This window comes from Dendrobates tinctorius, unplaced genomic scaffold (genome assembly GCF_039654945.1).
Source record: "Dendrobates tinctorius isolate UK_male_01 unplaced genomic scaffold, ASM3965494v1 ptg000308l, whole genome shotgun sequence".
NCBI classification, from domain to species: domain Eukaryota; kingdom Metazoa; phylum Chordata; class Amphibia; order Anura; family Dendrobatidae; genus Dendrobates; species Dendrobates tinctorius.
The window spans coordinates 1,630,233-1,770,462 of NW_027361975.1; the positions used below are offsets into that span (position 1 = coordinate 1,630,233).

The 140,230-nt window shown below is 44.1% G+C and overlaps 1 protein-coding gene across 4 annotated transcripts; it reads left to right on the forward strand.

The window, feature by feature from the left end:
• The first annotated feature begins 300 nt into the window (after positions 1–300).
• Positions 301–103,347, forward strand: LOC141073604 (uncharacterized). 4 transcript variants are annotated; one of them, XM_073560896.1, is made up of 13 exons: positions 301–446; positions 2,655–2,702; positions 44,316–44,386; positions 44,489–44,567; positions 48,777–48,826; positions 48,932–48,989; positions 55,841–55,902; positions 57,538–57,640; positions 81,411–81,484; positions 83,221–83,290; positions 83,823–83,896; positions 83,982–84,090; positions 101,343–103,347. In XM_073560896.1, the coding sequence occupies exons 2-13, from the start codon at positions 2,675–2,677 to the stop codon at positions 102,152–102,154; spliced, it is 1,590 nt and encodes a 529-aa protein (XP_073416997.1). In that variant the 5' UTR covers positions 301–446; positions 2,655–2,674; the 3' UTR covers positions 102,155–103,347. The 4 variants fall into 4 exon arrangements, with proteins under 4 accessions (XP_073416997.1, XP_073416998.1, XP_073416995.1 ...); XM_073560894.1 differs by having other exon boundaries at positions 302–446; positions 48,932–49,025; XM_073560895.1 differs by having other exon boundaries at positions 302–446; positions 48,932–49,025; positions 83,823–83,893.
• Positions 103,348–140,230: the final 36,883 nt, after the last annotated feature.

Consider the following 140,230-nt stretch of genomic DNA (forward strand, 5'->3'; position numbering starts at 1 on the left):
AATAAAATATTTCACATGTAACTGTGGAAAATGGATGTGTAAGGTACAGTTGAGATGCACTTCTCATGGCCATATCTACTTACGGCACAGAACTGGACCCGACTGTGAACAATGCCCTTTCCATAGCCATTCATCTTTCACATGACAATCTCCTCAGCTCTCCCTATCGGTGCACTATGAAGAACTAGGAGACCGTCGTGTGGGCATGCGCAGATGAAGAGCGGAGCGCCGGGGGCGGGGACTGTGCAGAGTCTACACACAAGCAACGCTGAAGACTATTAACTCCCGTGATCCTACGGTTGCAGAACGCGACTGATGACGTCAGAACGACAGCGACACACTATACAGTAAAGGGAATGGAGACGTTAGCCCACGGTGTGAGAACAAGACCTGCGCTGACTGATTAGTGAGGGATGGCAGCAATGTGCATGGTCCAGGGCGTGTAGGTGAGTAGTACTGGGCACAGCGCTGGGGGCACAGGAGTGGAGTAGTGAGCACAGCGCTGGGGGCACAGGAGTGGAGTAGTGAGCACAGCGCTGGGTGCGCAGGAGTGGAGTAGTGAGCACAGCGCTGGGGGCACAGGAGTGGAGTAGTGAGCACAGCGCTGGGGGCACAGGAGTGGAGTAGTGAGCACAGTGCTGGGGGCACAGGAGTGGAGTAGTGAGCACAGCGCTGGGGGCGCAGGAGTGGAGTAGTGAGCACAGCGCTGGGGGCGCAGGAGTGGAGTAGTGAGCACAGCGCTGGGGGCGCAGGAGTGGAGTAGTGAACACAGCGCTGGGGGCGCAGGAGTGGAGTAGTGAGCACAGCGCTGGGGGCGCAGGAATGGAGTAGTGAGCTCAGCGCTGGGGGCGCAGGAGTGGAGTAGTGAGCACAGCGCTGGGGGCGCAGGAGTGGAGTAGTGAGCTCAGCGCTGGGGGCGCAGGAGTGGAGTAGTGAGCTCAGCGCTGGGGGCGCAGGAGTGGAGTAGTGAGCTCAGCGCTGGGGGCACAGGAGTGGAGTAGTGAGCACAGCGCTGGGTGCGCAGGAGTGGAGTAGTGAGCACAGCGCTGGGGGCACAGGAGTGGAGTAGTGAGCACAGCGCTGGGGGCACAGGAGTGGAGTAGTGAGCACAGTGCTGGGGGCACAGGAGTGGAGTAGTGAGCACAGCGCTGGGGGCGCAGGAGTGGAGTAGTGAGCACAGCGCTGGGGGCGCAGGAGTGGAGTAGTGAGCACAGCGCTGGGGGCACAGGAGTGGAGTAGTGAGCACAGCGCTGGGTGCGCAGGAGTGGAGTAGTGAGCACAGCGCTGGGGGCACAGGAGTGGAGTAGTGAGCACAGCGCTGGGGGCACAGGAGTGGAGTAGTGAGCACAGCGCTGGGGGCACAGGAGTGGAGTAGTGAGCACAGCGCTGGGTGCGCAGGAGTGGAGTAGTGATCACAGCGCTGGGTGCGCAGGAGTGGAGTAGTGAGCACAGCGCTGGGGGCGCAGGAGTGGAGTAGTGAGCACAGCGCTGGGGGCGCAGGAGTGGAGTAGTGAGCACAGCGCTGGGGGCGCAGGAGTGGAGTAGTGAGCTCAGCGCTGGGGGCGCAGGAGTGGAGTAGTGAGCACAGCGCTGGGGGCGCAGGAGTGGAGTAGTGAGCTCAGCGCTGGGGGCGCAGGAGTGGAGTAGTGAGCTCAGCGCTGGGGGCGCAGGAGTGGAGTAGTGAGCTCAGCGCTGGGGGCGCAGGAGTGGAGTAGTGAGCTCAGCGCTGGGGGCGCAGGAGTGGAGTAGTGAGCACAGCGCTGGGGGCGCAGGAGTGGAGTAGTGAGCTCAGCGCTGGGGGCGCAGGAGTGGAGTAGTGAGCTCAGCGCTGGGGGAGCAGGAGTGGAGTAGTGAGCACAGCGCTGGGGGAGCAGGAGTGGAGTAGTGAGCACAGCGCTGGGTGCGCAGGAGTGGAGTAGTGAGCACAGCGCTGGGTGCGCAGGAGTGGAGTAGTGAGCACAGCGCTGGGTGCGCAGGAGTGGAGTAGTGAGCACAGCGCTGGGTGCGCAGGAGTGGAGTAGTGAGCACAGCGCTGGGTGCGCAGGAGTGGAGTAGTGAGCACAGCGCTGGGTGCGCAGGAGTGGAGTAGTGAGCACAGCGCTGGGTGCGCAGGAGTGGAGTAGTGAGCTCAGCGCTGGGGGCGCAGGAGTGGAGTAGTGAGCTCAGCGCTGGGGGCACAGGATTGGAGTAGTGAGCTCAGCGCTGGGGGCACAGGAGTGGAGTAGTGAGCACAGCGCTGGGGGCACAGGAGTGGAGTAGTGAGCACAGCGCTGGGGGCACAGGAGTGGAGTAGTGAGCACAGCGCTGGGGGCACAGGAGTGAAGTAGAGAGCACAGCGCTGGGGGCACAGGAGTGGAGTAGTGAGCACAGCGCTGGGGGTACAGGAGTGGAGTTGTTGACACAGTGAGGAGTGCATGGGAGAGGATTAGTGGCCACAGTTCTGGGTGTACAGTAATGAAGTTGTTGACAAAGATCAGGCTGTTTAGGGAGAAGTATACATGTAGTTTGGGTGTCTAGACAGATGGACTCAGGACAGCTTTAGGGAAGGAGCAGCAGGGGCAATGAAGGCTGTGTGGTGGGAGAAAACAATGGGACATGCACATGATTTACATTCTGTGACACTTCTCCATCTATTATGTTTGTGCCCTGTACAGTGGTCACAGGACCTGAGTTGATGATGGAGGAACATCAGGAGTCACTGGGTAAGAGGACATTTCCAGTCATAGTAATAAATCAGAAAGGACCTTTATAAAGAAAAAAAAAAGTTTTTATTTTGTTGCACAATTTTGTCCTGTCATATTTGTGAAATTGCCATTAATCTGCACAGTGTACTGCACTGGTTATGATTGGGCATGCACTACACTGATGTCTAACCATAATGGATGTCCATTTGGCCATTGTAGAAAGGAGGCATCCTAAACTAACTACAAAAGACAAAAATTCACAACTCCTGCTAACTTTTCAATCAAACATGTGTCTTCCTCACTGCTGTTTCATAATCCAGAGGAAATAAATTTGATGCAAAAGCTTCCCTTTCCATATTGCATTAATTTATTTCGTTAGAGGTTTGCATTGATGGCTTCATGTCTATTTGACTCTTGCTCTCACACCAATTCAGTAGCCGACGTCTAGTTACTAAGACAAAACATAGCACAGATCAACCAATTCCCAAAATATCAACAAGTGATTTACAGTTAGGTCCAGATGTATTTGGACAATGACCGACTTTTCAAGATTTTGTCTCTCCATGCCACGCTTTTTTTTTTTTTATTTAAAATTAAACAACTGAAATACAAATGGAAGTGTGGATTTTCAGTTTTCTTGTAAAGTGGGGTAACAAAAGTGTACTGTGCAACATTTAGGAATTGCCACAATTCTTCTACAAATTCTCCACATTTCAGAGGCTCAAAAGTAATTGGACACATTACCTTTACTATAAATAAAATTTTCATTTTTATTGATTTACCTGCGATGGAGTCTCTACATTGACTGCCTGAAGTCTGGAAGCCATGGACATCACCAAACGCTGGGTTCCTCCTTTTGTAATATTTTACAAGGCCTTTATGGCAGCTGACTTCAGTTGTTGCTTGTTTTTGGGTCTTTCTGATTTAAATTTTTTTTCTTATGCATGTGAAATGCATGATTGATGGGGTTGAGATCTTGTGATTGACTCGGCCATTGCAGAATATTCCACTTCTTTGTTTAAAATACTCCTGTTTTGGTTTTGCAGTATGTTTTGGGTCACTGTCCATCTGTTCTGTGAAGCGTCGTCCAATCAACCCTGCTGCAGAGTTCATCCAACTGCATCTGTTTCAGTACAATCATCAATAAATACTAGTAACCTGGTGACGTTGGAAGCCATGCATGCCCATGCCATCACACTGCCTACACCATGTTTTACAGAGGATGTGGTGGGCTTTGGATCATGAGCCATTCCAAACCTTCTCCATACTTTCTTCTTCCCATCATTCTGATTGCACAGATTAAACTTAGTTTCATCTGTCCAAAGAATGCTTTTCCAGAATTGGCTGGTTTTTATAGATTTTTTTTGGCAATTTCTAATCTGGACTTTCTATTTTTAAGGTTGATTAATGGTTTGCACCTTGTGTTGAACCCTGTGAATTTGTTTTCATGAAGTCTTCTCTTTATGGTAGACTTCGATGCTGAAATACCTACACTACCGTTCCAAAGTTTAGGGTCACTTGGAAATTTCCTTATTTTTTAAAGAAAAACACATTTTTTTTCCAATGAAGCTAACATTAAATGATTCAGAAATACACTCTATACATTGTTAATGTGGTAAATGACAATTCTAGCTGCAAACATCTGGTTTGTAATGCAGTATCTTCATAGTTGTATAGAGGCCCATTTCCAACAATCATCACTCCAGTGTTCTTATGGTACTTTGTGTTTGCTAACTGTGTAAGACAGCTAATGGATGGTTAGAATACCCTTGAAAACCCTTGTGCAAGTATGTTAGCACAACTGAAAACAGTTTGGCTGATTAGAGAAGCTATAAACCTGACCTTCCTTTGAGCTAGTTGAGAATCTGGAGCATTACATTTGTTGGTTCCATTAAACTCTCAAAATGGCCAGAAAAAAATAACTTTCATGTGAAATGCGACAGTCTATTCTTGTTCTTAGAAATGAAGGCTATTCCATGCAAGAAATTGCCAAGAAACTGAAGATTTCCTACAACAATGTGTACTACTCCCTTCAGAGGAGAGCACAAACAGGCTCTAACCAGAGTAGAAAGAGAAGTTGGAGGCCCTGCTGCACAACTGAGCAACAGGACAAGTACATTAGAGTCTGTAGTTTGAGAAATCGACGCCTCACAGGTCCTCAACTGGTAGCTTCATTAAATAGTACACGCAAGACGCCAGTGTCAACGTCTACAGTGACGCAGCGACTCCAGGATGCTGGCCTTCAGAGCAGAGTGGCAAAAGAAAAAGCCATATCTGAGACTGCCTAATAAAAGGAAAAGATTAATATGAGCAAAAGAACACAGACGTTGGACAGAGGAAGATTGGTAAAAAGTGTTATGGACAGACGAATCCAAGTTTGAGGGGTTTGGCTCACACAGAAGAACATTTGTGAGACACAGAACAACTGAAAAGATGCTGTAAGAGTGCCTGACTCCATCTGTCAAGCATGGTGGAGGTAATGTGATGGTCTGGGGTTGCTTTGGTGCTGGTAAAGTGAAAGATTTGTACAAGATAAAATGGATTTTGAATAAGGAAGGCTATTGCTCCATTTTGCAACGCCATGCCATACCCTGTGGACAGCGCTTGATTGGAGCCAATTTCAGCCTACAACAGGACAATGACCCAAAACACACCTCCAAATTATGCAAGAACTATTTAGGGAAGACGCAGGCAGCTGGTATTCTATCTGTAATGGAGTGGCCAGCGCAGTCACCAGATCCCAACCCCATTGAGCTGTTGTGGGAGCAAAAAGTGCCCATCAAGCCAAACCAACTTGTGGGAGGGGCTTCTGGAAGCATGGGGTGAAATGTCTCCAGATTACCTCAGCAAATTAACTGCTAAAATGCCAAAGGTCTGCAATACTGTAAATTGCTGCAAAAGGGAGCATTCTTTGAAGAAAGCAGTTTGAAGGAGAAAATTATTATTTCAAATAAAAATCTTTTTTTTGAACCTTGTCAATGTCTGGACTACATTTTAAATTCATTTGGCAACTCATTTGATTAATAAAAGTATGAGTTTTCATGGAAAACACAAAATTGGGTGACCCCAAACTTTTGGACGGTTGTGTACTTCCTGGAGAGTTTTCTTCACTTGGATGGATGCTGTGAAGGGGTATTTCTTCATGGAAAGGATTCAGCGATTATCCACCATTGTCTTCTATGAACATCCGGATCATTTTGAGTGCCCAAGCACACCAGTGCTAATTTCTTTTTTGCAGAATGTGCCAATTGTTTATTTGGAACCTCCTAAAATTTCTACTGTAAGCCTGATTAAGTTTCCTCTTTTTTTCAGCAAAATGATGGTCTGTTTCTCTTCCATTCAGAAGTCCTTTGATTGCATGTTGCGAGTTCACAACAACAGTTTCCAGATGCAAATACCACATCTGGAATCGGCTTCAGAACTTTTACCTGCTTAATTTATAATAGATTAATAAGGGAATAGCACATGAAAGAGCTTTTGTAAAAACTGTCCAGTTACTTTTGGTCCCTTTAAAAATAGCTACATTTTAAAGATCTGTCGTTCCTAGACCCTTACTCCAATTAAGGAGTGACTACCCTCTAATTAAAGCTGAGGGTCTGCACTTTCAACCCATACTGATTATAGAACTGTATGTTGTCTATGTTTTGGTAAACTTCTAAAATGTCAAAACTTCTGTCACTGTCCGAATATTTATGGTCCTAACTGTATTAATCATACTCCTAAACACTTTAAATAGTTCTTCTGTAAAAACAATGGACATAGCATCCCACACATGACCGCCTCAGGGTGACATTGATCAGCAAGCCTGACCCATAGTTTTGCTTCATCTATCTATCTATCTATATATATATCTATATATATATATATATATATCTATATATATATATATATATATATCTATATATATATATATATATATATATATATATATGCCTTATCATGTCTGTCTTTAACCGAAATCGCGGGTCGCTACCGATCAGCGACAGGCGCAGCTGTTTGTAACGGTAAGCTGCGCCTGCCGCTGATTGGTCGTGGCCTGCGCGACCAATCAGCGGCGGGCAAAGTTGGGCGTAGCGCTCAATGGGGCGGCAGGCCTTGATCTGTAAAAAAAGAGAATTAAAATAATAAAAATGTTATTCTCACCTTCCGACGGCCTCCGATCTTTCCACGTGCCCGGCCTCGCGGTCCCAGTAATACCTTGCGCCTTAGACCGGAGATGACGTCAGTCTCGCGAGAGTGCGACGTCATCAGCGATGTTTCACGTAATGCATTACTGGGACCGCGAGGCTGTGCGCGTGGAAAGAAGATCGGAGGCTGTCTGAATGTGAGTATAAAAGTATTTTTTTTAACAGAGACCATACATACCAACAAAGGGGGGTGAGGGGGACCATGCAAACCAGCAATGGGGGGAGGGAGGGGGACCATGCATACCAGGAAAGGGTGGTAAGGGTGACCATGCATACCAGCAAAGGGTGGTGAGGGGGACCATGCATACCAGCAATGGGGGGAGGGGGACCATGCATACTAGGAAAGGGTGGGAAGGGGGACCATGCATACCAGCAATGGGGGGGAGGGGGACCATGCATACCAGCAATGGGGGGGAGGGGGACCATGCATACCAGCAATGGGGGGGAGGGGGACCATGCATACCCGGAAAGGGAGGTGAGGGTGACCATGCATACCAGCAAAGGGGGGTGAGGGGGACCATGCATACCAGCAATGGGGGGGGCGAGGGGTACCATGCATACCAGCAATGGGGGGGGGGAGGAGGACCATGCATACCACTAATGGGGGGGGGGAGGAAGGGGGACCATGCATACCAGGAAAGGGGGGTGAGGGTGACCATGCATACCACCAATGGGGGGGAGGGAGGGGGACCATGCATACCAGGAAAGGGGGGTGAGGGGGACCATGCATACCAGCAATGGGGGGGGGAGAGGGACCATGCATACCAGCAATGGGGGGGAGGGGGACCATGCATACCAGCAATGGGGGGGGAGGGGGACCATGCATACCCGGAAAGGGAGGTGAGGGTGACCATGCATACCAGCAAAGGGGGGTGAGGGGGACCATGCATACCAGCAATGGGGGGGCGAGGGGTACCATGCATACCAGCAATGGGGGGGGCGAGGGGTACCATGCATACCAGCAATGGGGGGGAGGAGGACCATGCATACCACTAATGGGGGGGGAGGAAGGAGGACCATGCATACCAGGAAAGGGGGGTGAGGGGGACCATGCATACCAGCAATGGGGGGAGGGGGACCATGCATACCAGCAAAGGGGGTGAGGGGGACCATGCATACCATCAATGGGGGGAGGGAGGGGGACCATGCATACCAGGAAAGGGGGGTGAGGGTGACCATGCATGCATACCAGCAAAGGGGGGTGAGGGGGACCATACATACCAGCAAAGGGGGGTGAGGGGGACCATACATACCAGCAGTGGGGGGGTGAGGGTGACCATGTATACCAATGTGAGAATCATGTGGGAATAGTGGATGAGGGCAGGTATATCTCGCCCAGATACCTTTCCTATGTGGCCTCGTCTGGTCAGTATCTCACCTGGTTTCTAATGAATAACGGGAGGACGGATATAAAAGGATGCCAGGTGGTTGTGTGAGTGTCTCAGCCTGGGAACACAGAGAGCCTGTCTGTGTGAGAGACACACGTGAGTGAAAGCAGTGCCCACTGCAACTGTGGTTTGGCTGGACGGGAGAAGCCCGCCAGTTGGTAGTTAGGTTGTACTTTGTTTAGTTAGTGCCGGACAGGCAAGGATTTGTTTTATGTTTTATTTCTTTATGCATTGCTTTCACCTTTAATAAACCTGACCCAGTGTCAGTTATACCCGGACCCCAGCTGTGCGCCTGAGTTTCATGCTGAACGCACGTAACCTTTGACCCTAGCAAAGGCGATCCCGGAGTGTTTTATCACATTGTGGTGGAGAACGCGGGCATCACGTTGGAAGCATAAACATGGAGGACGTGGTGAAAGCGCTGGTACAGTCCACCGCCGTCCAGCAAGAAGCTAATCGGGTGATGATGGCCCAGCTGAAGGAGTTGGTGGACATGACAGCTACCGATCGTTCGCTTCTCCAGCAGGTGGCTCAGCGCCTGGCAAGCTTACCTGAGGTTAACCTGGAAGCCGAGTCAAGAGTGATTCACGTGAGTCGGTACTGGCAGATGACCGAAGATGACGTCGAGGCATACCTGACCACGTTTGAACGGATGGCGGTGTGAGAAAAATGGCCGAAGGCACGATGGGCCGGCCTGATTGCCCCGTTTCTTTCTGGTGAGGCCCAAAAGGCTTATTATGACTTAGAACCTGAAGCCGCACAGGACTTTGACAAACTGAAAGCCGAGATCTTGGCCCGGCTGGGAGTGACGACCGCTGTCCGTGCACAGAGTGTGCATCAATGAGCTTATCAGCCGGATAAACCTCCACGGTCACAGATGTTCGACCTGATCTACGTGACGAAGAAGTGGCTACAACCCGAGGTGTTGACAGCGCCAGAGATAATCCAGAGAGTCGTCATGGACAAGTACCTGAGAGCTCTACCGCCAGCCCTGAGGAAGTGGGTAAGCCATGGAAATCCTACGACGGCAAATCAACTGGTGGATCTGGTTGAACGTTACTCCGTGGCGGAAGGACTCCGAGATGACGCTACCCCACCTCGTTCTTCATCATCTCCACGTGGAACCGGTAAGACTGTTCCAGGGAGTAGGGGAGAAGGAAAAATCCCTAAGACAGTGGGGGAGGAAAACGGGACTACCCGCACTGCGAGGCCGAGAGTAACGAACTATGGTCTAAGCAAGGGGCCCGTTAGGTGTTTCCGCTGCCAAGAGATGGGACACATTGCTGCGAACTGTCCGGTCACTACTGAACCCATGCAGTGCGACGTCACAGACTCTAAAAACCGCATGTCTATGGTTGCACGGGTAGTGAGTGTGAATGCCGGTCAAAAGGATGTGGAAAAACACTTGTGTGATTTAACTGTTGATGGCAAAAATGTAGTGGCATTGTTAGACTCGGGAAGTGTGGTGACTCTGGTGAAGGCCAGTCTGGTGTCAGCCCCAACTGGACCATCAGACAAATTTTCTGTAACGTGTGTGCATGGAGACACCTGTTCGTACCTCACCACGGTCATATGCATTACTACTTCCTATGGGTCTGTGCATCATAAAGTGGGACTCGTCCCTGCGTTATTGCATGATGTTATCTTGGGCCGGGATTTTCCCCACTTCTGGCAATTGTGGGAGAATCAGTTGATGCCCACGGGTAATAGTGTACATGATTCTTCTCCCAGGGCGCGTGTGAGTCCCGAACCCCTGGAAGAGGTCCCCCAGGAAGACTCTGGGGAAGAGTCTGCTGGAAATGACCTGCAGTTCCCGTTTTCAGTCTTGGCGGGTGATACGGAGGAGACCAGGGAAGAGGAGGAGGCCGACAGCCGTCCACCTCCCCGTTTGCCGGATTTGGAAGTCCAGAAAGATGACTTCCAAAGCGAGCAAATAAAGGATCCTACCCTTTCTCAGGCTAGGACAAATGTAAAAGTGATAAATGGGGTACCTGTAGAACCTGGCTCTAGGCTGGCATATCCTTACATGGTCCTGGAGAATGATTTGCTATATCAGATAGAGAAAAAGGGGGAAGACGAGGTGCAACTGTTAGTCGTGCCAAAACCCTACCGGCGGCAAGTGCTGGACCTGGCCCACGGACATGTGATGGGAGGTCACCGAAAGTATATTACACTGTTTTGTTTGGCCAGGCATGCATCACGATATTCGTGTATATTGTGAGTCTTGTCCTGACTGCCAAGCCTCTGCACCTAAGCCCCGGTTCTGTAGCCCTTTGGTACCCCTACCTATTATTGAAGTCCCGTTTGAGAGGATTGGGATGGATTTAGTTGGGCCCCTTCCTTGGTCTGCACGTGGACATCAACATATCCTGGTCATCTTGGATTATGCCACTTGTTACCCGGAGGCCATCCCTTTGCGTAACACAGCTACCAAGACGATTGCCAAGGAACTGGTTCATGTGTTTAGTCGGGTTGGTATATCAAAACAGATACTCACCAACCAGGGGACCCCCTTTATGTCCAGGGTAATGAAGGAGCTCTGCCAGTTGTTACAGATCGAACCGTTATGCACATCCGGTGTATCACCCTCAAACAGACGGGTTGGTCGAACGGTTCAATAAAACTCTGAAGCAGATGCTGAGAAAGGTGATAGACAAGGATGGGAAGAAATGGGACTATTTACTTCCGTATTTGCTTTTTGCCATCAGGGAAGTACCCCAGTCTTCCAAGGGATTCTCGCCTTCGAGTTATTGTACGCCCGACGTCCTCGCGGACTGTTAGACGTCGCCAAAGAAACCTGGGAGGGTCAGGTCACTCCGTTTAAAACGGTGATAATCACGTATCCCAAATGCAGGACCGTATTGCGGCTGTTATGCCTATCGTCAAAGAACACATGATGCAGGCTGAAGGAGCCCAAAAAAGAATCTGATAGGGTCGCCAAGATCCGTACGTTCGCACCCGGAGATAGGGTGTTGATCCTGGTTCCCACGGTGGACAGTAAGTTCCTAGCAAAGTGGCAGGGCCCCTTTGAGATTAAGGAAAGAATTGGTGAAGTAAACTACAAAGTATACCAGGCAGGTAAACGGAAACCTGAACAGGTTTATCATGTAAATCTGATAAAACCCTGGAAAGATCGGTCTGCCTTGTCAGCGGAGCTGGCCCGTCCCATCTGCTCGCATACCGTACCGGAGGTACGGGTTGCAGAGACTCTCGGAGCGGCAAAAGACTGAGGTCAGGCAGTTTCTACTTCACAACCAAAAGTTTTTCTCAGAAAAACCCGAGCAGACTACGCTAATGAAACATGACATCGTAACGGAACCTGGTGTCACAGTTCACGTGAAACCCTACAGAATTTCGGAAGCGCGCCGTGCAGCCATTTCCCGAGAAGTGAAGGCAATGTTAGTTAGGTGTCATTGAGGAATCGCACAGTGCTTGGTCCAGCCCGATTGTGTTAATTCCTAAACTGGACGGCACCATCCGGTTCTGCAATGACTTCAGGAAACTGAATGCGGTCTCAAAATTTGATGCCTACCCTATGCCCCGGGTCGCCACGTTAGTAGATCGGTTAGGAAAAGCCCGGTATATTACGACCCTAGATCTAACAAAGGGGTATTGGCAGATCCCTCTGGCGGAGGCTGCCAGAGAAAAGACGGCATTTGCTACACCGGAAGGTTTATTTCAGTATGTGTATATGCCGTTTGGACTGCATGGGGCACCGGCGACCTTCCAGAGACTGGCGGATCGAGTCCTGAGGCCTCATAGGCAGTACGCTTCGGCCTATTTGGATGACATTGTCATTTACAGCTTGGACTGGGAGACTCATCTCCAGAAAGTACAAGCTGTGATTGACGACCTGTGGGAGGCAGGTCTAACCGCGAACCCCAAGAAATTTCATATCGGGCTAGAAGAAGCCCGGTATTTGGGGTATGTATTTGGGAGGGGTATTGTTAAACCGCAGCTCGATAAGATTCAGGCGGTTCAGGACTGGCCGCAACCTGTCAACAAGAAGCAGGTGCAAGCCTTCCTGGGGATCGCCGGCTATTATCGCCGATTCATACCCAATTTTGCAGCCATCGCTACCCCCCTGACGGATCTTACAAAAGGGAAAGACGCCGTCATGATTAAATGGAGTTTAGCGGCTGAAGAAGCCATCCATAGCCTAAAACGGGCACTTTGCTCTCAACCCGCACTGGTAACTCCGGACTTCTGCAGAGAGTTTGTGGTACAGCCTGGGAACACAGAGAGCCTGTCTGTGTGAGAGACACACGTGAGTGAAAGCAGTGCCCACTGCAACTGTGGTTTGGCTGGACGGGAGAAGCCCGCCAGTTGGTAGTTAGGTGGTACTTTGTTTAGTTAGTGCCGGACAGGCGAGGATTTGTTTTATGTTTTTTTTTCTTTATGCATTGCTTTCACTTTTAATAAACCTGACCAAGTGTCAGTTATACCCGGACCCCGACTGTGCGCCTGAGTTTCATGCTGAACACACGTGACCTTTGACCCCAGCAAAGGCGATCCCGGAGTGTTTTATCACACAGAATAAGGGGGTGAGGGTAACCATGCATACCAGGATAGGGGGGTGAGGGTGACCATGCATACCAGGATAGGGGGTGAGGGTGACCATGCTTACCAGGAAAGGGAGGTTAAGGGACCATGCATGCCAGGAAAGAGGGGTGACTGGACCATGCATACCAGGAAAGGGGGGTGAGGGGGACCATGCATACCAGGATTTGGGGGTGAGAGGACCATGCATTCTAGGATTTGAGGGTGAGGGGACCATGCTTACCAGGATTGGGGGGTGAGAGGACCATGCATTCCAGGATTGGGGGGTGAGGGGTACCATGCATGTCAGGATTGGGGGTGAGGGGACCATGCATATCAGAATTGGGGTATGAGGGAACCATGCATACCACGAAAGGGGGGCGACTGGACCATGCATACCAGGAAAGGGGGGTGACTGGACCATGCATACCAGGAAAGGGGGGTGAGGGGGACCATGCATACCAGGAAAGGGGGGTGAGGGGGACCATGCTTACCAGAATAGAGGGGTCAGAGCACCATGCAAACCAGGATTGGAGGGTGAGGACCATGCATTCCAGGATTGGGGGGTGAGGGGACCATGCATATCAGGATTGGAGGGTGAGGGGACCATGCTTACCAGGATTGGGGGGTGAGGGGTACCATGCATATCAGGATTGGGGGTGAGGGGACGATGCATATCAGGATTGGGGCATGAGGGAACCATGCATACCACGAAAGGGGGGTGACTGGACCATGCATACCAGGAAAGGGGGGTGAGGGGGACCATGCATATCAGGAAAGGGGGGTGACTGGACCATGCATACCAGGAAGGGGGGGTGAGGGGACCATGCTTACCAGGATAGAGGGGTCAGAGGACCATGCATACCAGGATTGAGGGGTGAGGGGACCATGCATATCACGATTAGGGGGGTGCATTATTGCATTAATATTAAAACTTCATAAGCAAACTACATACATATTCTAGAATATCCGATGCATTAGAATCGGGCCACCATCTAGTTAATGTATAACCCCTTAACGACCACTGATACGCCTTTTAACGACAGCAGTTAAGGGCACTCATTCCTCTGCGCCGCTTTTTAACAGCGCTGAGAAAATGGTGGGCGCGTGCACAATGTGCCCGCCGAGATCTGCCGGACTGCTCCCGGCCACAATAGGAAATTTTTCCTATTGGTTCATTTTGATATCTGTGATAGACCCTATCACATTGACCAAAATAAAAAAAATAGTAACTCAACCCCCCTTTATCACCCCATTAACTAGGTAAAAATAATGAAATAAAGAAAATGTATCTATTTACATTTTTCCATTAGTATTAGGGTTGAGGCTATTGTTAGGGTTGGGGTTATACCTAAGGTTGTGGATAGGGGTGTGTTGGGGTTAGGGCTGGAGTTAGAATTGTGGGGTTTCCACTGTTAAGGTATATCAGGGGGTCTCCAAATGCGACATGGCGCCCACTATTGATTCCAGCCAATTTTGGGTTCAAAAAGTCAAACTGTGCTCCCTCCCTTCTGAGCCCTGCCATGCGACCAGTGGACTTCCCTCACATACGGGGTATCTGCATACTCGGGAGAAATTGCACAACAAATTATGTGGTCCTTTTTCTCCTGATACCCTTGTGAAAATAAAGTTTGGTTCCAAAGTAATTATTTTGTGGAAAAAAAAAATAAAATGTTCATTTTTTTTCCATCCACATTGCTTTAGTTCTCGTGAAGCACCTGAAGGGTTAATAAACTTCTTGAATGTGGTTTTGAACACCATGAGGGGTGCAGTTTTTAGAATGGTGTCACTTTTGGGTATTTTCTGTTATATTGACCTCCCCAAACTCACTTCAAATGTGAGGTGGTCTCTAGAAAAAAGGGTTTTGTATATTTTGATGAAAAAAATGAGAAATTGCTGGTCAACTTTTAACTCTTAGAACTTCCTAACAAAGAAAAATTGTTTTCAAGTAGACGTGGGAAATGTTATTTATTAACTACTTTGTGCGATAAGACTCTCTGAATTAAGGGCACAAAAATGAAAAGTTTGAAAATTGCAAAATTTAAGATTTTTGCCAAATTTCCGTTTTCTTCATAAATAAATGCAAGTCATATCGAATAAATTTTACCACTAACATGAGGTACAATATGCCACGAAAAAACATATCAATCAGTGGGATCCATTGAAGCGTTCCAGAGCTATAACCGCATAAAATGACACTGGTCAGAATTGTAAAAATGTGGTCATTAAGTACCAAATTAGCTGTGGCGTTTTTGGTGCCAAAACCTGGTGAAGTTGAATACGATTTTCATAGAATCGTAGAGTTGGAAGGGACCTCCTGGGACATCTGGTCCAACCCCCTGCTCAAAGCAGGATTCGCTAAATCATCCCTGTCAGATGTCTGTCCAGCCTCTGTTTGAAGACTTCCATTGAAGGAGAACTCACCACTTCTCGTGGCAGCCTGTTCCACTCATTGATCACTCTGTCAAAAAGTTTTTTCTGATATCTAATCTGTGTCTCCTCCCATTCAGTTTCATCCCATTGCTTCTAGTCTTTCCTTGTGCAAATGAGAATAAAGTTGATCCTTCTACAATATGACAGCCCTTTAGATATTTGTAGACAGCTATTAAGTCTCCTCTCAGTCTTCAGATTTTTTTTTTTATGCACTAAACTTTATCAGCATGCACAAGAGACAAATATACCATGACAAAAACAGCAAAAAAAAATTCAGCTAAAACTAAGCAAACCCTGCATTTTGTAAGCAGCTGAAACGTAGCTTAACCCCTTAATCCCATATGATGTACTATCCCGTCCATGTGCCCTGGGACGTGATTCCCAGGGACGGGATAGTACGTCATAGCGATCAGCGGCGCTTCATTGCATAAAAACGCCAAAACATAAAAAAACCTAAGTGAGGTATCTCTATAACCGTACTGACCCGAAGAATAAAACCGCTTTATCAATTTTACCGCACGCGGAATGGTGTAAACGCACCCCCCAAAATAAATTCATGAAACGCTGGTTTTTGTTCATTCTGCGTCCCAAAAATCGGAATAAAAAGCGATCAAAAAATGTCACGTGCCCGAAAATGGTACCAATAAAAACGTCAACTCGTCCCTCAAAGAATAAGGCCTCACATGACTCGGTGGGTCAAAATACAGAAAAATTATAGCTCTCAATATGTGGTGATGCAAAAACTATTTTTACAATAAAAAGCGTCTTTTAGCGTGTGACAGCTGCCAAACATAAAAACGCCATAAATAGTAAATCAAACCACCCGTTATCACCCCCTTAGTTAGGGAAAAATAATAAAACTAAAAGAAAATGTATTTCCATTTTCCCATTAGGGCTAGGGTTAGGGCTGAGATTAGGGTTAGGGGTGTGTTGGGGTTCGGGTTGGAGTTAGAATTGGGGGTTTCCACTGTTTGGGCACATCAGGTGCTCTCCAAATGCAACATGGCGTCTGATCTCAATTCCAGCCAATTCTGCGTTGAAAAAGTCAAATGGTGCTCCTTCCCTTCCAAGCTCTGCCATGCGCCTAAACAGTGTTTTACCCCCACATATAGGGTATCAGCATACTCAGGACAAATTGCAAAACAACTTTTGGGGTCCAATTTCTCCTGTTACCCTTAGGAAAATAAAAAATTGGGGGCAAAAACATTTTTGTGGAAAAAAAATGATTTTTTTATTTTCACGCCCGGGCATTATAAACTTCCGTGAAGCCCTTGGGGGTTCAGAGTGCTCACCACACATCTAGATAAGTTCCTTAGGGGGTCTAGTTTCCAAAATGGGGTCATTTGTGGGGGGTTTCCACTGTTTAGGTACATTAGGGGCTCTCCAAAGGCAACATGACACCTGCAGACCATTCCATCAAAATCTGCATTCCAAAACGTCACTACTTCCCTTCCGAGCCCCGACGTGTGCCCATACAGTAGTTTTCTCCCACATATGGGGTGTCAGCGTACTCAGGACAAATTGGTCAACAACTTTTGGGGTCCAATTTCTCCTGTTACCCTTGGGAAAATAAAAAAATTGGTGACTAAAAGATCATGTTTGTGGAAAAAATACGATTTTTTATTTTCACGCCCGGGCGTTATAAACTTCTGTGAAGCACTGGGGGGTTCAAAGTTCTCACCACACATCTAGATAAGTTCCTTGGGGGGTCTAGTTTCCAAAATGGTGTTATTTGTGGGGGGTTTCCACTGTTTTGGTACATCAGGGGTTTTCCAATCGCGACATGGTGTCCGATCTCAATTCCAGCCAAAAACGTCAAATGGCGCTGCTTCCCTTCCGAGCTCTGCCATGCGCCCAAATAGTCATTTACACCCACATATGGGGTATCCGCGTACTCAGGACAAATTGCACAATAACTTTTAGGGTCCTGTTACCCTTGGGAAAATAAAAATTGGGGGTGAAAAGATCATTTTTGTGGAAGAAATATGATTTTTTAATTGTACCGCTGTACGTTATAAACTTCTGTGAAGCCCTTGTGGGTTCAAAGTTCTTACCACATATCTAGATAAGTTCCTTGGGGGGTCTAGTTTCCAAAATGGGGTCACTTGTGGGGGGTTTCCACTGTTTAGGTACATCAGGGGCTCTCCAAACGCGACATGGCGTCTGATCTGAATTCCAGCCAATTTTGCATTGAAAAAGTCAAACGGCGCTCCTTCCCTTCTGAGCTCTGCCATGCGCCGAAACAGTGGTTCCCCCCCACATATCAGGTATCAGCGTACTCTGGACAAATTGCACAATAACTTTTGCAGTACAACTTCTCCTGTTACCCTTGGTAAAATAAAAAAAATTGAACCTGAAGTATTTTTTTTGTGAAAAAAAGTTGAATGTTCATTTTTTTTTTAAATATTAAAAAAATTCCTGTGACGCACCTAAAGGGTTAATGAACTTCTTGAATGTGGTTTTGAGCACCTCAAGGGGTGCAGTTTTTAGAATGGTGTCACTTTTGGGTATTTTCTATCATATAGACCCCTCAAAGTGGCTTAAATGTGATGTGGTCCGTAAAAATAAAATGGTGTTGCAAAAATGAGAAATCGCTGGTCAATTTTTAACCCTTATAACTTCCTAACAAAAAAAAATTTTGGTTCCAAAATTGTGCTGATATAAAGTAAACATGTGGGAAATGTTACTTATCAAGTTTTTTGTGTGCCGTGTTATGAATGAGTTACCGGAGGAGGAGAAAACAAAAATACAAGCTAAAGGGGGTTTTACACTAAGCGATATCGCTAAAACGTCACTGATTTTGTGATGTTATAGCGATATTGCTAGCGATATCGCTATGTGTGATACTTACCTCAGACCGGCTTCCCCGCTGTCCATCGCTGATCGCGCGAGAATGTCCGGCTCCATTTCTCGTCGTCTGCTTCCTGCTGGGCTTCCTGCTGTGTGAGACGAGCGACGCGTGGAGGCGGGCGGGAGGACGTCAGGATCGCTGTGTGTGAAAGGTGAGTATCGTGCGCTGCGTCGGATCGCTGGTCGGATCGCAGGTACATCGCTAAATGTAAAAGGGCCTTAAGTCCAGAAAACGGAGTGGTTGGTAGCTATCGGATTGCAGACCCCTGATCCTATACACCACAACTAACAGTAGCCGTGGGGGGTTCCTACGGTGCCCTAGACCCCTCGTCACAGCCGGAGAACTACATAAGCCTAAAGAAGGAGAGGGGATATCTAAACTTCCCCAGAGCAGACCCCAAAGCAATAGACAGCCCCCAACATGTGTTGTCGGTGAAAAACAGATAAAAACACAAACACAGACAGGCTGAGCAAACGATGGGGCCCAACTAACTAGATAGGATAGGACAGAAAAGATGCTGGCTGCAATCTGCAAAAAACCCTACCAAAAATGTCCCAACCGTCTTATAGGGGAAAAAGGCCCTGAAGTCACTAGACTTCAAAATCACTATATCAACACTCAGGTATATTCTGAAAACAGAGCAAAGAGATCAACTGATCAGAGACAAAAATGGAATTCAGCCAGTCCCAACCAGGACTGGCTGAATACAAACACTAAGGAAACCAGACAAAATCTCTTGGAATAATAGCAGGGCAAAAACTTAGCTTTTAGAAGACAGGAACTAAGCTGGATGCAAGAGCTCAGAGCAGAAAGGATCACCAGCAGCCCTGCAGGGCGTCGGCTGCCTTATATCCACTCAGAAATTCCAGATGTCCAATCACACTCCGCCTGTTCAGATGACAGGTTCTTCCCATCCCAATCAATTTCACTACCTCTCTTCACCAGCAGAGGGAGTTCATCAGACATCAAAGGTGAAGGGGAGAATGAACTCACAACAGTGCCGTATCTCTGTGATTTAAGGGCATAAAAATTCAAAGTTGGAAAATTGCGAAATTTTCGCCAAATTTCCGTTTTTTTTCCACAAATAAACGCAAGTTATATGAATGAAATTTTACCACTAACATGAAGTACAATATGTCACGAGAAAACAATGTCAGAATCACCGGGATCCATGGAAGCGTTTCAGAGTTATTACCTCATAAAGGGACAGTGGTCAGAATTGTAAAAATTGGCCCGGTCATGAACGTGCAAACCACCCTTGGGGCTTAAGGGGTTAAACTTTGCCTAAAAGGTTTCAGGAGAACTTAGGGCAGAATAGCAGTGTCTGCCTCTAGTGCCTCGCTCCTCCCCCCCCCCCCCCCTCGTTTCTCCATAGAATTTTGAAAGCACCAACTGTTATCTCCTATCTCAGTAATGGGGAAAGCTGTCTTAAACTGATTACTTATTTTACCAATGAATTGACAGTGAGACATCAATCCAGGAGGAAAAAGCAGATTTCTCTAATGCGATATATTACAAAGTTTCTTATTTTCATTAGTTCTATTAATTTAAAAACTAAAAATTAAATCATTTTGTACACTTTTTAAAACATTCATCCAAAAAAATACCTCCCATAGTTGGTGACAATCAAACAGCAATAATCAAACTCAGAATTATTCATCAAGAAAACTGCCAATTGCTTTATAGTATATTCTGCTACATCAGTTATTATTCCATAATATGGTTTTGTATTTTAAACTAGCTACATATCTTCAAAAACTATATGTCAATTTAGACTGGCTGAGAGTGGGTGAACGATCATTTCCAATTATAAGGCTATGTAAACATGCTGGAGTTTACCAGTTGAACAAGCAAAATGCTTATTTGTCGGAAGATAGGATTGTTTATGCTGGCATAAAAAAATCATTGTTATTGGCAGCACACAAGCTGCCGATTGTTTTGTCCTCATAGAGCTTCAAGGTCAATCTACCTGTCTACTATGCACACATTTCTCCTTTTTTTTTTTTTAAAGTTGTAATACATGGATATTTTGTTGTTTTAGAATGCAATTTTGGGATGACTACATTTACAGAAACACTACAGTAACTTTTTTTGCAGATAATGGTTGCAAACTGTGTTCTTGATAAACATAGTTACATTTATTGCATCACATATCAGCTACATCTATACATTTGTCATGTTGACGTGTTAGTGTTGTGATTGACAGGCCTGGCTGTCCAATCTTTTGATGGGTGTACTGAGCTGTCTGCGCTTTGATTGACAGCTCGATTGTCCAATCTGGGACTGGGAGATGCAGGACTTTCTCCAGGTGTTCTCTGTTCTGGAGATTGCCCAAGCTATTTAACTAAGCTCAGAATAAATAAACAAATAGGGCCTAAATAAATGGCACTTCCTAACAAACATATCATCCAAAAAGGTCAGGGAAGCATATAGCCATAAAAAATAACAAGCTTTATTTCAATCAATACAAAAAGACACAGATAATCATTAAAAAGAGATGAGTATCCAATAGAACACCACAAGGTGCATCATGTGTATAGACATCCCCATAAAGAAACATAATGAAATATACGACCTTGTGGTATCGTGGTCCCCGACGCGCGTTTCGCGTAAGCTTTGTCCTGGGGGTAAGTCACTTACCCCCCAGGACGAAGCTTACACGAAACACAAGGTCGTATATTTCATTATGTTTCTTTATGGGGCTGTCATTGCACACCTGGTGAATGGGAGCGGTAGACTGTAGGAGCCTTACGGATTATATACCTAGGCATCTGCGCTGATATCTCTACTTGCTCACTACCCCATGATAAGATCAGAGTATTGTGGCAGTATTTGTTCTATACACATGATGGTACTTGTGTTATATATATTATAGACTTCCAGACTGGGGTTTTTGCTTAAATTTTATTCATTAACCCCTTAATGTCCAATGACGGACACAGTCCGTCATCAGACATGTCCCCTGCTTTGATGAGGGACATGTCAGCTGTTATGAACAGCTGACATGTGCCCGCAATAGGCGCGAGCGGAATCGCCGTCCTCCCGGGCCTATTAACTAGTTAAATCCGGCTGTCAAAGCTGACAGCGGGCATTTAAATAGCATTTCCAGCCGCCGGGCCGGAAATGACGTCATCGCCGACCCCCCCCCCCCGTCACGTGATCTGGGGTTGGCGTCAAGTCTATGAGACCTCTATGGTTGTTCCAGGCATATGGCTTTCAGCGCCACCCGGTGGTCCTATGGAGGCTATTGAAGCATGCCAAAAGTAAAAAAAAAAAGTTTAAAAATAAAAGTTTTTTTTAATTTTTTAAGTTCAAATCACCCCCCTTTCGCCCCAATCAAAATAAAACAGTAAAAAAAAATCCCACATACACATATTAGGTATCGCCGCGTTCAGAATCGCCCGATCTATCAATACAAAAAGCATTAACCCGATCACTAAATGGCGTAGCGAGAAAAAAATTCAAAACGCCAGAATTACGTTTTTTTGGTCGCCAAGACATTGCATTAAAATGCAATAATGGGCGATCAAAAGAACGTATCTGCACAATAGTGGTATCATTAAAAACGTCAGCCCGGCACGGAAAAAATAAGCCCTCACCCGACCCCAGATCATAAAAAATGGAGACGCTACAGGTCTCGTAAAATTGCGCAAATATTTTTTTTTTTTTTTAGCAAACTTTGGAATATTTTTTCACCACTTAGATAAAAGAGGACATAGACATGTTTAGTGTCTATGAACTCGTAATGACCTGGAGAATCATAATGGTAGGTCATATTTAGCATCTAGTGAACCTAGCAAAAAACAAGTGTGGGATTGCACTTTTTTTTTCAATTTCACCGCACTTGGAATTTTTTTCCCGTTTTCGAGTACACGACATGGTAAAACCAATGATGTCATTTAAAAGTACAACTCGTCCCGCAAAAAATAAGCTCTAACATGGCCATATAGACGGAAAAATAAAAAAGTTATGGCTCTGGAAAGAAGGGGAGGGAAAAACGAAAATGCAAAACCAAAAATACCCCTGGTCGTTAAGGGGTTCAGACACTTTTTTTCTATTAGTCTATGGCTCATTGCACTATTTAACATCAGTGTTCTTATGCTGGGTACTTACCCTTATTAGTGTACTTCAGTTACTGTATCTTCTAGGATTTTGCAGAAATAACGCTCTTATGACACATACTCTGGTGGTATTTCCATCTATTTAATGTACCATAAGTGTTATAATTATAGTGATGTCTCTATATTTTTGAACACCTAGTATGGCAGTGCTCAAATAAGTTCAATAAAGATAAAAGCGATTTGTTATATTTATATAGACACTACTTCCAGTATAGTCACATGATCTGTCTGACAAGGACCTTATGCCCGGATATCTCTATGAAAATCAGATATGACTATCCCTTTGTCTTGTCCTTTTGCCTTCATCAGCTATCTCTGCTATTTTGACCCTTGATGGCTACCTGACTTAAGGGCCTTTTACATTTAGCGATGCACCAGCGATATGACCCGGTCAGGATCGCTGGTGCATCGCTAAATGATCGCTAGTGAGCTTCCACACAGGAAGATCTCACAGCGATGCAGCAGCGACGCAGCGGACGATACTCGCCTTTCACACACAGCGATCCTGACATCCTCCCGCCCGCGTCCACGTGTTGCTCGTCGTCACAGCAGGAAGCTGAAAACGAGAAATGGAGCCGCCCGATCTCGCGCGATCAGCGATGGACAGCGGGGGAGCCGGTCGGAGGTAAGTGTCACACATAGCGATATCGCTAGCACGTCACAAAATCATTGACGATTTAGCGATATTGCTAGCGATATCGCTATGTGTAAAACCCCCTTTACTCCTTTGTCTTTATTTTTTGGTTTTCTACATGCTGTCTAGGTACTGCCCCCAGAATGTCTGACTTATCTGCCTCACGGTCTGTCCGTGAGTAGTGATTAGCGTCACATTACGTCTGGCAGGAGTTCACACTATAAGCACGTTCATTATGTTTTACAAAAACTCTGCAAAATTTTTTTGTTAAATTAGAAAACTGTGCTATATCTATTCAAGAAATATCATTTCTGGGGTTTATTGTGTCTGCTGAGCGATTTAAGATGGATCCTGGGAAGGTGAATGCTATAACTACAGCGTTTTTTAGCATTCACCAATTAATATGGAAAATGTATTAGGGCTTTTTCACAGATCGTTAAACCTCTTGCCGATCTCACACGTAGGGGGGCGGATCTTAAGGTTTGGTCTTCAGATACCTTTGGGGCCTTTAATAAACTTAGGCTAGTTTCACACTAGCGTTTTTTTTGCGCTGCGCCTCGTACGCATACCAAACGCATGGAAAAAACACATTTTGCGTTTTGCATGCGTTTGCTGTTTTTTTGCGCATGTGATTTAACCAGTTTGTCACCATCCTAGCGCACGCGTGCGTTCCCATAGACTGTAATGCTGGTTTTTTTGCGTATTCCGTGCGCTAACGTGTGCATGCGGTTTAGAGACAGGTCGGACGGACCAAAAATGCAACAGGTTGCGTCCGGCGCGCCTAGGCGCACACTACAAAAAAAGCATGCACACGAAAACGCATCGAACGTGTGCATGCTCTAGCCCATGCTGCACCCATGTTAAAGATAGGGGAGCAATGCGCATGCGCACGATAGCGCACGGGGCGCAGCGCTAAAAAACGCAAGTGTTAAACCAGCCTAAAAGAGTGCTTTATGTCTGCTCCAGTTTTGATTCACCCCGATCTTCAGAAACCGTTTATCGTAGCAGTAGATGCCTCAGAAGTTGAGGTGGGGGCTTTTTTCTCAAGACTCTTGACTAACTTACAGCCATGTAAAAAATAAATTTCTAGGAGATTTTTATCTGCTGAGAGAAATTATGATGTAGAATATTGCGAGCTGCTCGGTGTCGTTAGCTTTTGAAGAATCGAGGCATTTGTTGGAGGGAGCTATTCATCAGATCACTGTTGTGACGGATCATGAAATTGTAGCCTCTATTGAATCTACTAAATGTTTAAACCCGAGACAGGCCAGGTGGCCTTTATTTTTTTTTTCTAGATCAAATTTTTCCATCACGTTCAGGCCGGTGTCTAAAATGTTAGGGCTGATGATTTCTCACCAGGGCAGAGTCAGATTCTGTATAAAATGGACTGACTCTGACACTATATCATAAATTGGGTACAATAGTTCAATGCAGTATGTGCTGTAAATTTTTTCATAAGAATTTGGGAAAGTTGTGAAATGTCCTGTTCCTGATCTAAGTAAGGATCTAGTCTTTTGGGAGCACCATATCCTACCATAGGCATGATTCAGAAGGTATGGGACACCATTAAAAGGATCAGAGGGGTGGATGAGCTGACTAGGTACTCACCGGTGTGGGACAATGAGCATCTGCCGGAACTTAATAAGCTGCGTCAAATGGGCAATTGGAAGGCGAAAGGAGTGAGATATGTGTGCCAGCTGCAGAGTGGAACGGACCTGAAGACCTTTGAGACATTGAGAGAGGAATTTGATTTGCCTTCGGTATGGGGGTTTCAATACTATATGCTTCGACATGCTTGGAGGGCACAGTGTAGATTGGGAGCCATGACGGTTCAGGGCGACATTGTACTAGACTTTGTGTGTATGAAGGGAGGGACGAGGGGAGTTATATCAAGCATATATCATGATCTACTACACTCCAATCTGGGGGACAATCACCTCATTGCAAAGAGTAAATGGGAGAGGGAGGTGGGTACCCTCACAACAGAACAATGGGAGACTATTCTTGAATATGTCCCGAAGATCTCTCTAAGCGAGCAGGCACGGCTCTCCCAATTATATGTAATACATAGAACATACAAAACACCGCTGGTCCTATTCAAGGCGGGCTTGAGGGGAGACTCTAGCTGCCCTAGATGTGGCACAGACCAGGCCGGACTGTTACATATGTTATGGTCGTGTCCGCGGCTGGTGACATACTGGCTGGTCGTTATCAACAAAATTGGGAGAGCTTATGCATGTACGCTCGACAGGAATCCAGTGCTGTGTGTTTTGGGGGAGGTGGATGGGATACCTGTCTCAGAACATTACAAAGTGGCAATAGCGAGGTTGCTGTATGTGGCACGCAAACTAATAGCACGAAAATGGAAGGATTCGGAACCCCCCACTAGGAGGGAATTTATTGCTCAGACACGTACGGTAATGCATTTAGAGGAAAGCATTTACAGGCGAAGGCATGGTGAAAGCACTTTCGAAAAAATATGGTCCGCCTGGATGGCGGTGATATGATTGCTAAGACTCTCAAGTATACCCGGCATAAGGAGTATTGGGGGAGGGGGGATGGCTTTGATTGTATTACTACAAGATGTGACGTTCAGGAACCGAGAACGTCCGAGAGTGGACCCTCTGGATCACCGATCTGGAGCCCCTGGGCCAAGCACGCCAGGTGAAGACCGACCCCTATACAGGGATCGTTAGGGGCAGAACCGCAGGGGGCAGAACCGCGACAGCCGGTACCAAGAGGGACGGCTCAAGGACAAGATGGAACAGAGACCAGGGAACCGGGACGGGGTAACCAAGGAAAACAGGCAGTAGTAGAAAGGTGGTAGGACGTTGCTACCAGAGGAAAGGGAGTACGGAGGAACGAGGCACGGAAGGGAGGATGGGAGAAAGGCCTAGGACAGGGAGCCCATAAGACAGGCAGCAGGGGCACTGGAGAAGAGGACGGAAGGAACCAGGCTGAGGCAGACAGAGGGGAACAGGGGAAGATACAGGGCTGATGGGAGAGAACTGAACAGGACACAGGACAGACAGAGTTACTATAGGGACACTATAGCGGCCAGAGAGTGCAGGGATTGCCACACAATCATCAGGCGTCCTCCCCATAGAGAGGACGCCTGAAGTACCCACTGGCCAGGAAGTGGATGGTAGGCCCCGCCTTCAGCGACGCCCACCGCTGGATGAAGGGGGCAAGCGCGCCCGCGACCTAGGAACAGAGCGTGGGGACGCAGCAGCGTGGAAGACCGGGTGAGAGCGCCGGGGGGGCGGCGGTGGGGAGCGGCATTGGCGGTTACCGCCGCAGAAGAGGCATCGGTGGGCTCAGCCACCGATGTCACACAAGATATGTGAATTGTTACATGTATATTGATATCCACTGTTTATTGTTTAAAATCTTTTGAAACCTAAATAAAAATAACTGGTTTAAAAAAAAAAAAAGGATCTAGTCTTTTATTTGAGATGAATCTGTGCTGCCCTTTGTGTACATGCTCAGTAGTGAGGCAGTGCTGCGGAGTCAGAGATTTGGCTTACCGACTCCACAGCCCTGTTTGTTACACAGCCTTGATTCAGTTTCTCCTCCAGAACATCCTTCCTCAGAGTTAAGTAATTTCTATAGTTTCCTCAGAATTGGAGGCTGAGATTTGAGAAGTCCAGACGGCTCCTTCCGCTACTCCTGGGTCTAAATTATTTGTGCCCATGTATCTAAGATTACGTCTTGCAAGAGTTTCTTGACTGCATCTTGAGTGGTCACCCCTGGGTCACTGCTGCGCAGAAAGCTATATGTAAACTCTTTTTGGTGGCCGTTCATGCTAACAACAGTAATGGTTTTGTATCCGCTTGTGAGGTTTGCGCACGCGCTAACGTTTGTCATAACCAGCCAGTCGGGGAAATGGCTCCATTGCCTTTTCCAGAAACACCGTGGAATCATTCGTTCATGGATTTCATTACCGATTTGCCTTTGTCTAGTGGGAGAACCGTTATTTGGGAGGTAGTTGACAGATTCGGTAAACAAGCTCACTTTGTTCCTTTATCGGGGTTACCTAATGCACTCTTTCCAGATTATTTATCAATCGTGGTGAGATTGCATGACATTCCTTGGAAAATTTGATCCCATAGGGGAGGGTAGTTTGTCTCCAAATTGGGGATTGACTTGTAGTTTTTCCCTGCTTACCCTCCTGAAACCAATGGTCACAGAGTGGACAAATCAGTCATTGGAACAAATTCTAAGGTGTTTCGTTGTGGCTCAGCAGGAGGACTGGTCCTCATTTTTACCTTTTCCTGAATTCGCCTTTAACAGTCGGGTAAATCAGCAGGATTGTCGGTAAGCCAAACCACCTCCTCAATTTCCCTGACTTCCGACATCACAGCACTGCCTCACTACTGAGCATGTACATAAAGTGCAGAACAGACTAATCTCCACTGAAAGCCGAGATCCTTAGATTAGGGTTAGAACAGGCATAGGACATTTTATAAATTTCCTAAATGCTTATGAAAACATTTACAGCACATCCTGCACTGAGCTACAGAAGCCAATTTATTATATATTTTAGGAGTCTGAGTCAGTTCATTTTATACCAACTCCACGACTCAGACTGAATAGCCCTCCTATCTTTTCACATTGCAAATGTATTGAATAGATCACTGATAAGGCTATGTGCACACATCCGGAATTTCCACGGATTTTATGCGTTTTTGCCGCGTTTTTTCGCCGCAAAAGTGCATAAAATAAGCAACCCCTTGAATTCAGTGGCATTCCGCACATGCTGTGCTAATGCTGCGTATTTTTCCGCGGTAAAATCGCATCGCGGGAAAATACGCAGCATGCTCATTCTTTTTGCAGAATCGCGGGGATTCCGCACACATAGGAATGCATTGTTCCGCTTACACCATGCGCAAAGTAAGCAGAAAACGTGCGGATGGTACCCAAGTTCTGGAGGAGAGGAGATTCTCCTCCAGGCTCTGGGTACCTGAATTTAAAATAAAAAATCGTGATATTCTCACCTTCCGGCGTCCCCCGCAGCGTCCCCAGGCCTCAGCGATGCTCCCGCCAACTCCCGTTTCCACGATTTTTTTTTTATTATTATTATTTTAAACTTTATATCTTTTTACTACTGATGCTGCATAGGCAGCCTCAATAGTAAAAAGTTGGTCAATCAGTTTTCCAAGCGATTCTACAGATCGCTTGGAAAATGCTAGTATTCTGCAAGCTATTTACGCTTGCAAAACGCTAGTTTTTCACGGGAAATGCTTGGGAATTACGCATGCGGAATTCTCGCGTATTTCCCGCTGCAGGGAGTTGCGGAATTGCCGCGGGAATTCCGGACGTGTGCACAATTGCCTAAGAGTTTGTCCCTTCGGTTTTGTCTCCTTCATATCCGCCTCCACGAGATTCTGTTAATGACAGTTTGGAGTTTGAACTGCAAAAGATTGTTGATTCTCGTAAAGTCCGTAATTCCCTCTTGTAGCTCATTAATTGGAGAGGTTATGGAGCGGAGGTGAGAACCTGGGTCCCTGCTCGAGCTGTAAATGCCGATTGGCTGGTTAGGGCCTTCCATTGCGGGTTTACTAGGAAACCTGGAGGTCCGGTGGCTTCCTCTAGAAGAGGGACTACTGTCACAATTCCTCTGCTCGGTGAGTGAGTATTTTGCTGTCCTAACGAAACTGGGTCATGCTGAGTTGTTAGTGTCTTCATTGACAGCTCAGCTGTCCTATCTTGTGCTGAGCTGTCTACGCTTTGATTGACAGCTCGGCTGTCCAGTCTGGGACTGGGATGTGGGGGACTTTCTCCAGGTGTTCTCTGTTGTGGAGATCGCACAAGCTATTTAACTGAGCTGCTTTTGATCCCTGCCAGACATAGTTTGTGCTTCCTGATGACTGATTCTGTTGTTCTGATCTTCCACTGCCTGACCCTTGGACCGTGTTCTGAGTATCCCTTTCTTGTCCTTTTTGCTGTTATTTGCTATCTCCTGGTATTTTGACCCCTTACTGTGACCTGACTTAAAGGTTTGTCTTTTTCCTTGTTTTTCTACATGCTTTCTTGGTACTGACCCCGGAATCTGACTTCCCTGCCGAAGCTGCACCCAGCAGCGATACGCGTGGGGCTCCCCACACCTCCCCTGTCCCGGGACCACCTTTTCCTGATGACCTGACCCCTGACGTTCCATTTTGGACTACTCCTTATGGTGACCATTTCTTTACTTTCTACTATATACTGTGGCATGTATCTCCAACTTTTTTTTTTTTTTCTTGCCCTCAATATCCTATTTGGGTCTAGATCTCCTAACCATCCTCATATTGGATGGTTCCCTGCTCCCTCCTATATCAGGGCTCCTCAGATCTTATGGGGTCTTCTGGAGTGAGTGTTGGTATGATATCCCCTCTATTCTTATAATGGATGGTCACCTTGCTTATAGTACCTTTTGGTCTATCTATAAATATTTTGAGTAAATAGCTACATTTCTCTGGGGACGCCCAGATTCGGGGTTGTTGGGTCATGCCCTATGTAGTATTATGTACATTTTGGTGAATTTTGTGTAATTTTCCATAAGTGGTCTTTGCCTATCAGCTTTTATTATTAGATCTGTTTGGGACATTTGGGGGGTGTGCCTTCCTTTTTAAATGTTTTTATTCTGTATACCTGTTTGTCTCTCAATAAAATTTATATGTATTGGTCACATACTTTATTGCCTTGGGTGTGCGCTTTATATGCAGGGTCCTTTTTTTCTTTTGTTGATCATTGCTTTTGCCTTTGCATTGTGCAGCACCCCGCATTTATTTTCAAAATTAATTATTCTCCTGCCCCTTAGTAGTGCTCCCTAACCTCCTTTTTTCATGTCTGACCCCGGAATGTCTGACTTCTGTGCCTCACGGTCTGTCCGTGAGTAGTGACTAGCATTACAATTTCATTCCTGCAATGTAGTTGGGTCATGTGCTCTCCTGTCTGTCAACCAGTCCAGTACTTGTGCTAATTTGTAGATACAGCATAGCATCATCACTTCTCTCCTGTCAGCTCCCTCTCCATGTCCCTCTGTATGTACTTCCGTGTAGCTATAGGTAAGGGTGAAGACTTATGGAACTATTTTTGCTGTCTATAGAAACCAAACACAGAGCAGTTTTCATTTTATATTCTGCATACGGAAAAAGAATTAATTGCTATAGACATAAAAGATTTTTCTTTTAGACAGGCTCATAAATCTGACCCAGTTTTTGTGGTCTACTATTTCACAAAATATACATTGAGATTCAGCTGTGTATATATCACATAGATGACAATGTGATGACACTGAGATTCTGCTGAACATACATCACATAGGATAATAGTTTTTATTTCTCTAGTGCCAATGTAATAACCAGCAGCTTACAATTCAAAGGAAACATGTACAGACAATATTAGACATTACAGAGTAAGCATAAAATTCAACATATACCAAGAGCAGGGAGGACCCTGCTCACAAGCTTTAATCTATGAGGAAATAGGGGGAGACAGTAAATGGTAAAAAAATGCTTTTCTTGTATGGTCCAGCCATCAATGTAATAAGATATTCAAATCTAGCTGCATGAACATGTGAACTGCACAGATTTCCTTTAAGTGCATGGAAGATGTAAACAGATAAGAAGACCAGATTCTGAGTAAAATTTAAGAATGGCAAAGAGGGAATAGTTAAATTGGTAAGGTGAAGGAATAGTTAAATTAGTGAGGTGAAGTGGCAGGCCAGTCTAAAACATGCATTTTAGGGCATGATTAAAACTGTGGGATGCTGGAAATTAATTGAATTGCCTGGGTACTGCATTCAAAAGTGGATACACAGGGAGTGCTGTATGCATCACATAGGATACACTGACCCTCTGTTGTATAAACATTATATACAAATAGAATGATACTCTGCAGTATATACGTTGCATAGGATACACTGACACTGCTGTATATACATTGCATAGGATACAATCACACTGTTGTATATACATTGCATAATATACAGTGACACTGCAGTATATACAGTACATTCCATAGGATACAATGAGACCCTGCTGTATATATCTCATAAAATACTCATACTGCTGTATCTACATCTCATAGGCTACACTGACATTCTGCTATATATACATCGCATAGGATACACTGAGGCTCTGCTGTACATACAATGCTTATGATACACTGATACTCTGCTGTATGTACTGTAGATTGCATAGGATACACTGATTCTCTGCTGTGTGTGTGTATTTGTGTGTGTGTGTGTATATATAATCAGTATATTGCATAGGATACAATGACACTGTTGTAAACACATAGCATAGGATACAATGACACTGTTGTGCTGTATATACATTGCATAGGACACAATGACAGTGCTGTATATACATTGCATAAGATACACTGAGACTCAAACTGTATATACATAAGGATACACGGAGACCCTGCTGTATATACAGGGGTTGGACAAAATAATGGAAACACCTGGAAACATCAATCAAAGTTAGTTTAATATGGTGTAGGTCCACCTTTTGCAGCGATTACAGCCTCAATTCTCCGAGGTATGGATTCATACAAGGTGTGAATTGTTTCCAAAGGAATTTTAGCTCATTCTTCAGTTAAAACACCCTTCAGTTCTTTGAGCGACGATGGCGGCGGAAATTGACGTCTAACTTGAATCTCTAAAATCGACCATAAATGCTCAATAATGTTGAGGTCTGGGGCCTGTGGGGGCCAGATGAGATGCTCAACTTCATTACAATGTTCCTCGTGCCATGCTTGAGCGATTCTAGCTGTATGAATTGGTACATTATCATCCTGAAAGATGGCGTTCCCCTCCGGGAACAGTGCTTGAACCATAGGATGCACTTGGTCGCCCAAAAAGCCTAAATAATCTCTGCTGTTCATTCTTCCATGAAGGGATATCATTGGCCCGGCGGATCTCCACGAAATAGCACCCTAGATCATCACAGAACCTTCGCCATGTTTTACGGTTGGGAGAAGGCAGTCTGGATGGAATGCTTCTTTCGGCTGTCTCCAAACGTACACTCGGCCAGAGGTCGGAAATAGGGTAAACGATGATTCGCCTGAGAATATCACGTTTCCACTGCTCGAGGGACCAAGTCTGGAGGTTTCTACACCACTCTAGACGCTTGGAAACATTTGTCATTGAGAGCAGCGGTTTTCGAATTGCAGCTCTTCCGTGGAAACCAGATTTGTGCAGCTCCCGATGAACAGTTTTCGTGGAAACTGGGTTCTGTATGTGTTCATTGAGCTCAGCAGTGATTTTCGGAGCCGTGCTCTTGCGTTCCTCTTTCACAGTTCGCTTTAGAGTCCGACGGTCTCTCTGTCAACTTCGACTTTCGGCCGGACCTGTGCTTTGCTGCGGACGTTTTTCCTTCTATTTCAAACGCAGTCATTACTTTGGAGACAGTACCTCTTGACACGCCAAGCATTCGGGCACTTTCTGTTAAACTAGCGCCTGACATACGAGCACCAACAATTTGGCCTCTTTGAAAATCCGAGAGGTCTGCCATTGGTATCAGGTTCAACTTCTCATCAATGTTCTTACAATTCTGCAAAACAAACAGTTAATTTACATACACTTATCACATAACACAAATAATCAACTACAAAACATTACCATATGTCACGGTTTGCATGTTTATAACATGTTCGAAGATTATGATGCCAAAACGTTAGGTGTTTCCATTATTTTGTCCAACCCCTGTATATCTCATGGGATACACACACTACTCTATATACATTGCATAGGATACACTGATATTATTGTGTATACATCGTATAGGATACACTGATACCCTGCTATATATACATTGCACAGGATACACTGAGACAAGATGCCATGATGACAGTACGTCAGTAGCCTAGTAGAGGCATTGGGTGGACATGGAGTTAGGTATGTGTGTGGCACAATGAATCATGGTAAATATAGTTTGGTTTGTCCCAGAGATTGCTTTCCTGGGCCGCTGCACTTACTGGAAAGATTAAATGACAGTGATGTAGACTGACGAATAGTATCATATTAATAACTTATGTAATAATGTTGAACTTGTATAGCTATATTTTTATTTTGCTTAAATAACTATTTGCCTATAGTAATTTAAAGGGGTTGTCCACTGCTCGGACAAATTATTTTTAACCCCTTTGCGACATGTGCTTGTACTAGTACTATGCATGTCGCTTCTCTCCCTTTGCTGTGGGCCCCGGCGATGAGCCCACATCTTTCCCGGCACATGTCAGCTGTTTTGAACAGCTGACATGTGCCCGGAATAGCCGCATTTAACGCACGCTTCCGACCATCGGGCCGGAAATCTGCCCACCAGTGATCCGTATCACGTGATCGCGAGTCACCCGGTGGGTTTGCATGACAACCGGAGGTCTCCTGGAGACCTCTATGGTTGTCACTGCTGTATTGCTATGAGCGCCGCCCAGTGGTCGGCGCTCATAGCAAGTCAGTAATTCAGCTACCTATCATTGCCTATATGTAGCAGAGCCGATCGGGCTATTGCAACTTCTAGTCTCCCATGGCTATTGAAGCATGCCAAAAGTAAAAAAAAAAAAAGTTTTCAAAAATATTGGAAAAAAAAGTTCAAATCACCCCTCTTTCGCCTCATTCAAAATAAAACAATAAAAATCAAACAGAGATACCGTATATTTGGTATCACCGCATTCAGAATTGCCCCATCTATCAATAAAAAAAAAAAAGGATTAGCCTGATCGGTAAATGCGTAGAGAGAAAAAAAGTCAAAATGCCAGAATGACATTTTTTTGGTCGCTGCAACATTTAATAATAATAATTATATTTCTATAGCGCCGACATATTCCGCAGCACTTTACATTTCAGAGGGGATTTGTACAGACAATAGACATTACAGCATAACAATAATCGCATAGAACATAACAGATACCAAGAGGCGCAAGCTTATAATCTATGAAATATTAAAATGCAATAACGGGCGATCAAAATATTGTATCTGCACCAAATTGATATACTTGAAAACGTCATCACGGCGCGCAAAAAAATAAGACCTCACCTAACCTGAGATCAAGAATAATGGAGACGCTACGGGTCTCGGAAGATGGCGCAATTTTTTTTTTTTTTAACAAACTTTGGACTTTTTTTTACCACTTAGGTAAAACCTAGACGTGTTTGGTGAACTCGTAATGACCTGGAGAATCATATTCGCAGATCTGTTTTAGCAGTTAGTGAACACGGTAAAAAAAAAAAGTGTGGAATTGCACTTATTTGCAATTTCATCGCACTTGGAATTTTTTTTTCCCGTTTTGAGTACACTGTATGGTAAACCCAATGGTGATATTCAAAAATACAACTCGTCCTGCAAAAAACAAGCCCTCACATGGCCATATTGACGGAAAAATTAAAAAGTTATGGCTCTGGGAAGAAGGGGAGCGAAAAGCAGAAATGCAAAAACGAAAAAGGGCTCCAGCGTGAAGGGGTTAAATATCACATTTCCTAATGTAAAATAAATCTAGCAGATACTCTCCTCCCGCCCTGGTGCCATTTCAGTGATGTCTTTGCTGGATTTTCCAGGGCTGTCATGACCTTGGCTGAAGTGCTGACATGACATAACATCAGCGATCACTGTTGGGCCGTCTGAGGCAAGTGTGAGAACTGCAGCCATTTACTGATTGGCTGCAGTGCTCATGTGGCATAACAACATCACCTGAGTGTCTGGAGACCCGGCTCAGGCGTCGCAGGAATGGTGCTGGTGCAGAAGATGAGTATCTGTTATTTTTATGTTACGATGGGGAATCAAGTATTTAATCAAGAACCCCCATTAACATTTAATGGGATAAACCTGTGTGAATGTATATGTAGTGTAGGTGTATTAATATACTCACTAATTGCCATTTTCTTCAGTTTTGGTCCTCTTCACATGTCTAATATTCCAACCAGCTGGCTCACGCTGAGCTATGTGAGCCTGAACTCACTTTTAGGCCACAGTCACATATTCAGTATTTGATCAGTGTTTTTAATCACTATTTGTAAGCCAAAACCAGGAGTGGGTGATAAATACAGAAGTGGTGACGTGTTTCTATTAGACTTTTCCTCTTATTCTTCAACTCCTGGTTTTGGCTTACAAATACTGATCTTGTGAACGTGGCCTTACAATGTAAGCATCTTAAGAAGGCTGCATAGACTTTCATTGCAAGGCCAGGGTCACACTTGCACCTGCAATGCGAGAACCTTGCGAGAGTCTCTCGCCGCAATATCCGCCACTGCCTCCGTAACGCGGGATTGGAGCATGCAGTTGCATGTATTTCTATACTGCTGAACACTCCGGTCCCAGTGCCAGGTATTGAGGCGAGTGACTCGCGCAAGTTTCTCGCATTGCAGTCGCAAGTGTGGCCCTGGCCTAATAGTGACTTCCGGCTCACACAAGTCGTGGCCGAAAGTGTTGGCACCCTTGACATTGTTCAAGAAAATGACGTATTTCTCCCAGAAAGTTATTGCAATTGCACATGTTTTGTTATATACATGTTTTTTAACTTTGTGTGTGTTGGAGAAACACAAAAAAACAGAGACTAAAAGGCAAATTGGACATCATTTCCTGGAAAAAAAACCCAAAATGGGTGGCACAAAATTGTGGGTAAACAACTTTGTTTCAAGCATGTGATGTTTGTTCAAAGTCACCTGTGGCAAGTAACAGGTGTGGGCAATATGAAAATCACACCTGAAACCGGATAAAAAGAGAAGTTGACTCAAGCTTTGCATTATGTGTCTGTGTGTTCCACACTAAGCATGGAGAACAGAAAGTGAAGTAAACTGTTTGAAGACTTGAGAACCAAAACTGCTGAAAAATATCAACAATTTCAAGATTACAAGTCTATCTTTGTTCTTTTGTCCACAATGTGCAACATAATCAAGAAGTTTACAGCTCATGGCATTGTAACTAACCCGCCTGCACATGCATGGCACAGAAAAATTGATGAAGGGTTGCAATGCAGGATAGTCCGGATGGTGGATAAGTAGCCCCAATCAAGTTCCAAAGAAATTGAAGCTGTCCTGAAGGCTCAGGGTGCATCAGTGTCAGCACAAACTGTCGATATTTGCATGAAATGATACTCTGTGGCAGGAGATCCAGGAGAACCCCGCTGCTGACACGAACATAAAAAAAATAGACTGCAGTTGGCCAAAATGTACGCGAGTAAGCCAAAATCCTTCTGAGAAAGCATCTTGTGGACAGATGAAACCAAGATAGAGACTTTTGATAAAGCACATCATTCTACTGTTTACCGAAAACAGAATTAGGCCTACAAAGAAAAGTACACGGTACCTACAGTCAAATAATATGAAGGTTAAAAGATAGTTTGGGGTTGTTTTGCTGATTTTGTTACTGGGTGCCTTGAGTGCAAGGCATCATGAAATCTGAAGATTTGGGTCCTGGGTAATGGGTCTTTCAGCAAGGCAATGATTCCGAACATACTGCAAGAAGTATCCAGAAATGGATGAAAGCAAAGTGCTGGAAAGTCCTGATGTGGTCATTAATGAGTCCAGATCTAAATCCCACCTATGGAGAGATTTTAAAATAGGTAATGGCAGAAAGGACAATTTAAATTTGAGAGACCTGGAGAAGTTTGCAAAAGATGAGTGCTCCAAAATTCCAGGTGAGACGTGTAAGAAGATTTTGATGGTTATAGGAAGCGATTGATTGCAGTTATTTATTCCAAAGGGTGTGCAAACAAATATTAAGTTGAGGGTGCCAACAATTTTGTCCTGTCCATTTTTGTGTAAAATATTCAATTTGCTTTTTAGTTCTTTTTTTTGTGTTGTTCCAATACACACAAAGGAAATAAACGTGTGATTGCAGTAATTTTTGGGGAGAAATACTTAGTTTTTTGGAACAATATCAAGGGTGCCAACACTTTCGGCCATGACTGTAAACCCCAGTGTGAGCTGGCAAGTCAGAATAGTCATCACGTAACCCGGAAGAGCACCATTGCGTCAATGGAAGATGGCTTTCAGTGAGTTTATTAATACACCTCACAACATTACATATACATTCACATAGGTTTTCCCTATTATAATGTTAGTGGGAGTGCCTCTTTAAGAATAGGTTTTCAAAGTAGTGGAGAACCCCTATAAATTATTATAGGTAACTGGGTTTTTCAGCAAAACAAAAATATAGCTATATGATCTTTTGAATTTAGATCAGTTATTAATGTAATACTGTTAATCCATCTCCATTGTTTAATCTTATCTCGTTTGTCTCAATATACAACGGCCAGAGAAAATTGTAATGTGTAAAGGTACTGTCACACTTAGCGATGCACCAGCGATATGACGCGGTCAGGATCGCTGGTACATCGCTAAGTGGTCGCTAGTGAGCTGCCACACAGGCAGGTCTCACCAGCGACATCGCAGGGGTCGGGGGTCGTTACCTGTCAGACGAGGCGATCCTGACGTCCTCCCGCCCGCGTCCACGCGTCGCTCGTCTCCACAGCAGGAAGCTGACGACGAGAAACGGTCCAGGAAGTTCTCGCGCGATCAGCGATGGACAGCGGGGGAACAGTCGGAGGTAAGTATCAGACATAGCGATATCGCTAGCAATATCGCTATAACGTCACAAAAACCAACGCACGGCTGCCGCTAAGCCCCGCCCCCTGCCACGCCTCCGCCGGTAGCTCCGCCTCCGGGCACATGGCGCTTCATGCGTCCCCTATCTTTATCACTGAGGACGCAGGCCGTGCGCAGTATGCGTTTGGCGGCGCCTGCGTCCTTTTGACGGTGCGCCGACCAGCGCCAAACGCAACCTGTTGTAATTTGGTTGCGCTCGGCACACCGTCAAAAGGACGCAGGAGCCGCCAAACGCATACTGCGCATGGCCTGCGTCCTCAGTGATGAAGATAGGGGACGCATGCAGCGTCATGCGCCCGGAGGCGGAGCTACCGGCAGGGGGCGGGGCTTAGCGGCGGCCGTACGCAGGGCGTCGCCGCACCCTGAAGCGCAAATGTGAAACCGGCCTTAGTGTGACAGGCCCTTAACATCTGATCACGGATTTCAGGATGTGTGTTATGATTGAGTCACCGTAGGAGGCAAAAACAGAAATGCTAGCTAAGTCCAGAAAACCAGAGAAGTTGGTAGCTATCGGATTGCAGACCCCTGAACATATCAACACAACTAGCAGTAGCCGTGGGGGGTTCCTACGATGCCCTAGACCCCTCGATCACAGCCGGAGAATTAAATAGGCCTAAAGAAAGAAAGGGGAAATCTAAACTGCCCCAGAGCAGACCCCAAAGCAATAGGCAGCCCCCAACATATAATGACGGTGAAGCAAGATGAAAACACCAACACAGACAGAAAGATAGACTGAGCAAAGACGGGGCCCAAGCTAACTAGATAGAAAAGGACAGGAAGGCTGCTGTCTGCAATCCGTGAAAAACCCTATGAAAATAAGAGCCGACAGACTGACAGTGAAAAAGGCCCTGAAGACGCTAGGCTTCAAAAAAGCTATGTCAGTACTCAGGATATTCTGAAGACAGAGCAACAGGCAAAAGGAGATTCAGCTCACCCCAGCAGGGAATGGCAGAATCCAGAAAAGCAAGGAAAACAAAAACAAATGCTAACAGGCAAAGCAAAAAACTTATCTTTAGAGGAGCAGGAATCAGACTGGTGTCCTACAAGTCCACAGAGAAATCACCCGCAGGGCAGAAGGGCGTCGGCAGCCTTATATCCAGTCCGTGACTCCACTCAGCCAGTCATCCTCATTAGGCTCAGGTGCCTGATAATCAGGCTCATTACCTTCCTTTACCAGAATAGGGAGTTCACCAGACCTCAGTGACGAAGGGGAAAATGAACTCACAACAGTACCTCCCCCTTGAGGAGGGGTCACCGAACCCTCAACCATGCCACCAGGGCGATCAGGGTGAGCCCGATGAAAGGCACGCATCAATCTTTTGGCATGAATATCAGAGGCAGAGACACAGGAATTATCCTCCTGACCATAACCCTTCCACTTAACCAAATACTGGAGTCTCCGTCTAGCCAAACGGAATCCAGTATTTTCTCTACCTCATATTCCATGTTACCTTCAACCAATACAAGGTCTGGAGGTGCCACCCCAGGAACAACTGGTTCAACAAATCTCTTCAACAAGGACTTATGGAACACATTATGGATTTTAAATGTGACAGGAAGAGCCAAACGAAAAGAGACCGGATTAATAATCTCCAAAATCTTGTAAGGTCCAATAAATCTAGGCTTAAACTTAAGAGAAGCCACCTTTATAGCAATATTTTTTGATGATAACCACACCATATCACCAATCTTAAACTGGTGACCAATGGTCCTATGTCGATTGGAAAACCGCTGGGCCTTTTCCTGGGAGAGAGAGAACTTATCCACCACTTGGTCCCAGATCTGGCGCATTCTCTCCACCACAGTGTCAACACCTGGGCAGGCAGAAGGCTCCACCTGCCCTGAAGAAAATCGAGGATGAAACCCAAAGTTACAAAAAAAAGTGACATCAAAGTGGCAGAACTAGCTCTATTATTTAAAGCAAATTCGGCCAAGGGCAAAAATGAAACCCAATCATCCTGATCAGCTGAAATAAAACATCTCAAATACGACTCCAAGGTCTGGTTTGTTCTCTCTGTCTGCCCATTGGTCTGAGGGTGAAAAGCAGTGGAGAAGGACAACTGAATTCCCAGCTTGGAACAGAAAGTCCTCCAAAATCTAGACACAAACTGAACTCCTCTGTCAGATACAATGTTCTCAGGAATCCCGTGTAAGCGAACCACCTGTTGCAAAAACAGGGGCACCAACTCAGAGGAAGATGGCAACTTAGGGAGTGGTACAAGATGAACCATCTTAGAGAACCTATCACAAATCACCCAAATAACAGTCATTATTTGAGAGACCGGCATATCAGAGATGAAATCCATTGAAATATGGGTCCATGGCCTCCTGGGGACCGGCAAAGGCATCAACAACCCACAAGAGCGAGAACAAGATTTAGACCGGGAGCAAGTCCCACAGGACTGCACAAAATTCCTGACATCATGAGACAAGGTGGCCACCAAAAAGAGCGACTCGCCAGATCTCTAGTACCAAAAATACCTGGATGACCAGCCAATGCAGAGCAATGAACTTCAGACATCACTCTCTTCTTCCACTGGTCAGGAACATACAACTTTCCACTGGGACAACGCTCAGGTTTGTCCTCCTGGAACTCTTGCAGAGCAAGTCTCAAATCGGGCGAGATGGCAGAAAGAACTACCCCTTCGCCTAAGATGGTAGCAGGCTTGGTCACCACAGGAGAATCAGCAAAGAAACTCCTAGAGAGGGCGTCTGCCTTGACATTCTTAGTTCCAGGAAGAAAAGAGACCACAAAATCAAAACGTGTAAAAAAACAAGGCCCACCTAGCCTGTCTAGGGTTCAAGCGTTTAGCCGACTCTAGGTAAATCAAATTCTTGTGGTCAGTGAGGACCACAACTTGATGTTTAGCTCCCTCCAACCAATGCCTCCACTCCTCAAATGCCCATTTCATGGCCAACAGTTCCCGATTCCCCACATCATAGTTACGTTCAGATGGAGAGAACTTTCGGGAAAAGAAAGCACAGGGATTCATTTTAGATGTTACAGGATCCTTTTGGGACAAAACAGCTCCTGCACCAATCTCAGAAGCATCCACCTCTACCTGGAACGGGAGTGAGACATCAGGTTGCCGCAAAACCGGGGCGGAGGTAAATCTTCGCTTCAGCTCCTGAAAGGAAGCAACAGCCTCCGGAGACCAATTCAACACATCAGCACCCTTCTTAGTCAGATCAGTCAATGGCTTGGCAATACTAGAAAATTTTGCTATAAATTTCCGATAAAAATTAGCAAAACCCAAAAACTTCTGGAGGGCCTTCAAAGAAGTGGGCTGAACCCAATCATAAATGGCCTGTACCTTGGCCGGGTCCATTTCAATAGTTGACGGAGACAAAATAAATCCCAAAAATGAAATCCTCTGTACTCCAAAAAGGCATTTCGATCCTTTGACATACAGGGAATTCTCCCTCAAGATCCGGAACACAGTCCGAATATGTTCCACATGAGAATCCCAATCCTTGGAGAAGATCAAAATATCATCCAGATAGATAATCAAAAATTTATCGACAAAGTCTCGGAAAATATCATTCATGAAGCACTGGAAAACAGAAGGGGCATTAGTGAGCCAGGTACTCAAAATGTCCCTCCGGAGTATTAAACGCCGTCTTCCATTCATCCCCCTGCTTAATGCGGATAAGATTATATGCCCCCCTGAGGTCAAGCTTGGTAAACCAGCAAGCACCTCTAACTCTAGAGAATAGATCCGAAATCAGGGGTAACGGATACTGATATTTAATAGTAATTTTATTGAGGGCACGATAATCAATACAAGGCCTTAAAGAACCATCCTTTTTGGCCACAAAAAAAAAAACGGCACCTAAGGGTGAAGAGGATGGTCTAATATGACCCTTCTCCAACGCCTCCTTAATATAGGACCGCATAGCCTCGTGCTCGGGTACAGATAAATTGAAGAGCCGACCCTTGGGAAATTTACACCCCGGGCTTAGTTCAATTGCACAGTCATAACTCCTATGAGGAGGCAAGGACGCAGACTCATTCTCACTAAATACATCATAAAAGTCCGCCAAATAGTCAGGAAAATCAAGCGACTGAAGAGAGGTGGAAAAAAACGGAGCCTCACTAAAGGCACACCGACAACCCCAACTCACCACAGACACCGATTTCCAATCCAAAACTGGATTATGAATTTGCAACCAGGGAAACCCCAGAACAACGGCATCATGCAGACCATGCAACACCAAAAAGTTGCAATTTTCTTGATGGTCTGGGGCGACCCGCATGACCACCTGGGTCCAAAACTGAGGTTTATTTTTAGCCAAAGGAGTAGCATCAATCCCCCTCAAAGGGATAGGCGTCTGTAGAAGTGTCATCGGAAATCCACATCGTTTAGCAAAATCCAAGTCCATTAGGTTTAGCGCTGCTCCCGAATCCACAAAAGCCTTGGCGGAAAATGTGGACAGGTAGCAGATCAGAGTAATTGCCAGAAGAAACTTAGGTTGAACACCACCAACAGAAAACGTGTGTGCAAAGTGTTTCTCTCGTTTAGGACAAACAGAAATAATATGCGAGGCATCTCCACAGAAAAAACACAGCTTATTACGCCTTCTGAACTCCTGACGTTGCGCCTTAGACAAAACTCTATCACATTGCATAGGTTCAGACGTCTGTTCAACCGGTGGCAACACCTCTCGTGCAATCCTGCGTTCACGTAAACGCCGATCAACCTGAATGGCTAATGACATAGAATCGTCCAGACCAGAGGGAACAGGAAATCCCACCATAGTATTTTTTACGGCTTCTGACAAACCCTTCCGAAAGAGAGCAGCCAAGGCATTATCATTCCAGGTAGTAAGGACTGCCCACTTTCGGAACTTTTGACAGTACAACTCTGCAGAATCTCGACCCTGGTTCAATGCCAACAGGGTCTTTTCAGCCTGATCAATAGCATTAGGTTCGTCATACAACAACCCCAAAGCTTGAAAGAATGCGTTCACATTAGTCAGAATAGGATCATCTGGTTTCAAAGAAAACGCCCAATCCTGGGGATCGCCACGCAGCAAAGAGATGACAATTTTAACCTGCTGCGTGGAGCTCCCTGACGAGTTAGGCTGTGTGCACGCTGCGGATTAGGTGCGGATTCATCCGCGCGGATTTTGTAAAATCCGCAGGTGAAACCGCAGGTCAAAAGACCTGCGGTTTTACCTGCGGATTGCTCTGCGGTTTGGCCCTGCGGTTTTTCATCTCCTCAATGGAGGAGATGGCAAACCGCAGGGGAATCCGCAGAAAGAATTGACATGTCAATTCTTTCTGCGGATTGAAAGCCGCAGATGATCCGCGCGGAAAATTCCGCACCGTCTGCACTGCGGTTTTTGATTCCCATAGGGAATCATGGTACTGTACACCGCAGCAAAAACTGCTGCGGGTCCGCAGCGGCCGGAACCGCAGCAAAATCCGCAGCGTGTGCACACAGCCTTAGGCTTCAAGGCAAAATATAATTTACAATTATTTTTGAAACTCAAAAATTTAGATCGATCCCCAAAAAATACATCAGGTGTAGGGATCTTTTGTTCAACAGCATGCGAATGAGCAAGGTAGGCGGAAATTCCCCGCACTTCCGCAGCGAGCTGCTCCACACGATCAGACTATTGCTTTATCTCCATTGAGAGAAAAAAAAATTCCCCCTACGGCCTCAGAGATATAGAGGAAAGAATATACACACACTTTTTTTTTTTTCTTTTAAGCACAATTCTTTCCTGCTATTGAGTACCCTAGGATCTGCGGTATGGCGGGTGATTCTGTTATAATTGAGTCACCGTAGGAGGCAAAAACAGAAATGCTAGCTAAGTCCAGAAAACCAGAGAAGTTGGCAGCTATCGGATTGCAGACCCCTGAACCTATCAACACAACTAGCAGTAGCCGTGGGGGGTTCCTATGATGCCCTAGACCCCACGATCACAGCCGGAGAATTAAATAGGCCTAAAGAAAGAAAGGGGAAATCTAAACTGCCCCAGAGCAGACCCCAAAGCAATAGGCAGCCCCCAACATATAATGACGGTGAAGCAAGATGAAAACACCAACACAGACAGAAAGATAGACTGAGCAAAGACGGGGCCCAAGCTAACTAGATAGAAAAGGACAGGAAGGCTGCTGTCTGCAATCCGTGAAAAACCCTGTGAAAATAAGAGCCAACAGACTGACAGTGAAAAAGGCCCTGAAGACGCTAGGCTTCAAAAAAGCTATGTCAGTACTCAGGAATATTCTGAAGACAGAGCAACAGGCAAAAGGAGATTCTGCTCACCCCAGCAGGGAATGGCAGAATCCAGAAAAGCAAGGAAAACAAAAACAAATGCTAACAGGCAAAGCAAAAAACTTATCTTTAGAGGAGCAGGAATCAGACTGGTGTCCTACAAGTCCACAGAGAAATCACCCGCAGGGCAGAAGGGCGTCGGCAGCCTTATATCCAGTCCGTGACTCCACTCAGCCAGTCATCCTCATTAGGCTCAGGTGCCTGATAATCAGGCTCATTACCTTCCTTTACCAGAATAGGGAGTTCACCAGACCTCAGTGACGAAGGGGAAAATGAACTCACAACAGATGTGTCTGGCTTGTAAGGTTTGCATATGTTCTGTCCAAGGATTTCTCATGTAAGGTAACAACATGGCCACTAATAAGGTGTAGATAGAACTTTGTCTGAGTAAGTAATTGCCACTACATACTCTGCCACCCTGTGTGATTTTTCATCAGCGTTAATATGATCTGAATCGTTGTCTAACTTGATGATTACAATTGACCCATATGGCTCTATGATTCCTTTTATTATACATACCGTAAGTGATCTGATATGACATGAAAGATCTTATGTTGTTCACTATACACAACCGAAAAATCATACGTGTCACTTTTTCCTACAGTTGTGTCCAGCAGAAAGTGTCTTGGTTCCCTCTGTCCACAGGAAAACCATCATAACCCACATGAACATCAGGTAGATGGCATTCAGGATCTGTTGCATAAGATGGAGACGTTGTGCATTTCACAAATACTGCATTATTAAAGTGGTGTGTGAGTATTTTTGGTACTTTTTTAGGTTCCAAACATGTCTGCAGTTAAAGTTGACGCTATAAATGAGGATGAGGGAGATGAGATGACTATGGCCACCGTCTCAGGTGAGTAATGCCCGGTTCATGTTCTACAATCATGTAGTCTCTAATGGTTCAAACACAAATCCATACTTCAGAGGACCTGTTATGTGTTCAAATATTTAAAACGGCTAGCTTACCAGACAGTGTCAAGATCTAGCACTTCGGCCACCAACACCCCACTCACGTACCACAGCTGGAGTCTGCGATCTTTTGTTGGTGTTTCCTAGATGCAGGAACAGGGACAGAAGCCTCAAGCAGAAGCCATTGGGATGCTAAATGTATTTGCACACGTCGTCTTGTTCAGTCAGGTCCACTCCGAAACCCACCTAAAAAGTAGCAATAAAATGCTTATAAGAATGAACATATGGATTTCTTTTAAAAACATCTTGCTGTTCATATGTTCAGGCTTTTGAGGGTCTTTTAATTGCTTCAGGTTTCCAAACAGCGGAGCAGTCAGTCCTTCAGGTGTTTTCCACTCTTAAAAACTCCCTATACTTTACAATATAAGTAAATGGGAAGGTCCAAGAGATGCCTGAGCATCTTTTTGAGCATTGCGCTAGCATATTTGCATGAAAAACTGCTTGCAGTATCTTGCATAAAAAAAACATCCAGAAAACAGTATTAAAAATGGCACAAAAACTCGACGGTGATCCAAAATGTCAGTGAAGCTCATAGGAAGCAACCCCTCAAAAATGCTAAAATGTTGCTTCAGGAGGGAAAAAAGGCATTTCCTGAAGCATCTTTCTCTTGAAAACTCTGAGGATTCGGCTGCTTGACAAGATGTCATATGCATGTACTCTAGAGACGATTTAGCTTGCAATATTTTTGAAATCCTATTTGAAGACAGTGCAAAGTGGGGATACAGGGCTGGGCTAGACTACGCAACAAGCAAGTGCATCCAGATTTAGGATGCAGGAACCAGAGATAAGCTGCGAAAAGCTGTTTTACACTGTCCAGAGGCGCTCTAAGCAGGCCTGTTTGACACAAGGTTGTGGACACCACCCAGTTGTATATTCATTTATTTACCTAATTAGCATAAAAAATAAGGGGGACAGCTGTTTTTATGTCTTTCATGATTCCGAGTGCTGGATGCTTCATATGACATACACCAACACAGAATATTGGGGGTGTCTGTGAATTTTATGAAAAGAATAGGTGTTTTCCCGAGGCCAATTTCCATCCATTAGGCTCCCTTCACACGTCCTGATTTTACTGGAAAAACCAGTACCGATGTTATCAGTGTGTCGTGTTCGTGTGATATTTGAGTACTTTTGCCATCTGTTTGTGTCATCGGTGTGACACCTACCAGAATAGAAATTAAAGATTTTTAGGTGTTAAATATGTGCTACTAGATAGATATCTGTGAGATATATAATTAGTGCCTTGCATCTGTAGCTTACTGTGCATGTACAGTGCATGTAATAGTTTGGGCAGCCTTGATCAAAATGACTGTTATTGTGAACAGTTAAGCAAGTTGAAGATGAAATGATCTCTAAAAGGCCTAAAGTTCAAGATGGCACATTTCATTTTGTATTTTAATAAATATTGTCATTTGTTTACATTTTAAAAATGTCAAAAAGGAAAATGGGCCAATGCAAAACTTTTGGCACCCTTGGAGAGTTGTGTGCTCTGATAACTTTGACCAAGGTTTCAAACCTTAATTAGCCTGTTAGCGTTATGGCTTGTTCACTGTCCTTATTAGGAAAGGCCAGGTCATGCAAATTTCCCAGCTTTATAAAAAAATCAGCCTCTAACTTTGTGCCAAAAAACAGCAGCCATGGGTTCTTTTAAGCAACTACCTAACACTCTGAAACGGTGGAGGCCCACAAAACAGAAGAAGTCTATAAGAAGATAGCAAAACGTTTTCAAGTCGCCCTTTCCTCGGTTCGAAATGTAATTAAGTGTGGAGGTCAAGATAAGGTCTGGAAGACCTAGCAAAATTTCAGTGAGAGCTGCCTGTAGGATTGCTTCAAAGGCAAATCATCACCCACGCTTGACTGAAAAAACCTTCAGAAAGATTTAGCAGACTCTGAAGCTGTGGTACATTGTTCTACTGTTCAGAGACACCTGTGTAAATATGACCTTCATGGCAGAGTCATCAGTAGAAAGCCTCTCCCGAGTCCTCACCTTAAAATTCAGTGACAGAAGTATGCATGAAACATCTAAACAAGCCTGATCCATTTTGGAAACCAGTCCTGTGGACCGATGAGGTTAATCCCTTTCTGCCATTAGACGTACTATCCCGTGCATGTGACCTAGGGACTTAATTCCCATGGACATGATCGTACGTCATAGCGATCAGCGGCGCCCCCGGGGGGGGAGCGCCGCTGTTCTCGGCCGGGTGTCAGCTGATTATCACAGCTGACACCCGGCACTATGTGTCAGGGGCGGTCACGGACCGCCCCCGGCACATTAACCCCTGGCGCACTATGATCAAACATGATCGCAGTGTACCGGGCGATTAGGGAAGCATCGGCAGGGAGGGCACCCCCTCCGTGCTTCCCTGAGCCACTCCCGAGCAGTGCGATGTGCTGCGCTGCTCAGAGGGTCTCCTTCCCTGTAGGCCCCCAGATCCAAGATGGCTGCGGGGGCCTGCAGGGAGGCGGCTTCCTCAGAGCCTGCTGCGAGGAAACCTGTGCAGCCCCTGCCAGATCAGTGATCTGACACAGCGCTGTTCTAAGTGTCAGATCAGCGATCTGACACTTCACAGTAATATCCCCCCTGGGACAAAGTAATAAAGTAAAAAAAAAAAAAGGAAAAATAATAAAAAATCCCTAAATAATAAAAAATTCCCTAATAAATTCATTTTTTGGAAATAAAAAACAAAACAATAAAAGTACACATATTTAGCATCGCCGCGTCCATAACGATCAATAAGTGGGGTTCCCCCCATTTTGGTAATCAGCAAAGGTTAATTGGACATCTGAGAGCTGATATTATCAGGATAGGAAGGTCCATGGTTATTGGGCCCTTCTCAGCCTAAAATACAAGCTTGCATATGCCCCAGAAGTGGCGCATCACATTAGATTTGTCAGTTCTGGCTCTTTGCCTTCGCTCTTGTTGATTGCCCTGGTGTGTTGGCAATCAGCGTAATGGGGCTTGGTATTGATGTCAGCTGTTAATAATCTAAAAACACATCAGTCATCAAGCCCCTGGTGTTTGTAATGGAGAGGTGTGTATTAGACATATCCCCTTATTAAGCCCAGTAATAAAAAATATATATATTTTTTTAAATTTAAACACTCTCAACACTTTTCCTGATTCACCAAATTATTGAATAAATTGAGCGCAGGTCCGGCGTAATCCAGGGAATCTAATGTAGTCCACGAATGGAAACCTGAAAAACATGAAAAGAAGAGGAATAAAAACAAGACACTGTCCCTCGTTCACCAATTTATTATAACCAAAAAGTTCCGACGCAGGTCCCGTGCAGTCCAACGCTTCCCACGACGTTTCCCGAATCTGGCTTACGCTGCGCTCAGCGAGACCCGGCATCTGTAAAGAGCAGTAACATTACTGACATCACCGCTTATCAGAGTCGCTGGCTCACACTGCACTCCGCGAGACCCGGTGACTATGAAGAGCTGTGATGTCAGTAATCGAGAAGAGACATGGCAAAGCACGAGAATTGGTGCGCCTAATGTGATGCGCCACTTTTGTCTCGGCTGCAGGCTAGTATTTTTAGGCTGAGAAAAGTCCAATAAGAATGTACCTTCCTAGCCTGATAATATCAGCTCACAGCTGTCTGCTTTGCCTTTGCTGGTCCCAAAAAAATGGGGAGATTCCCACATCATTTTTTTTCCACTTATTTATTACATTAGTCCATGTACAGAGCACTCATTATATGTCTCACAGGTATCTATCTATTGCTTTCTTTGCACCTCTTTAACACAAAAATCTGTAATTTGTATTCTGAATTCTATTCCGGTACGTGTCACATGGACAGCACATTTGTGTCATCCGTGTGTCCTTGTGCGGTACGTATTGTCAATTGTGCTGCCGGAAAAAAGGGACAGGTCTATGTGTGGGTCATGTGCGCAGTCCCAGGGGTTATAATGGGTGTGCGTGTGTATGTGTCTCTGGTACGTGTGAAAGGCGAAGCCACATGTACCGGAAACACAGACGTGAAGGGGGCCTAAGATGGGTCTGACTGGAAGGCATTTAGTGTTTACCCTCTTATAACCTGTGTGTTCTCTTCTATATACTCAATCACTTAGTTTCTATTCCCTGCAGCTTTGCCCAGCAATAAGTGTTTTGGTGCTGGAATTCCACCGGAGCATAAGGTAGATGAAATTGAGAATTTATCACCTCATGTTATAGTTTTTGTGCACAGTTTATAATTTATAAATCGGCCATTTTTAATGTTTTTTTTTCTTGTTTGTTTTTAGCATAGAAACATGGCCGCCATTAAAGTTGAAGGTGTGGACAAGGAGAAGATGGGTCAAGGCCAGTATAAGAGGGAGGTGATGCCCAAGGAAATGAGTAAGAAATAACCACTACATCACCATTAGTGTTGAGCATTCCGATACTGCAATATCGGGTATCGGCCGATATTCGTGGTATCGGAATTCCGATACTGAGTTCCGATACTTTTAGTATATCGAATACCGGAATCGGAAGTTCCCATAATGCAATGAGCCAGTTTGATTTTATTCAGCCAATGAGGATCCTAAGAAGTGTGGGCATATCCTGTTAGAGCATGTTAGGCATATAACTACTGGCATGGCTGTGATTGGCTGCTGAAATGATGTCATGATGCACTATAAAAGCCGCCGCCATTTTGGGTTCACTCTGCTGTGAATTCAGTTAGGGATAGGACGCTGCTGTTCTGAGGGAAAGTGTGACCTAGCGATTTGCTATACTGTATTGTGCTTTATCCAGGCTACTTTATCAACCGCTGTAGCTTTCTTTTGCCTTGCAGCGCTGTTCACGGCTGTCTGCGAGGTCTCTGTGTGTGAGTGCAGCTCACGCTGCAGTGATTTCTGCAGCCAGCCACCTCCGGTTGTAGTCCACTCAGCGTGCGTCACTGCCTCATACATTGTCCTTTTTTGCATTAGTGCTGCTCATTTTTCCAGATTTATCCTATTAGTGTGGTTCCATCCGTATCCAGCTAGAATATTTGCAAACACTATATAGGAGTAGATAGAGGAGCCTTTCTGCTGGCTTGTGCCCTGCAGCCCCAGCCAGATTAGTATTAGCCTATTTTTTGTAGCCTCATCTATTGCATTGTAGGTTAGCTTCCTGCATTGTAATAGCTACAAAATGTTTGTGATACTATCGGTTTTACATCTTTGGGCACATCCAGTGTCTTTTTGTGAAAAAAAGTTAATAGAGTTCACCAAACACTCTACTTTACCGTTGTGTAGGCCACATTAGCTCATATTAAAGTCTAGTACACACTTTATAAAATTAGTGTTTCTTATACCTGTTAGCAGCTGTTCAGGAATAAGCACACTAAGCCCTTAGTACTTTTCTGCCTATCTTTATCAGTCTACCAAGATGAAGAAGGCAGGGAGTAAGGGTCATGGGCGTGGAGTTTCTGCAGGGAGAGGACGTGGGGATTCTGTGCCTGCTGCGGGCACCAGTGACTCAACATCCCCCAGTTTTCCCAGGGAACAGTCCTTTATGCACAGCTTTGTAGGAGCTCGCTGTACCCCACTGCTGCGGGACGAACAAATTGAAGCCGCTGTCGGATGGATGGCAGCTAACCCATCGACTTCAATTAGTTCCAGATCCTCTCAGGTCCAGAGCACTGAAGAGCACCCATCTGTCTCTTCACCACCTGCCAAATTGCCCAGGCAGTCAGAGAGCCCTGGACAGGAGCCATCTCTACTTTTGTTCTCTGAATCTGTTGGCTTGGAAAGAGGGGACCAGCCAAGTAGCATTCGAGAATTTGAAGAAGAGGTAGTATGCAGTGATGCGCAACAGCTTTGTCTCTCTGAATCTGAAGAGGCGGGTGGGCCAGTGCCTATGGTCAGCACACCTCAGTACGCATCTGATGTTGAGACTCAGGTGCCACTTTCTGGTGCGTACTGTCCTGTTGAGACTACCCAGGAGAAGCAGTCGTTTGAAGAGGGTAGTGTAGATGATGAGGTCCTTGACCCATCATGGCGTGAGGTACAGGAAGGTGGTGGGAGCAGCTCTGAGGAAGAGATTCCCCGAACGGCCAAAAAAGGAGGGAGAGAGATACACATGGTGAGGAATGGGAACAAATCCTGGAGTCACCAATCTGGGTATCTCCGTCTGCCAACAACAGGATGATACAAATGTATATTATTAATCAATCATATTTGACTCCAACTCGACTTTTTAAGATGGGCCGATACCTGTCATCGGAATGTTCGAGATGTCACTCAATAGATGCAGACTTTATCCATATGATCTGGTGCTGTCCTGTTGTTGTGCAATACTTGAGGGAGGTGACATCATTGTTGACATCTTTGGTACAAACCCCTGTTCCCCTTGAGCCACTGATCTGTCTATTTGGAGTATGGGATGAGGAGGCATTGGGTCACTGTGTTGGGATTTTTCTACGGGAGACACTGTTTATGGCACGAAAGGTACTAGCATTACGGTGGGTGGGGAATTCACCTCCTTCTCTTTGGTCCTGGATCACTTTGGTAAATTCGATTATCCCATATGAACGTACGCTGTATCACAACAGAGGGTGCCCGGGTAAATTCGAAAAGATTTGGGAGAGGTGGAATTCCTCTCACCTCACTTTGCAGAGCAGGGATGTCGCACAGAAAACAGCTCATTATGTGGAAGTAGGCTGCTGAATAGTTTGTTTTTGTAGGCGTAGGTATGGTTTAGAAGCTAGGCAGGTTTCATCATTAGAATAATAACACAAAGCTATTGTGATTTAATTGGTATTATGTTTTGCTTTATTTATATACAACTGATGCACACATTATGCTTCACATTTTCATGTTATCTGAACATATGTATATTTTGTATCAAGCTTAACATCATATACTAAAAGTGTGTATTGTATAACTGCTTATTGTTTAATAAACGAATTAAAAAAAAGAGGGAGGGAGGGGGCAGACTCGGTCACCTGTAGCCTCCACTTCGGCACCCATTAGGAGCATGCCTCTTCCAAAACCCAAAACGGGTGCTCCCAAGACTTGCAGCGCCTGGTCCTTTTTTGACACAGTTGCAGATGACATTTGCATTGTCAAATGCAAGCTGTGTAATCAGAAAGTGAAAAGAGGGAAAAGTGTCAGCAACCTCCTACCACAAATATGTAGAAACATGTGCGGACCAAGCACGTGGTGGAGTTACAAAGACACACTGAAGACCAAGGCCAACCTACAGCGCCACCTACCACCTCTTCAGCTCGTGTTGTAGCCTCTTCCTCCAGCTCACACACAGCTGGTTCGGCTTCCTCACAGGATCGCCATGGAAGAACCTCTGGCACTGTTGTACAGAGACACAGTGTCATTCCACCCACAGCACCATGTTCCCTGTCATCCTCACACTCCCAGGCCAGTCTACAGCCATCGGTAGCACAGGCATGGGAGAAAAGGCGCCCATACTCGGCAAACCACCCCCGACCACAGGCTCTGAATGCTGGCATTGCAAAACTACTGTCCCTTGAAATGCTCTCATTCAGGCTGGTGGAGACTGACACCTTCCTTAACTTCATGGCATTGGCAGTCCCACAATACAACGTGCCCAGCGGCTTTTATTTCAGCAGGCAAGCCGTCCCTGCCCTGCAAAAGCATGTGGAGGGAAAAATTAAACATGCGCTACTAAACGCCGTCAGTAGCAAGGTCCTCCTGACCATCGATGCGTGGACCAGTAACCATGGACAGGGACGATATCTTTCCCTCACTGCCCATTGGGTAAATGTTGTGGAGCCAGGTACAGATCTTGAGAGTGGCGTTTTACGTGTTCTGCCAACTCCAAGGATTGCAGGAATCCAGTCTGTACACATTGACTCCTCCTCATACTCCAGTTCCTCTGAATCAGCGCTGCAGGAGCCGTCACAGTCTACCTCCACATTGCCCCGTGAACGCTTACCTGTTACGACCGATATGAGCACAGCCGTGGCCAAATGTCAACAGGCCGTATTGAAATTAATTTCTTTGGGGAATCGAAGCCACACAGCGCAGGAGCTCTGGAATGCCATCAAGCAGGAAAGCGACGTGTGGTTTGTGCCAGCGAATCTCCAGCCAGGCATGGCAGTGTGTGACAATGGCCGAAATCTGGTGGCAGCTCTGGGCCTAGGCAACCTCACTCACATCCCATGTCTGGCACATGTGCACAACTTTGTCATGCAGAGTTATTTGAGGGACTATCTGCATCTTGATGCACTGCTGCACAAGGTCCGCATAGAGTGCGCTCGCGGCGTTCCAGCATGGCAAGATCGCGCATTGCAGCTCTGCAGCGCTGATTCCGCCTTCCGGAACATCGCATCATATGTGACCTACCCACCAGGTGGAATTCAACGTTGCATATGTTGGAGAGGTTGTGTGAGCAGCAGGCAGCAGTCATGGAGTACCAGCTGCATCAGGCGCAAACAAGTCGCACTGCGCGCCGTTCACACTTCACCACCACTGAGTGGGCCTCTATGAAGGACATCTGCCACGTTTTGCGTGCCTTCGATGATTCCACGCGGATGGCAAGTGCAGATGATGCACTAGTCAGCATGACTATCCCCCTTATCTGCCTGCTTGAAAAAACACTGCAAGCACTAAGGGAAGAGGTTGTGGAAGAGGTGGAGGATGAGGAGTCACAAATGCCATCTGCTTCTGGACAGTCTGCGCAACGTGGTTCCTCACAAAGGCCTAGGCAGGGGACACTCTGTCAGGAGGATGAGGAGGAGTCAATGGAGGAGGAAGACATCTGTCCAGAGGAGGGAGGTACACTACACAATTCTCTAGTAGTCAGTATGTAGAGCGAGGGTGGGATGACGCCTCAAGCAGGGGACAGCGTTTCTTGGCCAGTTGGCAGTCTGCAGCACATGGTTGATTTCATGCTGCAGTGCCTGAGAAACGACCGCCGCGTCGCCCACATTTTCAACACGGCTGATTATTGGGTGTACAACCTCCTAGATCCTCGCTACTGGGACAATTTACAAAGCCTCATACCACCGTTGAACCGGGAGCGTAAAATGCGGGAGTACCAAGACACACTGGTGCATTCCATCATGTTCTCCATTCCACCCGAGAGCAGTGCTGCTAGTGCTTTGCAAAGCAGCGCCGTGCGTCGAGGCAGTGGAGGAAGCTCTGCACAAAGAGGGAGCAGAAGCAGCGCCTCAGCACAAGGCAAGACCTGTATGGCCCAAATGTGGCAAAGTTTTGTGTCCCCGCCACAAATGTCTACACCATCACAGACGGCTCCAATCAGCAGGAGGCAACGTTTCCGTCAGATGGTGACACACTACATGTCTTGCCCTCTGTGTTCTCCCACACGGCTCTTCCCCCTTCAAGTTTTGGGTCTCTAAGCTGGATACATGGCCAGAGCTTAGCCAGTATGCATATGAGGTGCTGGCTTGCCCTGCTGCTAGTGTATTATCGGAACGCGTCTTTAGTGCCGCAGGTGGGGTACTAACAGACCGTCGCATGCGACTATCCTCCGGTAACGTTGACCGGCTTACTTTTCTGAAAATGAACAAGGCCTGGATCTCGCAGGAATTTGCCAGTCCTCTTCCAGATTAAATAATTGGTTGGCAACAGTATCCAGGTCTCCTGTTGTGTTCCTGTTTCTACCACCTGAACTGTAATCCCTGGGCTCCAACACCGCCGGTTGCTGCTCATAAGTGCCGTCTGCACATTCAACACATGCTCCAGTGTTATTGGGGTTCAGTAACGTCAGCTGTGTGTCCAGCAATTTTGCCTGCTCTGTCCACATTCACACTACTGCAGATTTTAAACTTGCTTCAATTAGGCCTCTGGCTACACTCCTGCTTCTACTGTAATCCCTGGGCTCCAACACCGTCAGCTGCTGCTCAGAAGTGTCTTTGGCACGGGTACTCCCTCCTGCCCAGCCTGGTTCCAGCACACTAGCTGTTTCTGGGTAGTGTCAACGTCACTTTGCCTCCAATACGTTGTACTGTCGTGTTGCGGTCGGGTTAGCCGACTCTATGGTGCCTGCAGTTTAGGTGCTTCCTATGTGGGCTGCGGGATCTGGCAATGAAGGCTGGTTCTGTAGTGCCAATAGGACAAGCTCCCCCTGTAGGACTGTGGGTTTCGGAAACTCCGGCCGGCTCGCGGCCTTGCAACTTTTTTTTTCACGTGTACCTTCTGCTGCCTATCATGAGTTCCAATACCATTAGCTGGTTATTTGGAAGTCAATCTTGAATATGTCCCCCTGGGTTCCAGTTACGTCAGCTGGTTCCAGGCAGAGCCTTTGACTTAGGTGGCTCCTTCTCGGTATCCGAGTTCCACCAACGTCTGCTGGTCCTTGGTAGTGCTTTCTGGCACAAGTACCTCCTGCTTAGTAACCGGGTTCCAGTACCATCAGCTGGTCCTCGGTAGGTCCTTTGGCTCTTATACCTTCGGCTACCCATCCAGGTTCCAGTACTGTCAGCTGGTTCTCAGCAGTTCCTCAGCCTTCTTGTACCTTCTGCTACATTTCCAAGTTCAAGCTTTTTGAAATGGTTTTTGGTAATCACTCTGGATCTCCCTGACGACAACCCTAAAGACAACCCTGAAGACCACCCCGAAGAAGATGACCCTGAAGACCACACCGAAGAAGATGACGACCCCGAAAACGACGACCCTGGTGACGACGACCCTGAAGACCACCCCGAAGAAGACCAAGAAGATGACTCTGAAGAGGATGATGGAGAAAGTGTGGGAGAAGTAAAAGAGAAGGTGAAGAGCATGGAAGAAGTGAAACATAAATATCTGACAAAATATAAAAAAGCTTAACATAGTCAATATCTTTGTAACTCCAAACGTCTTAAAAAAAAAAAAAAAAAATTCCTGCTATTCCATTTGATTGGGCTAAACCTCTATGCCTTTAATGTCTGCTCCACCTCCCCCAATACATTCTACATTATTCTTAGTTGTTTTCCTTCATGTAGAATTAACCTACAAGGAAAGTAAGGGTTTATTTTCATTCCGATAATTGTGTCCCATTGACTTGCATTGGTTTCCGGTATCTGAATCGGCGATCTCCGATATTTTTGGGGCATCTGTCCAATCCAATCCAATCCTATCCGATATTTCCCGATATCGGAAGGTATCGCTCAACACTAATCACCATACATGCTCCATAAGAAGAAACTATGAAATTGATCTTTGTCTGATAATGTATATTCAGTCTTTCCACTTGTGTTTTTGCAGATGCACCTGGTACTTGGCATCCCTGTCCTAAAAAGGCTCAAAGGATGAGGAAACCTATCAAGGTATCCCTTTTTTTTCTAATGAAAAAAATACATTTGAAATATATTGATCCTTGTTGCTTTAAGACAGGCTGTCTTGCCATTAGAAAAAAGAAAATAAATTATTTACTACATTATTTTTTAGAAGACAAAAGTGAAATCTCTACTTGCTTCTAGGGGTGGTAGCTCTTTTGCTACCCAAGCCACAGATTTCAGAAAGTAACCCCACCTCTCTTGATGTTGTAAAATCTATTGCTATACCAGGATTATTATTTAATTATCTAAACCTGTGACATTCTTTCCTACTCTAAGTCATTATTATTGTGCTAATCCCTGTCCCATCAACGCATCCATTTCTTAGAGAGCTGTCAGTCACATACTACATACATACATACATACATACATACATACATACATACATACATACATACATATACTGGCTGAAGAGAACGGCGTTGCGTGTGCATAGTAACCAACTGTGGTTAGTTAGTTATAACAAATTATAATGATTATATTGCACATAAAAACCGTGCATCTAATCTTATCCTGTGTGATACTGACTGCTGAGCCATGTATCTAATCCTATTCTGTGTGATACTGTCTGCTGAGCCATGTATCTATTCCTATCCTGTGTGATACTTACTGCTGAGCTGTGTATCTATTCCTATCCTGTGTGATACTGACTGCTGAGCTGTGTATCTAATCCTATCCTGTGTGATACTGACTGCTGAGCTGTGTATCTATTCCTATCCTGTGTGATACTGACTGCTGAGCCGTGTATCTAATCCTATCCTGTGTGATACTGGGCTCCCCCTGCAGTCTGTGTCAGAGGGTGGTCTGTGTTGGCACGGTAATAAATTGTGTTATTTCCAGCTTTACAGAAGGACGATAACACCATAGAAATGATAAGAATAATAGGCCTCAGTTACCACAACTGTCTACAAAGAAAACTGTTGCTGATAGCAACCATTCACAGCTCATTTTTCATCTTTTAAAGAGCTCTGGGACAGCGTGGCGAGTTTGAGTGGCAACTTTTGTGTTTCGACTTTTATGTGGCGAGGTTGGTGTATGTGTGGTGAGATGTGTGCTGAGGGTGGTATATGTGTTGAAGCACGTGGTAGTGTGTGGCGCATTTTGTGTGTGTTCATATCCCCGTGTGTGGTGAGTATCCCATGTCAGGGCCTCACCTTAGCAACTGTACGGCATATACTGTTTGGCGCCATCACTCTCATTCTTTAAGTCCCCCTTGTGCACATCTGGCAGCTGTCAATTTGCCTCCAACACTTTTCCTTTCACTTTTTCGACATTTAATAGATAGGGGCAAAATTGTTTGGTGAATTGGAATGCGCTGGGTTAAAATTTCGCCTCACAACATAGCCTATGACGCTCTCGGGGTCCAGACGTGTGACTGTGCAAAATTTTGTGGCTGTAGCTACGACGGTGCTGATGCCAATACATACATACACTTTTCCCCCCATTATGTACCTAGGGGCAAAATTGTTTGGTGAATTTGTCCAACCAGTCTTTACAGATTTGTGTTTTAGTATTTTCTTTCAACTTCTTTACAGTCTGTATATATACTGTAGATGTGTTTTCTAAATTACTTATTTACTGAACTGCTCAGAATTATAAACCATTCTTTTAATCTGAAAATTTTAGTCTGAAATTTTGAGGTTTGGGAAAGTGAAAAGGAGACTGAGAGACACAGAGTACGACCTTTCTACAGATCCTGAACTTCTTTGCAAAGAGGAAAAACCATTAGGTCAGTCTTATTCCATTGTTACTGTTGGCTTAATGTTGCTGTTCTCATGTGTGTTAGGGTACTGTTACACTTAGCGATGCACCAGCGATCCCGACAACGATATGGATCGCTGGTGCATCGCTAAGTGGTCGCTAGTGAGCTGCCACACAGGCAGATCTCACCAGCGACATCGCAGGGCTCGGGGGTCGCTACTTACCTGTCAGACGCGGCGATCCTGACGTCTTCCCGCCCGTGTCCACGCATCGCTCGTCAGCGCCACAGGAAGGCCAGCAGGAAGCTGACGACGAGAAATGGTCCAGGACGTTCTTGCGTGATCAGCGATAACCAGCGGGGGAGCCGGTCGGAGGTAAGTATCAGACATAGCGATATCGCTAGCAATATCGCTGCTACGTCACAAAATCAGTGACGTTACAGCGATATTACTTGCGATATCGCTACGTGTAACGGGGGCTTTAGCAGTTTCAGGCCATCAAGTATTGTTATCATGATCACAATCATGGCAATCAAACTAAGCTGTATTTAGCGAAAACCAAAAACCTGAGCTAGACTATAAGCTTGTATATGTTCAAAAGTTAAGAGCACGGTCACACTGTGGCAATTTCACTGACAAAACCCAAGCCAAAAAAATACAAACTCAACATGTAATAACATAGGGTACTTAGGGCTATTTTGATTTAAAAAAAAAAAATCCCACCATTACAAGGTGTACACATCAGGATGGACTTAACCTGTCTACTACCTCTCCAATCTGTCTTGAATGCTGCAGCCAGGATCATATTCCTCACCAGTCGTTACACCGATGCCTCTACCTTGTGCCAGTCATTACACTGGCTACCCATCCACTCCAGAATTCAGTATAAACTTATTACCCTCACCCACAAAGCCCTCCATAGCTCAGCACCACCCTACATCTCCTCCCTTGTTTCAGTATACCACCCTACCCGCGCCCTCCGTTCTGCTGATGACCTGAGGTTAGTATCCTCAATAGTCAGAACCTCCCACTCCCGTCTCCAAGACTTTACACGTGCCGCGCCAATTCTTTGGAATGCACTTCCCAGGTCAATACGATTAGTCCCCAATCCCCACAATTTTAAGCGTGCCCTGAAAATGCATTTATTCAGACTGGCCTATCGCCTCAACACATTAACCTAATCTATCCCTGTGTGGCACAGCCAAAAGTTTTACCACAACCAGATTTCCCGCATCATGTTCCCACATGCTTTATGCATCCATTAGCCCTCTGTCTGTACTGTCACACACTTAACATTATGGCTGGTCCATATAATCAGGGCAACTGTTACCACCCACCTTTCGTGTCTACCTCTTTCCTCATAGACTGTAAGCTTGCGAGCAGGGCCCTCATTCCTCTTGGTATTTGTTATAATCTACTGTATGTGATTATTGTTATGCTGTAATGTCTATTGTCTGTACAAATCCCCTCTGAAATGTAAAGTGCTGCGGTATATGTCGGCGCTATAGAAATACAATTTTATTATTATTACTATTAAAACCTTACCATGTGTCATACAATATCAGTGGTAAGGGCAGGAAAGGGCCCCGACTTGTACACCCATGCAATGAAAATTATCTCAGATTATCCCAATTATCTCAGAAAGGGGGGCCATGTTCCCTGTATGTGCATTGTTCAAGAAATTACAGCAACACCAAAAACCTGAGCTGCACTATAAGCTGGTATACGTGCAAAGTGTAAGAACACGTTCACACTGTGGCCGTTTCACAGACAAAACCCAAGAAAAAAGGCAAAATGAGCATATACCCTACATCAAATAAATAGTAATAATACATGTAAAAACATAGTGTACTTAGTTAACACTATTTTGATCAAAAGACCATAAAAGCCATCCCACCTTGGCAAGGTGTACCCATCAGGACTGTCCTATTTTTGCTGGAATGCTTTCATCTACTTTCAGTCCAGCTGGACGTTTCTTCTGAGTCTTTTCTGGAATCCTGTACTTTCACCCAATCATATCAACAGCATCTGCAACTGACAGACTGCTATATCAGCTACCAAGCTGTGATTGGCAGCATCTGGGAATGGTGAAAACGCATACCCCAGAACCATTGTGAAGAAACGCCCAATGGGACTGTGAAGCAGAGATTTCACATACTGCACTTCAAAAGCAAGAAATGTGAATACCTCTGCAATGAAGTGACACAGTGCAAAACAGAATATACCGTATTTTTCAGACTATAAGACTCACCAGACCATAAGACGCACCTAGGTTTTAGAGGAGGAAATTATGAGAAAAAAAAACTGAAGCAAAAAATGTGTCTGTACTTAATATCCCCGATCCTGGTAAATATGATCCCCCTCATCCGCATCCTGATACACATGGCCCCTCATCCCCATCCTGATACACATGGCCCCTCATCCTCATCCACATGGTCCCCTCAACCCCATCTTGATACACATGGTCTCCTCAACCCCATCCTGATACACATGGTCTCCTCAACCCCATCCTGATACACATGGCTCCTCTTCCCTATCCAGGTATGCATGGTCCGCTTATCTCTATCCTGATATGCATGGCCCTCATCCTTATCCTGGCAGGAATGATCGCCCTCATTCCTATCCTGGTTTGCAGGGCGCCATCTTTATCCTGGTATGATTGGCCCCATCTCGGTCCTGGTATGCATGGCCCCATCCGAAAAGATATAAAAAAAAAACCCATTACACTTACCTTCCTCCGCAGGGACGTCATGCGCTGCTCACAAGCAGAGCACAGCTGCCGGAATACTCGCCGGGACTGTTCATCACAGAGAGCAGTGAGTATTCATTGCTCTTCAGTAGCGCGCAGTGTCAGCCACCGGCTTCCTGCTGCTACCGGCGGTCACGTGTGCCGATACTTAAGAGAAATTATATTCAGAATATTCATTTCTCAAGTATCGGCACACGTGACCGCCAGTAGCAGCATGAAGATGGTGACTGACACTGCGCGCTACTGAAGAGCAATGAATACTCACTGCTCTCTGTGATGAACAGTCCCGGCGAGTATTCCGGCAGCTGTGCTCTGCTTGTGAGCAGCGCATGACGTCCCTGCCATGTGCTGCTTACATACATTAATCAGCTGCTGGCACTGGAGCAGGACACTGCGAGGGAGCGGAGGAAGGTAAGGGTAATGTTTTTTTGGTTTTTTTTTATTCTTTTCTGATGTTGTCAATCACTCCAGGACCGGGATGGGACCAATCATACCAGGAATGGGATGGTGCCAGTCATATCAGAATAAGGATGGGACCAATCATACTGGGATGGGAGCAATCATACCAGAATAAGGATGGGGCCAATCATACCAGGAACGGGATAGGGCCAGTCATACCAGAATAAGGATCGGGCCAGTCATAACAGAATAAGGATGGGGCCAATCATACCAGGAACGGGATGGGGCCAATCATACCAGAATACGGATCGGGCCAATCATATCAGAATAAGGATGGGGCCAGTTATACCAGAATAAGGATGGGGCCAGTCATACTAGAATAAGGATGAGACCGTGCATACCAGGACCAGGATGGGGCCAATCATACCAGGACGCCAGAAAGAAATGAATATTCATTGCCGATCACTCCCATGGGCGTGGAGTGCAGTGAATATTAATTTCTCTTTAGCAGCAGGCACAGCAGTTAGCCGCAGCTGCCGGCTCCTGCTTCTGTGACCCGCTACTCTGCCGAAACTGCTCCCCCACCTTCCCACCACAGCCAGAGCCGGTACTTCCGGACTATAATTTGGGAGTAAAAAAGTGCGTCTTATAGTCCAAAAAATACGGTACATGAGAGAATCAGGGGCTCTCAGCGATTTTAACCCCTTCGCCCCTCAAGCTTGATTTCACCTTCATGGCCCAATTTTACAATCTGACCAGTGTCCATTTATGTTGTTAAAATTCTTCATCGGATCCCAGTGATTCTGAGATTGATTTTTCGTGACATATCTTCCATATGACTTGCGTTTATTTGCGAAAAGATTGGATATTTGGAGAAAAAAATTGCATTTTTTTTATGCGCTTAAATCAGTTATGTCACACAAAATAGTTAATAAATAACATTTCCCACGTCTACTTTATATCAGCACTATTTTTGAAGCATAATTTTTTTCCTTAGGAAGCTATAAGGGCACCTTTATTAAATTATAACGTTTATTAAATATGTACTAAAATATTCAAATCACGATCCCTAATAAATCAAGTGTAGATAAAATGCATGCATAATGAAAAAGTGACACACGAGTGTCAGAGGGGTGCTCTAGCCCTATAGCCTTGTACTCAATGATCACCCTACTAACTGTAGAAGGTGGCACATTCAGAAAATCAAGAAATGGGGCCCTGCTAGTGCATTGGCTGTCCTTAGGTTAACCAAGATAATCCATAGTATAGGTCAGATAAAGGCCGACAAGCACTATTATATAAAACTAGCTATGAACCCGTTCTACGCCCGGGTGGCGAGCATTTTTATTGGTGTATGGTCTCCCATCCTGGTATGTGCTGCTCCCCTTCTATCCTGGTGTGCATGGCACCCCTCATCCCTATCCTGGTATGCATGGTCCCCTCACCCCCTATTGTTATGAATGGGTCACCGAGGAGGATAGCAGGCCCAGGCTAAGGCCTGTTTCATACCTCCGTCGTCGGCAGTCAGTTGAAATCCGCCAAAGGATGAGAGCAACTGATCCTTGACGGACGGATAGCAGGGGAGTTGTTGAAGAGAGAAGTGACGTGGCGTAATTTAAAGCGACCGTGAGTTGGATCGAGAGCGGTCGGCCGGGAGGTGGATCAAGAAATTCCGGTAGTTGGAGCGAGATCGCGGACGGGAGGTGGAGCGAGATCGCGCGGACGGGATGCGGGAACGTGAGGTGGGGAGAGAGAGACTTTAGCGGCTCCCGGAACGGCATTTATGGTTTAATGCTCAAAATAGCGGACCGTCAAAGCAAAAAAACGTTGCAGGCTCCGTCTCATCCGCCCGAGAGACGCTAAAATCTTGGCGGATCCATAAAAAAACGGGTGGGACGGGCGACTGTCAGTCAAGATCCGCCAATAATGTAAGTCTATGGGGGAAAAAACGGATCCGCCCCTTTTTTGGCGGATCCGGTTTTTAAAAAACTTGGCGGATTTTGACTGACGGGAAAATACAGAAGTGTGAAACAGGCCTAAGGCACAGAAAACCAGAGAGGTTTGTAACTAAGCGGATTGCAGACCCCTGATCCTGTCCACACAACTAGCAGTAGCCGTGGAGCGTACCTACTATGATCCTAGACGCCTCGGCACAGCCGGAGAGCTATCTAAGCCTAAAGCAAGAAAGGGGAAATCTAAACTGCCCCGGAGCAGACCCCAAAGGAATAGATAGCCCCCAAACATATTTTGTCAGCGAGACAAGATGAAAACACAAATGCAGGCAGAAAAATAGACTGAGCAAACGATGGGGCCCACACTGATTAGACAGGACAGGAAAGGAAAGACACTGTCTGCAATCACGCAAAAAACCCTGCAAAAATCCAACACGTCTGATGCACAAAATGCTGAAGTCGCATGACTTCGCCCCCACTATATCAGCACTCTGGTATATTCTGAAAGCAAAGCAAAAAGAGACCAATACAAAAGGGGACAAAACAAACTGGCACATGCAGTAACATATGGGCGGTGATTCAGCACAGCCCCAGCCGGAGCTGGCTGACCCGCACAAAGCAGAGATAGACAAAACCAGATCAAATGCAAACAGGATAGCAAATGAACCACTTAGCTGAACCGTGCAGGGACAGAGCAGGAGACATCAGACCTCAGGAGGCACCGGAAGAAAATCACCAGCAGGGATAGAGGGAGTCAGCTGTCTTAAATCCCAATCAGAAACCCCAGATCTCCAGTCGTCTTCCTCATTATCAGGTGGCAAGCCTCTGTCAATCAGATCAGCTCCACTACCTCCAGTAACCACCAGAGGGAGCCCAGAAAGAGAACTCTCAATCTGACCAGCTCCACTATCTTCAGTAATCACCAGAGGGAAGCCAGAGAGAGAATTCACAACACCCTATCCTGGTATGCATGGCCCCCTCACCCCTCAATCCTGGTATGCATGGTCCTCTCACCTCCCCTATCCTGGTATGCATGGTCCTCTCACCCCCTTATCCTGGTATGCATGGTCCTCTCACCCCCCCTATCCTGGTATGCATGGTCCTCTCACCCCCCCTATCCTGGTATGCATGGTCCTCTCACCCCCCCTATCCTGGTATGCATGGTCCTCTCACCCCCCCCCCCCTATCCTGGTATGCATGGTCCTCTCACCCCCCCCCCCTATCCTGGTATGCATGGTCCTCTCACCCCCCTATCCTGGTATGCATGGTCCTCTCACCCCCCCCCATCCTGGTATGCATGGTCCTCTCACCCCCACCTATCCTGGTATGCATGGTCCTCTCACCCCCCCCTATCCTGGTATGCATGGTCCTCTCACCCCCCCTATCCTGGTATGCATGGTCCTCTCACCCCCCTATCCTGGTATGCATGGTCCCCTCACCCCCCGATCCTGGTATACATGCTACCCCTCAATCCTGGTATGCATAGTCCTCTCACCCCCCAATCCTGGTAAGCATGGTCCCCTCACCCCCACCAATCCTGGTATACATGGTCCCCTCACCTCCCTTTTCGTGGTATGCATGGTCCCCTCACCCCCCCCTTTCGTGCTATGCATGGTTCCCTCACCCCCCTTTCGTGCTATGCATGGTTCCCTCACCCCCCTTTCGTGGTATGCATGGTTCCCTCACCCTCCTTTCGTGGTATGCATGGTTCCCTCACCCTCCTTTCGTGGTATGCATGGTTCCCTGACCCCCCCCCCCTTTCGTGGTATGCATGGACTCCTCACCCTCCTTTCCTGTTATGCATGGTCCCGACCTCGCTCCCTTTTCGTGGTATGCATGGTCCCCTCACCCCCCAATACTGGTATGCATGGTCCCCTCCCCCCCCTTTCCTGGTATGCATGGTCCCCTCTCCTCCCTTTCCTGGTATGCATGGTCCCCCTCACCCCTATTAAACTTTCCTGTGCTCCAGCGCTGTCACGTTCTGCTGGAGGCCAGGGGAGGAGTGGGTGCCGGAGTACGCTCATGCCCATAGCGCTGTCCGGCGCCATATTGCTGAAGATACTCTGCAAATGTGTCTTCAGTAAAATGGCGCCGGATCGCGCTATGTGCATGCGTGATTCCGGCCGCACTCCTGCCCCGGTCTCCGGCCGAAGAGAAGCGCCGCGGCAACGCTCCTTCCGGTCAGGTAACTATGTAAGTATGGCGCCCGAGATCACGGTATGCAGTGTGTGACACCATACACACTCCTCACCACTGGATGCCTCATTCTGTCTGGAGCCCGACTGCGCAGGGTCGTCGCACTTGCGCAGTCTATAAAGGCTTCAGACAGAGTGATGTTATAGATATCTATTCTGCAGGGTATGGAAGAAAGACAAAAAAGCACAAACCAGAAATGGGTTGTATATTAGTAAAAAAAATAAAAAACTAGCGTGTCCTAGGCGCACACAGGTGTAATAATACCCATGAATTTATATGCTCAGGGGAAATATCACTATTCAAACCCAAAGCTATAAAGAGCAGAATTAGGTACTGCATGGACCTTTAACGCTTATTCGTACTGCATGGACCTTTAAACCTGAAAATGGCTGTCCACCAACTTTCTCCATCCAACCTGACAGAACTGGAGAGGATCTGCAAGGAAGAATGGCAAGAATCCACAAATCCTGGTGTGAAAAACTTGTTGCATCATTCCCAAGAAGACTCATGGCTGTACTAGCTCAAAAGGATGCTTCTACTCAATACTGAGCAAAGGGTCTGAATACTTATGACCATGTGATAATTCAGTTTTTCTTTTTTAATACATTTGCAAAAATTTCTACATTTGTTTTTTTCAATCAAGATGGGGTGCAGAGTGTACATTAATGAGAAAAAAATGATCTTTCTTTATCGCTTCATTGGGTGACACAGATAACCATTGGTGTATGCTGCTGTAGCTAGGAGGCTGACACTATGCGAATAAAGTAAAACTGGCTCCTCCTCCGTAGCATCACTGACAGGCAGGAAGTACCCCAGTTTAAGCTTAGTGTCTGTAGGAGACAGACCTGTATGTAACACCAGATCCGCAGTGTTTTTTCTTTCACAGGTTTCTGTGTGAATTTATTAATCCTTTTCCCTTTGTTTTTCAGATACAGCTCGTCGGGTAACGGTGCAGATTTCTCACCCTGTTTTCCCACATTTAAGCGACCAAGAGAGCAGTGTGGTATCACCCACATTGCCCACTCTCGGACCCGCTGGCAGGACTTTGTCCCCTGTCCCCCCTTTGGGGTGTTTCAGGATGACTCTCGGTGGCCAGTCCTTGCCTATTCCCCTTCTCACCCCTTTCCTCGGAGAGGGCTGAGAGGAAGACGGTGGTCACCGGTGGTGGCCTTCCCCCTTGTTCCTAAGGGGTTGACGCCGTCTTCTGCACTGTCTGGAGACGGTGCGGGAAGGAGGATCTTCTCTCCCAGGACCCTCTTCATCCCAAGGGCTCCTGGTGTGAACCTCAGCTATGAAGAGGAGCCGGATTCAAGTAATTGGTAAGCCAGCGGGCCCCTTCTCTTCCCCCCCCCCCCCTGCAGCAGCTCCCCCGTTTACCTGTGTATGGTGTCCCCGCTGTAGATAGGCCACTTTCCTCCTGGCTCCACCTCTCATTCAGGTTCACTTTTCAGGCCTTTTTTCTCATAGCGCGTGGCCCCGGCATTTTGCAGGCTTTCTTCTTCCCTTCGGCCATTTTACGTCAGGGTGCTCCTGCTGCCCCCCCTCCCCGGCATGTCTCCTATCAGCCGCCCTCATCGACCAGACACGCCCCCCGCTTGGCGTGGTTACTTTGCCCTAGCCATCTTTTATGCCGGACACGCCCCTCGACGTGCCATCTTATTATTTCACCTTTTCCACCGCCGGTCACGCCCCTCTATCTGCGCGTCTCCAGCGATTGGGCCATTTGCAGGTCGCACACGCCTCCTCCGCTTGTCAGCTTATCAGGCCGCAGCTTTGTTCCTTCGCGCTCTTTCCTGCCCGATGGGAGGCGGCGCTGGGTCAGATTATCCTGGCTAGGTCCAGGTCACGCCTCCCATCACAGCTCCGGCTGGGTCACACCCACCGCTCCATAGCGTGACGCTGTTCCCGTCTCTCCCTGGCTTCCCCGGTCCGGTCGCTACTGGCACCCCCCGCCGCGTCAGCCATTAGGAGGGGAACTTTTCTTTGTTTTTTTAGCCTGAGTCGGCGCGGCTTATCTGGTTCTTTCTGCTAATTGAGCCCCCGGCTTTGGGCCTTGTCTACCGGTTTGCACGTAGTCACCTTCTTACCCACAGTCACTAGGCATTAAGGACATTGCTCTCTCCTGGTTCTATTCCTATCTTTCTGACCGCTCCTTCAGTGTTTTATTCTCTGGGTCCACGTCATCTCCCCTTCCTCTCGCTGTCGGGGTACCTCAGGGCTCAGTCCTTGGCCCCCTTCTCTTGTCTCTATACAGCCCCAATTGGACAGACCATCAGCAGATTTGGCTTTCAGTATCATCTTTATGCTGATGACACCCAACTATATACGTCATTCCCCGACCTTACCCCCGCTGTACTACAGAACGCCAGTAACTGTCTGTCCACAGTCTCCAACATCATGTCCGCTCTCTATCTGAAACTTAGCCTCTCCAAAACTGGACTTATTCTGCTCCTGCCGTCTACTAACCTCCCTAAATCTGACATTTCCCTCTCCGTCGGTGGCACCACATTTACACCCCGGCAACAGGCGCACTGTCTGGGTGTTATGTTTGACACCAGTCTCTCCTTCACATCCCATATACAATCTCTTGCCCGGTCTTGCCACTTACACCTAAAGAACATCTCTAAAATCTGCCCTTTTCTCACCACGGAAACAACAAAAACCCTCACTGTAGCATTGATCCACTCCCGCCTGGATTACTGCAACACTCTATTAATTGGCCTCCCCGTTACTCGACTATCCCCTCTCCAGTCCATACTTAATGCAGCAGCCAGGGTCATCTATCTGGCTAATCGGTACTTGGACACGTCCGCTCTTCGGCAGTCCTTACATTGACTGCCCATTCTTTATAGGATCCAATTCAAAGTACTTGTTCTCACCCACAATGCTCTCCACAGTGCAGCACCCGCCTACATCTCCTCCCTCATTTCTGTCTACCGGCCTAACCGACCGCTGCGCTCTGCAAACGACTTTCGACTAACCTCTGCACTTATCCGTACCTCCCACTCCCGACTCCAAGACTTCTCCCGTGCTGCGCCAATCCTCTGGAATGCTCTACCCCAAGAAATTAGGACTATCCACAATTTGCATAGTTTCATGCGCTCCCGCAAAACCCATTTGTTCAGAGTGGCCTATCACGTTCACTAATCAAAGTCATTCTATGTGTAAGTGTGCATGTGTAGCCCATTCACTATCTCCATCCATCCCTCACTCCCTCAAGATGGCTGGACCATCATTGTAAATACACACCTGTACTTTGTATCTCTCCCACCTCATTGTAGATTGTAAGCTCTCACGAGCAGGGTCATCTTATTTTGCTTTAATTATTATATTGTTAACGTTATTACTTATGACTTGTGTTTTGAAACTGTTAAACTGTAAAGCGCTGCAGAATATGTTGACGCTATATAAATAAAGATTATTATTATTACCGGCCTCAGGCCCGTCTGTGACCCTCAGTCAATCAGTGCGCAACCCTGCGCATTACCAGGCCAATCGGCGTGCGCCTTAGGTTTAGCCACGCCCCCTCCCGATGACCGCGTTTTCTTTGACTAATTCAACCCTCTCATGGCTTCCCCAAGCCATATCATCCCTGCCTAAGCTCAGGTGTCATTGTACCCGTTCCTTGGCACAAACGTTTTTCTGGGTTCTGCTCGAACCTCTTTATTCTCCAGAGAAAAGACATTTCTCCCCGCCCGATCTTAGACCTTGAGCAGTTGAATTGCCACCTTCGAATTCGCCTCTTTAGAATGGAGTCCTTGCACTCGGTGATCTCCTCCATGGAGCAGGGGCATTAATTTTGCTCTGTGGACATTCAGGATGCTTACCTGCGCGTTCCTGTTTGTGTACAGCAACGGCAGTTCCTTTGGTTTGCGATACAGGAGCACCATTACCAGTTCACGGCACTCCAGTTGAGCCTGGCGTCCGATACCAGAGTCTTCACGGAGGTCATGGCGGCGGTCATGGGAACTGTGCCTTATGCCCAGTTTCACACCCGCCCTCTTCAGTTGGCCCTCCGGTCTACCTGGGGAAAGAGAATTGTTTCCCTGGACTGTTTCCCTGGATCGGCCAGTGCTTTTACCTCTCAATGTGAAACAGTTCCTCTCTTGGTGGACACTATCCGTCTCTGCCCTGCGCAGGAGGTCATTTCTCCCGCTCTGTTGGCAGATCTTCAACATCGATGCCAGTCTTCAGGGTTGGGGAGCAGTCTTTCTCAATCTCAGTGCAGGGTCGCTGGAACGTTCAGGAGACCCTCCTCCCCATCAATCTCTTGGAGATCAGGTCAATTCTCCTTGCCCTCCTCTGCTGGCAGTCTCTCCTCGCAGGCAAGCCAGTCCGCACTCAGTCGGACTATGTCACAGCCGTGACTTACATAAACCACCAAGGCGGGGCTCACAACACAGATCAAGGTAGAGTTAGCAAAGATCCTGCGTTGGGCAGAAGGCCATGTCCCCGCGATATCAGCCGTCCACATTCCAGAGGTGGACTACTGCGAAGCCGATTTTTTTTGTATCGTTACAGATTCGCGTCAGGCGTGTAGTCTCTCAACTCCGCAGTCTTCGGCAAATTTTTCGGAGGTGGGGCATTCCGGATGCCCACCTATTGACTTCTCGAATGAGCCAGAAGGTTCCCTGGTACATTACCAGGTCCCAGGATCCGATGGCTGTCGGTTGCGACATACTTGTGATTCCGTGGTCCCAGTTTCAGATGCCTGTTATGAATGAGTCACCATAGGAAGCAAAAACAGAAATACAAGCTAAGTCCAGAAAACCAGAGAAGTTGGCAACTATCAGATTGCAGACCCCTGAACCTATCAACACAACTAGCAGTAGCCGTGGGGGGTTCCTACGATGCCCTAGACCCCTCGATCACAGCCGGAGAATTAAATAGGCCTAAAGAAAGAAAGGGGTAATCTAAACTGCCCCAGAGCAGACCCCAAAGCAATAGGCAGCCCCCAACATATAATGACGGTGAAGCAAGATGAAAACACTAACACAGACAGAAAGACTGAGCAAAGATGGGGCCCAAAACTACCTAGATAGGAAAGGACAGGAAGGCTGCTGTCTGCAATCTGCCAAAACCCTATCAAAGACATAAGCCAACAAGCTGATATGAAAAAGGCCCTGAAGCAGCTAGGCTTCAAAAACTAAATCAGCACTCAGGTATTTTCAGAAGACTGAGCTAAAGGAATTCAGCACACCCCAGCAGGGAATGGCAGAAATCCAGAAAAACAAAGCAAAACAAAGTCAAAGCACCAATGCAAAAGGCCGAGCAGCAAACTTAGCTTTAGAGTTCCAGAAAAGCAAGGAAAACAAAAACAAATGCTAACAGGCAAAGCAAAAAACTTATCTTTAGAGGAGCAGGAATTCAGACTGGTCTCCAAGGATCCCACAGAGAAATCACCCGCAGGGCAGAAGGGCGTCGGCAGCCTTATATCCAGTCAGTAACTCCACTCAGCCAGTCATCAGCCTCAGGTGTTTGATAATCAGGCTCACTACCTTTCTTTACCAGAAGAGGGAGTTTGTTGGTTGCTTCTCCTACTGCTTTAACACTTAACTGAGGTACTTCCTTTCTGTCGGTGAGTGTATGTTATGGAGGAGGAGCTAGTTTTACTTTATTTGCATAGTGTCCGCCTTCTAGCGACAGCAGCATACACCCATGGTTACCTGTATCCCCCAGTGAAGGCTCCAAGAAAGAGATTTTACGGTGAGTATCAAAAATCCTTTTTTAAATTTACCAAATAGATGTATTGAAACAAAGAGTGAAAAATTTAAAGGAGTTTCAATACTTTCCGTACCCACTGTACATAGTCCTGAACAAACATGTAATCACAGATACCGTACAAACTGTATTGCAACTATGGTGTAGAGTTTCGCACCTTCCTGCTTGTGGAGGTTTGCTGACGCCCCTGCTCTTGCGCGTGTGCAATTTCTCCTGAGCATTCCGATACCCGATATGTAGTGGAAAATCAGTGTCTGGGCACAGGGCAGAGCTCGGAAGGGAAGGAGCGCAATTTCTTTTTTAATGCAAAATTTGCTGAAATATTTAGAGGACACCCTGTCGCGTTTGGAGAGCCCCTGATGTGCCTAAACAGTGGTAACACCCCCAAAATGACACCATTTTGGAAACTAGACCCCTCAGGGAACTTATCTAGATATGTGGTGAACTCCCAGGTGCTTCACAGAAGTTAATAATATAGAGCTGTGAAAATAGAAAATCTAATTTTTCTTACAAAAAAGTTAATTTTAGTCCCAAATTTTTTATTTTCATGAAATTAAGATGAGAACATGGAACCCAAAATTTGTTGTGAAATTTCTTCTTGGTACACAGGTTACCCCACATGTGGGCGCACAACAGGGTTCAGAAAAGGAGTGACGTTTTGGAACGCAGACTTTGATGGAATGGTGTGCAGGTGTCATATCGTGTTTGGAGAGCCCCTGTGCCTAAACAGAGGAAAAACCTCACACGTGACCCAGTTTTGGAAACTAGACCCCTTAAGACCAGGGCTGTGGAGTCGGAGTCGGTGCTCATTTTGGTGGAGTCGGAGTTGGAATAAAATGGACCGACTCGGACTCCTAAAATATATAATAAATTGGGTACAGTAGTTCAATGCAGAATATGCTGAATATTTTTTCATAGGAATTTGGGAAAGTTATGAAATGTCCTATAAATGACTGTTCTATTCCTGATCTAAGGCTACATTCACACACAGCGTTTTTCCTGCGTTTTTTGAGGATACGTTTTTCAGTTGCAAAAGCAGATCAGCTTTTTTAAAAACCGCATCACCTGAAAGGTTTTTGAGCTCATAGATAATGTTTTCAATAGCAAAAGCAGATTAGAAATCTGCTCTATCTATCTATATATCCATTTATCCATATCTGTCTATCCATATCATATCTGTACCAAAAAGAATGAAAGCCGGATAGCACACAGACTAACACTCCTTTTTTTTTAGCACCAGTCAGGTACACCTCATAGCTGCCCAAAAGGACGCCCAGGACAGGCATTGCTCGTCTTCAGTAACATCAACATCAACTGGTAGTTGGAATAAATAGACTGCATTCATCACCACATCATCTTAAGGTGCAGGCTTTATTTTCAAGTGTAGGGGTGTGAAGTATGAGGTTCTGCAGCAGCTGAGGTGTGCAGTATGAAATTCTGCGGAACAGTATGAGATTCTGCCCCCCCCCCCCCCCCAGGTTTGATCCTGGCTACGCCCATAGTGTGAATGTAGCCTGAGGATCTAGGCTTTATCTTAGCCGAGATAAGTCATAATGTGTGTGTGTGTGTGTATATATATATATATATATATATATATATATATATATATATATATATATATATATACACAGTACAGACCAAAAGTTCGGACACACCTCATTCAAAGCGTTTTCTTTATTTTCATGACTATGAAAATTGTAGATTCACTCTGAAGGCATCAAAACTATGAATTAACACATGTGGAATTATATAATTAACAAAAAAGTGTGAAACAACTGAAAATACTGTATGTCTTATATTCTAGGTTCTTCAAAGTAGCCACCTTTTGCTTTGATTTCTGCTTTGCACACTCTTGGCATTCTCTTGATGAGCTTGAAGAGGTAGTCACCAGAAATGGTTTTCACTTCACAGGTGTGCCCTGTCAGGTTTAATAAGTGGGATTTCTTGCCTTATAAATGAGGTTGGGACCATCAGTTGTGTTGTGCAGAAGTCTGGTGGATACACAGGTGATAGTCCTACTGAATAGACTGTTAGAATTTGTATTATGGCAAGAAAAAAGTAGCTGAGTAAAGAAAAACGAGTGGCCATCATTACTTTAAGAAATGAAGGTTAGTCAGTCCGAAAAATTGGGAAAAACCATCAAGCGCTACAAAGAAACTGGCTCACATGAGGACCGCCCCAGGAAAGGAAGACCAAGAGTCACCTCTGCTGCGGAGGATAAGTTCATCCTAGTCACCAGCCTCAGAAATCGCAGGTTAACAGCAGCTCAGAATAGAGACCAGCCAGGTCAATGCCACACAGAGTTCTAGCAGCAGACACATCTCTACAACAACTGTTAAGAGGAGACTTTGTGCAGCAGGCCTTCATGGTAAAATACCTGCTAGGAAACCACTGCTAAGGACAGGCAACAAGCAGAAGAGACTTGTTTGGGCTAAAGAACACAAGAAATGGATATTAGACCAGTGGAAATCTGTGCTTTGGTCTGATGAGTCCAAATTTGAGATCTTTGGTTCCAACCACCGTGTCTTTGTGCGATGCAGAAAAGGTGAACGGATGGACTCTACACGCCTGGTTCCCACCGTGAAGCATGGAGGAGGAGGTTTGATGGTGTGGGGGTGCTTTTCTGGTGACACTGTTGGGGATTTATTCAAAATTGAAGGCACACTGAACCAGCATGGCTATCTCAGCATCTTGCAGCGACATGCTATTCCATCCGGTTTGCGTTTAGTTGGACCATCATTTATTTTTCAACAGGACAGTGACCCCAAACACACCTCCAGGCTGTGTAAGGGCTATTTGACCAAGAGGGAGAGTGATGGGGTGGTACGCCAGATGACCTGGCCTCCACAGTCACCAGACCTGAACCCAATCGAGATGGTTTGGGGTGAGCTGGACCGCAGAGTGAAGGCAAAAAGGCCAACAAGTGCTAAGCATCTCTGGGAACTCCTTCAAGACTGTTGGAAGACCATTTCTGGTGACTACCACTTGAAGCTCATCAAGAGAATGCCAAGAGTGTGCAAAGCAGTAATCAAAGCAAAAGGTGGCTACTTTGAAGAATCTAGAATATAAGACATATTTTCAGTTGTTTCACACTTTAATTATATAATTCCACATGTGTTAATTCATTGTTTTGATGCCTTCAGAATGAATCGACAATTTTCATGGTCATGAAAATAAAGAAAACTCTTTGAATGAGAAGGTGTGTCCAAACTTTGGTATGTACCGTATACATGTACATGTATACAGTGTATTACATATTTACAATTTATTACAGTTTTTTGTGTTCTAAAGTTGTATTCCAATAAATAGATATTATGTTCTATCTAAATATCTTGATTATTGGATCATAGAAATTATTAAATGTCTGATGTTCACATTGTACTACAATAAATTTTTCACTTAAATATAAGCAATATATGTGGGAGTCGGAGTCGTGGAGTCGGTGTAAGGGAAATTTGAGGAGTCGGAGCCGCAGGTTTGGCTTACCGACTCCACAGCCCTGCTTAAGACGTGTCTAGATATGTGGTGAGCACCTTGAACCCATAGGTGCTTCATGGAATTTTACAATGTTGATCTGTGGAAATAAAAAAAATATATATTTTTCACCCAAAAATGTTTTAGCCCCAAATTTTTTCATTTTCACAAGGATAGCAGGAGAAAATGGACCTGAAAATTTGTGCTATTTTTCCTGAATACAACAATACCCCATATGTGGTCGAAAACTACTTTTGAGGCACAGTGCACAGGTCAGAAGGGAAGAGGCGCCATACTGGAGTTCAGATTTTGCTGCACTGGTTAGAGGGTGCCATATCACATTTGCAGAGCCCCTGAGGTGCCAGAACAGCAGTACCCCTCCATAAGAGATCCCATTTTACAAACTACACGTCTCAATGAATTCATTTAGGGGTCCGGTGATCATATTGACACCACAGGTGGGTCACAGATTTTTTATATCATTGGGATGTGAAGAAAAGAATATTACATTTTCACCACCAAAATTTTGTTATAGGCCCAGTTTTTTTACTTTTTTACTAAGTCCCTTCATGGGACTTTTACTTTCTGCAGTCTGATCGCAGTTCTAATGCATTGCAATTAGTGATGAGCGAGTATACTCGTTGCTTCGGTGGCCTCCGAGTATTTTAGCGTGCTCGAAGATTTAGTTTCTGTCGATGCAGCTGCATGATTTATGGCTGCTGGACAGGCTGAATACATATGAGGAATGCCTGTTTGTTAGGGAATTCCCACATGTATTCAGGCTGTCCAGCATCCATAGTTTCTGTCGCCTCAGCTGCATGATTTATCTCCGAGCATGCCAAAATACTCAGAGATCACCCGAGCATGCTCAGGGAAACCTGAGCAACAAGAATACTCGCTCATCACTAATTGCAATGCATTAGAGCTGTCAGTGCTGCACTGACACAAGTTAGTTAGATTATGCAGTACGCATGATCTAACGAACTGGCTAATGCCTGGTGACCTGGATGTCTTCATGATGACATCAAGTCACGATGGCAATTATCGGAACCCCACGATGACGTCCCAGGAGCAGGGCGCTGATAGGAGTGCAAATGTTGGCAACGCTCCTACACTGAGTGCCGGATGTCAGCTGTCAGAATCTGCTGACATCCGGCGGTGATCGCATGCGCACAGCTTGTGTGCATGCCAAATCGTCATGACGTATCCGTACGTCTAAGGTCGGGAAGTACCAGCCAATCTGGAGGTATGGATACGTTCACAGTTGTGAAGGGGTTTAAAGATATTTATCTTAATTTTGGGGTTTTTTTTGAGCAAGTGACGGGTCCAGGTGAGAGGAGTCAAATTTATTTACACCTAAAATTTGTTCAACTGACTCTTAAAGCTGTGTGCCCACGTTGCGTTTTTTAAGCGTTGCCGCAGCGGTCTTGCCGTTCTGGAAATGCTTACAAAACGCATCCAATTAATTCTAACTACATTCCGCAATTACTGTGCCCATGCTGCGTATTTTTCTGCAGTGGAATCGCATTGCAGAAAAATACGCCACATGTTCATTAATTTTGTGGAATCGCGGAAGCTCGCAATCGAGCTCTATCATGGCTCAGATGAGTATATGATTGCTGTACTATTTTTTTTTTTTCATCTGTAATATCTACATCATGGTTCAGATGAATATATATTACCATTGCATTATATTTCCCTCATATTGCTTCTAATACATATAAGTACGTATAGTCCTATTGTGGATGATGTTTAAGGCTTTTGATTTTTTTTGCGGATCTCTGTCCTTTTGATATTTTATTAGGACATTAAGGCTATGTGCACACACTGCGGATTCTGCTGCGGTTCCGCAGCGTTTTTGGCCCTGCGGAACTGCAGCAGTTCCGGAGACATGGTACAGTACCATGTTGCACTATGGGTTTTAAAAACCGCTGTGCTTACGCTGCGTTTTTTTCCGCGCGGTTTATAAACCGCAGCATGTCAATTGTTTCTGCGGATTCCGCTGCGGTTTCATACCTTTAACATAGTAGAGGTGTGAAACCGCAGGTCACTTTACCTGCAGTTCCGCGCGGAAAAACCCGCAGGTGAATCCGTAGCGTGTGCACATAGCCTCAGACAAGGATTTGTATATTGCATCCTATTTACCCTCACTTTATTTGATTTAAATGGATTTAGAGTATGTATTCTGGCCTGTTGTAATTCTGCACACAGTGTATGTATTCTGGTCTAATGTAAAGTGCTGCGGAATATGTCAGCGCTATAGAAATAAAATTTATTATTTAAGCAGATGAAAGGGATGTTTTTCATATATGCATGGACCATGGGTTACTACTAATTGTCCATTGCTTTACTTTCTAACATCAAGGGTATATAATATCCCTGTCTTTTTTTTTTTTCTGTTTTTTTTTTTCATTTTTTTTTTATATTGATTTTGCAGTACAGTGTACCTGCAGGGCATATTAGGATACATTATGTGATATTTATCTTTTTGCATTTATTTATATATCCCCTTTTCTTCCCTGAGTAGTATATTTTATATCTTGTCTACAATTTGGAACATGGTTTTTTAGCCTTTATTTTAATAAAAGTTATATTTTAGGGATCCTTGCTTTATGGTTTTCTGTTTGTCTAGGATCCTGTTCTATTTTGGTTTTTGGTTGTTTTTATTACCGCAGCCTTGAAAGGATTTTTAAGAAAAGGCCATTTGGGGGAGATTCACAAGTAGTGGACTGCAAATGTTGCATTCCTTGTGCCGGAAGTGTCTTAGGCCTATTTCACACTTCCATTTGTTTCCATCAGTCAAAATCCGCCGTTTTGCAAAAAAAAAAAACGGGTCCGACATTTTTTTTGGCGGATCCATTTTTTTCCCATTGACTTGCAGTAGCGGCGGATTTTGACGGATGGTCATCCGTTGGATCCGTTTTTTGGCGGATCCGCCAAAATTTTGGCGTCCGCTTACTTGAGTGGATGGACAATGAAACATTTTTTGTCTGCACAGATCCGCTCTTTTACACTCAGCATGCCAGGAAGAATTTCCTAACCCCAAATCCCGTTCTGGTGACAGGAAAAATCTCTCTCTCGGCTGCGGTTCCTTTAAATTTCCGACTTCAGCGGATCCGTCAAAACAATGGTCCGGGGGCATACGTTGTGTCACAACGGAAACGGATCCGTCTTTTGCATTTTTTCACGGATTGCAACTGACCAAAAAAAACGGAAGTGTGAAAGAGGCCTTAGGGGTCACATTCAATAGATCTCCCCTACAGTTATACTTACCTAATATTAATCCCTACATTTAGTCACTAGAATCCACCTTAAGGATATGGCGCTGACTTTGGTCTTGATAAAACAGAGTGGACCTACACCAGCAGATGACATGGCTCCCCAAACCACACTGAGAGTGGAAACTTCACACTAGACCTCAAGGAGCTTGAATCTTGTGCCTCTCCACTCTTTGTCCAGACTCTGGGACCTTGATTTCACAATGAAATGCAAAAATTCACTTACATCTCAAAAACTACCTTGGACCACTGAGCAACAGTCCAGTTGTTTTTGTCCTTGGCCCAGGTAAGGCCTCTTTCACACTTCAGTTTATTCGCGTCAGTCATAATCCGCCAATTTTTGAAAAAAACGGAGCCGCCAAAAAAGGGGCGGATCCGTTTTTTCCCCCAGAGACTTACATTATTGGCGGATCTTGACTGACGGTCGTCCGTCACCCCCGTTTTTTGACGGATCCGCCAAAATTTTCCTGGCTCCCGGGCGGATGAGACGGACACTGCAACGTTTTTCCTTCTTGACGGACCGCTATTTTCTTGTGTCAGTGTCTGGGATCCCCCCTCTCCCCTATCTCTCCCCTCTCCCCTCTCTCTCGTTTTCCGGGCACGGGTTCCTTTAAAATTGAACCTTCGCCGGACCCGTCAAAACAACGGTTCGGTGCCACACGTTGCTGTCAATCAGCCGACAGATCCGTTTTCCGCCATTTTCGCGGTTTGCAACTGATCTGAAAATCGGACGTGTGAAAAAGGCCTTGGAGTGATTGGAAACTGGCTGCACATTACATCTATATTCACAAATCATTCTACTGATCAGCAGTTCATGTCTCGTACATCTCTCACGTCGGCACTTCACCTGCCATTTTCCCAACTGCCTGATAACTTCAGAATTACTCCTTTATTAATATCAATCTGGGAGTATGGCAGAAAACAATTGTGATTATATGCTAACTATTCTACCCACCTCCGCCTAATTCAAAACCCTCACTTCCAACATGGACAATCTCATCATACTTTTTACATTTGGTATAAAATGGGACTTGGATCCATTGATAATTTATTAGCTCATTCACATACTAACTATTCCAGAGCTTAATGCTAAAGATACAGAAATGCCTTTCAATCTGTCTTCAGACCTATATTACCCCCATTAGAGGACATAGGATGGGTGTTTTCACTAAATCAGATTGTTTCAAGTGTAATTCCCTCGAGGCTGACCTATACCTCTACATGTGGTTTTGCTTAGAAAATGGTCTTTTTGGACAAAGATCCATGCTTCTGTATAATCACCTGGCCAATTTGACTCCCTTTGGGCCATTTTCGGACATCTGGATGCTGAAACATTGATGCAATCGTGGTGTAAGGAAACTTTTACACATGGTAGCAGCAGGATCCCAAACAATTCTTCACATATGGCTTAGTCCACAACCTCCTCCATACAGATTGTTTTTGGGAAAACTTACCTTTTTGATGAAGATGGACTGGATGGAGGATTCTCTTCAAAAGGAACAAAAAGTTCAACATTTCTTTGACATTTGGGAGAGTTTTTAATAGAACTTTTATGCCACCGCATTCGTAAATCCTTGTATGAAAGTTTTGGACCAATCATATGGTTTAACCCCTTTCTGACATCAGACTTACTATTCTGTCCATGTGACCTGGCACAATTTTACCATGGATGGAATAGTACGTCTAAGCGATCAGCTGATCGCGGCCGGGTGTCAACTGATTCTCAGAGCTGACACCCGGCACTAGGTGCCGGGAGCGGTCACAGACCGCTCCCGACACTTTAAGCCCCGAAATACTGAGATCTAACAAGATCGCAGCATTCGGGAGCTGGCACAGGGGCTGACAACCCCTCTGCCTTTGGATCGGAGACCCCGCGGCATGACGAAGCGATCAGCCTGCGAAAAATGATTGTCCCATAGTAGGACTAAGTGAAAAAGTTAGAAAAAAAAGTAAAAAAAAAAGTTTTAAATAATTGTAAAAATATGAAAAAAATCAAAAATAATAAAATAAATATATCCCTAAATATTTGAATGAAAAAAACAAAATTACACATATTTGGTATTGCCTGTCTGTAACGACCCAACCTATTAAACTGTCCCATTAGTGAACACCATAAAAAAAACAAGGCAAAAAGCAATACTTTACCATCATACCGCCGAACTGAAAGTGGAATAAAACGCGATCAAAAAGACGGCTGTAAATAAACATGGTACTGTTGAAAACATCATCTTGTCTTGCAAAAAACAAGCCGCCATATAGCTCCATCAGCAGAAAAATAAAAAAAGTTATAGCTCTCAGAATAAATTGATGCAAAAACAATTTTTCTATAAAAAAGTTATTGTATAAAAGCACCAAAACATAAAAAATAATACCAATAACACCAATAAAAAGTCAGCTCGTCCCGCAAGAAAGAAGACCTCACATGACTCTGTGGGCCAAAATATGGAAAAATTATACCTCTCAAAATGTGGTGATGCAAACACTATTTTTTGCAATAAAAAGCATCTTACCGCCACTAGCATGGATCTCATTGAAGTTACCGCAGTTACATCCGGTCACCAGGCTCTGTTCCCAGCCGGGCTGAGCTGCGGTGAGATCCAGGGTCACTTATAAAATTCACATACCAGTAGATTAGTTCCAAAAAGGGGGCACTTGTTGGGCATTGCCACAGTTAAAGCACATCTAGATAAGTTCCATGGAGGGTTCTAGTTTCCAAAATGGGGTCACTTGGGAGGTTTCTACTGTTTAGGCACATCAGGGGCTCTGCAAATGGAGCATGACGCTCGCAGACCATTCCATCAAAGTCTGCATTCCAAAACGTCACTACTTCCCTTCTGAGCCCCAACATGTGCCCAAGCATTAGTTTTCTCCCACATACTGTATGGGGTACCAGCGTACTCAGGACAAATTGCACAACTATTGGGGTCCTATTTCTCCTGTTACCCTTGGGAAACTAAAAAATTGAGGACTAAAAAAAATCATTTTTGTGGAATTTTTTTTTTCTTTTCAAGGCCGGGCATTATAAACTAGTGAAACACTTGGGGGTTCAAAGTTCTCACCACACATCTAGATAAGTTTCTTAGGGTGTCTAGTTTCCAAAATGGGTCACTTATGGGGGTTTCCACTGTTTAGGCACATCTCGGGCTCTCCAAACGTAACATGGCGTCTGATCTCAATTCCAGCCAATTTTTCGTTGAAAAAGTCAAACTCTGCTCCTTCCCTTCCGTGGTCTGCCATGCGCCCAAACAGTGGTTCCTCCCCCACGTATGGGGTATCAGCGTACTCGGGGAAAATTGCACAATAACTTTTTGGGTCCAATTTCTCTTGTTACCTGTGGGAAATTAAAAATTTTTTGATCTGAAGTAAATTTTTTGTGAAAAAAGTTAAATGTTCATTTTTTTTTTTTTTTAAAACATTCCAAAAATTCCTGTGAAGCACCTGAAGGGTTAATAAACTTCTTGAATGTGGTTTTGAGCACCTTCAAGGGAGCAGTTTTTAGAATGGTGTCACTTTTAGATATTTTCTATCATATAGACCCCTCAAAGTGACTTCAAATGTGATGTGGTCCTTAAAAAAAAAAAAAATGGTGTTGCAAAAATGAGAAATTGCTGGTCAACTTTTAACCCTTATAACTTCCTAACAAAAAAAAGTTGGTTCCAAAATTGTGCTGATGTAAAGTAAACATGTGGTAAATGTTACTTAAGTATTTTGTATGAAATATCTGTGTGATTTAAGGGCATGAAAATTCAAAGTTGGAAATTTGCGAAATTTTGAAAATTTTCGCCAAATTTCTGTTTTTTTTCCACAGATAAAATGCAAGTCACATCAAATTTTAGTACTATCCTGAAGTACAATATGTCACGAGAAAACAATGTCAGGAAGCGTTCCAGAGTCATTACCTCCTAAAGGGACAGTGGTCAGAATTATAAAAATTGGCCTGGGCATTAACATGCAAACCACTCTCGTGGGTAAAGGGGTTAATGGGGTGGCTGTTGATGGGAGATCCTCCGATAATGTGTTTCTTCTGCAGATGGGTACAGTAAGAAGAAAGCATCGGAGAGATGTCCGCAGGAGGACAGTCGCAATGTTATACAGGATGATGAGGTAGATGAAATTTGGATAACTAGTTGTAAGTCTGAAAAAAAATTATTATTCAAGGATTATAGCTGTAGAAAAGAAGACCACACATCCAAATATTATATATTAATCTTCTGTGGCTAAGCAAAACTTACAAAACTGACCATGAGGTTCTTAACGCCTCACTGACATCGGACGGCATAGTATGTCCGATGTCAGTATCCCCCGCTTTGAGGTGGGCTCCGGCAGTGAGCCTGCATCAAAGCTGGGACATGTCAGCTGTTTTGAACAGCTGACGTGGTCGCAATAGGCGCAGGTGGAAACGCGATTCATCCGCGCCTATTAACTAGTTTAATGCGCTGTCAAACTCTGATAGCGGCATTTAACCTCCTCTTCCGGGCATCGTGCCGGAAATACGCGCACCGCTGACCCCCGTCACGTGATCGGGGGTCATCCGTTCATCTCCTTGAGACCTCTATGGTCGTTGATGCCGAATTGCTATGAGCGCCACCCTGTGGTCGGCGTTCATAGCAAGGCAGTAATTCTGCTACATAGAGGCAATCTGAGCATCACCTCTATGTAGCAGAGCCGATCGAGCTATGGCAGCTTTTAGTTTCCCATGGAGGCTATTGAAGCATGCCAAAAGTTAAAGAAAAATGTTTTAAAAAAATTAAAAAACATAATTTCAAATCACCCCCTTTCGCCCCAACAAAAAAATATCAAATATACACATATTTGGTATCGCCGCGTTCAGAATCGCCCGATCTATCAATAAAAAAAAGATTAACCTGATTGCTAAGCGGTATAGCGAGAAAAAAAAGTCGAAACATCAGAATTACGTTTTTTTGGTCGCCGCGACATTGCATTAAAATGCAGTAACGGGCGATCAAAAGATCGTATCTACACCAAAATGGTATAATTAAAAATGTCAGCTCGGCACGCAAAAATAAGCCCTCACTCAACCCGAGATCACGAAAAATGGAGATGCGATATGGGTCTCAGAAAATGGCGCAATTTTTTATTTTTTTTGTAGCAAAATTTGGACTTTTTTTTCACCTCTTAGGTAAAAAAAGAACCTAGACATGTTTGGTGTCTATGAACTCGTAATGACCTGGAGAATCATAATGGCAGGTCAGTTTTATCATTTAGTGAACCTAGCAAAAAAAACAACCAAAAAACAAGTGTGAGATTGCACTTTTTTCTGCAATTTCTCCGCACTTGGATTTTTTTTTCCTGTTTTCGAATACACGACATGTTAAAACCATTGATTTCTTTCAAAAGTACAACTCGTCCCGCAAAAAATAAGCCCTCACATGGCCATATTGACGGAAAAATAAAAAAGTTATGGCTCTGGGAAGAAGGGGAGCAAAAAACGAAAACGCAAAACTGAAAAAAGCTCCGGTCATGAAGGGGTTAATTACCATTTTGATCAGATTGTATAAGCCCACTACCATGTCATGTCAAACCTTTCAGTGGGTACATGTCTGCCACAGGGTGTCACACATCATCCAAGATGCCAGGCAAAGCCTCTCAGCTGTGGTCACAGCAACCCAGAGATATATCACCCATGGTCACAACTCAGCTCCTGCTGGCGTGTTATATCAATGTATAATAATTGGATGCACGGTCCTTTTTTTTTTTTTCTTTACAGCTGTGATAACTTAAGTATATAACCTTTAATGGGAAAACTTCTATTGCATTTTTTTCTCATTTAAGTTTATGCCTGTGTATTTTTTTTCTTGGTGCTTATGAACGTTTTAAAGGCCCTAAACCTTACATCTTATGAGAAGAATCTTCTGCATTCAAAGGTGAAGGATAGCGTTATCCACACAGGTAGGTGCTATCTGCTGAGCGCATTAGGTATTTCTATAGTTTACTCTTTGTGCCACACGCAGTTTGGTTGCACAGCCCGATACTGACTTAATTAACCTTTAATTAGTCGTGTGGGGTTCCCATTGGACGCCAAGAGAGTTTGTTTTTGTCGTATTTCCGCAAGTATGGAAGGTAGATAACCATCCGTTTTGGTAGCTTCCTAGCTCGAGCACCCCTCCCTCCTCAGTGCAACGTGAGACGCGACATTGACTACACATTGCACAGCGAGGTTCTTGCAAATAATAGTGTAAGTATTTTGACGCGACTATCTGAAGAGTGAGAATTGGCCCATCTCTGACGAGGATGCCAAGTATGAGGCTCTATACTTTTCGTTAAATATCTCAACCACCATATTAGCCAGGAGATCACCTGGCAAACTGACTGTAATTGGCATTACCAAGAAATGTTGCATATTGATATTTCAACAAGTAGATTTCATGAGATACTGTATGTGTGCCCTGATCTTTCCATTCTGTGTATTTTGTTCCAACAGATGAATCGAATAGCCGAAGTAGAGTTGACTCCGATTGTTCGGAAGATTACAGGTCCACAAAAGACTACCAGGTAGTTGTAAATGCACAGGGTGTCTGTATCATCTGTGCATTAAATAAAATCCTCTTATTAATGGCTTTAAATTCTGTGCCACATTTAGACAGATTGCATAGAGGTTGGAACAGATGAGGCTACAACACCGAGCGACAGCGAGGAAGAAATGTATCTGACAGCTGAACAAAGGGTTAAGGCAGAAGATGCCAATGAAGGTGAATAGAACACAGGCTTGTATTAGTACAAAAAAAAATCTTATTGTCTGTAGTTTCCAGGGCTGTGGAGTCGGTAAGCCACAGTTGCGATTCCGACTCCTGGATTTTATCAGGCTCTGACTCCGGCTCCGACTCCGACTCCTTCATAAATGGCCAATTCATAACAACAAATTTACTGTTGTAAAATATTAAACATCGTGCTTATTCAGTTTCTCACCATCATATAAGTAATCAGACCACTTAGAGCAAAAACTACATTTATTAGAATACAATTAGAATATAGCAAATAACTTTTATAAACTTTTCTAAACTGTAAGTAAATATGCAATAAACACTTTTATGCAGTTAATAAGTAGAAATCTATAAATTTGTCCTCAGAAAAAGTATTGCCTCTGTCAGATCCTCCTTCATGGATGCCCTCAAATCTGATCTAATTATTTTGAGAGCAGAGAACAACCTCTCTACACTAACTTGTGTTGGTGGCAAAGCAGTAACCACTCGGGCAACATCTCTGACAATGTCAGGATACAGAGGAATCGCTTGTTGCACTGTTATTTTTGATGAACGGTCAAATTTCTCAATTTCTTTTAGTGCACATGAAAAATTCTGCTGAAATGTACTGGCTGTGTTCCTTGATGGGGATGACTCTTCTTCTATGCGGGAACGCTTTGCACGGTCCTTGTGATCCAAATATTTTTCGAAATTAAATCCTTCATCAGTTGATGATGAGGGTGAAGATGTGGCAGGACGACCAAATTCTTCTTGTTCCTCCTGACTGTTCTGCAACCCTTTCATCCTTACTGCTATTTCAAACAGAGCTTCTTTTCCTTTACTTAGCTGTTGATCATCTAGAAGAATCCGATGCATTGAGTCTACATAAACAGCTGCCAAAAGAATGTTATTTTGTAATAGTAGCTCCTCTCTCCGTTTCATTGATGTAGCAATGCCACTTGCAATTAACCCTCCTCTTTGGGACAGGCGAAACATCAGGTTCTTCCACTCCTTTAAGAAAATACCTGGAGTTAAGTCCTCTGCTTGTAATTTTTTAGTCACTGTAAATGGGTGGTCTAGCAATTTTTCCAGCTCAGTCACCTGATTCCACTGACTTTCATTTAGCGTCAGTTGAGGGTTAGCCATGTCTACAAGAAAGGTTTTCAGTTCAACCAAGCGCTGAATCATTAAGTACTGCCCCATCGTGTGGCTTGATCAATAATTGCCCCTTTTCCAGCACGTCTCTTCAAAATTGAGTCAACTTTAGGGGTTCTGGCAACAGTAGCCAATTTTCTCACCTTGCCAATCAGTGCAGCAGCATGTCCTTCTTGCAGACTGTCTCTTATAGCCAGCTGTAGCGTATGCACAACACAGCGCATTTGATGAATGAAAGAACATATTGACACAGTTTCAACAAGATCATCTAAACTATCATGTTGCTGTTCATCTGAAGCAACTTCAGTTTGCTCCTCAGTTACAATACTGTGTTCCTCTATTTCAAACATTTCTGTGTCTGTGGACCCAGAATGTTCTTCTAGCCGCTGGTCACCATCATTACTCTCATTCATTAGCTTAATAGTACTTATCATATTTGAAGCATTGTCAGTTACGACAGAAAGAACTTGCTCTTTTTTAAGTTCATAGTCTTGCAGAACCTTTTCCACCAATACCTTGGGAAACTCACTGGTGTGATGAGCTTTGGTGTCTTTTACTGCCAATGTCTTGGTAACTATTTCATTTTTGTCACAAACAAATCGGACATTGATGGCAAAATAGTTCACTCTGTGACGTGTGCAGGCATCCATTTTAAGAAACAGAAAGCGTCCCTTGAGCGTTTTTTTAAGTTCTTCCTTTTGTTTAAAAGCTTCTTTGATTACTAATTTTCTAATACTCTCTCTCTCCAGAGAAACAACAAGCTTGCGGGCCATTTCCCCATTCAGACACATAAAAGCTGGTCGTGAAAATAATGAAATAGGCACACTATCCTTTACAACAAGCTCTATGATCTGTTTTTTAAATGTATCTACTGTCATTGTCAAAGTAACTTTGTCACTGACAAAATATCTTGCAACTGATGGCTGCAAAGTTCTCTGCTCCTTTGTTTGGCTGGAAGAGCTGGGCACTGGTTCATTGGTTTGGATGCAGTCTTTCTCATCCACTGCTTTCAGTACTTCTGGATGAAAGCGCTGTAAATGTCTCTTTAGATTAGAAGCTCTGGTAGGAGCATTTTTATCTTTGCCTGAATCTGCACTCATCTTGGCTTCACAGCATTTGTTTTCGTCTGGATCATATACAGCTGATTTAATGTGATGCTTCTTTGACATTCTCAGGTTTTTAATTCTGCATTCACAATCCAAATGACAATTGTTTTTCCTAAAAACAATTGTACAAAATTATTGCCAGGTCGTACAACTGATATAGTGGTCAGTAATACTGTTATTATTCCTCATGTACTCACAGTTAACTGATGCAAAGTTTGTTGAAAGGATAATACTTCTTACAGTCTTCCTCTTCTGAGTAGCAGGCAGCTGTGAGATGCTTGGAAGACGCACACCTAGTATGATCTAGTCTAGAGGAGGAGCTTTACTACTAGGAATTTGCAACACATTTTCACTTTCAGTTTCATACATTGTAAGTAGGGGGGTTGGGGCAGCATGAGGTTAACCAAGTATAAGATTAGATAAGGGCAGTGGAGAACAGTGACACACAAGAAGTAAGAAATGTCTCTATCTCCAGCAGAACTGCTTATCACTGTTGTTCATAGTTTGATAGAACATATATATTTGAGTAACATTTATAAAATTCATATGAAAGTTCAATTATGAAATATTAATACATTTTTTTTTAAAACTGGAGTCTGAGTCGGTACATTTCTACCGACTCCGACTCCAACCAAAACTAACTCCGACTCCACAGCCCTGGTAGTTTCTTACAAAACTGCATTAAAGAACAATGAATGATAGAAGTGAGGTCTCATTCAGACGCCAGTGATGTTTTCATGCAAGAAAATTTGTTCAAGTGTCATCAGTGTTTTCTGTTTCTCTTGCTTGTTTATTTTTTTATATATCAAGAGTTTGGTCAGTGTCAGTCTATACCATCAAATGTTTGGTCAGTGTCAGTTTTTATCATCAGAGCTTCATCAGTGAAAGAAAAAAAAAAATATATATTTTCTCTATCTTTTCCTATCTAGCAGTCCATGATGGCATCCAACTGTTGCCTGATTTTTTTTTTTTTTTTTTACGGACCCATAGACCTGCACTGCCATTTTTGATCCAACAATGTGATCAGTGCTGGAGATTGCACAGACCACTTGGTCCATAAAAAATCCACGGAAATATTAACAGTGACATTATTTTATCTGCGAGTTCTATTCGTGAAAACGTGGATAGTATTCATATGCAAAAACGGACGTGTAAATGAGTCCTTACTGATATCGCTCACAGAATTTAATTGGCTCCACACATGAGACAAGGAAGGCGTATGTTCAGAAGCTCATATTTGTCCATCTGTGAACAAATTCATTTGAATTTCTGTAGCCTGTCTTGAATGTGTGTCTTAAAGGGAATTTGTCACGCTTTTTTTTCCCCTATTGGCTGCCGTCATAGACATCGGGGGCTTATCTACAGCATTCTGTAATGCTGTAGATAAGCCTCCGATGTAACTTGAAAGAGAAGAAAAACACGTTATATTATACTCACGGAGGTGGGCGGTCCGGTCCGATGGGTGTCGCCGTCCCGTCCGGCGCCTCCCTTCTTCATGCGATGTCGTCCTCTTGTCCCGTCCTGTAATGGCTCCGGCACAGGCGCACTGCTCTGCCCTGTTGAGGGCAGAGCAGAGTCCTGCAGTGCGCAGGCGTCGGGAGAGGTCTGGCGCCTGCGCACTGCAGAATTCTGCTCTGCCCTCAACAGGGCAGAGCAGTGCGCCTGCGCCAGAACCATTACAGGACGGGAGAGGAGGACGACATCGCATGAAGAAGGGAGGCGCCGGACGGGACGGCGACACCCATCGGACATGACCGCCAACCTCCGTGAGTATAATCTAACTCGTTTTTCTTCTCTTTCAGGTTACATCGGAGGCTTATCTACAGCATTACAGAATGCTGTAGATAAGCCCCTGATGTCTATGCTGGCAGCCAATAGGGCAAAAAAAAGCATGACAGATTCACACGTGTGTAGATACTGTGCTGGTCTTGTCACCAGCAGCGTGGCAAGTCAAGGCTATGTAACCTTTCCAAGACAGTTATCAATTTTGTACGTTGCAAGAGGGCTTTTTGGTGAATCACTGCAAATTTGGGCATCATACTCATATTAGGGCTTTCATTTATATTCAGGATGATTGAAGCCATAGGATGCCTGGGCCAGATGTCACTGCATTATTGTAGTCAGAAAAAAAGTGTTTTTATTGACATTTTTTAAATATTTTATATGAAAATAAGCAGAAAGAAAAAAGTGAAATTTTGGGAGAGCATACGGGAAACAAGTAACAATAAGGAAAGTATAAACCAGTGGAAAAGATGGGAGGGAATTGGATGGATGGATGGAGGGAGGGAAAAGAAAAGGATGAAAGAAAGGAACTACCCCTCTAAAGATAGGGGAGGGAAAAGACAAACTCATAGCTATACTAACATTATTAAACTAAAAGATTACACTATTAAATGTTCATATGCTATAAAGCAGAGGTCCCCAACCTTTCTGACCTTGAGAGCCACATTCAGCTCTGAGAGCAGGTCGCATGCCTCATCCAGCCTTGAGGGAGGGTCACGAGCCACATTCAGCTCCTGCCCCCCTCACAATAGTGGAAACCATAGCCCCCATTACAGGCATATGATGGTAACCAAACATTTTCCACAGAAATCACCCCAAAGTAGTATATAAAGATCCTGGGGTTCCCACAATACCCCCATTCAGTTCTCTCTCATCAAGCACTCCCAACACACTGTCACATCAAGCTTCAAGCACCTCCTCTGACTGGTGGTATCATCTTGTCTCCAGCGTACCATACTTAAATATCTCAAAACCCCTAAGACCAGTATGTGTGCATCCAGATCTGCTCTTCTGTGCAGGGCTGCACAAAAAAATCACCATTCATTCATACCTGTTTGCTAGATCTAGAGCTATTGCACCAAGCTGGCAGACAGCCGCGAGCCACAATTCATGAGCCCGTGAGCAACATGTGGCTCCCGAGCTACAGGTTGGGGACCCCTGCTGTAAAGAAGAGAAAAGTTAGTACAATTAAAACTAAAAAATAAAATGTCTTATAATAATGCTGATTTAGGCTATGTTCACACGTAGCGGTTTTTTCGCGATTTCGCGGCGGTTTTAACCGCGCGATTTTGCCGCGAGAACGCTAAAAATAAGCATCCCATGCATTCCTATGGGATTCCACAATGCTGTGCTAATGCTGCGGTTTTTACCGCGGTGGAATCGCTTCGCGGTAAAAAAAACGCAGCATGCTCATTAATTTAGCGGAATCGTGGCGATCCCGCGCCCATAGGAATGCATTGTTCTGCTTACTTTCCGCATGTGGCTGTGCGAAAAATAAGCATCCCATGCATTCTTATGGGATTCCGCAATGCTGTGCTAATGCTGCAGTTTTTTCCGTGGCAGAATCGCTTCGCGGTAAAAAACGCAGCATGCTCATTAATTTCGCAGAATCGTGGCGATCCCGCACCCATAGGAATACTTTGTTCTGCTTACTTTCCGCATGTGGCTGTGTACACCATGCGAAAAGTAAGCAGAACATTTGCGGATGGTACCCACGGTCCGGAGGAGAGGAGACTGTCCTCCGGGCTTTGGGTACCATATCCCTGTAAAAAATAGAATTTAAAATAAAAAATATTGTTATTCTTACCTTCCGACGTCCTGCGCAGCCTTCCCGCCTCTCTCCACGCTCCCAGTCTCAGTAATCCTTTGCGAGCGATGACGTCCGTTCTCGCGGGATCGCGAAGTCTCGCGGTCATTTGCGTGACGTCATCGCGAATGACCACGAGACGTCGCGATCCCGCGAGAATGGAAATATTAATCCAGTCAGTTCTTCAGTGTTTGTTACTCTTTTAGAAAGGGTTGCTATGCAATCTGAAGACAGTATGCTGTAGGGGTTAAAACCAAGATTTCAGCTGTCTTTCTTATCAAGCTCCATCTTATCAAGTTTTGTTTGCTTGCAATGATTGTTTTAGAACCAGTAGCTTATCATAGCTGGGACACAGCAGGTGTCTATAGACATAGTATATACAGAGCTTGGTGTGGGCAAGGGCAGCTTTCTCAGCGCTGCTTTATTGGTAAATATAAAAACTCTTGAATGTGTCAGGATAACTGCCCCCAGTAATCTACAGTTGCTTCTCACAAAATTAGAATATCATCAAAAAGTTAATTTATTTCAGTTCTTCAATACCCAAGAACTATCGTTTCTCCTTGTGGAGACTGACCTGCTAAGCATGCCGAGATGAGGAGACTTAAAGTCACAATGCTCCTTTGGGAAATATGCAAATTGTCTCTTCAGAGAGGAAGAGGACTAGAACTCTAATGCCACCTATTGGAAGTAGCAATCCAACAAGTCAATATCGACCCTTTAACGAGCCTTGTCACATGACTTAGGATAAAAGCCAAGCCAGAATCTCAATTTGCACTGTGTTTCGGGGTACTTTGTCCGAAACACAGTGTTCTCAAATTGAGTTTCTGGTTTAGTTTTTATCCTAGGTCACGTGACAAGGCTCGATAAAGGGTCGATATTGACTTGTTGGATTGCTACTTCCAATAGGTGGCATTAGAGTTCTAGTCCTCTTCCTCTCTGAAAAGACAATTTTCATAGTTCTTCAATACAAAAGGTTAAACTCATATATTATATAGAGATTACAAACAGTGTGATCTATTTCACGTGTTTATTTTTGTTAATGTTGATTATGGCTTACAGCCAATGAAAACCCAAAAGTCATTATAACAGTAAATTAGAATAGTTAACAAAAAACACCAGCAAAGGCTTCCTTAGTCTGTTACAGTAGGCTCCACAATCATGGGGAAGACTGCTTACTTAACAGATGTCCAGAATTCAGTCATTGACACACTTTAAGGAGGGTAAGCCAAAAAAGACCATTGCTAAAGAAGCTGGCTGTTCACAGAGTGCTGTATCCAACCATATTAATGAAAAGTTGAGTGGAAGGAAAAAGGGTGGTAGAAAAATGTGCACAAGCAACTGGGATAACTGCAGCCTTGAAAGGATTGTTAAGAAAAGGCCATTCAAAAATGTTGGGGAAATTCACAAAGAGTGGACTGCTGCTGGAATCATTGCTTCAAGAGCCACCACTCACTGACGTCTCCAAGACATTTGCTACAAGTGTCGCATTCCTTGTGTCAAGCCACTCATGACCAATAGACAATGCAAGAAAAGTCTTACCTGGGCCAAGGAGAAAATGAACTGGACTGTTGCTCAGTGGTCCAAGGTGGTGTTTTCAGATGAAAGTAAATTTTGCATTTCATTTGGAAATCAAGGTCCCAGGGTCTGGAGGAAGAGTGGAGAGACAGACAATCCAAGCTGGTTTAGGGCTAGTGTGAAGTTTCCACAATCAGTGATAATGTTGGAGCCATGTTATCTGCTGTTGTATTTCCACTGTGTTTTATCAAGACCAAAGTCCGCGCAGCCATCTACCAGGACATTTTAGAGCACTTCATGCTTCCTTCTTCTCACAAGGTTTTTGGAGATGGAAATTTCATTCTCCAGCAGGACTTTGCACCTGTCCACACTGCCGAAAGTGCCAATACCTGGTTTATAAACATCAGTATCACTGTGCTTGATTAGCCAGCAAAATTGCCTGACCTTAACCCCATAGAGAATATATGGGGTATTGTCAAGAGGAAGATGAGACCCAACAATGCAAATGAGCTGAAAGCTGCTATCAAAGCAACCTGGGCCTCCATAACACCTCAGCAGTGCCACAGGCTGATCGCCTCCATGCCACGCCGCATTGATGCAGTAGTTGATGCAAAAGGAGCCCTGACCAAGTATTGAGTGCATTTACTGAACAAATATTTCAGTAGGCCAATATGTCGTATTTTAAAATCACTTTTTTTAAGCTGGTGTTATAAAAGTATTCTAATTTACTGATTTACTGAGAAAATGACTTTTGGGTTTTCATTGGCTGTAAGCTATAATCATCAACATTAACAGAAATAAACACTTGAAATAGATCACTCTGTAATGACTCTATATAAATAGTTTCACTTTTTGCATTGAAGAACTGAAATAAATTAACTTTTTGATGATATTCTAATTTTGTGAGAAGCACCTGTATTTGTAATAAACTTGTCTATATCTGATGAATTAACTTTTCAGGCAATCTCCTAATTGTCAAATTATTTTTTCTTGAGTAGTGCTCAAAATTGGCAGTGTGCATCTTCAGGGATATAACCACCTTTTGTAGTGGTTTAAAGGAAGGCGTGGTCTCTTTTTGGTTTTGTTGAAGACCTAATACTGCATTGTTTGTTTCTTTGATTTTAGAATTAGTATTTGTGATCTGTGATGAGATAGTTGCAGTTTGGTATGTGAAAACCTGCTGAATTCTTATATTTAGATCTTTTATAATATTTTTTGGCCAAAAACTCAGAAGCAAGTTTGCTTAGTCTAGAGGTGTAGTTTTGTGACCTCCTTGCCAGCTACCGATGAACTGCTTGATAGATTATCTGAGAAGTCCTTTCTTAGGGCCCGTCACACATAGCGACTCACCAGCGATCCCGACAACGATATCAACTTGTCAGGATCGCTGGTGAGTCGCTACATGATCGCTTGTGATCAAGATCGCTATGTGTGACGGGGGCTTTATTGTAGATCCAGTCAGTATGAGATGTGTCATTTTAAAAGTAGAAGAAAGCTTTGAAAATTATTTTAGAAGCGCTTTACTACACAATTCCAATATATAAAGTTGTGGCCAAAAGTATTGACACCCCTGCAATTTTGTCAGATAATACTCAGTTTCTTCCTGAAAATGATTGCAAACACAAATTCTTTGGTATTATTATCTTCATTTAATTTGTCTTAAATGAAAAAAACACAAAAAGAATTGTCCTAAAGCCAAATTGGATATAATTCCACACCAAGCATAAAAAAGAGGGTGGACAAAAGTATTGGCACTGTTCGAAAAATCATGTGATGCTTCTCTAATTTGTGTAATTAACAGCACCTGTAACTTACCTGTGGCACCTAACAGGTGTTGGCAATAACTAAATCACACTTGCAGCCAGTTGACATGGATTAAAGTTGACTCAACCTCTGTCCTGTGTCCTTGTGTGTACCACATTGAGCATGGAGAAAAGAAAGAAGACCAAAGAACTGTCTGAGGACTTGAGAAACCAAATTGTGAGGAAGCATGAGCAATCTCAAGGCTACAAGTCCATCTCCAAAGACCTGAATGTTCCTGTGTCTACCATGCGCAGTGTCATCAAGAAGTTTATAGCCCATGGCACTGTGGCTAACCTCCCTAGATGTGGACGGAAAAGAAAAATTGACAAGAGATTTCAACGCAAGATTGTGCGGATGTTGGATAAAGAACCTCGACTAACATCCAAACAAGTTCAAGCTGCCCTGCAGTCCGAGGGTACAACAGTGTCAACCCGTACTATCCGTTGGCATCTGAATGAAAAGGGACTGTATAGTAGGAGACCCAGGAAGACCCCACTTCTTCCCCCGAGACATAAAAAAACCGGGCTGGAGTTTGCCAAAACTTACCTGAAAAAGCCTAAAACGTTTTGGAAGAATGTTCTCTGGTCAGATGAGACAAAAGTAGAACTTTTTGGGCAAAGGCATCAACATAGAGTTTACAGGAGAAAAAAGAGGCATTCAAAGAAAAAACATGGTCCCTACAGTCAAGCATGGCGGAGGTTCCCTAATGTTTTGGGGTTGCTTTGCTGCCTCTGGCACTGGACTGCTTGACCGTGTGCATGGCATTATGAAGTCTGAAGACTACCAACAAATTTTGCAGCATAATGTAGGGCCCAGTGTGAGAAAGCTGGGTCTCTCTCAGAGGTCATGTGTCTTCCAGCAGGACAATGACCCAAAACACACTTCAAAAAGCACTAGAAAATGGTTTGAGAGAAAGCACTGGAGACTTCTAAGGTGGCCAGCAATGAGTCCAGACCTGAATCCCATAGAACACCTGTGGAGAGATCTAAAAATGGCAGTTTGGAGAAGGCACCCTTCAAATATCAGGACCTGGAGCAGTTTGCCAAAGAAGAATGGTCTAAAATTCCAGCAGAGCATTGTAAGAAACTCATTGATGGTTACCGGAAGCGGTTAGTCGCAGTTATTTTGGCTAAAGGTTGCGCAACCAAGTATTAGGCTGAGGGTGCCAATACTTTTGTCTGGCCCATTTTTGGAGTTTTGTGTGAAATGATCAATGTTTTGCTTCATTCTCTTTTGTGCTTTTTCATTTAAGACAAATTAAATGAAGATAATAATACCAAAGAATTTGTGTTTGCAATCATTTTCAGGAAGAAACGGAGTATTATCTGACAAAATTGCAGGGGTGTCAATACTTTTGGCCACAACTGTACTCCTTTGAGACTGGAAGATGAGCTTTGATATCCTCAAGCGGTCTGTATCAGAGTCGGCATCCAATTTAATTTCAGATCTATCTGAGGTGATGCTGGACCTAAAGTGGAATAGCGTCTAAATGCTTATCTTGTAATGATATACAGTTCTTAGTTGGAGGCAAAGTGACTTGATTTAAACTGGATTGATATTTATTAGCATTGTCAGATTGTTCGTTATTGTATTGTAGATCTGCGTTGGCTAAAGATAAAGAATTTAGGGATGAATATGTACTGTTTTTTTGAGTATTGGCAATGGTAGCAGTGACTGGAGTAATTTTTAAAAAATCAGAATTTGAGTTACCGTCAAACATCTAGAAAACAAAAACGATGCCAACAGTGACAAACATAAAAAAGCAAATTGGCATATTTGAGAGTCTTCAAAAAAGGTACCAGTTTAAAAAAATTGACCAAAATAAAATCTAGCTTCAAAGCTTGTTCACGTGTTGCATTTTTACCCAGTTTTTTTTCCCAACGGAAGAACGCAGAGTTTTACAATACCAACCAGGGTTGTGGAGTTGGTAAGCCAAACCACCGACTCCAACTCTGACGCCTCAATTTCCCTGACTTCCAACTCCACAGCCTAACTACCGAGCATGTACACAAAGTGCAGCACAAATTCATCTCAACTAAAAGCCGAGATCAGGACAGACATTTATAGGACATTTTTTAACTTTCCCAAATTATTATGAAAACATTTACAGCACATACTGCACTTTAATTACTGCACCCAATTTATTATATATTTTCGGAGTCGGTCCATTTTCTACCAACTCCCAACTCCACCAAAATGAACACTGATTCCACATGTTGCCATGAGAGGTGTTTAGTTCTCCTTCAATGGAAGTCTTCAAACAGAGGCTGGACAGACATATGTCTGAGATGGTTTAGTGAATCCTGCTTTGAGCAGGGGGTTGGATATGGTGACCCTTGAGGTCCCTTCCAACTCTAACATTCTATGATTCCACGACTCTGAATGCACAGCCCGGGTACCATCAAAGTGAATGAGATGTCTGATATCTCATGCACATGCTGCTTATTTTTTTTCTTGCAGAGCATTTTTATGATTAGGAAACATTGGGGCTGGTGAATATACATAACATAGGGGACAGTGGCTGGTGTATACGCATTACCAGGGGCAGACATGTCTTTGGTGCAACCTGTGAAACCATACAGGGGCCTAAGAGGTAAGGGGATCATCTCCACCTCTGAAGCATTTGGAGTTGCACACTGTGAGGAGCTATTAGACTGCAAAGGGCCCTTATAATGTACTTGCACATGGGCCCTTTTCTGTCTGTGTTCACCACTCTGCATTACATAGGAGACAGTGGAGCTGGTGTATATACGTTACACTGGAGAGACTGGGGCTGGTGTACCTACATTAAATAGAAGACAGTGGGGCTGGTGTATATACATTACGAAGGAGATATTGTGGCTGGTGTATATACATTACACTGGAGGCAGTGGGGGCTGGTGTATATACATTACATTGGAAAAAATGGAGCTGGTGCATATACACATAGGGGAAAGTGGGGCTGGTGCATTTACATCACATAGGAGACAGTGGGGTTGGTGCATATACATTACCTATGAGACAGTCGGCTGGTGCATATACATTACTTAGGAGACAGTGAGGTTGGTGCATATACATTACCTATGAGACAGTGGGCTGGTGCATATACATTACATAGGAGACAGTGGGGCTCTCTCTCCAGTTGATAGACTGGTCGTGATCAGCAGTCATTTTATATTCTAACAAGAGAAGGGTCTATGTAGTAAAAGAGGGAGCTGGTGTAAGATATATTGCTTTACATAACAGCAGAGGAAGCTATGTAATAAGAGACGGTACCATATATAACAGGAGAGGATGGTACGTAATAAGGGATGGTGTTATATATAAAAAAAAGAGGAAACGCTTTAACTAAGGACAGGGCAGCACTATACATAATAATTGAGTACATTTTATACTAAAGGACTTGTCATGGTTAGGACATGGTTAATGTCCTGTTCTCACAGGGTTAACTTTTGCCGGCCTCTCTTTGGATCTGGGAGGGGTATTTATACTCACTCCAAACTAGCATTCTCTGTCAGTTATACTGCTATTCTGGTGTGTCTGACCCCTGGTGTGCGTGTACTCTGCGTTGTTTGTTTTCCTCCCTTGTATGACCCGGCTTGTTCCCTCACTCTGTACTCCGTCTCTCGTTTTGGTTCTATTGTCTTTTCTGGTTCTGACCTCCTGGCTTGGCTATCGTTACGCCATTACAGTTTACCCCTATTGTACCTTCTATGCCCGTTCTGGTTTTCTGATCTATTGCTACGTCCTGACTATCCATTCTGTCTAATCCTTTGGTACTGTATTGCGATCTCATGTTTTGACCTCAGCTTGATCTGGTGTCTGTCTCTGTCTATGCCCCTTGGTAACATTGTCCTGTAGTTACCTTTCTAGGAGTTTCCCTGCAGCTCCTAGCTCTGTGGAGCTTAGGCCACGCCCCCAGCAGTCACGTGCTTCAGGTCCTGGAGCATGCATTGTCACCACTGCTGCCCGCTCCGCAGGTATCTTTGTGCACAGTCTTTGTACTCAGGACACGCGCATTGGCTCAGTGAGCAAGTGCAGTTCGGTGTTCCTGACAGGACTGTGCTATACATAAAAAGTGAGTATATACATAATAAGTACACTATATACTAAGAGACTGTGCTATACATAATAAGGCTACATTTACATTCCTGTATCCGTGTGCAGTGTCGGTGTGCTGCCCTCTTTTACAGACGCATTAAGCATGTCCTATGCTGATCCTCAAAATCGGATCAGAACAAAGCATTCTCAGATCACTGATTTTCATGTATGTGTAAATGGACCTATAAAACTGAGTCTGTGTGCCATCCGATAAAAAAAAACGGTACGCACACGGACATTTCACACAAATGTGAGAATGTAGAATAAGGGATTTTACAGGTAACATCACTCCACGTCACGTCTCACAGTGTAGATACAGAATAATATCTACATCCATGCACTTACCGCTGATGTCTCGTCTAAGGCTAGTTTCGCACTAGCGTTTTGAGGCGCAGCGCACGCTTACCATGAAGCTCCGCCTCCTACCACGCCTCCTGAGGTCAGCTCTGCCTATGGGCGCATGACACTGCATGCGACCTGCGTACCCTGTCTTTAGCATTGGGTACACAGTCTGTGCGCTTGTATGCTTTTGCCGGCGCATGCGTCTTTTTGACGGTGCGCTGGCCGCACCAAAATGCAACACGATGCGTTTGGCGCAGGTCGGCGCACCGTCAAAAAGACGCATGCGCCGGCAAAAGCATACCTACACACGGCCTGCGTACCCAATGCTAAAGATAGGGTACGCAGGTCGCATGCAGCGTCATGCCCCCATAGGCGGAGCTGACTGGAGGAGGCGTGGCAGGGGGCGGAGCTTCACAGCAAGCGTGCGCCTCAAAACGCTAGTGTGAAACTAGCCTAAATAAGAGCAGTTTTATGCTGTTTCTTCTCGATCTGGTCAGACCTTCATTTTGACATCCCCCAGCCATGACTCGTCTTGTCACGATCGTTGCAGCCCTGAAAATAACAAGGTCACATACATTGACATACATTGTATACATACATGTGTCTCCCCCTGAATATAGATATGTACACCACCATTAAAGAAAAGTGATAAGCAGCGCTGTTCCTCCCATTAACTATAATCTCTGCCGCCCAATAATATAAATTATTCAGTCTTTGACTCTCCCCAATTAACTGTAAGACTGTGTGCACACGGAAAATGTGCAAGGTTTTAAAGTACAGGAAAAGTGAATAAGATCTCTGAAGTCTCATGCACACATTGCTTATTTTTTCCTTGCAGATTTGCAGAAAATTCAGATCTGCATAATGTCAATTTTTGCAGCTTATTTCACCTGTTCTAATAGGGAAAAATACCTAACAAAAGCGTGTAAAAAATGTTGCCAAAAAAAAAAATGTTTTTACTCAGCGTTCTTCCTGCCAACATCCTGAATGTGTGCACATAGCCTTAGTTCCTGTTCTGTGCCCCCCCCCATTATAAGTACTTGATCGCATCATAATGAATTTGAGGGTGGTAGAAGCCATTATCAGGTACTTAACATCCTCCGCCACCTCCCAATTCATTACAAGTTCCTGACAGTGTCTTCTCCCACTTTTCAGTTCATGATAAAGTGTCCTATGCACCTTATTGCCTCTACTCCCACTCTCCAATACATTTTACACCCTTAATGACAGAGCCAATTTTCTAAATTCTGACCAATGTTTACAAAATTTATTTTTTTGAGTGACCTATCCAGGTTTGAAGTAACTTTGGGAGTCCTATATATTGGAAGACCCCAAATGTGATACCATTTTAAAAACAGCACCCCTCAACATATTGAAAACTGCTATCAAATAGTTTATTAACCCTTCAGGTGATTTTCAGGAATTAATGCAAAGTGGTATAGCAGGAATGAAAAAGTGTTTGTTTACCACCTAAATGTCACTAACTTCTGAAGTGACCACTACAGCCGGCAGACTCTAAGGCCGCTATTTGGCCATGAACTGCTATGGTAAACATCAGGATGACACAATCATGATCTCGGTGTTTCAATTAGATTAAAGCAGAAGCCTCCACAATCTATTAACCATTTATTAGATGGTCACTTTTGACAGCAGCAACTAAGGGGTTAAACAGATCTGGATGGTGCTAACACTAATCATTTGTGATACAGCACGTTGTCAGCTATAGTGTTCAGCTATCAGCTGCTGGATTGTCACCTGTATGGGGATGCTATTCTCTTATCTCAGGTCAGTAAAAAGACGTATTGGCTGTCATTAAAGGGTTAAGTCCCTGATAGCATCACAACGAATTGTGAGATGTAGGAGGACACTATCCGTGGCTTAGCATCCTCCTCCACCACCCAATTCATTTTGCATCCTTATCTAATATCCTCCTCCCCCTCCTCTTGTTCATAAGTCCATTATAAGTCACACTTAATTCCATCCCTCTCCCCGTCATTGTCCTCTACCCACCTCCATCATTGTCCTCTCCACTACCCCATTATTGTCCTCTCCAGCACCTCCACAATTGTCCTCTCCACCACCTCCATCATTCTCCTCTCCACCACCCCAATCATTGTTCTCCCCCACCACCCCCCATCATTGCAGTCCCAGCACCTCCATCTTTTCCTCTGCACCACTCCAATCATTGTTCTCTCCCACCACCTCCATCATTGCCCTCTCCAACATCCAAATCATTGTTCTCCCCCACCACTACCATCATTGTCCTCTTCCCCATCCCCATCATTGTTCTCCCCCCAAGACCGCCATCATTGTTCTCCCCCACCCCCCATTATTGTCCTCTCCACCACCTCCATCATTGCCTTTTCGCCACCACCTCCATAATTGCCCTTTCCACCACTTCCATCATTGCCCTCTCCAACCACCCCCATCATTGCCCTCTCCAACCACCCCCATCATTGCCCTCTCCAACCACCCCCATCATTGCCCTCTCCAACCACCCCCATCATTGCCCTCTCCACCACCTCCATTGGTACCATCTGCACCACCTCCATCATTGCCTTTTCCCCCTCCACCCCCATCATTGTCCTCTCTACTACCTCCAACATTGTTTTCTCCCCCACCACCTCCATCATTACCACCTTCATCATTGCCTTCTCCACCAGCTTCATCATTGCCTTCTCCACCAGCTTCATCATTGCCTTCTCCACCACCCCATCATTGCCTTCTCATCCGCCTCCATCATTGCCTTCACCACCACCTCCATCATTGCTTTCTCCACCACCTACACACATAGCACCACTCACCTCATTGCCTTGTCTACCACCCTCTTCATTGCCTTGTCCACCACCCCCATCACTGCCTTGTCCACCACCCCCAATGTTACCACCTTCATCTTTGCCTTCTCCATCACGTACATCCGTTACCCTCTCCACCACCTCCATCATTGTTGTCCCCCTCCACCACCTCCATCATTTTTCTCCCCCTCAACCATCAGTGGTTTCCCCCCCAATACCTCCATCATTGTTCTCCCTCCACCCCCATTATTGTCCTCTCCACCACTTCCATCATTGCTTACTCCACCACCTACACACACACAGCACCAACCCCATCATTGCCACCCTCTCCACCACCTACACACACAGCACCACTCACCTCTCTGCATGTTCCCCCGCAACATCACCGTCGCTGGCAGCTTTGTCTATCTGACGCACATTTGCGCTGAATGCTGACGACATTCAGCCGCCCGTCTGTGTCAGACAGGAAGCAGAGGGTGGATCCTTGCAGCTCCGCTTCTCTGTCATTTTCACCTGTAGGCAGTGGAGCTGTAGGGATTGCCCCCTGCCCTTTGCATATGAGGGCAATCTGGCCAGGGGCCCCTCAGGGCCGGAGAAACAGGCCAGGTTGCTCTCATTACTGCAGGGGCCGCCCTACACCTCCGGTCTCCGGTGCAGCTGCATCGGCTGCACATGTGGTATGTCTGCCCCTGGGTGGGACCTTTTATCAACTTGAAAGTGAAATATGCAATCGTTTTTCTGTCCATTTATCTTTTTTTTTTTTTTTTTTTTTAAACATTTTCCAGTTACTGATTACATACAGATCTGTTCACAATGTGAGAGGTTTGTAGAATATATTTTCAGTATGTACTAAACACTAAATGTCTCTTTCCTCAGGTTATGAAGTCGGTTATGACTACAGCGAAAACTTGTATTTTTCTGCCACAACGTCTGGAGCCGCAAGCTTCAAAGCAGATTGCGACAACATCTCTGGGATGTACAATGAGAATGTTATGGACGAAAAACAATTTATATGTACTGAGTGCGGGAAAAGTTTTAGCCTTTATTCTTACCTCACCAAACATCAGAGGTCTCATTCAGGGGAGAAGCCATTTTCCTGCAACGAATGTGGCAAATGTTTTACCTATAAACCAAGCCTCATCAGCCATCAAAGGGTTCACACTGGGGAAAAGCCTTTCTCTTGTGTGGAATGTGGCAAACTGTTTTCCAGTAAATTCAATCTGAAAATGCATGAGAAAATCCATTCAGGAGACAAGCCAGTAGTCTGCCCGGCCTGCGGGAAGTGTTTCAGCAATAATCCAGCTCTGGTGAAGCACTTGAGAATTCACACGGGAGAAAAACCTTTTTCCTGTCCAGAGTGTGGCAAGTTTTTCTCCAGCAAGTCCGGCCTTAATGCTCACCTCATAATCCACACAGGCGAGAAACCATATATGTGTGCCGAATGTGGGAAATCCTTTGCCAACCATTCCAACCTTATTTCCCATCGGATCATCCACACAGGAGAGAAGCCGTATGTGTGCCCCGAGTGTGGCAAAGGCTTTGCTAACCAGTCCAACCTTGCTAAACACAAAGTTATTCATACAGAGGAAAAACCATTTCTGTGCATGGAGTGCGGAAAGTTTTTTACCCGCAAAGGAAGTCTTGATAAGCATCGAATGAGGATCCATGAAAAGATGAAATTATTATAATTCTAGTTCTAAATAGCAACAAAATAGCTCCAGTGAAAATACACAGCCTCCACTTCTCTTTTACTTTGTGTTTCATTATTTTCTTGGAGGTTTATGAATTCCACAGATCCCACAAAACATGTATAATAGGCAGTTCTGAAAACTCAGTCCAGTGTCCCAGGTCCTTATTGGATGGAGAGGGTGGTATGTAAAGTCAATTCATAGCGGAGCTATGAAAATGAGAACTATGCTCTGAGCAGTTGTCATATCCCTTCCCATTGCTCTGTAACAAGGAAAGTAGCATAGTTCTACAAGTCACGACTCCGCTTGTTCAAGAAAGAAGACTGAAATGCAGGCTCGATGATAAGATACCTTTACTCTCCTCGTCTCCATCAGTAACTTGGAGTGACTTTTTGTAAACTGCTATATTTTACTGATAAATCTGTGTCAAAAGAAAACTTATACCCACATGAAACACAAAATTGAACATTTTAAATCATGTACTAAAAATGCACCTGTTCATACCTACCTTTCACTAAGTTGGCACAATCATGATTACCTCTCAAAACTGTATTTTCCATTACAAAAACAAATTGTACTGTTCAAAAAGTCATGCTCCTGGCAATCAGGAATGCTAATCCTACAATCTGGCAAACACTAAAACACAAGACCCAACTTGGGCTTCCAGTGGTTGAGATTTGGAGACTTTACATTCACATTGATAAAAGTATATATGAGTGAAACTGGTAGGTTAGTATCTAGCTGCAGGATTTTCTACCTAAAATCATGTATTCATTTACGTAGAGATTAAGTGTAAAAAAAAAAAAGAAAAATCCCCTAGTCTTATTGAGACTATGAGGACCGCTGTTGCCATCATTGTCTTCTATTAAGGATATTCCTTTTTTCCTCTGCTTTTGTAAAACAAAAATTTTATCATGCATTGCGTGTGTTCGTGAATAAATTATTAGAAACACAGACTGAGGATATTCTAATGTTCTCTGGTCTGCTGGCGTAATAGGTGGCATAATATAGGACTTGTATAATGGCACATAGATGGAAATGTATTTCTGTACGAATGAGGGAACACAGTTGCTACTTCACCTTCAATTGACTGAATCATGAATGTTTATCAAAAGAAGACTTAACCCAAGCATTAAAGAACTTATGCCACAGAATAGTTTTACCACTTTTCTGTGCATTTTTGTGCCCCAAAATCTGCAGCACTGTGTGAAGATACCTTTACTGTTCCAACCGCCTTTACTGTGTGTTTCCAACATAGGTTCAGCTGATCGGTTGAATCTTTAAGTATTAAAATACTATACTTGATACATTCCCTTAATTCTAAAGGGAATCAAATGATATCTAATTGGTGTCTGATCTGCAGGCAGGATGTTATGGAACAGGAAGAGGTGATCAGATTGATACACAGTTTGATGCAAAAAGTTTCATTTTGCATTTTATTAACTGAAATCCCTGGTGCCTGTATGTGCAGTTGAAACCAGGAGTTTACATACACTATATAAAAAGACACATAATAAGCATGTTTTTCTCAATATCTGAGATGAAATCAGAATAAACCTTTCCCGTTTTAGGTCAATTAGGATTCCCATAATTATTAATATTTGCCAGACTCCAGAGTAATGAGAGAGAATGTCTTAAGGCATTTTTATTACTTGTTGCAAAGTCAAAACTTTCTATACATTTCATTAGTATTTGGTACCATTGCCCTTAAACTGAATGACTTGGGTCAAATGTTTGGGATATCCTTCCACAAGCTTCTCACAATAGTTGGTCGGAATTTGGGCCCATTCCTTCTAACAAAACTGGTGTAACTGATCCAGGTTTGTAGGTCGCCTTGCTATCACATGCCTTTTCAGCTTTGCCCATAAATTTTCAATAGGATTGAGATCAGGGCTTTGTGATGGCCACTCCAAAACATTGACTTTGTTATCCTTGAGTCAGTTTGTTACCATTTTGGCAGTATGCTTCGGGTCATTGTCCATTTGAAAGACCCATTTCCACCCAAGCTTTAACTTCCTGGCTGATGTCTTGAGATGTTGCTTCAGTATTGCCACATAATCATCTTCTCTCATGATGCCATCTATTTTGTGAAGTGCACGAGCCCCTCCTGCAGCAAAACAACCCCACAAAATGTTGCTGCCACCCCCTTATTTCACAGTTGGGATGTTGTTCTTAGGCTTCAAGCTTTTGCCTTTTTTCTCCAAACGGAATGATGGTCTTTATGCCCAAAAAGTTCAATTTTAGTTTCATCAGACCACATGACATGTCTCCAAAAATTAAGGTCTTTGGTCTGTGTGCATTTGCAAACATTAATTTGTTTTTTTATGTTTCTTTTGGAGTAATGGATTCTTCCTGGCAGAGTGGCCTTTCAGTCCATGTTGATACAGTACTCGTTTCACTGTGGATATGAAAATCTTACCAGCTTTCGCCATCATCTTTACAAGGTCTTTTGCTTTTGTCCTTGGGTTGATATGCACATGTTGAACCAAAGCACATTCATCTCTGGGACACAGAATCCATCTCCTTCCTGAGCGTTATGGTGGCTGGACATTCCCATCTTGTTTGTACTTGCGTATAATTGTACAGATGAACGAGGCACCTTCAGGTTTCTTGAAATTGTACCCAAGGTTGAGCCAGACTTGTGCAAGTCCACGATTTTCTTCCTGATATCTTGGCTGATTTCTTTAGACTTTCCCTTGATGCTACACAAAAAAGCAGTGTGTTTCAGGTGTGCATTAAAATACATCTTGGCTGATTTCTTTAGACTTTCCCTTGATGCTACACAAAAATAGCAGTGTGTTTCAGGTGTGCATTAAAATACATCCACAGGTGTGTCTCTAACTCAGATGTCGCCAAAAAAAATACAGCTTCCAAATACATGATTTCATCATATGGGCAGTCCAGAATTGTTTAAAGGCATAGTAATCTTAGTGTATGTAAACTTTTGACTTTGCTGTATGTAATAAAAATGCCTTAAAACATTCTCTCATTCTGGCATTTAGCAATTATTATGGCCTAAAATGGGAAAGGTTTATTCTGATTTCATGTCAGATATTGAAAAAAACATGTATGCGACCTTTTATATAGTGTATGTAAACTTATAGTTTCAACTGTATATACAAGTCCAATAGGCGGTCCTGTATTGATTGACAGGCTTCCCTGTACAACAATGCTTGCAGAAATAGCTGTCAGTCATTAGGTGGACTAAATAAAATGCAACGCTTACTGAAACTTTTCCGACAAACCTATCATTCTACTCAGCTCCTAATTTTCTATACCATGCTGTCCATAAATTTGAATGCATATACAATGGAGGGAAAAAAAATGTGGTTTTGCACTGTTTTTATTTCCTGAAATTAGGTTTTAATTTTATTTACGTCTTGCCTGAACTGCTTTAAGAAATATTCTTTACAGCAGTCATATGGACTGCTGCGGAATATGTCGGCGCTATAAAAATAAAATTTATTATTATTATTATTATTATTATTATATGGACCATAGCCACAAAGCATTTGGTCAGCTCTCACTCCTTAACTTCTATAAGGAGCTTTCTTGGCATTTCTTCTTTCTTCTTCAGTGGGGGGTGGTAGGGAGCTGTCTGTCAATGACTGATGGGTGAATACTGTATTTAGAGATATTATCATTTTAATCCTATCTATAATGATGAGTTGACTACTGAAGAGTGGTCTCAACAGTCCAGAAAGTATAAGCCTAATTAAGTTTATGGGTCGGAGTAAAAACCTAAATTTCAGAGAGAGATGGAAATGTCATTCTCCATCAGGACTTGTTACTTGTCCACACTGCCAAAAGTACCAATACCTGGTTTTAAAACAACAGTATCACTGTGCTTGATTGGAGAGCAAACTCGCCTGACCTCAGCGCTATAATCTATGGGGTATTGTCAAGAGGAAGATGAGAGGCACCAGATCCAACAATGCAGACGAGCTGAAGGCTGCTATCAAAGCAACCTGGGCTTCCATAACACCTCAGCAGAGCCACAGGCTGATCGCCTCCATGCCACGCCGCATTGATGCAGTAACAGATGCAAAAGGAGCCCTGACCAAGTATTGAGCGCTTTTACTGAATATACATCTCAGTAGGCCAACATTTCAGATTTTAAAATTATTTTTCAAGCTGGTGTTATAAAGTAGTCTAATTTACTGAGATAATGACTTTTGGGTTTTCATTGGCTGTAAGCCATAATCATCAACACTAACAGAAATAAACACGTGAAATAGGTCGCTCTGTTCGCAATGACTATATAATATGAGTTTCACTTTTTGCATTGAAGAACTATATACTTGCAGGTCCCATTATCTTTCTCTCCTGTAAGACACCAATCAGATAGATCAGTGTGGGTCAGGCACAGAGAGAACAGTTCTCTGGTTGATCAGGAAGGTTATTGTCAGCATTCTCATTCAGAAAAAGCTGAGTCCGGACTGTAAGACGCATACACTTTTTAGCAAGATTTTTCTTTGCTAAAAATGCATCTTATTGTCTAATAGATACTGGAGCTAAAGAGTACATTTGTTTACAGTGTATTTTTGCCATGTATGTTGTCACGGGTCAAAACCAAGAGTTTTATCATACTGGGTTCTTTTGTGGTGCCTTTAGCACTGATAAGTTCTCACAGTCTTGCCTATAATTTTAGCATTCTTCCAGTAAACTTTATAAGCCTGACATCCTATTTAAAAGGCATATTGAGATGTACTTAAGTGCTTAGGGCCCGTTAAATATCATTGATGGTGCCCATTTCAGGAGATGGATGGTGAAGGCCATGCCATTATGTACTAATACCTACTAAAAGATGAAGTAGTGTAGATCAGATGTAGAAAAAATGGAAGTTTTGTAAATACATATTACAACTATTGTGTAATAGGCAGACCTGACATGCAGAGTTTGCATGATATACCTTCCAGCTACTTTATCTAAATTAGAAGAAAAATGTTTGATTATTTCTACCGAAATGGCAGAAAACACCTATCTTGGTGATGAATAGGACAGCTAGAGGGTATATGGAGTAGGCTGTTTTTTGATAGGTGTAATTTAAACATTTTGCTAATAATTTATGGAAAGTATCATATTTTTCTATCAGATGCACCTTAATTTAAAACACACCACAGGTTTAGATAAGAAAAAAAATAGGAAAGACTGTTTTGCAACTAATTCAAGTTTCCTAGAGGTGTAAATGTGTGGAGGATTTGATAACACGCACTTTACTGTTGTAGGGTAGAATAGAGTGGATAGAGATCTAATATTAGTATTTCTCTGTTGCATGTATACTAAACCCATATAACTTTGCGGCAGGCAATTGGTGGATCACAATTTATGATCCACTGCTAGACTGAGCTCTTTGTATATACTTTTATACAGATCTCCATTTATTCCCAACATGCAGGGGCATCTCTCTAATCATAGGCCATATAGTGGTCACATATCCAAATACAGTATATAAGCCACTTATTTTGCTGTAATTAGGGTTGTATTTTGGTATTAAATCAGTCAACAATGACACTGAAAATGTCATTTATTCACTCAACACAGGTAAAGTAAGGCAAGTACTAAGATAATTTACTTAATCCAGTGTTATTTGCCCCAGCCTCATATCATCATCCCTTTAATCCTTGCCTTGTACACCAACTAGAATGGATGTATTATTGTATTACAGGCTATGATTACAAATTTAGAGTATGAAGCCTAGAACCGTTGGATCAAAAACCAAGCTATATAACATGAATAATAAAACACAGATGACATTATTGTTTGTGGCTGTGACTGGACAGAAGCGGAGTGTCCATGATCCAGTCTGGGGTTTGTTTTCTGCTATCTTCTCTCTGGACTGGTCATGCGGGGGGTTAATCCCCTCTGCCTTGTTTTGGCAGTGGCTGGGCTATTTCAGTCCTCTGCAGCCCGCTGGCCAGCGTCAGCTATAGTTCATGCTTCCAGGCTTGAGCCGCTGACCCGTATAACCTAGTGATCCTTCTGCCTCTGACTTCCTTGTGACCCCCGTTTCCCTATCCCTGACTTAGTGTGCGTCTGTTTCTCTACAGTGTATGACTCGGCCTGATCTCTGAACTCTGCCTCTTGTTTTCCGTCCCTGATATCGCGTTCCCTGATTGACTTTGACTCACTGGCTTGTAACCCGACTACTTGGATTGTCTCTGACTATGTGCATTGTTGTGACCGTTGGTACTTCTGCTCCTGACAGTGTATGACTTGGCTCGTCTGACCACTCTTTCGTTACCTGTGACACCTGTGCTGCTGCTCAGTGTTGCTACGCTGTGTGTGTGCAACCTCTTTTCCCTCACCAGCACCCCCTGGTGGAGGTTGCGCTATACTGCACTGCAACAACATTACTTGGAGCTGTTATATAATGTGATGAATGGTAAATATTAAATGGGAATCTGTCAGCATATTTTTTGGCAGTAAGAATTTGTGAGAAAATCAACATTAATTCTTATTTCCATGAAGCTCACAAGTGTTTACTAGGCGGACATACTGTAAGTCATGCAAGTGGGATGAGACTCATCTTTCTCCCCTTAGGTTATAATTGGCATGGAGTGGAATATCTTTGATCCTTGAGAGGTTAAATGATTACTTAAATTTTTTTTCTGGCATATTTTTTATGTAGGTTTGCTTTTTCACTATGTTAATAGTTTATCATTTTTGTTATATGGAGGTAATCCACATACTGTCACACTTCCCGAGTGGAGCCGTCAGGTGATGTTCCAGGACGCAGAGCGAAATTATTCTTCAATAAAGTACTCAATATGTTTTCAAGTCCCTATCCAGCAGGCTTGGCAGGAGTCTGTATTCTGATCTCCAGACCGATGATTAGATGATCTATTCATCCTGACTTGTTTTGGTGACAGTGACAAATAACTAAGTGCTCTCGCCTCAGTGGCTACACATTCAGCGTGTGGAGTAAAATCTAGCAGAAAGAAAAATCTAGATTTTTCCAGCACTCTTTGAATTTAAAAAATAACAGCAGATTATTTCACACAAACGTGTACTATGTTTACTTTATATTTATGCATTTGATAATTGTCTTGAAAAAAACTTTCAAGAGAGCATTGAATTGTGCTCAACTGACCAACAAACTGAATTTTTAGGTCTATGATATTAATACACTGGCATGCAAAAGTTTGGGCACCCCTGGTCAAAATTACTATTATTGTGAACAGGTAAGCAAATTAACTCCTTTCCGATATCAGGCATAATAATACATCAACGTTGGACAACCCTCCCTTTGATGTGGGCTCCGGCGGTGAGTCCACATCTTTTCTGGCACATGTCAGCTGTTTTGAATAGCTGACATGTGCCGCTTGCAACTGTGGGAGGAATCGTGATTCTCCCGCAGCTGTTAACTCATTAGATGCCACTGTCAAACTCTGACAGTGGCATTTAACACGCGCTTCCGGCAAGTGTGCTGGAAATCCACTGATCGGAGACCCCGCTACGTGATCGTGGGTCACCAATGGCTTGGCATGACAACCATAGGCCCCTTGCAGACCTCTATGGTTGTCACTGCCGGATTGTTATGAGCGGTGGTCGGTGCTCATAGCAAGTGAGTAATTCTGCTACATGCAGGCGATCTGATCATCGCCTGTATGTAGCAGAGCTGATCGGGTTATGTTAGCTTCTAGTCTCCCATGGAGACTACTGAAGCATGCCAAAAGTTAAAAAAAAAAAAAAAAGTTTTTAAAAGTTTAAATCACCCCCTTTCGTCCCATTCAAAATAAAACAAAAAAATCAAACATACACATATTTGGTATCGCCATGTTCAGAGTCACCCGATCTATTAATAAAAAAAAGGATTAACCTAATCGCTAAACGGCGTAGCGAGAAAAAAAGTCAAAACGCCAGGATTTTTTTTGATTGCCATGACATTGCATTAAAATGCATGATCGGGCGATCAAAGGATGGTATCTGCACCAAATCGTATCATTAAAAATGTCCGCTCAATGCGCAAAAAATGAGCCCTCACTCTACCCAAAATCATGAAAAATGGAGACGCTATGGGTATCCTAAAATGGCGCAATTTTTTAATTTTTTTTTAACAAAGTTTGGATTTTTTTTCATCACTTAGATAAAAAGAACCTAGACAAGTTTGGTGTCTATGAACTCGTAATGACCTGGAGAATCATAATGGTGGGTCAGTTTCAGCATTTAGTGAACATAGTAAAAAAAAAAAAAAAAAAACCTTGGGATTCAACTTTTTTTTGCAGTTTCACCGCACTTGGAATTTTTTCCCGTTTTCCAGTACACATGTTAAAACCAATTGTGTCGTTCAAGAATACAACTGGTCCTGCAAAAAAAAAGCCCTCGCATGGCCGTATTGACCAAAAAATAAAAAAAGTTATGACTCTAGGAAGAAGGGGAGCAAAAAACGAAAACGCAAAACCGAAAATACCTCCGGTTATAAAGGGGTTAAAGATGAAATGATCTCTAAAAGGCGTAAAGTTAAAGATGACATATTTCCTTTGGTTTTTTTAGGCAAAATATTCCAGATAATTGACAAAACGGCACATTAAAGATAATTGAACATTATTTATGGTTTTAATTAAGTTTTTATTATACACTAGATGGTGGCCCGATTCTAACCCATCTGGTATTCTAGAATATGCATGTAGTTTATTTAAATGGAATCTGTCACCATATTTTTGTCCTATAAGCTTGGTCCACCGCCATCTGGGGCTTATCTACAGCATTCTGTAATGCTGTAGATAAGCCCCCGATGAAACCTGAAAAATAAGAAAAACATGTTAGATTATATTCACCCCGGCGTCCGGTCCGGTCCGATGGGTGACGCGGTCCCGTCCGGCGCCTCCCATCTTCATATGATGACCTCCTCCTTGCTTCTCCCTTGGCTCCGGCGCAGGCATACTTTTTATCTGCTGTATTTATCTATTGAGGTGCATATATTTATGACTGGGGCAGGTGTTCTGGTTGGATGTTAATATGCAATCTTTGTGATATGGTCCATTTAACCTGCTATATTACGGTCCTAGTTTAATGCATAATTGTGGAGTTTGCACATAACCTGGCTTATTTTCTGTACTTACCGCCAAGTGTAATTTTGTACAATCAATGTTGGGTGTCAACTAATAGGATGCCAACAACTGCTATTGTTTAGGTTTATAAGGACCATGGTTTTCTAGTAATCGTGTATAGATTACTTTTTTGGTGTGCACTCCACCATATTTGGGTTGCTTTTGTCCTAGCACCTTTCACTTTTAGGATATATATCTTTTGTCTTTGCATTTTGTACTTCTTAACATTTCTGTTAAAAGTTATATTTTAATCCAAATCGCTGACATGTGTGGGCAATATGAAATTTGCATATGAAACCAAATAAAAAGGGGAGACTTTGACTCAATCTTCACATTGTGTGTCTGTGTATGCCACACTAAGCATGGAGAACAGAAAGATGAGAAGAGAACTGTCTGAGGACTTGAGAACCAATCTTGTTGCACAACATCGACAATCTCAAGGCTACAAGTCCATCTCCAGAGATTTTGATATTCTTTTTGTCCACAGTGCATAACATAATCAAGACGTTTACAACCCATGGCACTGTAACTAATCTCTCTGGATATGGACAACAGAGAAAAATTGATGAAAATTTGCAATGCAGGATAACCCAGATGGTGATTAAGCAGCCCCAATCAAGTTCCAAGAAATTCAAACTGTTCTGCAGACTCAGGGTGCATCAGTGTCAGCACAAACTATCCGTCAACATTTGAATAAAATGAGACGCTATGGCAGGAAGGCCCCACTACTGTCAGAGATATAAAAAAGCTAGACTGCTGTTTTCCAAAATGTACGTGAGTAAGCCAAAAAAAAATCCTTCTGAGAAAGCATCTTGTGGACAGATGAGCTCAAGATATAGCTTTTTGTAAAGCACATCATTTGACTGTTTACCGAAAATACTATATAATGAAGCCTACAAAAAAAAGAACACAGTACCTACAGTCAAATATGCTAGAGGTTCAAAGAAGTTTTGATTGTTTTGCTGCCTCTAGCATGGAGTGCTTTGACTGTGTGTAAGGCATTATGAAATATGAAGATTACCAAATAATTTTTAGTCGCTATGTAGTGCCCAGTGTCAGAAAGTTGGGTTTGCGTCCTAGGACTTCTAGAAGGATAATGACCCCAAACATAATATAAGAAGCACCCAGAAATGGATGGAAACAGCGCTTGAGAGTTCAAAAGTGGCCAGTAATGAGTTTAGATCTAAATCCCATTGAACACCTGTGGAGAGATCTTAAAATTGATGTTGGGAGAAGGCACCCTTCAAATATGAGAGACCTGGAGCAGTTTGCAAAAGAAAAGTGGTACAAAATTCCAGTTGAGAGGTGTAAGATGTACTGTTGATGGTTATAGGAAGGAAGTGATTGATTGCAGTTATTTATTCAAAAGGATGTGCAACAAAATATTAAGTTGAGGGTGCCAACAATTTTGTCTGGCCCATTGTGCCAATAAGTTTGTCTGGCCCATTTTTGGGACTTTATGTGAAATTTTGTCCGATTTGCCCTTTTTTTTTCTTTTTTTTGTTCCAATACATGCAAAGGTAATAAACATTTGTATAACAAAACATGTGTAAGGGCGCGCTGACACTAGCGAATAACACAGGAGTGCAATGTGAGAAAACAGTTCATTGTACTCTGACCAATGTTATTAAATTAGTTAGTGCTCATCTTTTTTTTTTTCTCAGCTCTAATCGGGCAGCGGAAAAAGATCACGGCATGCAGAAAAAAAAATGGAATGCACGTGGATCATGCATGTTCGGCCCAATTTTTAGGCACACATCTCAAAGGAAACTTGACATTACATCAGCCACATACAATAAATTCACAGCACGAACCGTCAGAATAGATAGGTGTCATGTAGATATTTAATGTCACAAGTCCCCTACATATAATAAACTAGCACCCTTTAGTGCCTTTCATGTGGCACTAAAGGGTGTTTATAGTAAATGTATTAAATTAATAAAAACAAAAAATGACGTGGGGTCCCCCTTATTTTTCATAACCAATGTAAAGCAGACAGCTGCTGCAGGTGTAACGCTCGCGTCCAGACAGGATGACGCGAGCGAGGATTGTGGCCTCATTATGCCACAAACCAGTCTGCCCTGGAGGGGCGTGACTAAGCAGCTACCTTGATGTTCGCTGTAGCCTCTAGTGGTGTGGTCAGGCTTGTGTGGCAGGTAGCTGCCAGGTACCACTCCAGGGCAGTGTCTGGCGGTAGCAGCTAGTCCCACTGGGACTGAACACTAATAACAGGTACAGGCAAGTACAGATGAGCAAGACTGGGGCTCTGGCAGGCAGGCGGGCGGGCATGGATCAGACTTGAGGAACCGGAACTGTCACGGGTAGAGCAGGAACACAGGCAGGTACGAGTAGGATAAGGGAGCAAGTAAGAACCAGTTGAGACTAGACTAGACAGACTAGAAGGACAAAGACCCGCAGGGCACGGGACGGGAGCAGAACAGAACCACAAGGTGCGGAACTGGAGCAGGGCAGAACCACAAGCTGTGGAACGGGAGCAGAGCAGAATCGCACGGTTCGAAATGGGAGTGGAGCAGAGCCGCAGGTTGAAAAACGGAGATCAGAGCCGCAGAGTGTGGAACGGGAGCAGAACGGAACCGCAGGACGTGAGATGGGAGCAGACAGAAGGATGCACACAGCTGAGTAAGGAAGGCAACAGACAAGGATACAAACATAAAATTATTTACACAATGAAAAAAGCAAAAAACTAGGTATATAATAGGTAAAAGTAGTCAAATAAATGTACCAAAAAATTATATACCAAAAACATGCTTGCTCAAGGAGTAAATGGCAGACCATTCGGAAATTAAGAATACAAAAAAGAAAAAAACAAACTGAAAGGTCATACAAAACAATAAAGTAAAAAAGTCAAGGGTAATAAATAATGTTTATTAGGGGAAGGGGAAAGGACATGACAATGATGTAACCAACAACAAAGTGTATGACTGCCCAAAAGACGAGTGACCAAAAAGAATTTTACCTGATGTACTATCTATCTATATGATGTTCATAAATATATCAAATACAATATTTATCTGCTTTGAATTCTATGTGTCAACTGGAAGTAGAAAAAAATCATAAAAATGTACAGAATCCATGATCCAGCAACGGTAAAATAAAAAATAAAAAAATCATGATAAATACCAATACACAGTAACAGAATAACACTAAAATAAAAAAGGAAAAAAAGTGCAAATGCAAACAGTGCACATCACAAATGCATTCATAAGAATGAATGAAAGTTCATATGTCATGACAATAGTGCCAAACGGAACCTATCATAAAGTGAAATTAGTAAGTAAGGTGTAGATGGCTAAATAGCCTATATAGAATCAATGTAGAAATGCTAGATAAAAGGTATATAACAAAATCTATCATAAAGTGCAAATAGTAAGTAAAGTGCACATGGCTAAATAATCTATATAAACTAAATGTAAGAATGCTGGATACAGGGTACCCCGATGCGCGTTTCGGATATAATCCTTCGTCATCTAGCATTTCTACATTGAGTCTATATACAGTTAGGTCCATATATATTTGGACAGAGACAACATATTTCTAATTTTGGTTCTAGACATTACCACAATGAATTTTAAACAAAACAATTCAGATGCAGTTGAAGTTCAGACTTTCAGCTTTCATTTGAGGGTATCCACATTAAAATTGGATGAAGGGTTTAGGAGTTTCAGCTCCTTAACATGTGCCACCCTGTTTTTAAAGGGACCAAAAGTAATTGGACAGATTAAATAATTATAAATAAAATGTTCATTTCTAGTACTTGGTTGAAAACTCTTTATTGGCAATGACTGCCTGAAGTCTTGAACTCATGGACATCACCAGATGCTGTGTTCCTCCTTTTTGATGCTCTGCCAGGCCTTCACTGCGGTGGTTTTCAGTTGCTGTTTGTTTGTGGGCCTTTCTGTCTGAAGTTTAGTCTTTAACAAGTGAAATGCTCAATTGGGTTGAGATCAGGTGACTGACTTGGCCATTCAAGAATATTCCACTTCTTTGCTTTAATAAACTTCTGGGTTGCTTTGGCTTTATGTTTTGGGTCATTGTCCATCTGTAGTATGAAACGAGGACCACCATCAGTTTGGCTGCATTTGGCTGGATCTGAGCACACAGTATGGCTCTGAATACCTCAGAATTCATTCGGCTGCTTCTGTCCTGTATCACATCATCAATAAACACTAGTGACCCAGTGCCACTGGCAGCCATGCATGCCCAAGCCATCACACTGCCTCCGCCGTGTTTTACAGATGATGTGGTATGCTTTAGATCATGAGCTGTACCACGCCTTCGCCATACTTTTTCTCTTTCCATCATTCTGGTAGAGGTTGATCTTGGTTTCATCTGTCCAAAGAATGTTCTTCCAGAACTGTGCTGGCTTTTTTAGATGTTTTTTAGCAAAGTCCAGTCTAGCCTTTTTATCCTTGATGCTTATGAGTGGCTTGCACCGTGCAGTGAACCCTCTGTATTTACTTTCATGCAGTCTTCTCTTTATGGTAGATTTAGATATTGATATGCTTACCTCCTGGAGAGTGTTCTTCATTTGGTTGGCTGTTGTGAAGCGGTTTCTCTACCCCATTGAGATTATTCTGCTATCATCCACCACTGTTGTCTTCCGTGGGCGCCCAAGTCTTTTTGCATTGATGAGTTCACCAGTGCTTTCTTTCTCAGGATGTACCAAACTGTAGATTTTGCCACTCCTAATGTAGCAATTTCTCGGATGGGTTTTTTCTGTTTTTGCAGCTTAAGGATGGCTTGTTTCACCTGCATGGAGAGCTCCTTTGACCGCATGTTTCCTTCACAGCAAAACCCTCCAAATGCAAGCACCACACCTCAAATCAACTCCAGGCCTTTTATCTGCTTAATTGAGAATGACATAACGAAGGGATTGCCCACACCAGTCCATGAAATAGCCTTGGAGTCAATTGTGTAATTACTTTTGGTCCCTTTAAAAACAGGGTGGCACATGTTAAGGAGCTGAAACGCCTAAACCCTTCATCCAATTTTAATGTGGATACCCTCAAATGAAAGCTGAAAGTTTGAACTTCAACTGGATCTGAACTGTTTTGTTTAAAATTCATTGTGGTAATGTCTAGAACCAAAATTAGAAAAATGATGTCTCTGTCCAAATATATATGGACCTAGCTATTTAGCCATCTGCACCTTACTAATTGCACTTTATGATAGGTTCCATTTGGCACTATTGTTATGACATATGAACTTTCTTTCATTCATTCGTGACGTACATTGTTTGCATTTGCACTTAATTTCCTTTTTTATCTGTGTTATTCTGTTACTGTGTATTGGTATTTATCATGATTTTTTTATTTTACCGTTGCTGGATCATGGATTCTGTACATTTTTATGATTTTTTTTTCTACTTCCAGTTGACACATAAAATATTTATCCTATTGGTGCTGTTTTGAATTCTATTTGGTAATTGATATATTTATATACAGTTGTAGCCAAAAGTATTGACACCCCTGCAATTCTGTCAGATAATACTCAGTTTCTTCCTGAAAATGATTGCAAACACAAATTCTTTGGTATTATTATCTTCATTTAATTTGTCTTAAATGAAAAAACACAAAAGAGAATGAAGCAAAAAGCAAAACATTGATCATTTCACACAAAACTCCAAAAATGGGCCAGACAAAAGTATTGGCACCCTCAGCCTAATACTTGGTTGCACAACCTTTAGCCAAAATAACTGCGACCAACCGCTTCCGGTAACCATCAATGAGTTTCTTACAATGCTCTGCTGGAATTTTAGACCATTCTTCTTTGGCAAACTGCTCCAGGTCCCTGATATTTGAAGGGTGCCTTCTCCAAACTGCCATTTTTAGATCTCTCCACAGGTGTTCTATGTGATTCAGGTCTGGACTCATTGCTGGCCACCTTAGAAATCTCCAGTGCTTTCTCTCAAACCATTTTCTAGTGCTTTTTGAAGTGTGTTTTGGGTCATTGTCCTGCTGGAAGACCCATGACCTCTGAGGGAGACCCAGCTTTCTCACACTGGGCCCTACATTATGCTGCAAAATTTGTTGGTAGTCTTCAGACTTCATAATGCCATGCACATGTCAAGCAGTCCAGTGCCAGAGGTAGCAAAGCAACCCCAAAACATCAGGGAACCTCCGCCATGTTTGAATGTAGGGACTGTGTTCTTTTCTTTGAATGCCTCTTTTTTTTCTCCTGTAAACTCTATGTTGATGCCTTTGCCCAAAAAGCTCTACTTTTGTCTCATCTGACCAGAGAACATTCTTCCAAAATGTTTTAGGCTTTTTCAGGTAAGTTTTGGCAAACTCCAGCCTGGCTTTTTTATGTCTCGGGGTAAGAAGTGGGGTCTTCCTGGGTCTCCTACCATACAGTCCCTTTTCATTCAGATGCCGACGTATAGTACGGGTTGACACTGTTGTACCCTCGGACTGCAGGGCAGTTTGAACTTGTTTGGATGTTAGTCGAGGTTCTTTATCCAACATCCGCACAATCTTGCGTTGAAATCTCTTATCAATTTTTCTTTTCCGGCCACACCTAGGGAGGTTAGCCACAGTGCCATGGGCTTTAAACTTCTTGATGACACTGCGCACGGTAGACACAGGAACATTCAGGTCTTTGGAGATGGACTTGTAGCCTTGAGATTGCTCATGCTTCCTCACAATTTGGTTTCTCAAGTCCTCAGACAGTTCTTTGGTCTTCTTTCTTTTCTCCATGCTCAATGTGGTACACACAAGGACACAGGACAGAGGTTGAGTCAACTTTATTCCATGTCAACTGGCTGCAAGTGTGATTTAGTTATTGCCAACACCTGTTAGGTGCCACAGGTAAGTTACAGGTGCTGTTAATTGCACAAATTAGAGAAGTATCACATGATTTTTCAAACAGTGCCAATACTTTTGTCCACCCTCTTTTTTATGTTTGGTGTGGAATTATATCCAATTTGGCTTTAGGACAATTCTTTTTGTGTTTTTTCATTTAAGACAAATTAAATGAAGATAATAATACCAAAGAATTTGTGTTTGCAATCATTTTCAGGAAGAAACTGAGTATTATCTGACAGAATTGCAGGGGTGTCAATACTTTTGGCCACAACTGTACATCATCTAGATATTTGTTTTAATCATGTGGCAACTCTTATGAATTCATGTGTCCTGGAGACTGTATATCAGTTAAAATTCTATATGATCACCTATCTGGGCAGTCATACACTTGGTTGTTGGTTACATCATTGTCATGTCCTTTCCCCTTCCCCTTTTTTTGTCCTAATAAACATTATTTATTACCCTTGACTTTTTTCTTTATTTTTTTCGTATGACCTTTCAGTTTGTTTTTTCCTCTTTTTTTTGTAAGGGTACAAACAGGTATAGAAAAAGGACTTAGTACAGACGAGGACGGACACAGGAACAAGTTCAGGGCGAAGGATTCAGGCCTGGGTATACAGCCCCCCCATGGTGGCAGAAACAAGACACAAAGAGCACAGAAACGGGCCTGGATATACAGCCCACAGGGAAGAGGAAGACAGGTCCTGGCAACTCAGCAGCAGAACATGAACTGATAGTTTATTGCTCAGGAATCTCCCTATGGGTCGACACCAGCAGGTCAAACACATATACATGGTATTTTGCTTATACATCTACCATGAATTTATTGCGGATTATAACTGCCTATCACCAACAACACATAAACTATACCAAAAAAAGGTGAACACAAGGCCAGAATAACATATAAAAAATACAATTTTATTAAAGCATCTAATAAAATCCAATCGACAGGTATGTATGGGAAAGATGTAGAAGAACACACACATAGGTGGTACATAAGCACATGCAAAGGGACGTACACATCCAGATTAATATATTTTAACAATATATACAATAATCACACAATTGTGATTGAACCCAAGTGGGGAAGAAAAAACCACTATAGTATATAATATCAAAGGGAAAATAATGGACACACAAGTGCACAGCTGGGATATATACCACAATCATTTCCCTTAGCCATGTCCATAAAGATCCCACCCAGCTAGCTGCAAGTGACCTCCATATTATTAATCACTACCCCAACGTTACTAATCAAATGAGGAGTTAAGTTACCAGCAAGTCGCGGCAGCAGCAGGGACAGTGGTGTAACCCGGATGACGTGCTCATCCTGATTGCCATGCTGCAGTGGCAATTGGGGTAATGGTTTATTAGGTTGATGTCAGCTTTGTAATATCAGCATTAAACCCTGGTGTAATGGAGAGATGCCTATCAGACACCACTGTCCTGTCTTCAGCTAAAAGAACGGGATTCATGTAGCTTAACAAGCAGCTAAACCGCTATACCAGGGTCCAATAAGGGAGACTGTAGTTGAATCTGTGGTTTACTAAACGTAGGTATGTAGATGGTGAAACTACAACAAAAATACATGAACACAATTAGCGGTGAGTTCATAAGAATACATACATATACAACATACATGTCTGCACTGATACCTGAGCAGGGGAACTAACTAAGCTGGCTAATGTGGGAGATAGGAATATATCATGCAGTTATAACTTTGGCCACTAGATGGAGCCAAAAACACTAAACATTAAACTATGGAAATCTGAACATTCTGTACATACAGCAATCATTGTATGTTATCAAAATAGACAATAAAGAGTCATTATGTTATAACTTTATATACTCCGTGTAATGGAGGTCAGTGACATGGATCAGAAAAGAGGCCTGAGCTCATAGGTTTTCAGTTCTGTAGTATTTATCAGAATCAAGCAGGTTTACAGATAAGACACAGCAGGGTAAAAGCAGATGAAGATAATAACGCAGCGAGCAAACGTACAGACCGTGGAGACGTATGAAGTCCAAGTTGCCAGATCCGGAGACCTGGAGAGCAGGCCAGGCCTGCTAGCAGGAAACAGTCCTTGAAGCGGAGGTGGGTGCAGAGCTGATCCGAAGAAACAAGTCTTTACAATGAGACCAAGATTCACAGGCAGGCGGGGTATCCCAAGGTAACGAAGAGACGAGCTAGGTAGCAGTCCTTCCAGCTTGATAACAAGTCCAAGAACAAGTATACTCAAGCAATGAGTAATCATACAGAGCATCCTTATATACAGAGCAGACAGGAACAAGAGAGATCAACACAGGAAATAAGATGGCCCACGTTGAGGCTCGTGACTCCATCTTGGATGAGGGCAAAAATGAACTAAACTAAGGGCAAAGCAGAAACTGAGCGACAGACATAAGGCAAGGATTTCAGAGAAACGGATATGCAAGCCAAGTCCTTACACATTAATTATGAGACAGAACACTCCCCGTCTGGCATCGAACAGATGCCACCATTCCTATCCTCTGAAGACAACAATAGGACCAGCTCAGTCACTGGTCTGAAGAATGTCTTAGGTCCATCTCCTTTGGCAATCCTGAGTTTGACTTTTTGGACATTGCCATCTTTACTCAGGAATGTTGCAGTCACTAGTCCAAATGGCCACTGGTTTCGATGGGCCTGACAGTCTTTCACTAGGCCGAGGTCACCAATCCTCAGATTAGGCCTGGTAGATTGCCACTTTGTCCATGGCTGCAGAGTAGACAAATACTGTTTGCGCCACCTGTCCCAGAATGTATTGGCGAGACTTTGTACCTGCCTCCATTGGCGCTTGTAGAGGTCCTTAGCGTCGAATCCTCCTGGAGGGGCACTGGATAGTCTTGTTTTCTGGGTGAGGAGAGTAGCTGGAGTCCTTGTATGAAGTGTAGACACCTGAGGGCGGATTTCAGCACCTGAGTCCTCTCTCACAAGTTCAAAGGTTTCTGGACAACGTTCCTCAGTGTACAATAGTTTTGGTCCTGAGAGCCATGTTGTGCTCTGTAGTCGACTTGCGTCAACTGCTCTAGTTGCATGATCTGCAGGGTTTTGGTCTGTGGGAATGTAATGCCACTGTTTTGGATGAACTGATCTAATTCGTAGCACTCTGTTGTTGACATAAACGTAGAATCGCCTTGTTTCATTGTGTATGTATCCCAGGACTACTTTGCTGTCTGAGTAGAACTTGGCTTGTGTCAGGTCGATATCCATCTCGGATACGATGAACTCTGCTAACTCGACGGCTAAGACTGCAGCACAAAGTTATAACCTTGTTATGTGTGCTCTGGTTGTGGAGCAAATTTGGCCTTTCCCATAACGAATCCAATGTGGCTCTGACATTTGGAGTCCACAGTTTTGAGATAGGCAACAGCAGCTTTGACAGAAGCATCTGCAAATACGTACAGTCTTTGGCTCTGTATCTCTGTAGACGGCACAGGGGTGCATGGCCTTGGCACATTCAGGTTGGAGAGGGCTGCTAAAGAGTTCTTCCATACTTCCCACTGGATTCTCTTATCAGGTGGCAGAGGTGCATCCCAGTCAGAAGTCTCCTTAGTTAAGTCTCTTAGTATGGCTTTGCCTTGTATAGTAACAAGAGCTGCAAACCCCAGGGGATCGTACAGACTGTTGATGGTAGACAGGACACCTCTGCGTGTGAAAGGCTTTTCTTCCTGACTGACCTGAGAGGTGAAAGTGTCTGACTGTAGATTCCAGAGAAGCCCGAGGCTGCGTTGCGTTGGTGTGGGGTCTGACCCCAGGTCCAGGTCTCTGAGACCATTACTCAAGTCTTGTGAAGGGCATGCTTTAATGAGTTCTTGGCTGTTTGAGGCTATTTTGTGAAGCCTGAGGTTGGAGCAAGCAAGCATCTCTTGGGCTCTCCTGAGAAGACTGATGGCTGTCTCATTTGAAGGCATGGCTTTCAGACAGTCATCAACATAAAAGTCTTTTTCTATGAATTGTCTGACATCTGATCCGTATTCTGTTTCTCCTTCTTGAGCTGACCTTTTGAGTCCATAAATGGCAACTGCAGGAGAAGGGCTATTGCCGAAGATGTGCACTCTCATGCGGTACTCTGTGACCTCTTTAGTAGGATCATTGTCTCTGTACCAGAAGAATCTTAGGAAGTTCCTGTCTCTCTCTCTCTCACAAGGAAACAGTGGAGCATTTGCTGGATTTCAGCGATGAAAGTAATGGAATCCTTACGGAAGCGCATAAGTACTCCCAGCAGTTTGTTATTGAGGTCTGGTCCTGTCAGTAGAACATCATTCAGGGAGACATCATCAAACTTAGCACTGGAGTCAAACACCACTCTAATCTGGCCTAGTTTCTTAGGCTGGTATACTCCAAACATGGGTAGGAACCAGCATTCTTCGGAGTCTTTGAGAGTGAGAGCTAGTTCTGCATGGCAGTTCTCAAATATCTTTGACATGGAGAAGAAGTGATCTCTCATCTCTGGCTTCTTTTGCAGATTATGTTTGAGAGAGGAGAACCGTTTGAATGCCTGATCTCTGTTGTTTGGTAGATGTGGTCTGTGGGTTCTGAAGGGAAGAAGTGTGATCCAGCTCTTGGTCTCATCTTTTACGAGTCCCTTGTCCATTACCTCTAAGAACAACTTATCCTCTACTGACTTTGCTACTTGGTTGTCTTGCTTAGTTCTCTGGAAGACTGTGCACCCCAACTGATCCTCATAGCTTCCTGACACCATACTGCTGTCATGAGTAAAGTCTATTAAGTGATTGGGTAGTTGGATGCTGTATGGTAGTTCCTTGACATGGAACTCATTGCTGCAAGGTTGAAACAGAGATGGGCGTCCTTTCTCCAATGGATTTGCCAGAATATTTGTCACAGAAGATGGGGCGTGCATGTGTCCCAAGCATACATTTCCTATTAATGAGACATGCAGTGGATACTGTGTCTGGAGGCACGTCCTGCTCATCTACTGGCTAACACAAGGCTGTGGGACAGATCTCCCCAGTGAACAGCATAAGCGCATTTTTTGCCCCATCTACAGGCTTCTATAAGCATACTACAACAGGCAGTGGGACGGACCACCCCAATTAAGAACACATGAATCTTCACAATAGGTTTATTACATATTACCTCGTATTTGGTACAGTACGTAAATGAAGAAGGTCAAAATTTGACTGAAATGTTTTTTTACGTACTACAATAAATATTTTCCTGAATATCCTAAAGTTGAGTGCTAGGTTTATAACTTATATATACATTTCCTATTATGACCCATCCTAGGTCTAGCTTTTGTGCATAGGGAGCATTGTGGAGTCCACTGATATGACTTCTCACTTTATGAACCTGTAGGATATCTCTTCCCAACAGCAGCATTATCTGTGCCTGATGGTCGAGCTCCAGTATAAGGTGAGCTATGCGTTTTAAGTGAGCGTGATGGATTGCCACATCTGGCGTAGGGATTTCAGATCTATTGTCTGGGATCTGGTTACACTCGATGATTGTAGGTAGTGGCAGGCAGAATTGTCCGTCTAAGGACTCAATTTGGTAGTCAGTGGCTTTCCTACCTGCTGTTGTCACGGTACCTGCACATGTCTTTAATGAGTAAGGAGTACTTGGCCCTTTGATGTTGAATAGGTCAAAGAATGTTGATCTAGCCAGGGATCGATTACTTTGATCATCCAGGATAGCATACAGTCTCACAGCTTTGTCTCTATGACCCTTTGGCTACACTCTTACGAGGCATATTTTTGAACAAGACCTACTGTCTATTGTCCCTTTACAGACTTCAGTACATTGTGAAGTGATCTCTGGCGTAGCTGCATCAGTGCTCTTTTCCTCCCCACCATGCTCATTGTCAGCTGGCGTGTTTTGTGCACTCCACGGAACTGGGCCAGGGTGTGGGGCAGTGATATGATCTGTGGTACCATATTCTGTGCATTTTACACTGACCTAACAATCCTTGGCGAGATGAGTGGTGGATGAGCAGCACTTGTAGCAGATACCGTTCTCTTTCAGGAAGCTTCTGCGATCCGGCATAGATTTTCCTCTGAAGGCTCTGCATTTCAGGAGAGGATGAGGCTTCTGATGAAGCGGGCACTTTGTCAGGGTCCTGCACCTTCGTCTCTGATTGAGAGCGGCCAGCAGACCTGTAATTGGAACTTGGAGAAGAAACATAAGTATTGTGCTCTGCCACAGATGTTCTGCGTGGGTTTGCAGCTGGTGGTGGTGCGGCATATGACTTTGCAAAGTCAAACCTGGGATCATTTCTGTTTGTTACTTGTTCGTGTATAAAGTCTACAAAAGCGGAGAAGGGAGGGAATGAAACACTGTGTTTGTATTTGTACGTGGAACCACGTGGGAGCCACCTCTCCTTTAGATTGTAAGGCAACTTTTGGACTATAAGGTTAACACCTTTTGCTGTGTCAAGGTATGCAAGTCCTTGTAGGTCACCTTCACATTTTGCAACTAGGACCTCTTGTAGCAGGTCACCTAGCTCTCTTAGTTTTGGGAGACCTTTGTTAGATATTTTAGGAAAGTCATCAATTCTTTTGATGAATGCTCTCTCTATGACCTCTGCAGAGCCGTAACATTCATCTATCCTCTTCCAGATCTCTTTAAGGCCGATTTGAGGGTGGTTTATATTAATATCTCTGATCCTTACTGCGTGTTTGACTGACTCTTCTCCCAGGTATTTGACTAAGAGGTCTATCTCTTCCCTGTGTTGTAGCCCCAAGTCTCTAGTGACATTTTGGAAGGAAGCTTTCCAAGATCTGTAACCTTCAGCGTGGTCAGTGAATTTCATGAGCCCCTTGGTAACCAGATCACGTCATGTGAAGATCTTAGCAAGTTCTGTTGTGAACCGGTTGTCAGCAGAATATACTGGTGATGGGTCACCCTGATAGTGATGTGAGGTGCGTTCATACCTGTTAGTATCCTCAGGGTGGCACCAACCGGTGTCATATTGCTTCGGTCTCACGTGCGGTGTGTCAGCAAGGTGATTCACGTTGGTTACCTGGCGAGGGGCAAGGAAAACATTAGCAGAGTTGTTTTGCTCCACGTTTTCCTGTAGCTGAGCCTCATGATGACTCTCACTCATTTCACTGGATGTGTCGTGATCTTGGTTATAGTTTGGATCAGGAAGTTCATTAACATACTGAGATGTGCGTTGTGGTGAATCTTGCAAGTGGCATTTAGGGGCTTTGCAAGCAAAGTAACCTGGATTAAGAACAGTGTTAATTGCCAGGGAACAAAGGTGCAGGGTAGTGTCGATAGGAGTAATAAGATTACGGAGGGTGCGATTTCTTCTGAAGATAGTTCTTGGCCTGGCAGGGAGATTTTTTTAAACAATAGGATCGCCCTTCAAAATGAACCAGTATTAAGGTGGCCGCTATTGAAACAGAGGTAACTGTTTACACCTACACATTTAAAATGTGTGGAGGTAGAGAATTTTCCTGTTGAATCTACATATACCACTAGGTCAAGAGCTTGAAAGTCTGAGTTAGACATTTAGGCAGAAAATGCAAGACCCCAAGAGTTTTTATTATGTGCGTGGATAAATTCAGAAGCCTCATTTTGAGAACCAGTCCAAATTGAAAAAAAGGTCATCAATAAAGCGGCGGTACAGCGCTATTTTACCCATTGTCAAGGTAGACTGTGTGATGAAGACTGACTCAAATGCCCCCATGAAGAGATTTGCATCACTAGGGGCGAATCTTGTTCCCATCGCACAGCCCTTTAACTGACCATAAGTGCAATTTTCAAAGGAGAAAATGTTATTATTTAAAATAAAATTAATGGCATTTTTTAAAAATTCTTTGTGTAAGTAGCATTTGGTCATCCGCAATTTGGTTAGTTGCCTCAAGACCCAAATTATGGGATATACTACTGTACTAACATCCATAGTTAAGAGAATGCAATTAGGAAAAAGAGGTATTGTTTGAAGAAGGTCAATCAACTGAGATGAATCTCTGATATAAGAATCCAGATTTAAAACATATTTCTGCAAAAAAAAGGTCGATATAGAGAGATCCAAGATGGCCGCCGACATGAACAGACACACATAGAGGAGCTCCAAGACTGGGCTTATCAATCCACTCCATCCAGCCCAATCAGGACCCCCACAAACAACAATTGGAACACAGCTAAACTCAGGATCCCTGAAAGCCCATTCTATTGGGATCTGGACTGTAAATTCTTGCCCAGGGGAGTCAAAGGCATCATAGCAGATGTGAGGCCTGCGGCCTACACCGACAGATGAGAGCCTGACCAACAGTGATTGCTGACCCACAGCAGAATCCCTGCAGCTACCACAGAAGCCGGACAGTAGAAAGGAGCCCCCGGGGTGAGCTCACACAGACCCACCACTGGATGCACAAAGCCTGGACAATGATCCCAACGGATGAACCCTACAGCAGATGGAACTAGAAACATCCTCCTTTCCACCTTTCCTGAGGACTCACCCAGCCTGGCAGTGGATCCACAGCAGCACTTGACTGGTAGGTTCAGGCACTAGGGGAGAGAGGGCAGTGCAGAACCAGTGATGCCATAAACGCTGAGGGGTGAGAGGCAGGAGGCCAGGGAGTGCTGGCAGACACACACAGGCTGGAAAGTCCCCAGCACAAGCTGGAACTTTGGCGGCATCTTGTGGCCAAGAGAGGAAAACACTATAAATTTAATTTGTTGTTTGTACACTACATATCCTCTTGATCATAACACCGAGGGATGAAAACTGAAAATTTGACTACAACTACATAGCCAGTTGTTGAGATAAACTTCCGGAGGTTAGCGCTGAGCAGCGACTACTGCTTTTTTTTTATAACGGCGCCTACTTACACCTACACGTGTTTGGATAAATACCGGATAAAGCCCCCTTTTGTCAGGGCTCGCCTTCCGTATTGCGGTTGACCCCGTCCCAGTTTGGGATATACCTTCGATAACAGGACTATGTAAGTTTCTTTAGCCATATCTTGGCTGTGGTATCCCCCTCTCTCTCTCTCTCTGTGTATACCTCATGGCTGCATACTCTGCTCCACCATCCATGGATAAATTCGTGAATCAGGGTAGCTCCAAACTGGAGCTCAGGTTGCCAAATCTCCTAAAACATCTGACTCTAACACCACCATAGAAAACAAAAAGCAAAAAACACAAATATCCTGAACTAAAAAGTAAAAAATAAACTGCAAATAATGCATAAAGGTGATAATAATAAGGGTATTTAGTAAACATAATTTTGATCAAAATAATGTACAAGCCATCCCGCCACGTCACGGCAACCCTTGTGGGACAGTCCCTACTCTAGTATTTAAAACCTTTTCACTTGCCAAGTGACGTGAATGTGAACAAGAATCGAGCAGTGGAACCACTAATAACAGCTTAGGCCTGACTGGATGGCTTTCCCAGCTCAGAAAAAGGGCGGTCACACCCAAATATGCACTGAATGCACAATGAAATGAATAAAAAACAAATCTGAACTGAGAAAAGTAAGTTAATGTGTATGCACAATGTAAGTGATGAGGGTGTTGAAATAGGTTTGTTTTGAGAGGTGAAGGGCAGTGTTGTTTGTTCGAAGCATAAACTTATAATGGATGAAATCTTCGGGTAGGTTGGATTTTCTCCACAAACGTTCGGCGCACCTGGAGCACCGCTGCAGGAAACGTGTTTGCAGGGTGTGCCAGGGTTGTCGCCGTCTGTGTTGTGGTGTTCTATGTATAGGAGGAGCAAATTCATCCAGGGCACTTTGAAGTGTTTCATTGTAATGCTTCAATGCAGAATCAGGACATGAAAGGGAGGAGATAGGGGCCAATGAAGACTGCAAGTTCTTCATAAGTTTCTGGGTGTTAATGGCCTGTATGTTTCTATAAAGATGGACAGTGGGGGTGACCTGAGCAGCCTGGCAGTTCTTGATAGAGAATGAAAGAAGGTTGTGGTCAGAGAACGGGAGACCAAGTCGAGGGAGTTTCCATCTTCATGCGTTGGAGAATTAGTAAGCTGTGAAATGCCAAAAGAGGAGGTTAGAGATAAAAGGTGAGTAGCAGATGGGGAGAGGGGAAGAGCAATGGGGATGTTGAAATCGCCCATGATGAGGGTAGGGATGTCACAGGAGAGAAAATGTGGAAGCCAAGTGGCAAAATGATCCAGGAACTGATGGGAGGGGCCGGGAGGACGATATATCACCGCCACTCGCATGGAGAAGGGGGTGTAGAGTCTGACGGCATGGACCTCAAAAGAAGGAAAGACAAGTGAGGGTACTTGAGGGATAACTTGAAATGTACATTTTGGAGATAGGAGCAGACCAACGCCTCCACCTGCTCTATTGTCTGATCTTGGGGTATGAGAGAAGTGTAGTCCCCCGTATGAAAGAGCAGCAGCAGCGGTAGTGTCTAACTGCTGGATCCAGGTTTCAGTAAGAGCCAGGAGGTTAAGAGAATTAGAAAGGAAGAAGTCATGGATGAAGGAGAGTTTGTTACACACTGAGCAAGAATTCCAAAGTGCACAATTAAGAGAGGCAGATGGCATGCAGGGAATATTAATAAGATTAGAGGGGTTTCTGAGTGTAGCAGTTGGGGGGTTTGACTTTCTATAACATGGGGGACCAGGGTTGGGAGCAATGTCTCCTGCGACTAGGAGGAGGATAGAAAGAGTGAGCAGATGGTTAAGTGATTTGTGAGAGCGTCTCTGATGTTGAATGGTGGGACTGAATGGATCTGTGCAATTTAGCAATGTGAAAAGAGTGTGAGTGCTATACATAGGAGAGAAAAGGAGTGAGGGGGCAATATGGACGGAGTGTAGAGAGTTAATACCAGGGCGGTGGATGTGTGTAAATGCAGCGGCCAGGATATAAGTTATACAAATGCATATGGCAAATATTTGTGGTAGTCCAAATGTACAGGGAATAGATTTATTTATTTGTCTTATAATCGAGGATCGAGTAGCTGAACCACTAGTAAAAGCTTAGGCCAGACAGGATGGTTTTCCATCTCAGAAAGAGGGCGGTCACACCCATATATGCACTGAATGCACAATGAAATGAACAAAAACGAATCTGAACTGAGAAAGTAAGTTAATGTGTATGCACAATGTAAGTGCATATTAACACATGACCATTAATCAGAGAAAACAAAAAGCAAAAAACACAAATATCCTGAGCTAAAAAGTAAAAAATAAACTGCAAATAATGCATAAAGGTAATAATAATAATACGGGTGTTTAGTAAACATAATTTTGATCAAAATAATGTACAAGCCATCCCGCCACATCACGGCAACCCTTGTGGGACAGTCCCTACTCTAGTATTTAAATCCTTTTCACTTGCCAAGTGACGTGAATGTGAACAAGGCTCGAGCAGCTGAACCACTAGTAAAAGCTTAGGCCAGACAGGATAAGCTTTTACTAGTGGTTCAGCTGCTCGATCCTTGTTCACATTCACGTCACTTGGCAAGTGAAAAGGTTTTAAATACTAGAGTAGGGACTGTCCCACAAGGGTTGCCGTGACGTGTCGAGATGGCTTGTCCATTTTTTATTCTAACACCATGTCTGAGGAATCCCTGCAAGCAATTGCTTCTATTACAATGAAGCTCATGCCGGTGATTGACGCCAGACTTCAATCTTTTCAATCATCACTGGAATCAATCACATCACAGCTAACTGAACACACCAATAAAATTTCAGTGGCAGAACAGCGGATTTCTGACGTGGAGGACACGGTACAATCCTTTGTTACCCAGATAAAGGACAGAGACCACGAGATAGAGCAGCTTCGGGAAAAATTTGATGACCTGTAAAACCGGAGTCGTCGTAACAATCTACGGATCATCGGTGTCCCTGAATCTGTAAAGGACCTACACCACCTTACTTCCTCATGGCTCCCACGAGCACTCAATTTGCCTGACATGCCTGGCTCTATGGTGGTGGAGCGAGCGCACAGAATTGGACCTGAGCGCTCTGATCCGAAAGCTCGTCCACACCCGGTAATTTTCAAGTTACTCAATTACCAGGACAAACTTCAGTTGCTCCGGGCGTACCGAGCCACCTCCTCATTGAAATATGAGGGCCATTCCCTCCTTATGTTTCAAGATTTCTTCTCCTTGGTGGTGACCAAGCGCCATTCTTTTTCTTTAGTATGTAAACTATTACATGACAAAGGCAATCGTTTTGCTCTTCTCTACCCTGCACGCCTTCGGGTGGTGCTTCAAGGAAAACCGGTATTTTTTGAAGACCCAGATAAAGCATTAGAGGAAGTTGAGCGCTCTTTCCGGGCTTCCTCTCCGGTCACTTGACTCTGATTTGTAGCCATGTATTATTTTGCCTTTAAGATTTGATTTTGAGCTTATGGCTTGATCTATATTGAACTTTTGTTCTTATCTCATGTTTTTCCTTCTAGGGGATACCATTAGTTAAGATAACTTAATCCGATGTTTAACTTTTTGGTTTATATGTTGTTTCTCAGTTCAGTTGGGGTTTGCGGATGGGGGGTGGGTTCCCTCTCCTTGGGCACGCTCTATGTCCGGTCTTTTTGGCTAACTTGGGTTGGTAGGTTTGCTCGCTGGGACAGACCTTTGCCCAACTACTCTTTTTTTTCTCATTTCTACGTTCTGGCCCCAATGTGGGATAGGTTAACATGGCCGCCCCTAATAACATAGCTTCTCACATTAATATATGCTCCATCGAACTTCTATCATGGAATGTGGCTTGCCTCAATTCACCGGTAAAGCGCAGAAAAGTACTAGATCACATTACTCGTCTACGCCCCCATATTGTCTTTTTACAAGAAACCCACTGGCTATGCAGGGGTCACCCAGCGCTCCGTAATAGATATTATGCGGAGCGTTTGGAGGCTTCTTTTACACAGAAAAAACGTGGTGTGGCCATTTTGTTTCATAAGGATCTCGATTATTCAATACAGGATGTGGTGAGGGACCAGGCAGGGCGATATATATTAGTCAGAGCTATTATTGAACAGCGGGAATATTGCCTTATAAATGTTTACGCACCCAATACTACTAGCCCCTCCTTCTTTGCTAAACTTGAAGAGATGGTTCACGTCTGGCATCCTACCAATATATTATTGGGTGGAGATTTAAACACCCTTCATGATGCTTTTTTGGACAGATCTTCCCCCCTGCCCTCATCTCAACCTCCATCCAGAGCGATTTCTGCCTTGTTAAAACAGGCTTGACTTGGTTGATGCCTGGAGGTGCTGCCACCCTACGGAAAGAGAATATACCTTCTATTCTAGGGTACATGATGTTCACACTCGAATTGATTATTGGCTAACTTCTGCCTCTCTTCTTTCCCTTCTAAAAACAGTTGACTTTCTCCCTTCAATTATCTCAGATCACTCCCCGGTCTTACATACTCTGGAACTCCCCACTAATAGATCTGTGTCTTTGCGCTGGCGCTTCCCCTCTTATCTCTATACTTCAGATGATTTCAAGCGCTATATGACAGGCTGGTGGGAGACTTTCGTGGAGGACAACTTGGAACACTTGGACGATATCAATCTATTTTGGGCCACTGCTAAAACAGTACTTAGAGGACATGTTATCTCTTATGTGTCCCAGAAAAAAAGGAAGTTGTCCTCCTTGCGGCCTCACCTAGACCAGCTCACTCAGTCGTATAGAGACTTTAAATTACATAATACTCCCTCCTCCAGAGAGGCTTACCTGACAGCTAAACAAAATTTAAATACCCTATTACATGAGCAGGCACACAACCAATTAGCTCATCAACGTAACCGTTATTTTCGTTGGGGTAACAAACCAGGCCGTCTCCTGGCATCTTTAACGAAGCCATTCAAAGCGGCTACTAGGGTTCCCAATATTGTCTTACCCAATGGCTCTATCACTCGTGACCCAACCCAAATTTGTGCGGTTTTTAGAGACTTTTATGCAGATCTTTATGGCCCATCTCTGGACTCTCGGGAGGATGGATATGCATTCCTACGCAAGGCTTGTCCACCAAGGCTTTCTGACTCTCAGCGGAAGATCCTAAACTAACCAATTTCTTCTGAGGAGGTAAGATCAGTCATTAAATCTTCAAAACTGCATAAAACCCCTGGCCCGGATGGTTTCTCGGTAGAGTTTTATAAACTGTTACAACCCTTAATTACTCCACACCTCACCTCTCTTTTTTAACCATATTTTGGACTCGGGTTCTCTCCTGGATCGATTTAATGAAGCCTGTCTGTTATTACTACTAAAGCCGGGCAAAGATCCGCTTCTCCCTGCCTCGTACCGCCCGATTTCCCTTTTAAATGTTGATATTAAATTGCTCACTAAAATCATGGCTAATAGATTACAGTCTATGCTTCCTGATATTCTTACCTCATCTCAAACGGGCTTTGTCCATGGTTGGTCTATCACTTACAATATCAGCGTTAGCGGCCATCACACATAGTTATCAGGCTAGGGCCAAGCAGAATATACTGGTCAGCCTCGACGCTGGTAAGGCTTTTGACTGTGTGTCCTGGTCTCATGTTATCAGAACTCTGAAGTATAGACTGTTTGGCTTTCCCTTTTTTAATTTTATACGCACAATTTTCACTAACTCCCAATCTTCGATTTGGCTTAATGGTATCCAGTCAACCCCTTTTGCCATCTTCGTGGGGGACGAGGCACGGCTGTCCTCTGGCACCTTTGTTGTTTAATATTGCCCTTGATCCCTTACTAAGATATCTGGAGATGATCCCTTCGTTTGGGGGCATAGGGGTCGGTCACCATACACTTAAAACGTTGGCATCTGCTGATGATATCTTACTCATGATATCCAATCCTAAGGAATCCATTTCCTCTATAATGGACGCCTTTAATGAATTTGGAGCAGTTTCGGGATTTCGTATAAACTTTAATAAATCTCATGCTTTAGCTATTTTTAAAATTGCTCAGAAACGGTGGCCGTTCCCTTTTCCCTTTCAGTGGAGAAATTCTTTACCTTATCTTGGCTTTGACCTAACATCAAATCCTCATGATATCTATAAATTAAATGTTCAGCCTCTTATTTCTGTAGTTATACAAGAAATTCAATCCTGGAAATCCCTTAAATTATCCTTTGCAGGTAAAGCCCATCTAATTAAAATGATCTCTTTCCCTAAAATACTCTTTCCTTTACCGACGCTCCCGATTCTGCTTTCTAAAGCTGATGATAGGCTACTGACATGAGCCTTCCACCAATTTATTTGGGGCTCAGAAGGGGGCTCTAGAATTAGTGTTTTTAAGCTACAGCAAGCCAAATCTTTGGGTGGACTTAATCTCCCAAATTTACGCCTCTACAGTATAGCGGCTGCTTTTCGCCATGCCCTTGATTGGATATATGCCTTTAATTGCTTCCCTAATACCCCAATAGATGAGGCCATGTGTAGACCCTACAGCCTCCCAGCATTGCTTCACCTACGAAATGCTGAAATTCCAGTGGAGGTTAGAGATAATCCTCTATTATGGTCGGTAATCTTGGGATGGCGTCAAGCTAGACGAGTTGGCAGTGTTGACCCCCACATCTTGATGTTTCTTCCCTTTCAAGGTAACCCCTCTTTTCTACAAGGCAAGTCACCTCCCATTTACAAGGTGCTTGGAAACAATGGGTGTAGACTGGTCCGAGATACGTTGACAAATAATCAATGCCTTCTTACCTTAGAGGACATGGTTTTCAAATACCCAATCCTTACAGAAGACAATTTTACTATCTCTCAAATTAGACATTACGTAAGCTCAATATTGCGAGACATAGAGCATACATCTCCCTGGAGGTCAAGTCTAAAATGTCCCCCTCTGGGGACTATCCCTGCCCTAAATGCTTACACTCTCCAACTGATATTTTCCATTGCCTTTGGGACTGCCCAAAAATAAGGGAGTGGGATACACTTCTGCAACATCTCATCAACACTTTTGGCATATCTATCTCTCTCTCCCCGGAGTGGGCCATATTTAATATTCTCGCACAGGACCAGTTGGTGAGGCTTTCTTGTTCATATGGGCTGCAGCCACACGTAAAAGCATTCTCCATTTGTGGGCACAGGATGTAACACCTTTTTTAAGCTTAATTACTACAAAAGTAACATATCTCTTCAAAATGGATTGGATTGAGGCCTTACTTAATAGAGAAAAAGACACTGAATGCTTTTTTTTCACATGGTCCTCTTTTATCAATACTCAGACATCTTCAACACGCCAGGCGATACATAGTTGTTTCCAGCTCACCAACTGGTATATGAGAGAGCAGCTTGCTGGTAATATCCCTGTTAGACTGGATTGAAATTGTGTTACGAAGTTATGGAGTTTGCCCGGGGGAGAGGAGGGGGAGGGGCGGGTGGGTTATAGTTGAAAAAAATGCCGTCTAATGTTATTAATATTGCATAAATGTTCTGTTATGCTATTGGACATTATATGTATACTTTGTATTACACTCAATAAAGACGGTTTACAAAAAAAAAAGTCGATATAGTGAGATAAATTACATGTTATAGATCCAATGCCGGATATAATAGGCCTGCCTGGAGGATTAATGGATTTTTGTGTAGTTTTGGGAGAAAATAGAAAGATGGAACTTTAAATTGAGGAATATTAAAAATTTAGATTCTTTCTTGTTGAGAATACCTACAGATTGTGCATTTTTTATAAATTCATTATATTTTAAGAAGATTGAAACAGAGGGGTCTGGTTCTACTCTTTCATAAGACTCCTGGTCACTGAGGATCCAAAAATCTTCCTAAATGTGCCAGCTCCTGTTCATAATGACCACCCCACCGCCTTTATCGGCAGTTTTAATGATGATGTCTTTATTATCCCTGAGAGATTTAATAGCCAGTTTTCCCCCGGGATTCAAATTACGGTAACATTCTTCTTTTTAATCAATGGTAAGGAGCTGATATAATTGAGAATGAGGTGATGAAAAATTTCATTGTGTGATCCTCTTTGTTGAAGGGAATAAAATTGGCTAGAGGGTGCTTTCAGAGGAACATGTAAAAAGGGTTCTTCAGTGTCCACAGTGGGGGCCGGTTTCAAAACGGAGGTCTTATTCCTTTCTTCAGTTAGAAAGTGTCGCTGTATAGTCAGCTTTCGCACAAATTCATTAAAATCTAAATAAAGATTGAAAGTATTCATTGAAGAGTCAGGACAAAAAGATAGTCCATGTTCGAGGAGAGATTTTCCTCTTTGGTAAGTGTGTAACTGGATAAATTGAAAATGCCAGATTTATTTTCGGAAGAGTTCTCTGATTGGGTAGAAACATTTAAATTGCCTTCATTTTTTTCAAGGTGTAATTTGAGGATGTTCCCGGATTTTCAACGGGATTTTCCACTCCCCCTACATCCTCATCTCCTCTTTTTCTTTTTGGTTGGTGGCCCGGAGCCAACTGAAAAAACTGGGTGATTTTTGGTGTCTTTAAGGGAGTTAGTTAGAGGATTGGATCTACAATTGGTATTAAGAAGTAGAAAACTGGGAATTATAATGCTAGTTTGGGATGAGTCCGCGAAATTATTCACCTCCAAATTAGCAGGTTCTATAGTTTTGCCCACTGTGGAATGAGGAGTAGAAACATCCGTTACATTAATTCTATTAGAGACGGAAGGAGGTGTGGTGGATATCATATTAGCTAGGTTTAGTGATTGTACAGAGAAAATGCCATCGTGAATGGTTAACGGAAAAGGCCCGTGAAATTCACTAATTTAATGGTTTGGGTGGAAGTGACAACGGGTGCACCATCAAATGGGAGATTCTCGGTCTGTGGAACACAATAAGTGTGTTGGACATGGTCACCCAAAACCTGATTCCGATGATCCGATAAAGATGTGTAAGATGACCCTTGTGCGGGAATATTAGCAAATAAATTGCTGGGGTTTTCTTCATTGACTTTACTGATCAGGGGCAGTGTAGAAATGTGTTTGACAGATGCTTTCTTGACAGCATATTTGTTCAGTGTTTTTTGTGTTGCTCATAATAGAACTGTCATGATATCAGTGCTGGGTGACCGGCACTGCTGGGGTTAATGTTCTGACCTCAGTGCAGACTCTCACCTGCACACCTGGGACCTATTATGGTGGCCTCTCATTGGTTCTGGGGAGGCTTCTTATAGCCTCAGGAAGCTCCCATCCCCCGTCAGTTATACTTTCGCCCTTGGCATTGTGTGGTGACCCCAGAGTGTGTTTGTGCTGTGTTCTGGTTGCATGATTCTCTGTGTATGACTCGGTCTGTTCTCTGGATATTGCTTTGGATTCTGCTTGGTACCTTCTACGTCTGTTTGGTTTTGATCTCTGCTTGGCCCTGACTATCCGTTCTGTCTCATCCCTGGCACTTTACTGATATCTTGTGTATGACCTTTGGCTTTGTCTGACCTCCCGTCTGTTTATCCCTCCTGTACCTCGCTTGCCTGTACTGTGCATGACCCCCGCTTTGCCCGACATTGAGTTTTCTACCTTCTTTGAAAGCAGGATGCTAAGCCCCGCCCCCTTGCAGTCACATAACCGTTCACATGACCGTAGGTCCTGTGCCGGCTTGCTAAACTTCTACATTCAGGTCCTGTGCATCTTTATTTTCCGGCTGTTCTTGTCCCCAGGGGTCCCTATGGTGCGGGTGAGTCCCTGCTTAGCAGAGGCTGTACGCCGGCGCTGTCAGGACCCTGACAAGAACATTTGTTGTTTATTTACAAATTTAATTGATGATTGTTTAGGATTCCTATCAATTAGTGATTTTCCATTATTCTGCACAGTTAAATTTTGAACAGATGAAGATGCACATGGTGGTGACGTGATCTCCATGGGTTCATTATCACTGGTATTGCTAGTTCTATCACACATTAATTTATTAGCCTTTTCCTTTACTAGATTGTCCTCAAATTTATTGAGTCTGATGCAGAGTTTGGTATCAAAATCTTTAAAATCTAATGAGGAAGAACAAGAAGTAAGATTTTTCCGAAGTGAGGCCAATTGAGAAAGGGCAGCCTCAGCCAGGGAATTTCTCTTATCTATGAGAAGGTTTATCATATCTGTGGAGCACCTGGAACAGATTGAATCCCATAGTTTAGTAAAGGTACTATCTTGTGGAAAGGAAGTTTTTTGGGATATTTTCAGTCCATTAGGTAATAAGCCTTCAGTGATATAATGTTTTTTAAAAAGTACTGTACATCAATATGATTAGTGATTTCAATCTTACTTTGATTTACATATTTCAAGAAAAGTTTAATCATATTTTTCTTATCCTGATCCTCTAATTTGTAAGAAATTGGTTGCTCTTGCGGAGGCAAGGAAGAAGAATTTTATGTGTTATTTTATTATTCTTATATATTTTTATATTTTAATTCACTGTTTATATTGTTTTATTCATATATCCTCCATCTTGGTCTCATTTATAACCATCTCTGTATATTTTAAAAGTGGTTTATCCTTAATTGCTTAATTAATTCTGCACTCCTATTGGTTCCTCTGTTTTTAAATGTCAATTTCCCCCCTTATGGTCATACCACCTGATGAAGACAGTAATCTGCCGTCGAAACGCGTTGTGGATTCATTCCCTTAATAAAGGTTTGTACCTTTTTAACTTTCTCCTCATCCTTATCCGTCCTGTTAGCACTCCTCACAGACCACAATTTTATTTAATTTTTCACTCTCTTCTCCTCTCTGAGGGTACACGGCTGGAGCTGCAGTGGACGGTACACATCAATGCCTTCCCCATCAGGACCTTCCATCACGTGACCAATAGGACCTGCGGTCACATGTAACACAGTGCGCACTGCGGCTGCGCTCAGTCTCCTCCATACCTCGACCCCAGCAATTGCTGCAGATGCCTGTACACCTCCTGCCAGTCACGGTGTGTACCCCAGTCACCCACCAATGACAGGAAGTGCCATATATGGTTTGAGATCCCTCAGTACCTGCGGTTATGTGGACCAGAGCTCACACAGTGGCTGTGCCCAACTTTCTCCCTACTCCTGCCTGCCTTTGCATGCACCCCAGCTGCCCACCTGCCACAGGACACACCACAGCTGGTTGGGATTTGTGTTGTGAGTTCATTTTCCCCTTCACCATTGAGGTCTGATGAACTCCCTCTTCTGGTGAAGGAAGGTAGTGAGGCTGATTACAAAGCACCTGAGCAGAATGATGATGACTGGGTGACTGGAATTGCTGACTGGATATAAGGCAGCCGACGCCCTTCTGCCTTGCGGGTGATTACTCTGAGGGATTCTTGGAGACCAGTCTGATTCCTGCTCCTCAAAAGCTAAGTTTTCTGCTCTACTTTTTGCATTTGTGTTTTGGTTTTGTTTTGCCTTGTTTTTCTGGATTTCTGCCTTTCCCTGCTGGGTGAGCTGAATTCCTTTTTGCTCTGTCTTCAGAAAATACCTGAGTACTGATATAGTCTTTTTGAAGCCTAGCGTCTTCAGGGCTTTTTTCCCTATCAGTCTGTTGGCTCTTGTTTTTGAGAGGGTTTTGGCGGATTGCAGACAGCAGCTTTTCTATTCTGTCCTATTTAGTTAGCTTTGGCCCCATCATTTGCTCAGCCTATCTTTCTATCTGTGTGAGTGTTTTTTCATCTTGCTTCACCGTCATTATATGTTGGGGGCTGCCTATTGCTTTGGGGTCTGCTCTGGGGCAGTTTAGATTTCCCTTTCTGTCTTTAGGCTATGTAGTTCTCCGGCTGTGATCGAGGGGTCTAGGGCACCGTAGGAACCCCCACGGCTACTGCTAGTTGTTGTTGTTAGGTTCAGGGGTCTGCAATCCGATAGCTGCCAACTTCTCTGGTTTTCTCTGGCGTTTAATACTCCGGAGGGACATTTTGAGTACCTGGTGATGCCTTTTGGGCTCACTAATGCCCCTTGTCTTCCAGTGCTTCATGAACGACATTTTCCGAGACTTTGTGGATAAATTTTTGATTATCTATCTGGATGATATTTTGATCTTCTCCAAGGATTGGGATTCTCATGTGGAACATGTTCGGACTGTGTTCCGGATCTTGAGGGAGAATTCCCTGTATGTCAAAGGATCGAAATGCCTTTTTGGGGTACAGAGGATTTCATTTTTGGGATTTATTTTGTCTCCGTCAACTATTGAAATGGACCCGGCCAAGGTACAGGCCATTTTTGATTGGGTTCAGCCCACTTCTTTGAAGGCCCTCCAGAAGTTTTTGGGTTTTGCTAATTTTTTTGGGAAATTTATAGCAAAATTTTCTAGTATTGCCAAGCCATTGACTGATCTGACTAAAAAGGGTGCTGATGTGTTGAATTGGTCTCCGGAGGCTGTTTCTTCCTTTCAGGAGCTGAAGCGAAGATTCACTTCTGCCCAGGTTTTGCGGCAACCTGATGTCTCACTCCCGTTCCAGGTAGAGGTGGACACTTCTGAGATTGGTGCAGGAGCTGTTTTGTCCCAAAAGGATCCTGTAACATCTAAAATGAATCCCTGTGCTTTCTTTTCCCGAAAGTTCTCTCCATCTGAACGTAACTATGATGTGGGGAATCGGGAACTGTTAGCCATGAAATGGGCATTTGAGGAGTGGAGACATTGGTTGGAGGGAGCTAAACACCAAGTCGTGGTCCTCACTGACCACAAGAATTTGACTTACCTGGAGTCGGCCAAACGCTTGAACCCTAGACAGGCTAGGTGGGCCTTGTTTTTTACACGTTTTGATTTTGTGGGCTCTTTTCTTCCTGGCACTAAGAATGTCAAGGCAGACGCCCTCTCTAGGAGCTTCTTTGCTGATTCTCCTGTGGTGACCAAGCCTGCTACCATCTTAGGCGAAGGGGTAGTTCTTTCTGCCATCTCGCCCGATTTGAGACGTGCTCTGGAAGAGTTCCAGGAGGACAAACCTGAGCGTTGTCCCAGTGGGAAGTTGTATGTTCCTGACCAGTGGAAGAAGAGATTGATGTCTGAAGTTCATTGCTCTGCATTGGCTGGTCATCCAGGTATTTTTGGTACTAGAGATCTGGTGAGTCAGTCTTTTTGGTGGCCCGCCTTGTCTCGTGATGTCAGGAATTTTGTGCAGTCCTGTGGGACTTGCTCCCGGTCTAAACCTTGTTCTCGCTCTAGTGGGTTGTTGATGCCTTTGCCGGTCCCCAGGAGGCCATGGACCCATATTTCAATGGATTTCATCTCTGATATGCCTGTCTCTCAGAGAATGACTGTTATTTGGGCAGACGGAGAGAACAAACCAGACTTCCAACCGACATAGGACCATTGGTCCCCAGTTTAAGGTTGGTGATATGGTTTGGTTATCTTCAAAAAATATCGCTATGA

Bases quoted from the DNA above. Each gene is read 5' to 3' on its own strand.
- LOC141073604 (XM_073560894.1), top strand. From the start codon at position 2,675: ATGATGGAGGAACATCAGGAGTCACTGG. The intron at 81,485-83,220 runs GTAGATGAAATT...AACGTTTTAAAG, and splicing joins ATGTTATACAGGATGATGAG to GCCCTAAACCTTACATCTTA. The intron at 83,291-83,822 runs GTAGGTGCTATC...TTGTTCCAACAG, and splicing joins GGATAGCGTTATCCACACAG to ATGAATCGAATAGCCGAAGT.